The sequence below is a fragment of the Mytilus californianus genome, unplaced genomic scaffold, assembly GCF_021869535.1.
Source record: "Mytilus californianus isolate M0D057914Y unplaced genomic scaffold, xbMytCali1.0.p SCAF_4, whole genome shotgun sequence".
NCBI lineage: Eukaryota > Metazoa > Mollusca > Bivalvia > Mytilida > Mytilidae > Mytilus > Mytilus californianus.
The window spans coordinates 83,656,482-83,800,660 of NW_026262690.1; the positions used below are offsets into that span (position 1 = coordinate 83,656,482).

Consider the following 144,179-nt stretch of genomic DNA (forward strand, 5'->3'; position numbering starts at 1 on the left):
ACGAGATTTCAAAATATCGAAGTCACGCATATTTAAGATCAATAGCTAAAACAGACATAAAATGAACAAAACAAGTCAATTAAACCCTCTCCAAAACAAAACAAAAACACAATACCAAAGACAGAATGATAAAAACACAAATACAAACAAAATGTCCCTCAAATATAACCAAAACAAACAAAACAATACAAAAAGCAACAAGCACAAAGCACAAAGCACCAACAAATATAATCAAAAGAAAATGAACAAATTTTAGTATCTAGTAATTTGCTTTTAAGAGTTTATAATTATCCCAATGTAAATGATATAAGTGTGTAAGACCAAGTGTCAAATTTTCATGACAACCTTTCCCAAAACCACTATTATAAATCTGTTCAATATACACGGCTGTCATTCGGTATATCGAGAAAAATGATCGTGAAAGAATACCTAACGGTGGTCAAGTATTGCGATTGGATCGTGAAAGCTCTGGCTTTCGTGAAGGAAATCTTATCGAAAATATGCAAGGTCAATTACCTATCTGATTTGATTAATTATTCGGAAAAATTTACCAAAAAATAAAACTGTCTGTCAAAAAGACTTCAACATTATGATCAGTATCTGAGAAAATTCAAAGTTTAAAAGTACAGCGTTTTTACAAATCTACAAAAGGCAGATTGCTCCTCAACATTTCAATGACATTAAATATGTAAACAAACAAGATGTTTTTCATAATTCGAATGACTAAAAACCTTTTCTATGTAAAATGTCATTCAATTTTAATGATTCTAATGGTTCTTTAAGTTACTTTGTGTTAGCATAATCAGAAATTTTGCAAAAAAAATGAAATATTTACAAAACAAAGATTTTTCGGATCATAAAAGATCGCGTACCGCTTTTTGGAGATCGTGAAAGATCTGATGCTACGAAAACGTTCAAATCATTATTTAATTACAGTTTGATTTATATTTTTAATTTGTGTAGGAAATACTGGGTTTGCATGACTCATTCCGGTTCTCTTTTGTTGGTGAATAGTTCTATAATTGTTCAATGCCATTGGATCTGTTTATCTTATAATACCACACCGACTAGGTGCCTTATAGCAATATCAGTCTATATATCCGTTCTTCATAAGTTTTGATTTCTTATACAAATTTAAGATTGAGAATAGAACTTAATCGACTAAATTACAGTTCAAGCTGGGCATCATGCACAATCGAGGTACGTTGATTGGTAATTTCCAAACTAAGTTGGGTACAATGATGTATAGCTATTGTGAACAGACTGATCAAACAATCAAGTAAAAATAATGTTATCTTGGTACCTTTTCAGTTTATGTCAGCGCAGCCACGAAATAAACAATAAATTAGCCAATATTGTCATACAATGTACGCACGAACGACATACATACATACAACTGAAAGTAACAACCCTTACAAAAAAAAAATATAAAAAAATGGGTATACAAGAAATATATTTCCAGGGCGGATGCATTAAACATTATAGAAACATATATTATACTTTTACTTTTCGACAATTTACGCTCCTGAAGGTCCTTTTATTTTGTTATTATACGTATCTATAGGCACGTTATTAATTATTTTGATAACTTTTAAGGAAAAGTGTTGAAATAAAAAAAAAGTAAAAAAAAAATGAAAGCATTAATGTTCGTTCTTATTAAAATAATTACACGCTTCAACTAGTTGCAAGTATATCTTTTGGTAAACAAATATTGTTTATCTGATTATTAAGTCCGGTCCGGCGCCAGACGTTTGCGCTTTTTGGAAGGACAATTGCGTTTTTAAAATGGACATTTGCACATTAACTTTTTAATACAGCTAAAAGCATCAACCTTTCCCATCATGCTTGTGTCAGATGAAAACGACAACCCCCATAGAGGATGAGAGTAAATTCCTTAAAGAGGGCGGATTGGAGTAAATTCCTTATAACAACCATGACTCTTTCTAAAAGTCAACAGGTACAGCAGGTGGTTTAAAAATAAAATTCAGTTCGCTCTTCACAAATTGAAACAAGCTTAGCTACCTCTTTACACGCAGAACCAAATACAATGAAAGTTCCAACTATGTACTAGCTTCCGAAGCTGCACAAAACACCTTACAAATATAGATTTATTTCGTCTTCAAGCCATTGTTCCAATACTAAACTGTCTATTCTACTTATTAGTACACTTGGTACAATCAAAAACCTAATAATAAATTGTTCAAATAAGGCCTTTGAAAATAGTGTAATACATGTAGTTACTTTTGGAGTTTCAAAAATTCGTTGGGAGTACTTGATAAATTGCATGCTTATATTGGCGATTTCGAATCTGTTCAAAGTTTTGATTTTTCTACCCTATATACCACTTTGCCTCATAATCTTATTAAGAAAAAATTCACACACATAATTTAAGTGGCATTTAAAAAGTTAGAATGCGAATATATATGTTTAAACTCTTTTAGGTCATTCTTTAGTAACAACAAACAAATTTAGAACTATGTCAATTGGACCTGCTTTGATACTATAACTGCCCTTGAATTTTTACTAGATAACATTTTTGTTTGCTGTGGAAATTCCGTTTATCGTCAAGTTATCGGAATTCCAATGGGGATTAACTGTGCACCTGTATGGACCTGTTTCTGTATTGTTATGAGTTACAATTTATGACTAAAATTAGCAAAGACCCACCGAAACAACATCTGATACAAAAATTTAATAACACTTTTAGATATTTGGATGATATATTGGCTCTGAATAATGACGACTTCAGTATGTACACTAAAGAGATTTATTCTGCTGAACTGACTTTAAATAAAGATAATACTAACAGTGAACACTGCCCTTTCCTGGGTCTTGATGTCTATATCTTTAACGGGAAGCTTAATACCAAAATTTATGATAAAAGAGATGATTTTTCATTTCCTATTGTTAATAATCCATTTTTAGATGGTGACGTTCCCTTGTCACCATCTTATGGTGTTTATATATCTGAGCTTGTTCTATTCGCTCGTGTATGTAACAACGTATTTGATTTTAACGAAAGATAGATATCTCTGTATTACTGAAAAATTATTACACCAGGGTTTTCGATATCACAAACTAGTCAAAACATTTACTAAATTTTATCATCGGTATAAGGACATCATTCGTAAATATAAATCAATTCGCAGACATCTTATACGTTCAGGTATTTCACATTCAATCTTTTATGGTAATATTCTATACAAAGCACAAAAATGTCGTTATTCACCTCAATAGCTAACCAAACCTTTAAACAGACTTATTCAGAAGGGGTATAGTTACGATACTCATATCAGGTCATTAAAGATGTAATATTTTGGTTTTAATACTGATTCACTCATAGGGTCTTTGCATCCGATCGGAAATAAACACATTTATTCTAAAATCAGTTGTTGGCATGATAAGGGTTATGTTCTTCTCACATATTTAATGATGGTATGATACTAAACCCCTAACGGGAGGGGATTGTGCTTGATTTTCATATGATGAAGACATAATCTTTCAATCAGTTTAATTGAGGTCTGGAGTTGGCATGTCAGTAACTGCTAGTAGCCCTTTGTTAATTTATATATCATTGTCATTTTGCTTAGTTTCTTTTGTTACCTATTCTGACATCAGACTCTGACTTCTTTTATACTGAGTTTTACCGTGCGTATTGCCGCCTCCGGGTGCGGGATTTGCTAGCTGTATAGAAGACCCATTGGTGGCCTTGGGTTGTTTTCTGCTCTTTTGTCGGGTTGTTGTCTCTTTGACACATTCCCCATTTCCATTCTCAATTTTATTAGGTAAACTATGATGGTATAGTTTCTCGGACTATTCATACAACAGAATGGACACAAGAGGAATATAATTTCCAATTTTGAATCCAGTAATTAGAAAGCTTATTGAAGAATTTCGGTCAAAATTTAAATGTTTTATCCATAAAAGTTTCTTTTTCTCTATCGTTTACCCAGAAACGTATACTATATTTTTTATAATATGTCTGGTTTACCCCCAAAAAAAATTTCAAGAACTTTCAAAGAAAATGTGAACATCTTTCCATGACTTTGAAAATTTTCTAAAGATTACAGGTAAACTAGTATAGGTAAAAAGCGCAAATGTCTTGTCAATTTTGTACAGGTGTATCAAAGTTTAACGCGCAAATGTCCATAGTGTTTGAAACGCAAATATCCTTTAGCGAAACAGGCGAAAAGGCGCAAACGTCCTTCGTCCGTCTGGTCACGCCTTGTCTTTCACGATCAAGATAATGCGTTGCCCGATCTTTCACGATAAATTTTGATGAAAAATCAACAAAATTCAATGATTCCAAAACAAAATGAACGGTTTCAAGGAAAAAAACTCTTTTATTTTACTGTACTATCTAAAACACCAAAGATTCAGTTTCAAATATATCATTAAATATTGGAATGTGGCCATTATAGGTACAAATCTTGTTTTTTTTTAATGAATCCCATAGACTTGTGTTGCGCCTTTTGTGTTTTCTCATAAAGTACTGAATATTTTCTTTATCTTTTTGCCCAGTATTTTTGAGAAAGTTGAATCACTTTGACAGACACAATATTTTTTCGGATTTGTTCCGCGTTTTGAAAATATAGCAGATTTTTCACAGATTTTGAAGTAGAATTACAATTAATTACAATCACGATCCGATACCAGATCTTTATTCACGATCCGATCGCAATATTTCACCACCGTTAGGTATTCTTTCACGATATTTTTTCTCGATATACCGAATGACACCCGTGATGTAGGCCCCAGTGAGTCATACACATATCGTTATGGTGTGAAAGGTGTTATACGTTTGCGCCAATATATCGTTTATTTGCGCCAATGTTATGTTTGCGCAAATTACTTTTCTATATTGAATATATTTTAAAGGTGCTAATAAATATCTCATTTGCGCAAATAGAGAATATATAGTTAATGATATATTCTAGTAAAAATGAGCAACCATAATCATTCTGGGCGATAGTAAACTACTTTACTCTTGCTTTATATGTGCTTGTGACCAGTAGGGAATACTTGTGGCGTAGTTAAATTAGTTTTCGTTGTTATCTTAAACATGTTTTAAATGTATAACAGATAAAGCTATATACACTAGCTAAGTTTGTTACCAGTGTTTGACATTTTTTAGCTGCCGGTGAACACGATTTTGTTGTTTCCCTCTTTTCCACCTTCTACCCACAGCTTCGGAGTTGGTGCTTCTATTAGTTTGAAAGATGAATTTGCCGATTCGGTTAAGGTCCCTTTTGGTCATATAGCCCCTGTACGTTGTTTCTACGCATTTATACATCCTGGCTTTCAAATTATTGTGTTTGAGCATTCCTGGGGAAAGTAAACCCAGCCAGAAATAACGCTTCGGACGCACGAAATTTATGAAGAGATGTTTTCATTTACTATAGCACTTGGTCGATACGCTACTGGTATATAAAAAAGAAGATGTGGTATGATTGCCAATGAGACAACTCTCCACAAGAGACCAAATGACACAGAAATTAACAACTATAGGTCACCGTACGGCCTTCAACAATGAGCAAAGCCCATACCGCACAGTCGGCTATAAAAGGCTCCGAAATGACAATGTAAAACAATTCAAACGAGAAAACTAACGGCTTAATTTATGTACAACAAATGAACGAAAAACAAATATGTAACACATAAACAAACGACTGTTAGTTCCCGAGCGCATCGTTAGCTCAGTAGCCAGGGCTTTGGTACTGACATGATTCATAATATATTTCATTCTAAAATTCTCCGTTGATAAATGAAGAGATTACTAAGAAACTAAGGTTCCAACTCCCTCAGGTAAGTTGACCTTAGAAGAATTTTGCTATTCTGTTTAGGCCCCTTTTAGTCATATAGTAACCGCTTAACATTATTTCTACATAGGTATGCATAATTGGTTATCAAGTTGTTGGCTTTGAGCGTTCCTGATGAAGGTCATTCCAGAAAAGCGCTTCGTACGCGGATTCTATGAAATGTTGTTTTCATCAAAATATAAGTCCCCTCGCTATCATCTTTCCTTTTTTCAGTGCTTGTAATTTTGTTTAAATGTTCATGAAAATGAACAATGACTGCTTTCGATTTTGAATTGTGCACTAATGTGGAATGAAAAACTTCGCCCTTTAAGCCCGATGGTATATAATTAACCGTATAAAGAAATTATTCTTCCGTATACTGATTTAAGATGTTGCAATTTGCGCATTATATAAAAATTATCTTCGAAGGCCTTTCTGAAATTCGATCTGTCGCTTTCCATTCGGAAGAATTCCTTTGTCGATCAAGTTTTCAGGTGTCAACTTCATCAATGTGGCCAACGTTCAAGTCGGTTTCGAACACATGTATACAGCATCTGTTGTAAATTTTCTTATCATCTTTGTTGTATTCATTTTATTAATCTGAACGCCCATCTTGACCACTGAAATGCTTCGTATCTAACAATTTACTCTTTTTACTAAATTTATTTCATGCAAGTACCATTTTCAAAAAGTGTTTTTTTAATTCTTCTTCAATTCATAGTATCACAGCCCCATGTGTGTAATTTGAGATTCTAACAATATCATTGCTTATTAGGTCTTTCCACCTTTCTGTGGAAAGACCTATTGGTTTTCTTCTGATTATTTTTTTTTTCTTCCGCCTAATTTTTTTCTTGCAGTGTATTTTTGTTTCAAAAGATGTCGCTTAGTTTTTTGGTATATGATATCATACAGTCTATACGCTTTTGAAACTGACCCTGTTTAACCGAACACTTTTCTTTGTAAGAGTTATCTCCCCAAACACTGTTTTTCTTGTTATGAGATCTCCTCCGCAACCGTAAAAGAAAGCGACAAATTTATTTTTCCAAATTGCTCGTTATATCCTCAGAATGTTAGGTTTTATTTAGACCGAAGCTTTACGAAGACTCCATATGAGAGTTATTTCCCCTTTTGTATTTGATATATGTGAAATGTATTTGTAACTGGAAAACCATAAGTGATAGAGGCCTAGGGTCTTTTGATTTGAGGTCCTTGGTCCATAAAAATGAAAATGAGGTCAAGGTCAAAGGTCAAGGTCATGTTAAAAATTTTGATTTTGGCTTGTTATCACTAATTTTCAGAAATCTTATAAGATATCGACAACATATTTTTATAGAATTGTTAGTTGCGACATGTCGTAACACTTAAATTTTAGTTGAAAGGGTACATAGACATTTAATGGGAGTTTTCGCCCCTTTTATATCTAATATTAGCTGTATGGTAATATAACTCATTAACAATATATAGTAGAGACCTAGAGTGTTTTGATTTGAGGCCCTTGTTTCATGACCTTGAAATTGGGGTCAAGGTCAAAGTCATGTACAAAGAGGCAAATTATGTGTTTTTGGCACTATTTAAAGAGTTTGATTGTGTTTTAATGCTTTTGTAGGTTGACATTGACCTTTAACCTTACTACTTTGTTAAGTGATCTCTCAAAAGATAAATCCCATGTGTTTAGATATATAGTATCTAGGCTTTCAATTCCGTTTTTGCAGGATCCAAGTGGATCCGTTCTCTGTGTTAATCAACTAACCAACCAACCAACCAACCAACCAACCAATCAATCATTGCATGCCTGCATGTTTCCGTCTCATGTGTTTAATATGGGGTCCAAGATCTTTTCGCTTGTTTCAAGAGACCATATCCCACATGTTAAATGAATCAATCAATCAACCAACCAACCAATCAATCCATAAACCAACCAACCAAGCAATCATTCATTGTATGCATGTTTCCGTCTCAAGTTTCTTCCTAGAAGAAACTTTACTGCTGGTGAATTATACCCGAGGGATCATTAACTTGGTAGCTTAATGCATGAAGAATACAAAGAACAAACCGACAAGGACGTCGCCCGGGTTACCAAGGTCCTCTTCTTTTCCTTGGAGTTCGGTATTTTTGTAATTTTTTGTTGTTGTTTATTCTGTAAACCCCATCCAAACCCTCATATATCAGTTAAAGCTCTTCTATAAAAGCATACAAAGCAAACCTTTGATCAACTTGCTTGCTATGTTTGTTTGGATGTTTATAAACAAAAGGTAGGTAGTCTGTTTCAGTCTGTTTACTATATAATGGAATTTGATTGGACAATAAACATTAACTTCATTGTATGTCAATTTTTATTGTCCAATTAAATCCCAGTATATATAAAATAGACTGAAATTTCGCCTACCTATTGTTTGCAAACATCCAAGCAAACATAGCAAGCAAGTTCATCAAAGGTTTGCTTTGCATGCTTTTATAGAAGAGCTGTAAAAATAAAGTTGTCATTACCGGTCTTCACTCTGTGGTCATTGAAGTGACACTGTAGGCGTTTCTCGCACTTTTGAAAGTATGTTGAAGAATACTGTACTCTGTAGTCATTTTTCCGTCGGGTGGTTTGGTTGTATGTCAGTCTGTCAAGTGGTCTATCAATCGTTCTGTCGTAAGTATTAACGGAGTAATAAATAAAAAGAGTATAGAAAAATTTAGCAAAAATAAATAGTTAAAATATAGAAAATGGTCTAAACAATAAAGAATAAAAAAATGGAGACCCTGTCAATTCTCTCATATATTGGTAAAAAGTGACATTTACAAAACGCTCAAGACTTTTAATGTTTTCTCTATGCCCCATTCCAGGGTCCAGCCCCTTTATGACCGAAAATATATGTACATTTTTTCCTGTGTTTTTTACTACCCCCTTCCATTTAAGTTTTTTTTTGTGGATCACTGAGCTCCGATCCTCTTTTCAAAAAACCTGGATCCGACATTACATTTATATTTCAACGGACCAGAATCTCGATAACCCGCAAAATCACGAATGCTGAACCACAGTTTGGGATTTAACGATTAGGACGCATTTGATTATCAGGGAGTTTTATGGACCCCGGTCCCACTCGTATGTCGTGCTGTCATATTAGACAAAATCATTGTTACAAAATGTACATGCAATTGAATTCCAATATACACCGTGCAAATGCCATTGTTGATCATCACAAATAAAATACAAACAATCGAAATCGAAATCGAAAGGGTAGTCTAGGATCTAAAATAAAGTTTTTATTCAGACAACGCGGAATGGCTATTTTATTATTGTGTATAGTTTTCTTTTTAATTTTGAAAAATAGCGTCGAAAGTGATTTATCCCTATTTCAAAATTGAGTGTGTACTTAAATATATTATAATTTAAACCCCACTCCTCTCACCGTAAGGCCAGTTATTCATTAAAGTATTATTTAAGAGAAATATTAAAAGTGCATTACTAACAACAAAGACACTTAGTATTAATCAATCATAAAGAATTTATCTGTCACAAATTATGATATCGCTGCTAGTAGAAGCACGCCGTCCTCAGTAAAACTTGACGATATTGTACTAGTGTCACGTTTAACTTGGCGACATACTATCGGATATGATCCAGAGTTGTGTCTCCTTTATTTCAGATTAAAACTCTAAAATATTGAACCATGGAGCCAATTACGATAGTTAAAGTAAACATAATAGTATTATGTAGCTATTAAACCTACTCTTAGTATATCTGTATTGGACCTACGCCACGTGGGTGATGGGTACACTACCATACATTGGCGCCATCAGAAAACCTAAATTTGTTTATGTAAATATCATAATTATTAATTTCTACAAAGTCTCATTAAATACGCACAAAAACAACAAATCATTTCAGTATTTGCTTTATTCTATGTACATATTGTCGCCAGATTTTAGTCGAGATGGATGTAAATTTCGGAATACATTCATTGTAAGCCACATAAAGGTAGGTATATTTTAATGCATTTTACGTTTTCTGTGCTTAAGTAAATTCCAAGTTGTATATACTCACTTTATGTACGAACAAAATTAAGATAAGAACCAGTCTATGTATAGTGTGTTTAAAACATAATATATAGATAATGCATTTTGAATAAGAATATTCAGTTTATGAACTGTATACCTTGACTGTAGTTTATAGATGGTTTCTTGTATTCTATGAAGTCCTGGTAGAGTTTACAGAATAAAGAGTAATTGGGGGCGGGGTGGAAATAGAAAATAAAGGGCAAAATAAAAAAAATATATGAAAAATAGGCAACAATAAATAAATAAATAATAGAGATATGGGTTGCTAAAATATAAAGAACAGAGAAAAAAACCTAAAATGAAAAAAAAATATAGAAATGAAGGAATCCTATACAAGACCCTCTTCTGAAATTTGTCTGAAATTTTCATTTATCTATCGCACATTAAGAATCTCAAGAACTCTTTGTGGTCCGTAAGTGGCCTGTTGCAAGACTAAATTTCTGCTATCCAATCTACCCTCGTTTTCCAGTGGCATTTCATATTTCACGCCCTTCATCCCGGTCAACGTTCTATTGCAGGACCTACATCTTGTATTAGTTGTTAATGTTGTTTTCTCGTCCTAAACATGCATAACATACTTGCCATAAGACATTAAGCAAACATTAATCAACAATACTAACCAAGTTTTAACTGTCACCTGGACCTCCCCAGACGTCAGCAAAACCCATATGCTAAAATGGGTACTTTAAAGCAGATACTTTAAGGGTATTACAAAGCTCTCTGCATATTCAACTGTGACCCTTGCACAAATTATTTGAGGAGTCCGTATGTAACCTGTTGAAAGGCAAACTTTTTGTCCCAAAACTATTTTTCAGTATCAGTCTAAATCTCCGGTATTTCATCCCATGCATTTGCTTCAAATATTGCATCTCCATCAAATAAATCGGAATTAAACTGTTTTGGCTGCTTCAGGCGCTTTGTTTTGTCAAGAAAAATAACATTAAGGAAGAAACTTAATTCCACAAGTAGGAATAGCTTACTTTTGATGTATTGTTTTTACTATTCTGTTTGTGTTCTGGAGCGCCAAAACGTATTATGTATTGTACTTCCCAAACTGTGTATCCCTATTAAAGTCTTTAAGATTAATTTATGAATTCTTAACCGTTACTGCATATATATCTTGGCATGGATAAACAAATCTTTTTTATATCCTATCTAATTTCCACTACTGGGTCGATCAGGCAGCCAGTTCCCGATAGGACCATTAGTCCAGCAGTTAGTGATGCGGATGCATATCTACTTGCATTCATGAATATATAAATTATTTTGTATTTCAGAAATGAAGATCTCTATTAGTGTATATTTTCTGATGACCGTGACAGTGTGGACGATAAGCAGTAAAACAATTTTTGAGAAGATCAAGCGAAGACATCAGTTTTCTAAGAATATGGGATTTTTAAAATCTAATTCTCCTAAGAACAATTTATTAAAAAGTGGACCCGGTTCTGTAATTTTATCGAAGTCGTTAGCTCTAAAGAAAGAAGTTTGCAAGACTAAGACATTCAAACAAGTTATACGCTACCCGGGATGTTTTAACATCGAATTGACAAATAGACTATGTTATGGTCGATGCTACTCATTTTACATTCCAGGTGGAACTGGATTTAGTACATGTGGACAATGTCGTCCAGATAAATTCCGCTTTGTTCGAGTTAAATTATTTTGTCCAGGAAAGTCATATAAAATAATTAGGAAAAAGGTACTGATAGTCAAATCATGTCATTGTGCATCTCACTCCATTTAAAACCGACAAAGCAAGTTCCGAAAGGTTTCCGGTATCTTGAAGTATCTGTGATAGAATATTCAAAAAGAAGTCTTTCGATTTCATAAAAACATAGGAATAACGAAGGACATATAGACAGTTGTTACCAGTGTTCTATTCAATTCAAGTGCTGCTAATCGTTTTTTATTCATTATATCAATTGACGAGGGTAACAATTAGAAATATAAATACTAGCAAATAGTTTAAACTAACTAACGCTAACGCTCGTACTTAATCATGAAGAAAGGGATTATCAATCTCTTACATATACATAGAAACATTATTGACTTGTGTTCAGGTGTTATAAGATTAAGCAGAAAATGCAAAGTAAAATACATATATGCCAAATCATGAGTAATGCGGCAAAACTGTATAAACGATACCGCCCTAGTTGTCACAGTTTTTCACTCTCTGTACGGAATATTTTCTGATTATAATTCATATCTGTAATTTTTTTCTCTATTGAGAAGAAGTCTGAACAACCCGGATAAGTAGCAGTAAAAAGAAGTTCCCGCTTTTTTTCATAAACGACAACTAGTCTAAATGACATAAATTTAAGCAACTTAAAATGTCACCGTACGACCGTCAACAATGAGCATAACTAATGTGTATACTAGTAGTCGGCTTTGAAAGGCCCCGACTTGACAAAATGTGAAAAATTAAATTAAAAAAACATGGGACTATTATACTAAGTATACTAGTATAAAAGTCCCAGACAAAACGGCCTGATTTATCACAAAACATTAAATGAAAAACACATATGACAGATAGCAACAAAAGATAACCACTGAATTAGAACTCCTGACTTTGGACAGGCACTTATAGAATAGGACGGGGTTAAACATGTTTGTGAGCGCTCAATCCTCCCCAATCTAATTAAAATTCAGATCAATCGTTACTCGCTTACTCTCTTGTGAGGATAACGAAATCAGCGGTCAACATTTTACCGAGATTGACTCTCCCCTATCTTGTGACAGTGGTGGAACAGCACAAACTGCAGATTCAGCGGGCTCGAAGAACAAAACAAAAAACTAGCTTATAGACAAAAGACACAAAACAAAACTATTAAACTTATTACCGAATACGAACCAATGCTCTCCCAAACTAAAGGGACGATTTAGATCGATTGATTGTTGTTGCTAGCTTAATGTTCAGTGGCAAATATTTTATGCATAACAAATTAACAATGCAACAGGCCACCTATATACGGACTCACAAGATAGTTGTTGCAAGGATTCTTTAACGAGAAGAGAGCTGGACACTCACCTAGCAAGAGGCAAAGGATTTACACCCACCTTTCCGACCGGACTGACTGTGTATTGATACACCCGAACAGTTCCATTTAAGCAAGGGATGGTCGGACGGGAGAAGTCTTGGAATGTCCATGTTTTATACCCAAGTCAAACTCTTGGGATGGAACATTTTGTATAGACATACATCTTTTGTTGATAACTTTATCTTTCCTTCTAGAAGATTACTGATTACTTTTTGTAGGTGGGTTGCTGTCTCATTGACGCAAACACCACATCTCCTTTTATTCATATATATGATAACTTGATAACTTGATTTCTTTTTTTATATTTTAACCGAATCTGAATATTTTAAGTCATTAATTTAATCAATGTGTCGCTCATATAAGGATACATCAGCTAAATGGACAAAATGTCTCCGACTTAAATTTAAGGATACACCAGTTACATGGAGAAAACAAAAACAAAAATCTTCGATGAACGTATGAAAAGACCGAAAAATTTAGCAAGCAAATATTTTTTTGGCATGCATCTTGGTTTGCGGATTTCCAATACAGGCGATATGTATGAGTAAACACAGATTAAAACATGGTTCCTGTTTAAAACACTTAGAATGTTGTTGCTCCTGCAATTTACTTTTTCTTTGATGGACTTTGATTTGAACAATAATCTGATATTGTTACTTTAAATGCAAGGTTAAACCTAATACTTAACTTTGATTATCCATGAAATATCCACTGATCGGATTAATACTATTTTGGCGTTTAAATAATACGAAGAGAAGTTACTCATATCATGAAGTACTATATTGTCAATATACTAGTAGTACTTCCATGTTCATATGTAAACAATTAAAACTGATAAAAAAAAAAAACCGACTAAAATGTTTACTTACGAAAAACAATAATGTGATTAAATAGAGAAAAATATCAGGTCAACTGTACATGAAGAAAAACGAAGACTTCGAAATCCATAGAACACAACAACACAGAGAAAAGCTGCTACTTTTTTAAACTCGTCAAATCAAGTTTGAGATTAGGACACTTAAAGGAGCATTTTGGATCAATGTGATTCATTCCATAGAAATCTCTCATTAGTAATTTTGTTCCTGTATTATTTATTGTTTTGATGACACTTTACACTATTTGGGAGCCAAAAAAACATCAAAAAAAATAAGTGAGGAAGGGAGAAAAATGTGTAACGTGTAAAGGAAACGGCATCATAACTAGATATAAGGGCCAATAGTATTATCAATTATGAAGATTACAATTTACCAGTTATGATATCCTAGACTAAGGAATCACCGAAAAGAAGTCATCCAGAAAACAAAAGTCATAATTTACAGATTCTTACACATGAGCCTCGAACATTCAGTAATCTTTGCAACACGGGTTTACAGTAGAACAGAATACTTAGGTTTGACATCTCGTTAACTTGAAATAACCGAGCATAATTTTGGTCCAAAAAAACAAAACAAATATACATACATATATATAATGCTATCGTAATGCAGTTAAGTGTCACCTTCGAAAAACGAGTTTTCCTTTGCGTTTTTAGTATTTTCTTTACCAAGCTAAAGTTTTTATTTATATGCATACATGATCGTGTGTAGAATTGTGTGTTAGTCTTGGTCTTTATTGAATTATCTTGAGTAAATGAGTGTTCAAAATATTTTTGTTAGTTTAAGTTTTCTTCAACATAGTTGCTCGTCCAATACTCTATAAGTGTGGTGGTTTTTATTTCACTTGGTTGCCATGGTTGTACTGTTCACGAGATTTTTAATAGGTATATTTTGCTTTTAAATTAGATTCTCTTCCTGTTTAATGTTTTTTTTTGTTGTTGCCTTGGTTGAGCTGGCTGATAAATTTTTACTGAGTTTATTATTTTGTTTTGTATTCTAGTTGCTTCAGTTCTCGTCAAATCATCTGTATCTGTATCTGTATGGGTACGTTGTAGTTACCAATACTGGCTTTTATATAACGGGGGTGAAGGCGCCGTCGATTTATTGACGTTTTGCGAGAGCAAATTTAAAGCTCTCCACACATGTTGCGCGCACAATTGTGTCTTCTAGGTGGTTCAAGTTAATTATTGTGGGGACACAAAGAATGAGTTTGTCTGTATGGGTACGTTGTAGTTACCAATACTGGCTTTTATATAACGGGGGTGAAGGCGCCGTCGATTTATTGACGTTTTGCGAGAGCAAATTTAAAGCTCTCCACACATGTTGCGCGCACAATTGTGTCTTCTAGGTGGTTCAAGTTAATTATTGTGGGGACACAAAGAATGAGTTTGTCTGTATGGGTACGTTGTAGTTACCAATACTGGCTTTTATATAACGGGGGTGAAGGCGCCGTCGATTTATTGACGTTTTGCGAGAGCAAATTTAAAGCTCTCCACACATGTTGCGCGCACAATTGTGTCTTCTAGGTGGTTCAAGTTAATTATTGTGGGGACACAAAGAATGAGTTTGAATGTTGCGGTGTTTTACTGGTGGGAATGTCAAAACACCTAGTATTGTCTCTCACTTGTTTTTCAATTATGTTTGTTGCTTGATAATGGCTGTGTAGAATCTCTGGCTTTTGTTTTTGATGCTTAGGATGTAGCTGTTTTTTGCGTTAAATCGCATACCCCATTTGTTTGCCCATTCTTCTAGGTTTGCTAGGTCTTCTTGCAGTAGTTTGTGGTCTTTCTCTGTTTTGATGGTTCTGTACACTGTACAGTAAGCAGTCATCGGCGAACAGCCGTACTGATGATTTGACAGAGTCCGGGAGGTCATTTATGTGACATAAGAAGAGTAATGGCCCAAGTACTGTTCCCTTTGGAACTCCTGAGTCCACTTTTACTTCTTCAGACTGTTCTCCCTCTACTACTACTGTCATCTTCCTCTGTGTTAGAAACATATTTAGCCAGTTGTTTAGTTGTCCTTGAATTCCGTATTCTCCCATTTTTGATAGTAATTTGTTATGCGGTACAGTGTCAAAAGCTTGGGAAAAATCCAGGATTGCAATGTCAGTTTGTAGCCCGGCATCGAATGCGTTCATGGAGTCGTGTAAGGTGACTAGCAGTTGTGTTTCACATGAATAGCCAGATCTAAATCCATGGTTTGGGCCCTTTATAGCTTGCTGTTCGGTGTGAGCCAATGCTCCGTGTTGAAGGCCGTACCTTGACCTATAATGGTTTACTTTTATATATTGTAACTTGGATGGAGAGTTGTCTCATTGGCACTCATACCACATCTTCCTATATCTATTGAGTGATGTTAAGACTCTGTGCTTTTCAAGATTTTTAAGGATGTGCTTGCATATAATGTTTTCTAGAAGTTTGCAAGGTACCGATGTTAATGAGACTGGTCTGTAGTTTTTTGCAGCGTCTTTTTGAAAACACACGAAATGTTTGCGTTGAGCCAGTCTTCGGGTAGTATTCCAGTGTCTATTGATGTTTGGAAGATGGCGGTTAGTCCTGGTGCTATTTCTGTTGCACATTCTTTTAGTATTCTGTTTGGGATACCATCTGGTCCAGATGCTTTCGATGGATTTACATCTTTGAGAAGTTTTTCGAGACCTTTAGTAGTTATAAGTAGTTCTGGTATTGTTTCTTTGATGTAATTTGTTGTTTCAGGCATTTATGTTGATTTGTCAATTGTGAATACGGATCTAAATTGTTGAATTAAAATTTCAGCCTTCCCTTTGCTGTCACTGACCATCTTCCCTTTGTTTTTTAAATGTGATCCTCCAATGTTATCTGTTTTCCTGGATTTGATGTACTTTCAGAATGGCTTTGTATTGTTTGTGTCTAGGCCTTTGATGATAGTATCATTGATGTAAGAGTATTCTGCTTTCCTGACTTGCCGTTTTACTTCTTTTTGGAACTGTATGTAGTTAGTCCATTTTTTTGTTCGTTTGGCTTGTTGGTATAGCCTTCGTTTCTTTTTTAACAGTTTCCTTATTTTGTGGTTTATCCAGGGTAAGTTGTTCTTAGAGCAGATTTCTTTTTGAAAACACATCTTTTTGAAAACACATCTTTTTGAAAACACGGGTTTACAGTAGAACAGAATACTTAGGTTTGTCATCTCGTTAACTTGAAATAACAGTTTCCTTATTTTAACAATATAATAACAGTTTATTTACTCAAGATAATTCAATAAAGACCAAGACTAACACACAATTCTACACACGATCATGTATGCATATAAATAAAAACTTTAGCTTGGTAAAGAAAATACTAAAAACGCAAAGGAAAACTCGTTTTTCGAAGGTGACACTTAACTGCATTACGATAGCATTATATATATGTATGTATAGTGTCTTCTAAAATTTATTGTAATCTTCATATTTGATAAAACTATCCGTGTTTTCAAAAAGATGTGTTTGTCCATACTTTGAAAGAGTTCTTTCTTGAAGGTGTCACTCATTTCTTGTGCGTTTATTCCACGATCCTGCATCTGTCGGATTTTTGTTGATATTAATGAAATCTCGCTCTTTTATGTTGTTCCAGTTTGCCTTAGAGTATTAATAGCATTTCCTGGGTTTGCTACGCTGATAGTTAGGTTTGGTGTCACAGTCTGTAACTATCATTTCATGGTCTGATATGCCAGGTGATATAAAGGAGATGTGTGATAGAGCAACCTAAAGACAAATAAAACGAAAAGACCTCCCAGTTCAAAGAGCATAAGTATAGATATAAAATAAATGGGGAATGTGTCCATGGGACACAGATGATGCCCCTGCTTGCATATAATGTTATAAAGGGGCATAACTCAATAACAGTAAAAGTGACGCTACCCAAATTTGTATTTGATCTGAGTTTTGTGGTAATAAGCATTGTGTATAAGTTTCATAAAATTTGGTTGATGCAAACTTATGTTAGAGAACGGAAACTAAAAATTCAGCAATTTTTCCATTTGTAAAGGGGCATAACTCTAGATCGGTAAGAGTGATGACACCAAAATTCAATCTTGATCTGTGTTATGTGGTAATAAGCATTGTGTATAAGTTTCATAACATTTGAAAGTAAGAGAACGGAAACGAAAAATTCAGAAATTTTTCCATTTGTAAAAGGGCATAACTCTAGAACGGTAAAAGTGACACGACCAAAATTCAAACTTGATCTGAGTTTTGTGGTAATAAGCATTGTATATAAGTTTCATAACATTTGGTAGAAACAAACTAAAGTAAGAGAAAAGAAACTAAAAATTCAGCAATTTTTCCATTTGTAAAGGGGCATAACTCTAGAACAGTATAATTGCCACCACCAAAATTCATACTTAATCTGTGTTATGTGGTAATAAGCATTGTGTATAAGTTTCATAACATTTGGTTGAGGCAAACTAAAGTTAGAGAACAGAAACGAAAAATTCAGCAATTTTTCCATTTGTAAAGGGGCATAATTCTAGAACTGTAAAAGTAATGCCACCGAAATTCAAAATTTGATCTGTGTTTTGTGGTAATAAGCATTGTGTAAAAGATTCATAACATTTGGTTGAGGCAAACTAAAGTTAGAGAAGGGAAACCAATTTTGGTGGGACGTACGGACGGACATACAGACGGACAAGGGTAAAACTTAATGCCCACTCTGCTACAGCAGGGGCATGAAAAAATCATAGAACTGAATCACATGAAGCCAGGGGCAGATTCAGGAGTCAGGATTTGAGGTTAGCAGAGGCCCAGCTCTTGGGAGTGTTGCTGCGCAGATAGAGTTAAAATTTTCAAATATAATGGGGTCTCACATTCACCGTGTTCCCCCTTGAATCTGCCCATGGAAACTCAAATCAGAGTGAAACCAGGTTCCTATATATAGTAAGAAATGACTTAAGATGTTCTTGGTAAAGAATTTAACTGAGCAGTTGTTAAGTTATTACATCTCTGTTAAATCCCCATAAGAGGAACATGTTCTGGCTATATGGAATCAAATGAGATAGGAAAATCCTAGAATGAGGCTGTTGAACAATGGGTCTAAGCATGTAAGGAAAAGATGTCACAGTATTGATAATCAAAGGTAAATAATATACCACATCATATGATCAGATTAAGCAGACAGTTTGGAGCCATAATACTTTGTTAGAAAGCTCTATACCAACTAGCAATATAATTGCTTTTTGATGGTATGTTGATATAATGTTTTTTGAAGTTACATAGGATTGATGTTTGTTTAATAACCAGTGGCCAATATTACATGCATATACAGGAAAAAGGGCATGTTGGGAGAAACCCAGTAAATTTAACTGAAACAGGTGACCTATGTATTGTCAGGGAGACATCCTCATTCCCTGCACTCTTCTTGATGGATTTAATGTCCCATTCCAACCCTTTTTAAATTACCTTGAAGTATAGTACATTTGTAATTTTCCTTTCTTCACAATTTTAGACGATATATGTGTACTAAATACACAATAAAAAAGAAGAAAACACAAATATAGTGAAATGCTTTATTGCCTTTAGTAAAATGTATCAATGCTTACTCTATAAAAATATTTAAAAAAAATAACAAATCTCATAGAGAAACTGGCATATGGAATGACAGTGTAAGTTCATATAACTTTCTGTATTGACGGTTCTTGCAATCTAAACCAAAGTTATCAAATTCTGCAGTGAAATCTTTTGAGAAGAGACTGCAGGCTATTGTTTCACAAACATTCCTGTCATAAGTTCTTCAAACTTTGAAAATTTATAAAGTCAGATCAATCTTAAACTAGATCTCTTGAGAAATGAGGTCCTGTACTGATATAATGTGTTTAAAATACCATCAAAAATTCATTATACACATTACAGATCATGACTTGAGGCTGTACTTTTTGCTATGCAGATCAACAATAAGATCAACCATGTTTCTTTGTAAATAATTGGCTGACAGACATATCAACCAGCTGATTTCTTAGGACAAGATACTTATTCAATCTTACTATGTTAAAAGACTGAAAATTCAATCTATGTGACCTGAACCCAATCGTTTCAAAGGTATTTGTACAATGTAGTTGCTGTTTAGCAGGGCACACCTAACTAAACAATTAATCAATAAATAAAAGATATAAATGCAATATATGTGTGTTCATTAACAAGGTGTAACGTATTTATCTGCTAACAAATAATAACTCTACAAACTCAGTAACTTATATGACTAAGTCTAGAAGTACTGATTTTTCAATTGAATGTTATAAAATCAATTTTTTACTTGTGCCATTTTCACAATATATACAACTATTAAATCATCTTAATAACCAGCTTAAATTCATTGAAAAATAAACCCTGAATGTATTAAACAATTACATTATCTTTGATATTGATCAAAATTCATTGAGGAAAAAAAATCCTCTTTAAATTTTTATTTAAAAGATAATAGTTTTATTATGTTCTACTAAAAACAGTAGTATTGCATAACTCCCACCAAAAACTTTATATATCCCTTCATAATGATTGATTGGTGTTTAAGGCCACTTTCAGCACTATATGTTTTTTCATGGCAGCCTTTTTTCATTGGCGAAGAAAGCCAGAGTGTCCCGAAAAATCAACAGACCATCTGCAGAATAACTGAGTGACAATCCTAGTAATAAATATTTGAGTCAAACGCACCTGCCACATGGGGGTTTGAACTCACAACCTCAGTGTTGACAGGCTATTGATACAGTAGATGAACCACTTAGACCACTCAGCCACCAAGGCCTCTCCTTCTTAATGATGATGATACATACATAATATAATATCAAAATGTTAATCAGTTGTCTACATAAAAATTGTTGGGCTATTTGACCCTGTCTGTTTAAATGAACCCATAGCCTGTAAGTTTTATGAAAAGCAAGAAATGATAAAATATCAATCAGTTGTCACTAAAATGAAAATCTGAGATGAAGATTAATTATTATTCCATCTCAAGGATCAGAAACTACAAACATTTCTATCTAACATATCCTCTGTTAATTAATAATGTGAAAAATATTATCAAAAAGTTTGTACCGGTATTCTAAACGAAATGTAAAATGAATGACTTGTCCACAGTTTTTACCATGTTCCAACTACCTTATTCTTACTGGTAGTAAAACATGGACAAATTAAAATTCTTACTTTTCAGCTTTATATGAGTTTTTTTATGCTGAACATCATCAATTCTAAGTTATAGAAAGAAAGGATATAATTCGTTTTGTCCGAACAGCAAAACATTATTTTTTATCTACATCTTTTTTTCTCACTGTAATCATAAACTCATCATAGATCAATGTCACTGTTGCCTAAAAAATAGGAACACATAAAATTTATGCATACTGTGAATAGCTGAATAGTGAAAATGGAATGCATGAAAGCTGGATGAAAACAATGGAAGTTGATAGTTTTATCAAATGATTTCTTTGAAACCATGAAACCAAAAAATCCATCCATAAAATAACAGTGATATATATTAGTCAACAAGGCACCTAATTTGTTATGACTAGAACTAAACAATTCATATTTACACATCTGGATTTCAAAAAACACATATCACAATATATGCACCCAACTTGTAAACAATCCTAAAGAAAATGTGGAATGCAATGATTTAGTATTATAACACACCAAAATGGCAACTGCTGGAATCTTTCCTAAAGAAAATATGGAATGCAATGAGAAAATGTAGCAACACACCAAAACAGTGACTAATGGAATGTAATGAACTGCTCAAAAATGATTCATAAATGGAAATGCTTAACTTCTGTTTATTTAAGAATGAGTGATTTGATGTTTTTATTGGTGCAAAAAATTGACTGGATATAAATTGTATTACCATATTCAATTTTCAATTTTTATTTTGAGATAAATGATTTTTTTAAGTAGCATTTATAAATTGATTTAGATTGTGATGGTTTTGTTGTTACATGTACTATGTAAAAAAATTCTAAAAATATCTTCATGATTGTAAAATAAACTTGACAGTTTAAATGATTTTTAGTGAAGAGTGTTGTGGGGATAAATTATGAACAGAGAACATTGCTCTTTTTTACAGTGAAAATCTACATAAAATTACTGCATGTACATACTTATTAAAGTAAACTAATGAAATGAGAAAAAAGGATTGCAATATTCTATAAAGGTAAAGATATCAAAATTGAGATTGCAAATAACTAGTGAGGAACACATATATCTAAAAGAAATTATAATTCACAAAAAAAAAACAGAGATTCAAATGATGGCAAGGTTTTGAATGATAAAAGTGGTGAACTTTAAGATTGTGTTATCTTAGGTTGATGTCAATATGAGGAAAACAAAAATTAGTTTATAAAGGGAGATAAAACCAAGTTAAGGGACATAACTCGTAAAAATCAGTGGTACGTTTGTGTCAATAATTTGCATAAATATAAAGTAAGCTTGTAAGTAACACAGATTCTTTCAATTCTCTTTTACATGAATGCTTAAAAAGCATTGATGAAACTTTCTATCACAAACAATTTATTGACGAAAAAAGTGATCTCTTTTTACCCAGGTTAACCTCCCCCTTTTCCCTATATATATATTAGGAGTAAATTCAGTGTACTGATGATAGTGCAAGTAAAATACAAATTGGTGTAAAATTAATATATTGCAAAGATTGCCATTATTGTCATTTAAACATGACTGCAAATCATCATTAGTAGACATAGTTGATTGCTCTTCTGATTGTAATATTGAAAGTAGCTTATTACAGAAGAATGAACAAGGAAGCATTATCCTGCTTTCCACTGCCTATCCAGAAATTAAACATGTAAAACTGTACCAGAGTTCTGTGGATTCATTTCTTTTGGATTCAGGAAAAACAGTTTTTTCTTGGATACTTGATTTCATGTTCAATCCACCAAAAATAAATATCCAAAGAATAATAATGAATCCACAGTATATTGTACAAAATAATTCTAACATTGACCAACAAAAACTTTAGTCACAACCTCAACACAAAAATCATGGACTATGCAGGTCATTAAATGATTAAACAAAAGTTGACTGACCAAGGTTTCCAATGAGGTTTATCTGAGAAATTTTAGAAATCAATGACCTCCCTTTAATAGTTCTCTTGACATGAATTTAAATTGATAGCTAATTGAAATTTCACTGTTAAGTTAATCTTAATTCACATCTTCATGTAATAAATGAAACAGGTATTATACAAGACTATACAAACTACTGCAAAGAAGAATTCAATAAAAAATATTAAAAAACATTCCTACCAAAAATAAATGTGATTTTCGTTTAGTATTAAGAAAATTATTATCTAACAGTATGCACAAAAAATTGCATTCACACATATTCCTCTATTTCAAGAAATAAGTGATTCAGAAATGTCAGTATCACTAACTAACAGTATATATATTGTGTCTAATAATCATATCATTTACAGACTACAAGTTTTGTAAGTTAAATATATTTGCAATCATCATTGTACTAAAAGGAATTACAGTTAATATAAGTCAAAGGCTAAAAAATTAAGATGTTGTTTTTAATTTATAAAAAGAATTATAATAATGCTCTAATTTATCCAACTTTAAAAAAAAAGTTGCTCATTTTCTCATTTACTTTGAAATTTTGATAGCTAGAAGGAACCAAAAAAATCAAATATGTTGTTTCCTCACCATATTTTAAGCTGCTCATCAGTAAAAAAAAACTCAACTTTATTTAGAAATAAAAAAAATGTTCACTTAGCAATATTTTCAGCATAATAAATAAAAAAAACCACAGCAATTATATAATTTGTTTATGGCCTTAACATATAAATACTTCAGTACCTTTCAAACCTGATCTTCCTGAAAATTTATTCATAAATAGACAAATCACTAACCCTTAGAGTCTGATACAAAGAAGAAAAACTTACTTTGGAATAAAAATGTCATGACAGTCAACAATAAGAAAGTAACAAGAGAGAAACAAAACTTCAATAAATATCACAAATATCATACATCACAAAAACACTTAAAAAAATAACAGCAAAAAAATGCTATAAAAATAAATGCATAAAGTCACAACTATTTTAACAACCTTCTGTATATATTTCAATAGATGATTTATCATTTATAAACTTTAAAAATGTACACAACCTAATTAAAATTAGTATTTAGATTTGTCTACAAACTAAATTTATCTTTGAATTATATTTAAGAAAGACCTTTAGATTGATCCTGCAGAGCTCTAAATGAATAATATGAACCTCTTTATTTCTTTATTATGTTGAAAGGTTCCTCTGAGAAAGGTTAGTCGTCTTGGAAAAGTAGTTCCAGCAATTTCCCAATTTTTCTTATGGTGAGAGAGCAGAAAAATCGATTCAATCATTGATAAAAATCAACTATTATTAGAATAGGAAACCACCTATTTTTAAATTTGCATATTTGGCAAGTGTGCCACTGTAGTTTTTAAAGTTTAGACTGTACCATAACTATAAAACAGTTCTTTGACTACAACCTGTTATGGTGGTATAAAGTCTGGCAAGTAAGCTGCAGCAAAATATCATATGTACCCTCCATAGTACAATAAGTATGATGCATAAGGAATATGAGACAGAGTTGTGTCCCTTTCTGCGTTCTATCATCACAGCATGTTTTTTCTGGCCAATTTGTCTTTCTGCAAAATCGAAAATTTCTTAGTCAGAAAACAAGTCTTTAAATCATATTATCTCAAACAAACATTTTTCTATTGCTGCATGTTTTTATTTTAAATATATTGATAATCCAGATTATCGCTTGCTTACTTGACAATCCTTAATTTTTTGTCTCTTTGTTAAAAAATGTTGCATTCCTCTTCTATCTTTTATGGTCAAAAATAAAATGAGATGTGGGAGGTATACTCCAATGAGACAGCAACCAAACAACACAAATAACCAAAAGACATCTAGAAGGCAACATACAGTGTTCATAGGCAGGTGTCAATACAATATGTCAAACTCTAGGTCATTTCAAGTCTTGAAAAAGATGTGAATAAATTGAACAGAAATTATCTAAGATCTGCCATCAACACCAAATTCTCCAATTAGCAAAAAACCCTTGAGAAATGATACAAGACAAACAGATATTTTCTTGTTCTTGTATTTAACAGCTGCTCTCTTACTAACTTCTCTCAGATTTTCTCTTCTCCTATTTTATATAGAACAGCTCTCTTTTTAACCAGGATTTTTGCTTAATGTTAAAAACTTAAATTATTCATTATATTTCTAACTCACCAAACTCCCAGCTTTTCTTGTTCTTGTATTCAATAAGGCAGCCTTCTTACCATCCTGTAATTGCTTAAATCTTTTCTCTGCTTCTTGTATTCTGGTGAAATAAAAGTCAATATACACAAAGTTTTTTCATAAAATTGGGAGATTATTCAATTCATTTCAATAATATATATAGAGATTCTGTCAGGGCTACATGAATTCTGCAGGAAAAGGCTACACAATTTCTTAGTGTAAAAGGTCAAACAAATATAGAGTCTTTAAAACAAATATATTAAAGTCATATGAAACGAGTGACTGGTGAAAAAATGTTAATCCAATTCTTGAACCAATGCATGCATATATCATAAACTTAGTCTTCTGTGCACGATTTTTTCATTTTTTACGTATCCATATCGTATTATCGTCAAAAAAATATTTCACTTGGTCAGTGTTGTGAAAATATGGCAGCTAATTAATGGTCGTGTTTTTAAACCGAAGTTTACCCATTGTTACCTTTGTAAACAATCAACAAAGAAGCATGAATATTCAGGTAAACACGTGTATAACATGTACAATAAGATATACAGTTTATTTTGATGACGGAGCCATGTTTACATTTGTTGACTCTCTTTACCAATTTGGGTTTCCCCTTCACATGCATATTGCGATCTCCAGATTTTTACAAGAAAGGTCATGCTGAGATAACTGCATACGGAAAACATGTCGTGACGAATTGTTGGCTGGAAGCAAACAAATAAAAAAAAGTAAATTTCTTCTGAATTTGGACAAATTAAAGAATTTTCTTCAGAAAAGATTTTATGTATATAAGTTTTGTAATAAAAAATAGCCATTTAGTAATAAAAATCATATGCATCATTTTTTTTAATTTGAAGTTTCATATGACTTTAAGTTCCAATCCAATTCCCAAGGTAATTCTACATTCAAAGTTATTGTGATTAGGACAAAAGGAAGCAAAATAAGAGATAAAAATTTCCTAGCATCTTTAATTGGTATATCATCTGAAACCTGGCCTATTGTATATGATTGAAATTACACAGATTATTTTCAGCATTTACAGTAATGATCTCATGTAAGAATTGATATCAAACTTCGATAACTTTTCTACAAACCGATCAATCATCAAGAAAGCATATTATATATTGTATGTGACTGACAGACAAGCTTACTTTATTTTAAGGACTTTTTGTTGTTCTTTCTTCCACATTTGTTTAAAATCCCCACAGAATGATGACCATGATGAAAAGAAATACTCTGGAGTGACAAACTTATCTCCTGACTTTGGTTTTACACAAAAGTAAATTACAATTTCATCAAACCTGTAAATTAAAACATTGAAATGGATAACTTTTTCATTAAACACATAAAACGACTAGATGTGTTTATATAAGGCATGGATACACAACCTAAAAAATAATCACATGGATGTTTAAAAGCTTATAGTTATGCCTCAAATGTAGATCAAGACGATCACAAGGGTCAGCAAAAACTATTAAGTTACAGCATGCTTAGGGTAATGTGAAAAATACTGTTATACAACTATTGATATCTCATTTGCAATCATACCACATTTTATTTTATATTGTGTATCCTTCTTTCTTGTATGCGTTTAAATATCAACATAGTATCAAAGATGAAAAATTGAGTTAAAGTTTCTTATTACCATCCTTAGTACTCAAGTTTACTATGTTGACTATTCTTTCAATCCTTTTTTTTTCGGATGTTTTTAAATTCTTATTTTGTCTTCTTTCCTGCTTGTTATGTTCTTATTTCTCTTTATCAGAATAAATTTACTCCAGAAGTAATATAAAGGGTATTCAAAATAATTTTCAATTAAGGATGTTCGCTCCTCTTGTTTTTGAATTTTTGCAAGATTTTTTTGAAATCCTCTAGTTTTATCCATGTATTGCCATTAAAAAATTTTGCCCGCTAACCCCTACTTTTCTTTTCATAATTTTATTACATATAGTTTTAAAAGCCATATTTGAAAATCTTATAAAATCCTTGTTATTTTTTCATAGTTTTTAAAAGAAAAAAGCGGCCAATGTTAAAAGTATGAAAAATCTAGAGAGTATCATTTCCCGCCAAATTTTCAATGGTTTATATCTCGAAAACAAGCACAAGGACCCTTCATTTTCTTCTGCTTTTTTAGTACCTTTGTTTATAAACTATCATTTTATAACGGTCTTTTAAAAAACTTGATATTTTGAAACATAGTAGCAAACAACCTTAAAACAACAATTTACAATTCATCCTTTATGTTCTATACTGATTTCATGTGGTATAAGAAAGAAACCAAAATAACTACATAATCTCATATTGCTTATCACTTCATGTATAGATATATTCTATATTTTATGGAAAACAATCCAAAGACATTTTACTTACATCATTTTAGCCTCTTTGATAGAATCATCTTGTTCTTGTAAGTCATTTTTACCTGAAAAGAAAGTAAAACATCTCATCATTGTGCATGCTTACAAAAATATATTGGATATCAATTTATATTTTAAATGTATACTTAAATGTTTCATCATTTATACTGATGACCGATTCGGCATAATTATATGTGTATAATTAGACGTGTAGAAAAGACATTATGTATCAGATCAGTGTCAGTAAATAATCCTACAGACTGGATACTTGTCAGCCATGTCATTACAGAAATATCTATATTAGATATCTTTCACGTTCTGTTTTGTATGAAAATGTGATTTTTTTTATAAATATATATGCAGATACCACACTACTTGTAGCTATTTTAAGAGATACAAAAAAGTTGGATACCAAATTTGGCATCACTTTAATATGAAAAGTACTTATTAGTAAATTATATATAATAAAATGTTCACTTAAAGGTAATCATGAATAAGTAATTAGGGAAAATAATGGTTACATACCCTTTTCAAAGAAATCTTCCATGACAGCTTTAAACGGTTGAAGATCATCTTCATGAGCATGTTTAATTACTTTATTCGATCTTTTAAAAGCAGCTGAAAGATAAGTAAATACAAACTATTTAATACAGTGAAACCAGATCTAACCAAATCATGAGTGAGCATCTTTATTTCTGTATTCGTCAATTTTAAGGCCATTTTCCTAAATTTTTGTTTTGCTCTCTATGCTTCTATTATTCTCTCTTTGTTATATTTTAGCACCCATTCATAATTCTACTTTTCTATAAACCCCATCCAGACCTTCTTGAGATTACTCAATTCTTTGTTACTGTATGTATCAGCTTGTACAATGAATATCATATTGAGATTTAACATAACACTAATCTTTCAGTATTGATGGGTAAGGTTTAACCAAATAATCAAACAATTCATTCTCAATCATTAGCTCAAAGATTAGACTATAGTTTTGTAAACTTTTATTTCAAAAGTATTGCTCAATAAACCTGATAAAAATAATGCTATATTAAAACTTCCAAATTACCTTCAAACTCTTTCTTTATTCTCTTTAATTCTTTGTCTATTTCATCAAAATTAACCTGCATTCCTTGTGAGATGTCACTAGAATCAGGAAGTGGTAAAATGGCCTTCTCTGTTCCAGCACTGTCATAATCAAACTTCTTTATATAAGTCGATACAACAAACTGCAGCAAACTTGATCTGTTATCCTGGAAATAACAAGTTATCTCTCATAGAATATTGTTATGAAGTATATATGTATATAGATTCTTCTTCTGTTGCCATAAGGTAATGATTTTTCTCCATTTGAAAGCTAAATTATCTCACAGAATATTGTAAGGAAGTATACATGTATATATATTTTCCTTCTGTTGCCAATGGGTATAAACAATATTTCTTCACTTAACTTAAATTTTATATTTACAGCATGTGACCTGCAGGAAGCATGTTATAATCTAAAATTCAAACACTAGTATTGAGAGTGATAGAAATTTTGTATTTCATTAGCAATCAGAGAAATTGTTTCTCTAATATGTTGTCAGTCTTTCAAGTGAAACAATCTGTTTATGTTTTGCTATTGTGAACACCTTCAAATCATTCTGAGCAGCAAAGCAGCAGAGAGTGAAATGCAATAAGGTATTGAAGGTTCTTTTGAATGATTTGTTCAAATCCATTTACTAGTTTAAATGTGAATATAAGAGATACGGAAGGAAAGACATATGGCTACAGTGAAACAACCTTGACCTACCTTTGTTTTTACATCTTTTAATCTAGGCAGTATACTTATATCAAAACCATCAGCTTGACCTCTACTTCTATTTCCTAAAATTCAATTAACATATTTTAAATTCAGAAAATTTGGCTTGCATTTATTACTGCCACTGTTGAACATTGCACCAAATGAGAGATTAATTACAACAATTTCAAGTAATGCTGCATACAAGTAATACTTTCAAAATTTTAAGGGTATATCATGGAAATTTCAACATTGGGTATGGTTGCTGTTGGGTCATGTCAAAACCCTTTCAAATAAAAACAATATTTGTTATAAAATGAAAAGAAAAAAAAAATCAAAGCTCACTTTACAATGAAGCTGAATAAATTAAAAAGTGTGCAATATAAAAAAATGATCAAGAAAAATTCCCAAAGAGTACATTTCAGAGCAAAACAAAGAAACATGTGATTAAATTTTCTCAAGGAATGTCTTAATAAGACCAGACAGATGAAATATAGGAATGGGTGAAGCAATAATATAATTAAACACATATAAGTTAGCGTATTATACAATCTTTGTAAAATTGTTTAATAATAACTTACCCCCATTCATATAATTTCCTACAGCTAACACTAATCCTAACACATCTTTCACTCCCTTCCCATTCATCAATGTCTACAATAACAAATACACATGGTTAAAAAAAAAACAAGATGATATGATTTCCCTTTGCAAAAAAATGCTTCTGTAACAAACTTCATCAGATACCCTAAAGATTAAAAGTTTGTTTGAGTAAGGAAAAAACTCATATGGCAGATACAATGAAAAAGTATATGGTACATAATTCATATCACCAATGGTAAAGGAATCTTTCTTGCCAAGAATAAATTCTTGTCATTACAGGATATATACCTGAACTGATTTGAATAGGTAGCTCCTAACTAGCCTGTATTTCTAACCTAATACTATATGTTAACTTACAAAATAGGGCATACTAGACGCAATGGCAATTATTCCTATTTTCTAAGCCATAAAATTGAGAATGGAAAATGGGAATGTGTCAAAGAGACAACAACCTGACCAAAGAGCAGAAAACAGCCCAAAGCCACCAATGGGTCTTCAACACAGAGAGAAAAACATATACCCGGAGATGGGCTTCAGCTTGCCCCTAAACAAAAATGTGTCTAAACATTTTTTGAGTCATCTAATTAATATACATAACCATATTACTTAATAAAATTTAAAACATAGCTGATTACATTCATACTATATATGTACATTTATTTCTCTCTAAGTATGACCAAACATATTAATATCTTACATCAGAAGTCATTTTTAAGTTGTTGAGTTTATTCTCTATCACAGAAATGCTTTCTTGGAAATTTTCTTGAAACAAAAAACAAAACATTCTCTCTGCAAAATCTGGTATCACAGTTAAATCATACAGAAACCTGAAAAAAAAACACATTGTTATATGTTCTCTAGTCTAAACATGTATCAGTTACAAATTCTTTTTTTAAATGCAGTATCAGCAAGCTGTTACACATCTAAAACGTATACAACAACAATTACACCAAGAATGATATAAAATAAGAACATTAAAATGAACATAAACATCAATATATATTAAATATTTTGGATAAAAATATTCTCCATCAGTATGATTTTACCTCTGGCAACTAATGCAAATAATTAATAAAGGATATTTGTTATCTGAAAAATATTCATGGATTTTTAAAAAATTATTTTAATTATCAATTAAAAAAATTTACACATATATTCTATTCATTTTGTGTGCACTGTAACTTTCTAAAAACCATCTGGTGCCTTCAAAAGAAAGTTATTTGACTATCATCAAGATTTTCTAGTATACACACATATCATTTTAGTAAGCTGATATCTTTGTTAAATGTTACAGCTGTTATCCTAATTCTAGCAAGTTAAAGGTTTGGTTTGCTTGCTTGCTTTGTTTGTATTGAAGTTTGCTCAAGCATTGTAATTAAGATTGACATCGGCAAACAATATAAGTCGGCATTATTTATGGGTACACCAATTTCATGTATTTAGTAGTTTAATAAAACAATTAAATCTACTATCAAATTGGAAAATCTAAAAGTTTACTGTGGATTTGTTTATTTTTGTGTATACCAATATTCATATATTGAAGAAAAATTGTATTTTCCTGGAGATTGCATTTTGGGGATTCGTTAAAAATAAAATCTGCCTATGAAAAATGTCTACTTTGTTGAACATAACAAATTGTGATTTACCTACATGTATAACCATGAAAATTGGTTTCTGACAAATAATGAATCCACAGTACTCTATATCCAAAGTGTCATTTTAGAGATAACTGTATTGTATTTGAAGCTTTTCGGACGTCCATGGGTAGTTTTACTGTCCCAAATTTAGTTTACGCTTATTGTCATCCAATCAGAACCATTGATACAAAATAATTGCATTAGAATTACTTTCATATACAGTTAATCATACTTACTGATCAGGTTTATCAAGAGGTACATTAGGGTTTTGATCTAAATGTTTCTTTATTTTTTTAATTTCTTCATCATCCGCCCTCTGAAATGATAAAATTGTATGGAAAAATAAAGAAATATGACAGGTTTCATGAAATCAAATTTTTTTAATGCGGGCAGACTTAATATTTAATAACATATAAAGCAATTGAATTAAATTTCAAACTAGAAAGAGGATAAGTCTCACCCTACTATGAACCAAACATCAACAAAACTGTTTTTTTGCATACAATTATATTCAAATTTTATCAGAAGTGGCTGTTTCTGTAAGAATCATCCACAATATAGGTTTAAACAAGAATGTGTCCATAGTACACAGATGCCCCACTCGCACTATCATTTTCTATGTTCAGTGGACCTTGAAATTGGGGTCAAAACTCTAATTTGGCATTAAAATTAGAAAGATCATATCATAGGGAACATGTGTACTAAGTTTCAAGTTGATTGGACTTCAACTTCATCAAAAACTACCTTGACCAAAAACTTTAACCTGAAGCGGGACAGACGGATGAATGGACGCACAGACCGAAAAAACATAATGCCCCAAGGTGGGGCATAAAAAAAAAATAAGAGAGCTTTTAGTTAGAAAATTGTTGGTCAGGAAAAACATACAAGAAAAAGAAGTATATATTTTAAAACAAGAGTGCACACGCTGAAATGTCTCGCCTTCTTTACTAACCATTGATTTTATGTTGATAGTCCTAAATATAAAGCTTTACTACAAGTAACACATAAACTTAACATGATCCAAGAAAATGAGGTCAGGGTCAGATAAACCAAATGAGAAATACATGTACACCTTACAATCATTCAATAAACCAGACATAGTTGACCTATTGCTTATAGTTTCTAAGAAACAAACTTAACCATGAAAACTTAACATTGACCAATGAACCATGAAAATGAGGTCAAGGTCAGATGATACCTACCAGACAGACATATACACCTTACAATCCTTCCGTACAACAAATATAGTTGATCTATTGTTTATAGTTGAAGAAAAACAGACCAAAACACAACAAGAGTGCACACGCTGAAATGTCTCACCTTCTTTACTAATCATTGATATGATTATGTTGATAGTCCTAAATATAAGCTTTATTACAACTGTCACATAAACTTAACATTAACCAAGTAAACTAAACATTGACCAATGAACCATGAAAATGAGGTCAAGGTCAGATGAACCATGCTAGGCAGGCATGTACAGCTAACAATTCTTCCATACAACAAATATAGTTGACCTATTGTTTATAGTTTAAGAAAAACAGACCAAAACACAAAAACTTAACACTGAGCAATGAACCTTGAAAATGAGGTCAAGGTCAAATAAAACCTACGTGACTGACATATAGATCATAAAATATTTCCATACACCAAATATAGTTGAAATATTGCATATGGTATTAGAAAAAAAGACCAAAACTCAAAAACTTAACTTTGACCACTGAACCATGAAAATGAGGTCGAGGTCAGATGACATCTGCTGGCTAGACATGTACACCTTACAATCATTCCATACACCAAATATAGTAAACCTATTGCATATAGCATAAGAAAAACAGACCAAAACACAACAAGAGTGCACACGCTGAAATGTCTCGCCTTCTTTACTAATCATTGATATTATGTTGATAGTCCTAAATATAAAGCTTTATTACAACTGTCACATAAACTTAACATTAACCAAGTAAACTAAACATTGACCAATGAACCATGAAAATGAGGTCAAGGTCAGATGAACCATGCTAGGCAGGCATGTACAGCTAACAATTCTTCCATACAACAAATATAGTTGACCTATTGCTTATAGTTTAAGAATAAAATGCTCCGCAGGGCGCAGCTTGATACGACCGCAGAGGTCGAACCCTGAACAGTTGGGGGAAGTATGGACACAACATTCAAGCTTGATACAGCTTTGGATTTGGATTGTGATTAAATATTTGACACAGCATAGGTTTCTAACACAGATTGAATGTGGTCTAAGAACTTAAAAATTTTAAATTGGACATTCATCTATTATGGTCCAATATCCAAAATCTAAATACATGGTTAGATTAAGCATATCAAAGAACCCCAAGAATTCAATTTTTGATGAAATCAAACAAAGTTTAATTTTGGACCCTTTTGACCTCAATGTGGACAAAGTTGATAACGGGGCCCAAAAATCAAAAATCTAAATACATGGTTAGATTCAGCATATCAAAGAACCCCATATATTTAATTTTTGTTGAAATCAAACAAAGTTTAATTTTGGACCCCGATTTGGACCAACTTGAAAACTGGGCCCATAATCAAAAATCTAAATACATGTTTAGATTCAGCATATCAAAGAACCCTAAGAATTCAATTTTTGTTAAAATCAAACTAAGTTTAATTTTGGACCCTTTGGACCTTAATGTAGACCAATTTGAAAACGGAACCAAAAATTAAGAATCTAAATACACGGTTAGATTCGGCATATCAAAGAACCCCAATAATTCAATTTTTGATGAAATCAAACAAAGTTTAATTTTGGACCCTTTTGACCTCAATGTGGACAAAGTTGATAACGGGGCCCAAAAATCAAAAATCTAAATACATGGTTAGATTCAGCATATCAAAAAACCCCATATATTCAATTTTTGATGAAATCAAACAAAGTTTAATTTTGGACCCTTTGGACCTCAATGTGGACCAATTTAAAAAACGGGGCCCAAAATCCAAAAACTAAATACATGGTTAGATTCAGCATATTAAAGAACCCCATGAAATCAAGAATAAAACCCCATTGAAATTGGTCAACAAATAAGCAATTTATAGGAAGTATCTTCATTTGCACAATCCTGTGCTATTAAATATTTCTTGCTATTGCGCAATACTGTACAATTGACAATTTCTTGCTATTGCGCAATATTGTGCTATTGGATATTTCTTGCTATTGCGCAATACTGTGCAATTGAAAATTTCTTGCTATTGCGCAATACTGTGCAATTGAAGATTTCTTGCTATTGTGCAATACTGTGCAATTGAAAATTTCTTGCTATTGCACAATACTTATTATATAATAATTTACACATCCTGTTTGGTGTGTATCTCCTACCATATCATTATTATTTGATTTTAAATATAAATCAGAAATAACCAACTTAAAATGGAAAATTTTAAAAGAAACAAAAAAGGAAAAAAAGAAAAAAAAGGAAAAAAAAATAAATCCCCCCCCAAAATTTTTTGAACCCCCATTATGATTCAACACCCCCAAACTCAATCCCAGCCTTCCCTTTGTGGTATGGTACCTTGCAATACAATTTCAGAGAGATCCATACACTTGAACACAAGTTATTGTCTGGAAACTAGAAAAAAATGTGTTTTTTGGCCCCTTTTAGGCCCCAAATTCCTAAACGTTTGGGGCAATTACCCCCAAACTCAAACCCAGCTTTCCCTTTGTGATATGGAACCTTGTAGTACAATTTCAGAAAGATCCATACACTTACACACAAGTTATTGTCATGAAACTAGAAAAATGCTTGTTTTTTCCCCTTTTTTGGCCCCTAATTCCTAAAATTTGGAGGCAATTACCCCCAAAATCAATCCCAGCATTCCTTTAGTGATATGGAACCTTGTGGTACAATGTCAGAGAGATCCATACACTAACACACAAGTTATGTCTGGAAGTTACAAAAATGCTTATTTTTGGCCCCTTTTTGGCCCCTTATTCCTTTACTGTTATTACCATAACCCCCAAAATCAATCCCAACCTTCCTTTTGTGGTATTGAACCTTGTGGTAAAATTTCATAAAGATCCATTCACTTAAACTAAAGTTAGAGTGCGAAAACCAATGTGTCTTCGGACGACGACGACGACGACGACGCCAATGTCATACCAATATACGACCACAAAAATTTTTTTGCGGTCGTATAAAAACAGACCAAAACACAAAAACTTAACACTGAGCAATGAACCTTGAAAATGAGGTCAAGGTCAAATAAAACCTGCGTGACTGACAAATAGATCATAAAATATTTCTATACACCAAATATAGTTGAACTATTGCATATAGTATTAGAAAAAAAGACCAAAACTCAAAAACTTCACTTTGACCACTGAACCATGAAAATGAGGTGAAGGTTAGATGACACCTGCCCGCTAGACATGTACACCTTACAATCATTCCATACACCAAATCTAGTAGACCTATTGCATACAGTATAAGAAAAACAGACCAAAACACAAAAACTTAACTATAACCACTGAACCATGAAAATGAGGTCAAGGTCAGATGACACCTGCCAGTTGGACATGTACATCTTACAGTCCTTCTATACACAGAATATACTAGACCTATTGCTTATAGTATCTGAGATATGGACTTGACCACCAAAACTTAACCTTATTCACTGATCCATGAAATGAGGTCGAGGTCAAGTGAAAACTGTCTGACAGGCATGAGGACCTTGCAAGGTACGCACATACCAAATATAGTTATCCTATTACTTATAATAAGAGAGAATTTAACATTACAAAAAATCTTAACTTTTTTTTCAAGTAGTCACTGAACCATGAAAATGAGGTCAAGGACATTGGACATGTGACTGACGGAAACTTCGTAACATGAAGCATCCATATACAAAGTATGAAGCATCCAGACCTTCCACCTTCTAAAATATAAAGCTTTTAAGAAGTTAGCTAACGCCGCCGCCACCTTAGCCGCCGGATCACTATCCCTGTCGAGCTTTCTGCGACAAAAGTCGCAGGCTTGACAACAACTCAACTGTAACCACTGAACCATGAAAATGAGGTCAAGGTCAGATGACACCTGCCAGTTGGACATGTACACCTTACAGTCCTTCCATACACCGAATATACAAGACCTATTGCTTATAGTATCTGAGATATGGACTTGACCACCAAAACTTAACCTTGTTCACTGATCCATGAAATGAGGTCAAGTGAAAACTGTCTGACAGGCATGAGGACCTTGCAAGGTACGCACATACCAAATATAGTTATCCTATTGCTTATAATAAGAGAGAATTTAACAAAAAATCTTAACTTTTTTTTCAAGTAGTCACTGAACCATGAAAATGAGGTCAAGGACATTGGACATGTGACTGACGGAAACTTTGTAACATGAGGCATCCATATACAAAGTATGAAGCATCCAGATCTTCCACCTTCAAAAATATAAAGCTTTTAAGAAGTTAGCTAACGCTGCCGCCACCGCCAGATCACTATCCCTATGTCGAGCTTTCTGCAACAAAAGTCGCAGGCTCGACAAAAACTTAACACTGAGAAATGAACCGTAAAAATGAGGTCAAGGTCAAATAAAACCTGCGAGACTGACATGTACATCATGAAATATTTCCATACACCAAATATAGTTGACCTATTGCATATAGTATTAGAAAAAAAGACCAAGACTTTAAAACCTAGCTTTGACCACTGAACCATGAAATTGAGGTCAAGGTCAGATGACACCTACCAGTTGGACATGTACACCTTACAATCATCCATATACCTAGTATAGTAGACCTACTGCTTATAGTATCTGATATATGGACTTGACCACGAAAACTTAACCTTGTTCACTGATCCATGAAATGAGGTTGAGGTCAAATGAAAATTGTCTGACGGGCATGAGGACCTTGCAACGTACGCACATACTACATATATCCTATTACTCATAATAAGAAAGAAATTAACATTACAAAAAATGTTGACTTTTTTCAAGTAGTCACTGAACCATGAAAATGAGATCAAGGACAATGGACATATGAGAGACGGAAATTTCGTAACATAAGGCATCTATATACAAAGTATGAAGCATCCAGGTCTTCTAGCTTCTAAAATATAAAGCTTTTAAGAAATTAGCTAACGCCGCCGCCGTAGCCACTGCCGCCGGATCACTTTCCCTATGTCGAGCTTTCTGCGACAAAATAGTTCCTGTGCATAGCTGTAACTTTTAAACTTTGTAAAGTATTTGGATATCAAATGAAGGCTTCAGGAATAGGGATCACTGTAGAAACCATTGTTGAATGTTCAATTTGAACGAAAAAAAACATTCATTGTATGAAATTGAAATAGGAAGGCATATTTTGTTTTTGCATATAAAGTTAAGACAAAAAAGCTATTAATACTTGAAATTACAGAATTTAACATAGAAAGAATTGTGTCATCAATTGGTGGTTTTATTCTTTGATATCCCTAACAATTTATACTGCTTAATCAAAACTGAGATGACTGAGTTCAACAACCAGTAATTTTGTGAGAGAAAAAAATGTTTAAAAATCTTAATCCTTAAAATATGTACATCTCAGATGTGTGCAATCACCTGCAAAATAAAAGGTTTCTAGCTTTAAAGGCTGCAAAACAAGCAAAATGCGGTAAAATCAGTATGCTAATTTTCACAAAAATTTACCATGTTCAGTATTAATATACTTTTAATTTATTTTCAAATTCATTAGAATCAAAATTTTAATAATATGCATACCTTTGGTATATGTACAATTCACCAAAATAAAAAAGTATTTAGCTTAAAAACTGTCAGAAACATTAGGTGGACAAAGCAGGTGCCAAACATGCAAAAATTTCAAAAAAGTTCAAGAACCAGTCATTTTGTGAATTTGACTAGAATCAAAATCCTTAAAAAATGCATACCTTTGGTATATGAACAAATATTCTGTAAAACAAAAAAGTTCAGCTTGAAAACTGTAGATAGTTAAGCAGACAAACATTGTACATACATATGGACAGATTAGACAGACAGGCAGATGGACAGGGGTGAAACAATATGCACACACTTTTTGTCATTAGGCATAAAAATTACATTAAAAGCATTTCTCTACTTTTTGATTATCGTGATATCTTATTATACTCTGTATAATTTACCGTTAATTTTATTTCAGATAGTTTAAGTTAAATTTCAGAATTTTTTTTTCCAAATTTTATGACTTCAGGTATTACCAGTATTTAAAATTACATCTGGTTAAAAGTTTCATGTTTAGATGTCTGAGGTCTGTCACCAATAAGGTAAATTAAAACTAGAGGCTCTCAAGAGCCTGTGTCGCTCACCTGTATTTACTGATGCTTTGGAAATCATGTAAAATAAGGTTAAAATCATAATTAATAGTATTAGATATTAGATATTATAATGATATCTAAGATAATAACAAAAAACTGCAAAATTTTTGTAAAATTACTAACTCAGGGGCAGTAACCCAACAACGGGTTGTCGGATTCGTCTGAAAATTTCAGGGCAGATAAATCTAAATCTAATGAACATTATTGCCACCTGTCAGATTTGCTCTAAATGCTTTAGTTTCAGAGATATAAACCAAAAACTGCATTTTACCCCTATGTTCTATTTTTAACCAAGTCGGCCATGATGGTTGGAAGGAGGGGTCATCGGATGAATTTTTTAAACTAAATACCCTAATAATGATTATGGCTAAGTATGGTTAAATTTGTCTCAGTAGTTTCAGAGAAGAAGATTTTTGTAAAAGATTACAAAAATTTACGAAAAATTGTTAAAAATTGACTATTCAGGGCAATAACTCCTAAAGGGGTCGACTGACATTTTTGGTCATGACAACTTATTTGTAGATCTTACTTTGCTGAACATTATTGCTGTTTACAGTTTATCTCTATCTATAATAATATTCAAGATAATAACCAAAAACTGCAAAATTTCCTTAAAATTACCAATTCAGGGGCAGCAACCCACATCAGGTTGTCAGATTTGTCTGAAAATTTCAGGGCAGATAGATCTTGACCTAATAATCAGTTTTACCCTATGTCAGATTTACTCTATATGCTTTGGTTTCAGAGATATAAGCCAAAATCTACATTTTACCCCTATGTTCTATTTTTAGCCATGGCAGCCATCTTGGTTGGTTGGCCGGGTCATCGGACACATTTTTTAAACTAGATACCCTAATGATGATTGTGGCCAAGTTTGGGTAAATTTGGCCCAGTGGTTTCAGAGGAGAAGATTTTTGTAAAAAGCTAACGACGACGGACGCCAAGTGATGAGAAAAGCTCACTTGGCCCTTCGGGCCAGGTGAGCTAAAAAAATATATGGAATTCCATATAAATGATCATTCATATTCCAAGATGAGGGCAAAAATCAGTTTCACTAAGTTCCTGGAATACAAATAGCGATCTTTGTCAATGAAACAATTTTGTGAAAGGTTTAAAACAGTAATAAATAGATGTCAAATGTGTTTATACAGGTAACAGAAAAGTATGACCTCAAGATGGCTTCTTTATTGTAGTCATGTAAGGTAGTTTCTGGTGCAATAGTTCAAAAAAAAGAAGAAAAAAAGCCACTGCCTCATGCTTTTTTTTTACATTGGACAGAGAATCTTACAATTGTTTTGTATGGCCCATGTGAACATATGTTTTATATTATGCCTTGTATGACTAATTAGCAGTGTAGATATAATTCAATATACATTTTTTCACAATTTCATAATTGAAAAATGTTCTTACATTGTCATAAATAGCTTTCAACTTCTCCATTTCTAGTTGTGAGGTATCTAAATGCATTATTGCTGAAAAAAATAAATTTCAAATATTATTCAAATACTATGTAAAGTTTTTCTAAAACATTGTAATCAATAAAAAGACAAACTGACTGTAATAAAATTGAGAAAGTAAGTAATACTTCTTTAAAGGAACTTAAACCATTTCTATTTTTAATATCTTTTGTGAAAAAAAACCCAGTTTCAATATGTAACTGCATCAATCTCTATGTAAAAAATAGTACAGCATAAGCCCTATATCTGTTAACCTATTTTCTTGCCAGTAATTAATTTTGATTAAAACTGTACCAGCAAATTTTTACAGAATTTTTTGCTTAAAATCATTCTGATGAAATGGTTGGATTTATAAATCGGAGTTTTGCCATAATAATTTAAAATTCTTTTTTTAGTGGCTTCTGAAATTGACACATTGCAAGAATCTAGCTTCAACAACTCAGATATAATTTGGTTTTATCAGGATTTTGCGCTGGTCAATTTTCATCTTTTCCCATTGATTGTCTGTGTTTTAGAACATTTTTTACCCTCTACTTGTTTTGAAATTATTCATGTTTCTTTGGGTCAATCTAAGTGAAAACTCATACATACCATTTTCAATAACAAAAAACTCAAGTCGCAAACTTGATAACAAAATTCCAATAGCTTGGGAGCGTTTTGGTTCTATCACTTTAGCAAACTGAAAAAAATAATTTGGAACATGTAAATATTTTACAGCCACTCATTCATAAAAGAGGTTATTTCTATTTAAAAGAATAAAATCTATTTATACGTTTGATATCTGTTAAAATCAAATGAGTTAATACGGCAAACCTTAATAGCATATTTTATTTTAGGTTTACAGGAGTTCTGTCAATGCAAAACATTTTGAATATTGGCAAACATCAGTAATTTTTTAGCATGAGTGAGAAACTATCATTAAGAACCTTTATATAAAGCAATACCTATTCAATATTTTGTTCTCTGGCCTATTAGAGACACAAAAGCGCAGCTAGTCAGCAAGTTATATTTTCTTTAAATAACAATTTTAATAAATCAAAATAAAATAAAAAAAAAAAAAACATGGCGAGCTTACATTCTAAAGTGATGTATGGAATGAAGGATACAGACACCCTGCATTCTAAATTTCAAGTTAGTTTTTGAAGAAAGAATAATAATGAGATGTTCTATTCTTATAAGTCTTCTTAGGTGTAAAACAAACCTGTTTTGGTGGTGATTTACTTTTGGTGAGTCTAGACTTTCTGGTATTATCTATTGGCACTTTAGAGAACAGTTCATCCACTTCATCAAAATTAATTCTAGCTTCATCAATTTCCTCCCAGACTAGTCTGGCATTGGCATACCTGTAACATAGTTGATATTTCATTAATTTACATTCCAACACAAGAGAAACACAAAGAAAAACTCAAAGAATAGGATTTTCTCAGGCATCAATCTCAGTCTTGGCGAAGGAGAACATAAGATTTGTGGCCAAGGAAACTATTTTTAAAAATTTCTCAATTTTGCAGACAAAACCGCTGAATCTGTGTACATCAATAAATGAGGCTATTTTTGTTTAAAACAATTCTGTTTAACAGGAAATAAGTAAAATGGCAAAATTACACAAAATATTGCCTGTTTGACTTAATACTATTTTTACCAGCTGGGAAAAATAATTTTTAGCAGCACTTATGATTTAGTTTAATTATGCCAAAAAGCTCATGAACTTAGCCTCATTTATTTTGCTGAAGTCATGCAAATCTTCTAAATGACATCACTTTAATAACCACATTATATAGTTGTGTATGAACCTAAGCTAACATTTACATTATTTAAACAACTTATTGAATTGTTTTCAATGATGGTACCATGCAATTCATTTTTACTTTATTTAAATTAACAGCATCAGAAAAGCTTGATTATGCACCAAAGATAAGGTACCATATAATTTGCTTTAATCAAGATGACACATAAATCCTGTTGCCCACACATCAGACCAATGAGAGTATAAACATTTCAAATTTTAAGATGACTTAAAACATTATAAAGGGTTGATACTGTGCTGACATCTTTGATTTTGTGTTGACAGTTAGTTTTTATATTTATGCATACAATATAAGTTTTACTTACTCTTTATGTTTGGGTGACTTTATTTCATTAACAACAATTCTGTTCCAGAACAGCGGTTTCATGGGAGACTTGGTACTAATCAATGGCTTCAAAGAACCTGCAAAACATTGTTATATTTATCAAAATGAAAATTAATTTTTTGTGAAGAGTCACAGAATTTTTGAAAGGAGAATGATTTCACACTTTAGGAAAAATAGCTGTTCAATTTTCTTAGTCTTTAGATAACCATATAATGAAAATAGATAACTTACAACAAGAATGTTTGTAAACGAATAAACATATAAACAATAACAATATTGCAGAATAAAAATACTTTATAACTATAAGTTCTTTAATAAACTTTAACACATATATCACTACAGATATATAATGTTCATTAAACCTATTCAACTGGATATGCTTTTTGTTGAACAAAAATTTTTGGGAACTTTTGCTTTTAGATTGAATGAAATATTAACACTTGCAATTTTTTAAGTACTTCAACCGGGTGTCTATAGAAAGTTATAATTTAACCTAATGTTTTTTCCCCAAAACTACATCATTTAATGTGGAAAATTCATGTTTGTAATAAAATAATACTGTTTTCAAACTTATAGGTTTACTTTCGAAACTAGTAAAACATTCATATTTGTTATATTTCAAAGTGTTAGCTTTCACAATAAAATGTTAATGTACACTTCTAAAAATATTCCCTTGATAGGGAAGTGAGTTAAATGTGTGAAATTCAGTGACATACATTTTATATACAAGTAAAATTTTCCATTGTAGAAGATACATATCTCTGAAAACTTTGTAATACAAATGTACTGAGATATGTAAATAACTTATTGACATGAATAAACATTAAAAAACATTTTTTTCTGTAAAACTAGCAACTGAGAAAAAGTGCACAAGTGACTACATTCTATTAACATATAGTGTAGCAAATTCATTTACTACAAGCAGTTGGAAATATCCATTTGCAGTTGGCAACTGTAGGGAGTAATAAGGGTTTCCTTAAGATGCCAATTATTCCTTCTTCCATCTCTCTATCTGTTACTGGGTTACATACTAGAAACATCAAACATAAATGTCCTGTATATTAAGATATCCTTACAATAATTAAAAGTAGGGTACTCTTTAACTAATATATTGATTTTTATATCTTTAAGCCAACAAAAACAGAGGCAAATACACAAAATTTGTAAGGGTTCCGTGCAACCCAGTGTCTTGCCTACTTTTGCTGTTGTCTATGTTTTCAGTGTGATAGAAATTTTGGAAGAAATCCAGGATAGTTTAAGAAAGTTATTAAAATTTAAAAAACTTTAACCACAGATGAATATTTGTGGACGCCGACGACGACAGAATGTAGGATCGCTATGTCTCGCAGGCTCAACAAATATGGGGAAAAAATTTAAAAAAATGTTCTTCTAGACACTATCTTTTGATTGTAAGAAGCTTCTGTCCAAGTTTGGTAAAAATCCAGGATGGTTTATTAATCTAATAAATGTTTTAAAAACTTTAACTGCAGACTGTATGTAATGTTAACTGGAAGAAAAACTAAGTCCATTTATAAGTAATATACGGAAAAACAGGAAATAAATTTTTACAAAATTTCCTTCTAGATACTAGCTTTTGATCATAAACAAGCTTCTGTCCAAGTTTAGTACAAATCCAGGATAGTTTAAGAAATTTTTAAAACTTTAACCACAGAGTGAATGTAATGTTAACTGGCAGAAAAACTAAATCCATTTATAAGTAAAATACGGATAAACAGAATTTTTTTTTTACAAAATTTACTTCTGGATACTATCTTATGATCATAAACAAGCTTCTGTCCAAGTTTGGTAGAACCCATAGTTTAAGAAAGTTATTAAAATTTCAAAAACTTTAACTACAGAGTGAATATTTGTGGACACAGCCACCGACGGAATGTAGGATCGCTATGTCTCACTTTTGCGACAAAAGTCGCAGGCTCGACAATAAATTGAAAAGGGGTAAGATGGAACTCAAAACAATGGGAATACAAGGAGTTATGAATAGGGTGGAAACATATGGCCTCAGCACTGGGCTCCAATCCAATAAACCTAGTCTTAACTGATTATGCTGGAGAGGTCTTTTTCATGGCATACTCCCGACATACATAATGTCTGGAAATGCTGCACTAGAAAACATGTCAATCAAAAACAATCAAAATTTTTCTCTGGCATATATGAGCTGCGTCGGATAGAAATCAACCTTATGCAAGTGTACGTATACATGTACATGTATAAGACTTTGATTGATTTTTGGAACATTCAAATACAAAATAAAAGATGAATTTTGGTCTGTTTCGTAGATTTTCTTATAACAGCTCAATTTCATAACAGTTACAGACTTTCCAAAGAGATTTTTTCAACCCTAAATAGGTTAACAGATAAATTGATATTCATTTGCATAAGGTCGATTTCTATCCTACGCAGCTGACATAATAACCCATTTTTTTTAACTTACAATTTCCACAAAAGAAGGTCTTGGGACTGCTTGATATTCTTTCATGACATTTAAATTGGTAAAAACTATTGCCCCCAGTTCAATCATGAAAATTTTTTAAACACCTCTTCATAAATATACAAAATATTTTTAGGTAAATCAATAACCTTTGAGTATAACTAAAGATGTGTATAAAATACACATAATTTACATCAATTACAAGAGTACTAAAATGATCTCATTTACCTCTTCTCTGAAGCATTCCCGGTGCTGGCGGAGCTCCAGGGGGTCCAGGTGGTGGTGGAGGTGCTCCTGGTATTGGTGGAGGCGGAGGAGGAGGTATATCTGGTGGCGGAGGTGGTGGTGGCACTGGTATCGTTGGTACTCCTATATGTTCAGGAGAAAATTTTAATTTCTCAACAGGCATGTCCCCCTCCTCGCCATTTTCTTCAGGTATTGAAGGCACTAATCCATGAATACATTCTGGTGTAACAGCAGCCAAAGTGTGCTGCAAATGTGGTGTTCCTGTCACTGCTACACATAACTGTCCTTGGCTGTTATAGTAACCATTGGTCACATGACTAGCCTCTTTTTCAGCAGCATTTGCTTCAGATAAAGCAGTTTGTGAATGTTCCTCTATGCCAGCTAGTTTTTTATACCTTGCTACTTCCTGTTCAAGAAGGGCTATTTTCTCTACACAGTTTTGTAGTCTATTTTGATACTCCTCCCTACAGTGGTCTAATACGACTTGGTGACCTACCTGTAAAGTTTACAAAATATAATTTATCAGCAATATAAAATCATCAAGTAAATAGTCCATGTTAACTAATTGGTCCTTTGAATAAAGTTATTCTTAAAGGTTATCAATTTAGCACAGTAGTAAAATATCTAAACATTGTTTTTGTCAGTACTAACATTGATTTTGTTTTTGAAAAATTAATATGTAACTAAATATACAAACATGTATTGCTATATATGTACAGATTGTCTATCCTACATCCTGTCGATACTGTTTACATATATTTTGGCATTGCACAAGGTCATATGTTTCTCAGACTGTTTATGACGTCTTTACACTAAATCCCTTGGGTGTGTACAGATTGATACTTTAATCTTGGAGAACATGATTTATGAACATGAGTAATTGGCTTTGAAGTAGCTTTCAGTTACTGCCAGCTCGTATTTTGGTGCTTTGTGTCTATTGTTTTTGTGTCTCATACTGATCTTTTGAGTTAAGCCAATTTCAACTGATTTTTACAGTTTGTTCTTATGTTGTGCTGTTACACCACTGTTCCATTTTTATGTGCCTGTCCCAATACAGGAGCCTAGAGTCTGTCATATTTGTTTTTCTTAAACATTTTTTTTTAAATAAGGCTGTTAGTTTTCTCCTTTAAATTGTTTCACAATTTTCATCTCAGGCCTTTTATAGCCAATTATATGGTATGGGTTTTCTTACTGTTGAAGGTCATACATTGGTCTATAATTATTTATATCCACTTGATATGAACTCTGGTGGATAGTAGTCTTATTAGCAATCATATCACATCTTCTTATTCTTATTATAAAATTGTGAAAAATAATCAAAAACTAGGCATTTTTTTCATGCAGGGGCCATAATATTATGGCCTCTATCCCTAGTCTTGGCTCTCCATACTTCTTGGTGGCTAGCTGTATAATATAGACTTTGAAATTCATGCATGTCCCTTTCAAATTAAGGCTATCTATTGTTATGATCATCAGGCTGAAGGTTTAGTTTGGGCAAAAGTTTGAACTTTGAAATGGAAGAAAATGACAATTCTAGAGGGATAAGCTTTATTTCTTTGTCTGGCCTACAGAGTGTAGAGGTCTTCCACAACAGTGTTAACTTGCAGGAATATTACTACTTTCTGTGTTTATTACTCAAATAAGCTTCTGGTTACAGGTTCAAATGAAGCCAAAAATTAGAAAAGATAAGGAAAATCAGGATTTTCGGTTGAAATAGCCTTCATTACACTTGCCAAAACCAGATTTCTCAAATCAAAGCACTTTTGCAGTTTATGTTTTCGATGGAGTCTTTTCACTATGCAACCTACAGAAAGTTGCACCTATAAGTATCACTCGGCCATATAGGTCAAGAAAAAGACACAAAAAATCATACCTCACTGGAAGTTCAAGTAACTGTTTTAACTAATCTTTGATTCATGTCATACATTTGTAGTTTATTTTGGTGTTTAATAAAAATCTGTTTTATCTAAAATTTTATTTTCAAGAACAGTTTATTCTATGTTTATTGCTACCTTTTTGAATGTGACAAATTTTTCTGATAAGGTTTACAATACATTGAGGGGTAAAAATTTATCAAAAACATGTATATGACATTAGGGAGTTTGTTTCTATGTATGTTGCATTGGCGTTTGGTTTTTTCTGCACTTCAGTGTTTCAGTTGTTCTTATAGTTGATGTGTTTCCCTGGGTTTTAGTTTGTAACCTGGATTTGTTTTCTCTCAATAGATTTATGACTTTTGAACAGCGGTATACTACTGTTGCCTTTATTCATACAGTTTTGAAAACCAAACAAATTAGCATGATATAGAAGAAAAAAAATATAACAAAGGAACATCACGAGTAAATACTAACCTCAACTTTATCCAGCTCTGTCTTATATTCATTTCTCACATGTACCAACATGGCTTGCTGGTCTATAAAATAAAAAACAAAACAAGGTAATGAGCTATTACTCGTTGACATCCCTAGTTATTTGACAAAATTTATAAGTAGTTTTAGTGACTGAAACGAATATAAAATAAATGTTTGAACAAAAATATAAAATTAAATGTGTATGTACAAAGTTGTTAATGGAAACAAAACTGTAACACGATTGCGCAATCATATATATTTTTGCAGTTATAAGGCTTTGCATTAATAAATGCATAATTGTCATACTTTGCTTTCATTACGATTAGTTCGATAAGTATTTTCGTGGATTTCATGGGTAGAGGTTAACCACAAATTTAAATGTTCAATAAATGGGAAATATGTCCATGGGACACATATGCCCCTGCTTGCATATAATGTTATAAAGGGACATAACTTAAGAACAGTAAAAGTGACGCAACCAAAATTTGAACTTGATCTGTGTTTTGTGGTTATAAGGATTGTGTATAAGTTTCATAACATTTGGTTGAGGCAAACTAAAGTTAGAGAACGGAAACCAATTTTGGGATGTATGGACAGACTATGACCAAACTACGAAATCTAGTAACCAATAAAAATGGTACCCACGAATATACAAATTTGATTTTTGTATGCACCATTAAAACAAATATTGACATAAACAGTTTTTTGCCACTTTTAAGCCAAAGGAGCTTTTTAATTAAGGAACCAATCTCTGGACATTTCATTCATCTGAAATCCTATACAAGTTCACAAAAAATAAAATGCTTTGCTGAGCACAGCCTGATACGACCGCAGAGGTCAAACCCTGAACAGTTGGGGCAAGTTTGGACACAATATTCAAGCTTGATACTGTCTGAAATTGGATTGTGATCAAATTTTTGACATAATATAGGTTTCTGACACAAAATAAAGATGGTCAAAGATCTTAAAAATTTGAAATGGGACATTTAATTTACCTAGAATGGTCTGATATCCAAAATCTAACAACATGGTTAGATTCAGCATATAAAAAAACACCAAAAATTTAATTTTAATTGAAATCAAACAAAGTTTAATTTTGGAACCTTCAAACCTTAATATGGACTAATTTGAAAACAGGGCCCAAAATAAAAAATCTGATAAGATTCAGCATATCATACAGCCGCAATAATTCAGTTTTTGATGAAATCAAACAAAGTTTAATTTTGGACCCTTTTGACCTCAATGTAGACCAATATAAAAATGAGGCCCAATATCCAAAATAAAATGCTTCGCTGGGGCGCAGCTTGATACGACCGCAGAGGTCGAACCCTGAACAGTTGGGGCAAGTATGGACACAACATTCAAGCTTGATACAGCTCTGAATTTGGATTGTTATTAAATATTTGACACAGCATAGGTTTCTGACACAGAAAGAATGTGGTCTAAGAACTTGAATTTTTTTAATTTACCTATTATGGTCCAATGTCCAAAATCAAAATACATGGTTAGATTCAGCATATCAAAGAACCCCATATATTCAATTTTTGTTAAAATCAAACAAAGTTTAATTTTGGACCCCAACTTGGACAAACTTGAAAACTGGGCCCATAATCAAAAATCTAAACACATGTTTAGATTCAGCATATCAAAGAACCCCAAGAATTCAATTTTTGCTAAAATCAAACTAAGTTTAATTTTGGACCCTTTGGACCTTAATGTAGACCAATTTAAAAAACGGGACTTAAAATTAAAAATCTAAATACACGGTTAGATTTGGAATATCAAAGAACCCCAATAATTCAATTTTTGATGAAATCAAACAAAGTTTAATTTTGGACACTTTTGACCTCAATATGAACCAATTTGATAGCAGGGCCCACAAATAAAAAATCTAAATTCATGGTTAGATTCAGCATATCAAAGAACCCCATATATTCAATTTTTGTTGAAATCAAAAAAAGTTTAATTTTGGACCCCAACTTAGACCAACTTGAAAACTGGGCCCATAATCAAAAATCTAAACACATGTTTAGATTCAGCATATCAAAGAACCCCAAGAATTCAATTTTTGTTAAAATCAAACTAAGTTTAATTTTGGACCCTTTGGACCTCAATGAAGACCAATTTAAAAAACGGGACCCAAATTAAAAATCTAAAAACACGGTTAGATTTGGCATATCAAAGAACTCCAATAATTCAATTTTCGATGAAATCAAACAAAGTTTAATTTTGGACCCTTTTGACCTCAATATGAACCAATTTGATAGCGGGGCCTACAAATAAAAAATCTAAATACATGGTTAGATTCAGCATATCAAAGAACCTCATATATTCAATTTTTGTTGAAATCAAACAAAGTTTAATTTTGGACCCCAATTTGGACCAACTTGAAAACTGGGCCCATAATCAAAAATCTAAATACATGTTTAGATTCAGCATATCAAAGAACCCCATATATTCAATTTTTGTTGAAATCAAACAAAGTTTAAATACTGGACCCTATCTTGGACCAACTTGAAAACTGGGCCCATAATCAAAAATCTAAACACATGTTTAGATTCAGCAAATCAAAGAACCCCAAGAATTCAATTTTTGTCAAAATCAAACTTAGTTTAATTTTGGACCCTTTGGACCTCAATGTAGACCAATTTAAAAAACAGGACCCAAAATTAAAAACCTAAATACACGGTTAGATTTGGAATATCAAAGAACCCCAATAATTCAATTTTAGATGAAATCAAACAAAGTTTAATTTTGGACCCTTTTGACCTCAATATGAACCAATTAGATAACGGGGTCCACAAATAAAAAATCTAAATACATGGTTAGATTCAGCATATCAAAGAACCCCATATATTCAATTTTTGTTGAAATCAAACAAAGTTTAATTTTGGACCCCAATTTGGACCAACTTGAAAACTGGGCCAAAAATCAAAAATCTAAATACATGTTTAGATTCAGCATATCAAAGAACCTCATATATTCAATTTTTGCTAAAATCAAAAAAAGTTTAATTTTGGACCCTTTGGACATTAATGTAGACCAATTTGAAAACTGGACCCAAAATTAAAAATCTAAATACACTGTTAGATTCGGCATAACAAATAAATAAATGTGATCAAAGATTTTACAAATCTAATGCGCCATACTGTGCAATTAAAGATTACTTCTTGAAATTTTTCAATATTTGAAATTTGAAAAAAAAATAATATTTGAAGAATAATTCTTTTTAATTTCTGAAATCTGAAATGAGAAAAAATTGGCCCCCCACAATTTCTTTTTATCCCCCCCCCCCCCTTTTTCCCCCCAAAAAATTCTTTCCCTCAAGATATGGTCATAATCTCAATTCAAATTTCCAATGGAGTTGGCAACCATAATTACCCATTTAAATTTACCATAGTGCTAACTTAATCTATTTTATAATAGAATTAATAAAAATATAGTGTCAAATCTTTCATATGGATTTTTTTGTAAAAAAAAAAGATGAAAACATTTGCAGATATTTTTACTGGTCTTCCTTTATAAATATGCATTTCTTTAAACATAATTTAAAAGCAGTGTAAGGGAAGTAACCAAAACATTGTATTTGGATTACCTCCCTTACACTGTTTTAGATTATCTTTATTGTTCATTAACCATTACTTTATACATAATTTAAAAGCAGTGTAAGGGAGATAATTTCAATGATGTATTTGATTTATCTCCCTTACACTGCTTTAAATTATGTTTTGTACTAAAGTATTTGTCCATTAACCAGGACAACCTTGTTTTCCCCCTTTTTTGCCCCTAATTCCTAAACGGTTTGAGCCATAACCCCCCAAAGCAAATCCTAACCATCCCTTTGTGGTATGGAAACTTGTAGTATAATTTCAGAGAGATCCATACACCGTTCCACAGTTATTGTCTGGAAACTAGAAAATGCTCATTTTTGGCCCCTTTTTGGCCCCTAATTCCTTAACTGTTGGTACCAAAACCCCCAAAATCAATCCCAACCTTCCTTTTGTGGTATTTAACCTTATGGTCAAATTTCAAAAAGATCCATTCACTTAAACTAAAGTTAGAGTGCGAAAACCAATATGTATTCGGACGACGACGACGCCGGACGACGACGACGTCATACCAATATACGACCACAAAAATTTTTGGCGGCCGTATAAAAATTATTCAAGGTTAAAACCCCCAAAAATTAAAGACTTTAAATTAATCCCATCGAAATTGGTTAAAAGATTTGCATTTATTTTCAATTGAAGATTTCTTGCTATTGCGCAATACTGTGTATTTGAAGATTTCTTGTTATTTTGCAATACTGTGCTATTGCGCAATACTTTGCAATTGAAGATTTCTTGCTATTGCGCAATACTGTGCTATTGCGTAATACTGTGCTATTGCGCAATACTGTGCAATTGAAGATTTTTTGCTATTGTGCAATACTGTGCAATTGAAGATTTCTTGCTATTGCGCAATATTATGCTATTGCTCAATACTGTGCAATTGAAGACTTCTTGCTATTGCGCAATACTGTGCTATTGTGCAATACTGTGCAATTGAAGATTTCTTGCTATTGCGCAATACCGTGTTGTTGCGTAATACTGTGGTATTGCGCAATACTGTGCAATTAAAGATTTCTTGCTATTGCGCAATACTGTGCAATTGAAGATTTCTTGCTATTGCGCATTACTGTGCAATTATTTGAAATTTCAAAAATTTTGTTGAAAAAAAATATGAACCCCCCAAAAAAATAGGAAAAAAAAATATCCCCCAAACTTTTTGAACCCCCCCTTGGAGTAATTACCCCCAAACTCAATCCCAGCCTTCCCTTTGTGGTATGGAACCTTGTAGAACAATTTTAGAGAGATCCATACACTTAAACACAAGTTATTGTCTGGAAACTAGAAAAATGCTTGTTTTTTGCCCCAAATTCCTGAACGTTAGGGGCAATTACCCCCAAACTCAATCCCAGCCTTCCCTTTGTGATATGGAACCTAGTGGTACAATTTCAGAGAGATCCATAAACTTACACACAAATAATTGTCTGGAAACTAGAAAAATGCTTGTTTTTTGCCCCTTTTTTGCCCCAAATTCCTGAACGTTAGGGGCAATTACCCCCAAACTCATTCCCAGCCTTCCCTTTGTGATATGGAACCTTGTGGTACAATTTCAGAGAGATCCATACACTTACACACAAGTAATTGTCCGGAAACTACAAAAATGCTTGTTTTTGGCCCCTAATTCCTATTCTGTTGGTACCATAACCCCCAAAATCAATCCCAACCTTCCTTTTGTGGTATTGAACCTTCTGGTAAAATTTCTTAGAGATCCATTCACTTAAACTAAAGTTATTGTCCGGAAACCAAATATGCTTCTGACGACACCGACGACATCAGAGCATTATACGACGCAAACAATTTTTTGCGTTCCTATAAAAAACCAACACACCAAGTTATGACTAACAAGTGATTTTTTTAAAAGAATGATCAATTGATTGACGTTTGCTTTAATTCACATCAGAGCAAAAGGCTATATCACTGAGATTTTTATTAAGAGGATTAAAAAAGGGTTACTGAAGTTAAGTTACTTACCTGCCTCTGTAAATTTACGTCCTGCTTTTAGTTCTTCTTCACTCAGATATTGTGGTGGGGGCCACGAGGGTGTAAGTTTACAGATCTCATTTTGTTGTTTTGTTACAGGTACTTCTGTATGGGTCCAGTAGTACATACAATCACCCTGGAGTAAAAAATATTTATAACATAAATAAACTTTTGATTCTACGTAAAAGAGCAAAATTCATAGAAACACCATGGAATAATAAGCATCTATATGACTCAAACATATTTTATTCTGAACTAATACAGCAAACAATACTGTATAACATGTCAATAATGAAACAGCTGACAAAATTGTATAACATAACAATAATGAAAGAACTGACAAAATTGTATGACATATCAATAACGAAACAACTGACAAAATTGTATGACATATATCGGTAATGAAACAGCTGACAAAATTGTATGACATATCAATAATGAAACAGCTGACAAAATTGTATGACATATCAATAATGAAACAGCTGACAAAATTGTACGACATATCAATAACGAAACAACTGACAAAATTGTATGACATATATCGGTAATGAAACAGCTGATAAAATTGTATGACATATATCGGTAATGAAACAGCTGACAAAATTGTATAACATATCATTAATGAAACAGCTGACAAGACTGTATGACATATCAATAACAATGAAATAGCTGACATTATTGTATGACATATCAATAATGAAACAGCTGACAAAATTGTATGACATATCGGTAATGAAACAGCTGAAAAAATTGTATGACATATATCGGTAATGAAACAGCAGACAAAATTGTATAACCTATCATTAATGAAACAGCTGAAAGACTGTATGACATATCAATAATAATGAAACAGCTGATAAAATTGTATGACATATCGGTAATGAAATAGTTGACAAAAATGTATAACATATCAGTAAGGAAACAGCTACATGTGTATGACATAATCAAATCATAATGGCAGATGAAACTAAAAGTACAAATTTATCAACATTCCCCAAAATTAACTCTATCAATATAGCTCTAAGACTCAATAAAACTGAAATCATAAATATTAAATGAAAGGAATATTGTTTCCACTGGAAGAAATATTACAGTATTTGTTCCTGACAGAATAAAGGGTATAGAATATTTGTTCCAACAGGAACAGATATTACACTATTGTTTATAGCAAAGTTTGCAGAGGAACTTCTGTTAGGAGGAACAGATATATGATGACAGGTAGACTGTGTAGACAACAAAGTGAAAATAAAGATCAGTGACATGGATCTTAGAGAGAGAGAAAAAGCTTAGGTTGAGGATGGTTGTCAGTTCTGTTTTGGGAGAATCTATAGTCAACTGGTAATCCTATATCATTAGTATCAATATATTTACAAGTATGTTTGACCAACCTTAGTTTTTCTTTATCGTTTGTTACACTCCTTGAGATGCATTCCTATCAAAAATTTTACATAAAAGTAGGCCACTTATTGTATCACAAAGATAAATTTTGACATGAATTTTGTCTGCTACAATCAAGTCACTGTTTACTATCACCAAAATCCATATTTTTATCAGAATCTGCAGGTACCTCATTTCTTAAACAAAGGCCCCTTGAGGTCATAATAGTTACATTCCGATAAATGATATATAAAATTCTTGTAAAGTAAACAAATTACATAAATAATTTAGGTTATAGCATACGTTTCACTAGTTTTAAGTAAAACACACTTAAGTTAAGATCATGTTTACAAATTTGATCTTAGGTTCTACAAAATAAAGAAGTGCTTAATAAAGAATGTCATGAATTAATTAATTATTATGTAAGGTACTTCCGTATATGCTAACAGGAGCTATTGTTCATGTAAAAGCTGTCAATCAAATATCAAATAACCTACTTCTATGTAACCCTTTTCATGAAAGTTTTATGGCTATAATTTCCGGATCTGGTTTAACAAGCAAGATAAAACAATTCCATGAGACAAAAACTTCATCAAAATTCAATAACATTCAGCAGAGAATATGATACAAATCAGATGGAGTTCCTACTTGGATGTTGTTTTCACTTCCCCTCCCCAAACCGCAAAAAAAAAAATAATCATAAAGAGTCTCTAAAAATTGACCAAACACAAACTTAACCAAGATCAATAAAGCATGAAATATAGATCACAGATTACTTTCACCTTGAAGCTGTTTTACTTAGAGTACATCTATATTTGACACTGGTGGTCTTTAGTCATATCTTAATACTTTTTGTTATTTTGAGAATTTGGTATTGATGGTAGATCTTAGTCAGTCTCTGTTAATTCTTTTTATTTATTTATAACTTTTAAAACTCAGAGCAAATGATAACTTGATGTCTGGTACTCAGACACCTGTCTATTGTTTTAAGACTGTACCTTAACCTCTAAATGTGATCTGTTTATCTAGGTTGCCATCTCATTACAATTAATATGGATAATTGCCTCACTTAAAATGGTACTTAGAAATAAACTTTTTCTAATAAATTTTTGATTACATTACATTTTTTCAAAGTACCAAAGAAATTTTCATGTAAAAAAAGCATGAAAAGTAAGTTCTTGTGTCACTTATTGGAGACAAATGAAAAAAAGTTTTGGCTCCTATGTAAATGGGTTTTCTCTTCATTTTTATATTTAGTGACCATCTCTAAATTCTTCACTGATTAACAGTTTTTCAAGGTATTACAAGGTGTATTATATCAATAGTGTTATTTACATCTTATGAGGTCAAAATGACTAAGTATACATCCCTTATCTTAATAATATGGATTCTAATCTAATTTCCTCTTTTAAGTCAATTTACATACTTCATTTACATAATATATTCGGTAAATTAAAGCAACAGGGTCTATTAATCAAATGAACAACAACAAAGTGTGAAAAATAATACCTTATTAGTCAAATACTACTGATTTAACTAGGAAAGGAATTTGACATTCTCATGAATGAAAGTCCTTAAAGAATATGAAACCTCTTCGTCAATGTTAACATAGTTTGAATATTGTTTATATTTTCCTTGGAGATAAATGATATCTCCTTTCATCAACTCCAAACTAAACACGGCATGACAGGTCATATTAAAACTCAGTCAAGCTTGATAATTTTGTAATAGTTTAATATCTGTATCATTTCATCTCAATATGCATCTGTCAGATAACAATACATTAAGATGAATTTGTTTAACCAGGCCATATTGTGTCCGAAGTCAGGAGCTTGTAATTCAGTTGTCATTTGTTGCTATAAATAATATTTGTTTTTTGTCTGTTGTTTTGTTCATAAATCAGGCTGTTAGTTTTCTCATTTGAATAGTTTTACATTTGTTATTTCGGGGTCTTTTATAGCTTACTATGTGATATGGGTTTTGCTCATTATTGAAGGCATTAAATGACCTATAGTTGTTAACTTCTACATCATTTGGTCTCTGGAGGAGAGTTTTCTCATTGGCAATCATTCCACATCTTCTTATTTTTATATTGATTTCTAAATTACTTCATTAAAACATGCATCAGAAGCTTAAGGCTAACCTTTCCCTTTTTAAAGATTGTCATTTTTTCTAAATTTCATTTTTTGTAAAGAAAAACCAACAAGCACCAAAGCCATGAATCTGGTGGTCACCACAGTCAGAATATACAAAATGTACAATGTCTTTTGTCTGATTTAGTTCATGACCTCATAATGTCAATTTCTATCATATAAATCTTGGCCTTTATAAATAATCATCAAGTGAATTATGGGATAGAATATTTTAAGATGAAAAAACAGGAACAATGAGTGTTGTTAGTTCTTTGATTGTGGGCATTCAGGTTATTAGGGAATAGCTTTCTGACTTCCAGTCAATTATAGAGAAAAGGATGAAAACAATTCTGTCTAAATTAAGCAACAGACAACAAAATTTGTTCTAATTATTAGCAACAGACAACAAAATTTGTTCTAATTATTAGCAACAGACAACAAAATTTGTTCTAATTATTATATAAGTCTTTGCCACAGATCGTTTGTGAGGACCAATTTGTTAGTGATTTGATTTACTACCAGGTCTCTCCCATAGGAATAAATACTTGAACTGGCTTTTTTTTACTTTCATAATATGCAGGGATACAGTGAAAAAAAAAGTAAATGGTACTATTTTCCTCATTGTTGAAGGCTGTATGGTGACCTATTGTTGACATTTTCTTGTCCTAATGGATATTTGTCTCATTGGCTATCATTGATTGTGTACATTCAGGTCAGTTGGGAAGAGCTTTCACACCTCTGATCCATTATAGATCAAAGGGTGAAAGGAATGTTGTCAAAATTTAGAAATAGACAACAAAATTTCTTCTTATAGTTAAGTCTGTGACACAGGTCTTTATAAGGACCAATTTGTTACTGAATTGGTTTTGTGCCAGGTCTCTCTCATAGGAATAAATCCTTGATGTATCATTTATGACTTTCATTATTTGGATGGGATATAGTAAAGACAAAATATGGTACGATTTTCCTCATTGTTGAAGGCTATATGGTTACACATCCTTATCCTTTGGTGAATATTTGTCTCATTGGCAATCATACCACATCTCCTTACTTTTGGTATATTGACTAATGAATGATATCAGAATGGTGTATATAGTGGCCGAGCTTTCAGAGTGGTAGTCATAAGCTGAAAGGTTCTATATGTGATGACCTCCTTAAGAATGAGAAATAAATCTACAAGCTTAAGGACCTGTAAATCTTAAATAATTTGAATTCTGAACAAATTTGCTTAACAATGTATGCAATTTGAATTTCTTGTGTAAGAATTGTATTTATGGTTATGATAATGTCATTCATAAAACAAAAGCTGCTACATGTACATACATATTTTTATGCCCACTCAAAAAATATTGGAAAAACAATTGTCTTACTAAAACATTTACCAATTATTTGTAGATGATTCATGTAACAATCGATACCCATCCTAATAAGTTACATTAAATATAATTGATTGATTAAATCATTTGAAATTTTAAAAATAACTTTAAAATTCAATCATCTATCTTCATAATCGCATATTTAAAATGACATTAACTTTGAATGATCATATGTAAAAAATCTTAGGTATGTTGAAAGAAAACCTTGGTTTTTCCAGATCACCGACTTGATCTTTATCCTTAAAAAAATATTTTCATATCTTTATTATCAGTATTTAAACAATTAAAGCATTGCCATCTTCCTGTGTATTGTGTCTTATTCAAAATATTAAATTTAATAAAGAAACATACCTTTTAACTTTAAATCTTTAGTATGATTTTCATGATAAGAATAACAGTTTTCTTAATGAAAAAAGAGGTACAAAATCTGAATTGTTGCAATTTAGCTTTACCCTTCTTTTGCTGTTATAACTATATACTGCTTTTTAAAATCTTTTAAGATCAAAAGCAAATTAAGATTTGTATCATAACATTTCCATCCTTTGCAAATTTCAAAATTGTTTTGAAAATTCTGAAATTTAACATAGATTATAACTTTATTTTATTATTGTTTTCAAACACCTGAACCCCCTTCTTTAACAAAAAGCAAAAGTCTTTGACTTCAGATTTTACTCTCAATCCCTAGAGATCTTGTTCATATGTCAACCAACTTTAAATAAAAAAATCTAAGATACAGTTATTGACTGAAATTCAACAAAATATATATTAACATCATAAATACAAACTGTACAAATGTCCCAATAGTACAGAAATACGAAATGACTACAGTATGAATGAAAAAAAATATAACTTCAGATTGAAAAACAGCAACAAATTATGAAACACATAAGACATAATAACAAAATTGCCTTACTATAAAAATGTAGAATATCTATACCTTTTCTCTGATAGTATCCTTCATTAGAATATCATTCCAATAAGAAATCAGGTTTATGAGAATACACTGTCTGTTTTATTTCTCTCCATAAAATTATTTCCATTTACATAAATCTCTGTCCACTTTATATATATTTTATTAATAATTATTCCTGATTTTTTTCATGAGTAATATTTGAGGTTATATATCCAGCATCACACCTAATAGGAGAAAACCATGATGACACACATAGCTCACATCATCATCAATGGATGACAAAGGGATTACCTCCCCTTTAATGAACATTTAGTTAAATGTCAATATACATCCTCAATAGTCAGATAATAACATTTAATTTGATACCATAATAAAGTTAATACACAAAGTGTATTGTGGTCAACCTAACGGAACAGATTTTTATTGGTGACAATTTATCAATAGCCACAGGTGATGTGATGGTGGTCATTATCCACGACTAAAAGTCAAATTAAGAGGTACTAAAAGGTTCTTTGGGTAATGATTTACTAGACTTTGTCAAATTATGTTATTTTGATTGAGGTAAATTAGGGACCAAAAATTGCAAGAAATGTCACTTCACAGAATTCTACCTTTTTAATATCATAAAGGCGTTAAACAGAGATGGACGAATATTATATATCATGTTTAATAAGGTGGGTCTAATTATCTATTTTTTCAAACAAAATATCCATGTTTTTTAAATATTGAATGCACTATTTTTACATCATAATTAATTTTCAGTTATTTATTTTAAAACTGCAGAATTAGGATAATAAAAAAAGAATTTGTTTTACAATATGACTTTATAATATAAAATACTGAAAAAAAAACCTTATAATTTTTTGATTACATATAGAAAAATAGGTAAAATTTATGAATGGGAACTTTATCTAAATTCAAGCATGCCAATATAATTGATCAATTAATTTTTGTAATTCAACACCACTTTTTGCACTTTTGGCTATATATCATGGCAGGCACCAGTTTTTATTGGTGGATGAAGCAAGAGTAACTGGAGAGAAAACATTGGTAGGGGAAAACTGCTAATCTTAGTCATATGAGATCAAATTCAAGGGCACTGTGCCATGATTGGGTTTGAACTCTCAACCTCAGTATCGACAGGCAAGTGGTCATTGTAGATGAACTCTTTAGACCACTCTTTTAAAGAGGCCTCCATGATACTATGTGAAGTATGTTTGTAAGTCTTGGAGAACATAGCTTCCACCACATTCTTTATGTGCCTGTCCCAAGTCAGGAGCCTGTTGTTCAGTGGTTGTTATTGGTTCATGTCTGTCAAATTTGTTTCTCATAAATTGTTTTGTTATAAATTAGGCCATTTGTTGTCTCGTTTGAATTGTTTCACATTTTTTATGTCAGGGCCTTTTAAAGCGGACTATACGGTCTGGGTTTTTCTCATTGTTGAAGGCCATATAGTTGCCTATAATTGATTATATCCACTTCATTTAAACTCTTGTTGATAGTTGTCTCATTCGCAATCATACTACATCTCCTTATTTTTATATTTTTTTTTTTATATCTAGCATCTGAATATTAAACTAGAGGCTCTAAAGACCCTGTGTCGCTCACCTAGGTCTATGTGCATATTGAACAAAGGACACTCTCCCCCATTGTAGACGAGAATAGAATTCATGACAAAAATCTCTTTTTTGTTGATCTTGTATTGCTGATTGTTTTGTCTGTTTACTTTCTTTCTATCTTCTTTGGTTTTTGCTCAAAACACAAAAGAGGTTAAAAAAAAATCCTCATTTAAGGGTAATCACTCCTACAAAGAGTGACAGTCTACTAACTATATCAGCAAAATTTGACTTGTTTGTAGATCTTGCCTTGCTGATAATTTTTGCTATTTAAAGTTTCTATTTATCTATTTTAATTTTTATCATATAATGCCAAACGCAAAAAAAAAATGGTAAAAATAGTCATTAAAGGACAGTAACTCCAATAAGGAGTCGTCGGACGATTTCCTCTATATTGTCTTAATTGTAGATCTTGTCTTGCTGATTATTTTTGCTTATTTAAGTTTCTACTGACTACTGACGATTTCGACAATGCAGACTTATTTGAAGATCTTGTCTTTCTGATCATTTTTGCATTTAAAGTTTCTCTGTATCTATTTTAGTTTTCCAGATAATAGGCAAAAATTAAAAAAACAAGAGGCTGAATCGCTCACCTTTAATTTTTTGCTTAAATCTTTCATCAATGATTATTTTTGCTTTTCAATATATATTAATGAGTGGCTTAAAAATGCCATTTAAATGTTCTTTGCATCTGTCATATTTTCTTCAAAAGCAAAAGAATGCATTTTACCACTATGTTCCATTTTAGCCATAGTGGCTATTTTTCTTGACGTACAAGGAAATAAAATATAAAATTGATACTAGATACTCTGAAACTCATTCAGCCCAAGTTTGGCTGAAATTGATTCAGCAGTTTCAAAGAAGAAGATTTTTTAAAGTAAGCAAACTAGATGAACAAATTGTGAAAAATTGTCTTTAAAGAGCAATAACTCCTTAAGGGGTCAATTGACAATTTTGGTCATACGAAACTTATTTGTAAATCTTACTTTGCTGAACATTTTTGCTGTTTACAGTTTATCTTTATCTATAATAATATTCAAGATAATAACCGAAAACTGCAAAATTTCCTTAAAATCATCAATTCAGTGGCAGTAACTTAAAATCAGATACCCAATTTGGCTGATAATTTCAGAGTAGGTAGACCTTGACCTAATGAATACTTTAACTTCTTGTGTCTGATATCCTCTAAATGCTGTAGTTTTTGAGAAATAAGTCAAAAACTGCATTTTACCCTATGTTCTATTTTTAGCCATGGCAACCATGTTTTCTGAGGAAACAGAACATAAAACACAAACTTTATTCTAGATAACCTAAGAATCATTCAGCTTAAGTTTGGTTTAATTTGGTTCAGTAGTTTCAGAGGAGGAGATTTTTTAAAGTTAGAAAACATGATAAACAAATTGTGTAAAATTGTCCTTAAAGAACAATAACTCCTTAAGGGGTCAATTGACAATTTTGGTCATATTAACTTATTTGTAGATCTTATTTGCTGAACATTTTTGCTGTTTACAGTTTATCTTTATCTATATTAATATTCAAGATAATAACCAAAAACTGCAAAATTTCCTTAAAATTACCGATTTAGTGGCAGCAACCCAACAATGGGTTGTTAGATTCATCTGAAAATTTCAGGGCTGATAGAACTTTACCTAATGAACAATTTTACCCCGTCAGATTTGCTCTAAATGCTTTAGTTTTTGAGATATAAGCCAAAAACTGCATTTTACCCCTATGTTCTATTTTTAGCCATGGCGGCCATGTTTTTAGACGAATCACAAAATAAAACACAAACTTTATTCTAGATACTCTAAGGATGGTTCAGCTTAAGTTTGGTTGGAATTGGTTCAGTAGTTTCAGAGGAGAAGATGTTTGAAATAGTTAACACCGGATGGACGACGACGGACGCCAAGTGATGGCAAAAGCTCACCTTTCCGAATCTAAAAATGGTAAAATTTTTCATTTAAGGGCAATAACTCCTATAAGAAGTCCCCTGACAGTTTTGACTTAAATGGACAATTGGTAGAGCTCAACATTCTTAACATTTCTGCCCCTGTCAGATTTTCTCTATTTATAATGGTTTTCAAAATAATAGACAAAACTTGCATTTTACTCCTATGTTCTATTTATAGCTATGTAGGACATCTTGGTTGACAGGCGGGGTCATAAGACACATTTTTTAAACAAGATACCCCAATGATGATTGTGGCAAAGTTTGGTTAAATTTGGTCCAGTAGTTTCAGGGGAGAAGATTTTGTAAAAGTTAATGGACGAGGACGACAAGAAGACAAGTGATGAGAAAAGCTCACTTGGCCCTTTGGGCCAGGTGAGCTATAAAAACTAGATTACTGACATGTCAACAAGGGCCAAGTTTGCACATTTTTATGTGAGGCATAGAGACTGATGCATACAAAGCAAATCTTCATAAATTTCGACACCAGCAATTAAATCAGGATATGTTCTCAATTAATATATGTTTTGTTAAAATCCAAGCACTATTCATTTTGGTGGGCATTTTCGTAAATGGTGGGCAACCAATTATTTTGACACAGAAAATCATTTCTTATAGCAAATGATACCTTTTTCATTTAAATCCTAGCAATATATTTTGTTAAAATCCAAACACTATGTATTTTGGTGGGCATTTTCCTAAATGGTGGGAATCCAATTATTTTGACACAGAGAATCATTTCCTAAAAGCAAATGATACCTTTTTCATTTTATACCTAGAAAAAAATAGATTCTCAGAATTTATAATTTTTTAACGAAAATTAAGTTTTTAACACAATTTTGACTTGAGGAAACAATTTGGAATGCATATCATGTCTACACAATATATATCAGTTTTTGATGACATCCTAGCACAAGAAGATGCTTCTCAAAATTTGTGATTTTTTAGCAAAAGTTTTTTTTCCAATAATTAATGAGGTCAATTTCACCAAAATATAATATGCAAATCTACATATTATGCACAACAACTGTGCAAAATTCCCTTTGCTACTACGGTACTACCTATATTTTTGGAGTCTTTGTGTTTTTGTTTTATCTTGTATTTGTTTCCTCAAAATTTGTGATTTACTTTCGTTTCTTTTAATATTTACGAGCTAAATTTCACCAAAATATAATATGCACATCTGCATATAATGCACAACAACTGTGCAAACTTTCATTGGCCTCCTACCTATACTTTTGGAGTTTTTGTGTTTAAAAATAATTGTGAATGGACAGACAAAGTGAAAACGCTCTTGCATCCTTGATGGGGGGCCCTACTAGACATTTATACTTCCAAAGAACAGGGAAATAAATTACACAAAAATGTAGTTACACTTAACTACAAGTACAAGAAGTTAATCATTTACCCATAATTGTGAAATTATCAATTAGAATGCCTAATATGTTTGCTTCTCATCAAAAGGTATACTGCAGTTTAATAATATTTTCTTAAATAATATTGTTTTTACCTAAACCCAACCCTTTCTTTTGTTTCAACTTCATATTATTAAAATTTAAAGAAAGCTGAACTTTTTGTTGTTGTAATTTTTAAACATTATTTCAGCAAATCTGCACAGTTGATTTTGATAACAATGTTTTGGTAGTTACCAATCTTAGCAAACCATGTTTATATCACAATAATACTGTTGTGCATAAGTACTTTAATATTCAAAATTAAAGAAAAAAGGTAAATTTCATTTCATTTCTCACCTTAAACAGCCATTGTGAGTCCTTCCTGTTGACCTCTTTAATAACTCCAGCAGCAATCAGACAGGTACAATACTGTGAGCCTATAACCTGCAGGTCATGTCGGGTCAACATTAATCTGAGGTAATGGTTATCATCAATAGATGAAGACAGCCACTGCAGTAACATCTTCCCTAAAAAACATATACCAAAATTACCTACATGTATCTGTTATAAGTTGGATACCAGAATGGGGTTTATTCAAAATCTCTTATTATTACTTTTCATATATACATTTTCATTTTACATGCACTTTACTTCAATTAACGTTCAAATTGCGAAAAAAAATTACCCATATATTCAGTAAAACGGTCAAATTTTGTTTTATGCTAAAAATGTGCTTTTTTGAACAATCTTAAAGATGTTCGTACTTTCCTTTAAAATGAAATAGACAAAAATGTTTGAAACAAACTTATTCAAACAATTTAATAGCCCAATTACCTTCAAACACTTCCATGCGACTGAAATCAAGGGTTCCAGGAACTGAAGCTGGCCATTTTACAGCATCATCTAAGTTTTGATATGGACTATATTCTTTAACAGATGGATCATTGGGTTTTACTTCCTCATCCTCCTTGTTGATACTTTCAGTTATTAACTGTGCCACAGCACTTGTCACAGGTTTATATTCTGCCATAGGTAAGAATGGTTTAGGACTATTTAAAGCTTTCATTTGATCTGCAAGTGGTTTCGAACTATTAAAAGTCTTTGCCTGCTCACCAAATGGTTTTGGACTACTTGGTGCTTTCATTTGATTTGTAAATGCCTTAGGACTGTCTATTGACTTTATTTGTTCAGAAAACACTTTTGGACTTGACGGTGAGGATGAACTCTTATTTTGTAAACCTCCGTCAACTGTTCTATTGAATCGACTATTTTGAATAGGAACATGATCTAAATCGGTTTCCATTACAGCTTCACTTTGGCATACAACTTTTGATGAATTATCGTCCTGTTTTTGTACACCGTTTATTCCTGCTTCAGTATTTTTAAACAATTTTCGTAACTTTTCTTCATCTCTTTGTTTCATTGCTTGATCTAAATCAGTGACTGGCGTTCGTCTTAATGATGAGTTATTGAGAGCTAAGTCAGGAATGTCTAATGATTTACTTCCCTTTGGAGTCATTACTTGCTTGATTTCGGTCGATTCACTTAACGACCTGCTTCCAGATGAATGTCTACTTCTCTGAGGAGATTTGTCAGTGTTTGATATGTTTTGATCAGTTCTTGTTCCAGATGAATGCCTACTTCTCTGAGGAGATTCATCAGATAAGCCTGGTTCCGTTTTTGACCCAGATATAAGTTTTTGTGGAGATTTGTCAGATATGTTTTGATCGGATAAAGTTTGTGATATGTCATGTTGTGGATAAATGGAGGGATCCAGTTTGGATGATTTGTTCTCTGGCTGATGTATATCTGGATTTGTGGGTTTGTCCATAGTTTCATTAGATTTAAATATTAGAGTCGGATCTTTAGTCTCTATGTCATGTATTGATGTTGTTCCATCTTGATTTACTGATTTACTATCAACATCATGAGATTCCATCTCATTGGTGCTCTGACTATTTGTAGGAACTCTATCAGGGACAGGTTTGGAGGAAGACATTACATTTGGCACTGACTCTGTTTGCTGGGTATTTGTAATTCCATTTTTTGGTGAGGATTGAATTTCAGGACTATTTTGCACAGAATTACTTGATTCTTCACTCCTCGAAGGAGTATCTGATGACATTCTTGTTCTCCGTGTCCTTAAAAGTTTATAGGTCGATTCAAGTTTGGCAATTAATGGATTACCAATAACTGGTGTTTGTGTGACTTGAGTTGTCGGTAGACTTAATTGTTTATCATCACAACTTTTATTAACATTTGACATGAAAGATAGATTTGGCCTTTTCCCCCTTTCTAAACTCTGCACTCGTCTTAAACGTATACATTCAGCGGCACTTTTCCTAGAAGTTGATGGTTTTTCTGTGCTTTCAGTGTTTTCACCTGAAGCTTGGTTGTCAACAGAATTACTTGTTTGAGATGTCAAGTTTAGTGATTTGGAAACATCCTGATTTGAATTTAATAGTCCAGATGATCTTACTCTAACAGTACGTTCAACAGACTTTGCTCGGATACCAGAATAGGCACTTTCATTTAGTACACTCCTTCTCTGTCGAGTTCTTGTTCCTGGTTCTGCTGAATCAGAGGTCTGACTTGATTCAGGAGAACCTTTCCAGTCCTCATTTTGATTCAGTAAGCTTCTCCTACTCCTTGTTCTTACACTTGTAGTACTGGTTTCAGGAGACTCTGATCCTGTTTTCTGAGTAAGGTCAGGGGTCAAAGGTGTGTTGGTTTCTTCTGGATCCTTCTCTCTGGTGATAAACCTCCTCCTTCTTCTTTCTGGTGGTTTATCTGGAGATGTGTTTGGTTGAGAAGCAGTGGATACTGGAGGTTGCGTTTCTGCTATAACCGATGACTGAACATTAGGATTAACTTCTGCACTAGGTAATGTTTCCTTACTTGTTTCTGAAATAGGTTGTGAAGTGGATTCTGTCAAAAAATTTGCTTCATTTTGTGAATCTTGAGTCGTTGACCTGGCAGCGTTTGATGGATCACTTTTAGGAACAACGTCAGGGACGTGAGAATTTTGATTTCCACCAATATTTGAATTTTCAGATTTCTGATTTAATTTCCTTTGAATCCTTTGCTTTAGACTTCTTGATTTCCTTTCATTAGATGACTGACTGTCGTCTGAGGAATATTCTGATGATATGATACCAGCTGAGGCAGATGGTTCCGATGACTGAAATCGGTGTTGTGTTCTCTGGAATACATTTTGTCGGTTAGAATTATTTCTGTTAGTGTCAGTGGGACTGTCACCAATATGAAATGACTGTAGGGTAGACACAACATCATCAACAAGATTTTCCTTATCTGCCTCTTCAGCCATTTTTGTGTTTATCTATCAGTGCACCAAATCTGCCATTCTCTCAATTCAAAGATCAATTGCAGCATCTAAAATTATAATGGAGACAAATCTATGAATAAGCATGATAAGAGTCTGAATAAATTTAATGCTCTAATTTTCAATAAATAAACTAGGGGGTTCTTAACGACCTTGACTACCCACGAGGGTTTTGCATGGTAGGCTGAATAAAGGAAGAGAAATGCCCATATTTATTATATGCTGAATAATCATTTTTCTACCTTTATGACAGATACATTGTACATAGCTATAAAAGCCTAAACTAGAGGCTCTAAGGAGCCTGTGTCGCTCACCTGCATTTTCAACAATGGCCGCTTTTGGATAAAAATCATCATTGAAGGACCATAACTTCCTAAAGAGAATATTTACAATTTCAGTCATGTTGACATATTTGAAGATCTTGTCCTGTGGACCATTTTTGCTTTTTTTAGTTTCTACCTATAATAGTTTTGAAGATAATAGGCAAAAACATGGTAACAAATCATCATTTAAAGGGCAATAACTCTTGTAAGGAGTTGACTGACCATATGTGTAGATCCTGTCTTGCTGATCATTTTTGCTTTTTAGATTTCTATTAATCTATTACAGTTTTCAAGATAAAAGGCAAAAATGAATTATTGTGGAGTAATCAGATGTAATCTTAAACATCCCAATTATTAGTGATTCCCTTGAGACAATAAGTAAAATTGTACAACATTAATTTGTTAATTATCTGGTCATGTATTAATCCCAAATGGCAGCAATACAACTTTTTTTTATTTTCTTTTTTGGAATTTATTTAGTTAACATACTATATTTCGCAAACTTGTTTAAATCATACATAATAAAATGCTTCGCTGGGGCGCAGCGTTATACAACCACAGAGGTCGAACCCTGAACAGTTGGGGCAAGTATGGACACAACATTCAAGCTTGATACAGCTCTGAATTTGGATTGTTATTAAATATTTGACACAGCATAGGTTTCTGACACAGAAAGAATGTGGTCTAAGAACTTGAATTTTTTTAATTTACCTATTATGGTCCAATGTCCAAAATCAAAATACATGGTTAGATTCAGCATATCAAAGAACCCCATATATTCAATTTTTGTTAAAATCAAACAAAGTTTAATTTTGGACCCCAACTTGGACAAACTTGAAAACTGGGCCCATAATCAAAAATTTAAACACATGTTTAGATTCAGCATATCAAAGAACCCCAAGAATTCAATTTTTGCTAAAATCAAACTAAGTTTAATTTTGGACCCTTTGGACCTTAATGTAGACCAATTTAAAAAACGGGACTTGAAATTAAAAATCTAAATACACGGTTAGATTTGGAATATCAAAGAACCCCAATAATTCAATTTTTGATGAAATCAAACAAAGTTTAATTTTGGACCCTTTTGACCTCAATATGAACCAATTTGATAGCAGGGCCCACAAATAAAAAATCTAAATTCATGGTTATATTCAGCATATCAAAGAACCCCATATATTCAATTTTTGTTGAAATCAAAACAAAGTTTAATTTTGGACCCCAACTTGGACCAACTTGAAAACTGGGCCCATAATCAAAAATCTAAACACATGTTTAGATTAAGCATATCAAAGAATCCCAAGAATTCAATTTTTGTTAAAATCAAACTAAGTTTAATTTTGGACCCTTTGGACCTCAATGAAGACCAATTTAAAAAACGGGACCCAAATTAAAAATCTAAAAACACAGTTAGATTTGGCATATCAAAGAACCCCAATAATTCAATTTTTGATGAAATCAAACAAAGTTTAATTTTGGACCCTTTTGACCTCAATATGAACTAATTTGATAGCGGGGCCCACAAATAAAAAATCTAAATACATGGTTAGATTCAGCATATCAAAGAACCTCATATATTCAATTTTTGTTGAAATCAAACAAAGTTTAATTTTGGACCCCAATTTGGACCAACTTGAAAACTAGGCCCATAATCAAAAATCTAAATACATGGTTAGATTCAGCATATCAAAGAACCTCATATATTCAATTTTTGTTGAAATCTAACAAAGTTTAATTTTGGACCCCAATTTGGACCAACTTGAAAACTGGGCCCATAATCAAAAATCTAAACACATGTTTAGATTCAGCATATCAAAGAACCCCAAGAATTCAATTCTTGTTAAAATCAAACTAAGTTTAATTTTGGACCCTTTGGACCTTAATGTAGACAAATTTAAAAAAACAGGACCAAAAATTAAAAATCTAAATACACGGTTAGATTTGGAATATCAAAGAACCCCAATACTTCAATTTTAGATGAAATCAAACAAAGTTTAATTTTGGACCCTTTTGACCTCAATATGAACCAATTTGATAACGGGGTCCACAAATAAAAAATCCAAATACATGGTTAGATTCAGCATATCAAAGAACCCCACATATTCAATTTTTGTTGAAATCAAACAAAGTTTAATTTTGGACCCCAATTTGGACCAACTTGAAAACTGGGCCAAAAAATCAAAAATCTAAATACATGTTTAGATTCATCATATCAAAGAACCTCATATATTCAATTTTTGCTAAAATCAAACAAAGTTTAATTTTGGACCCTTTGGACCTTAATGTAGACCAATTTGAAAACTGGACCCAAAATTAAAAATTTAAATGCACTGTTAGATTCGGCATAACAAATAAATAAATGTGATCAAAGATTTTACAAATCTAATGCGCCATACTGTGCAATTAAAGATTACTTCTTGAAATTTTTCAATATTTGAAATTTGAAAAAAAAATAATATTTGAAGAATAATTCTTTTTAATTTCTGAAATCTGAAATGAGAAAAAATTGACCCCCCACAATTTCTTTTTATCCCCCCCCCCTTTTTTCCCCCAAAAAATTCTTTCCCTCAAGATATTGTCATAATCTCAATTCAAATTTCCAATGGAGTTGGCAACCATAATTACCCATTTAAATTTACCATAGTGCTAACTTAATCTATTTTATAATAGAATTAAAAATATACTGTCAAATCTTTCATATGGATTTTTTTGTAAAAAAAAAAGATGCAACATTTGCAGATATTTTTACTGGTCTTCCTTTATAGATATGCATTTCTTTAAACATAATTTAAAAGCAGTGTAAGGGAAGTAACCAAAACGTTGTATATTGATTACCTCCCTTACACTGTTTTAAATTATCTTTATTGTTCATTAACCATTACTTTATACATAATTTAAAAGCAGTGTTAGGGAGATAATCTCAATGATGTATTTGATTTATCTCCCTTACACTGCTTTAAATTATGTTTTGTACAAAAGTATTTGTCCATTAACCAGGACAACCTTGTTTTTCCCCCTTTTTGCCCCTAATTCCTAAACGGTTTGAGCCATAACCCCCAAAGCAAATCCTAACCATCCCTTTGTGGTATGGAAACTTGTAGTATAATTTCAGAGAGATCCATACACCGTTCCACAGTTATTGTCTGGAAACTAGAAAATGCTTATTTTTGGCCCCTTTTTCCTTAACTGTTGGTACCATAACCCCCAAAATCAATCCCAACCTTCCTTTTGTGGTATTTAACCTTATGGTCAAATTTCAAAAAGATCCATTCACTTAAACTAAAGTTAGAGTGCGAAAACCAGTATGTCTTCGGACGACGACGCCGGACGACGACGCCAACGTCATACCAATATACGACCACAAAATTTTTTTGCGGTCGTATAAAAAGGGAGCATACAGTTGTATATCTGATAGCCAAAAAGTTGGATGACCAGTAAAACGAGAATCGATAAATGTTACCCACAAACATTATTTTATATGGTTTTATACTAAATTTATAGATACTAAAGTATATAATTTTGAGATATAGGTAATTTTTACTCAAAAAAACTACATTTCACTTGATTTGTGTGTCTTGTATACAAGTTCCTTGCACAACAATATGGTGGATGTAATTATTCAAAAGGTACATGTGTAGATAACTGTCCCTAAATAAAAAATGAAAAAATTCTGAATCAGTCCTCTACAATAACTTTTTTTTTCAACTTGCCCAATAGGATAAGTACACATTGAAACTTACTTGTCCGAATGGAATTGTAACTTGTCCAAAAAAAATCTTAATATTAACCTTTTTTGCATTTTAAGTTAATTCAATGAACATAAGATCAGAATTTGATTTATATCTCTTGATATCCTTTTCAAAAATATGAGTCGAGAACAACTGAATCAAGTCATGTCACAGGACTTAGGTTCTAGTTTTCATCAATGCCAAAGTCTCATCAGACTCTGCACATGAGGCACAGTCTGGTAGGCTTGTCAGTCTACACTCATTTGGTTTGTATCCTGGTCTTTCATGTTGGTAAAATATTGATTATTATGATTAATGCCTTACTACAAACAGCTTTGTTTTTAATATATTAAAATGTTTATTCAAAGCAATCAAGTATTGTTTTGTCTACATATGATCAAATATGATTCTGTGAATTTTATGGTCAATATTTTCTTCATTTTTTATTTTAAAAAATATTTTTGTTAAATAAAATTTATCATATTTATAATAGGCAACAGAATAAGGTAGGGAAATGAGGTACTGGTTGGCTTGGTCCCGAAATGTCTCCTACGGTGCCATACTGTCTATTAAACATGGAAGGATTGGTTTCCGTGCTGGTGCCGAACTGTCTTGTTACCTTAACTACAAAGGGCATTCTTGATTTCATCTAAGACTGGTTTCCGAGAATATTACGAGTTTTATCTGTTATAAAGTATCTGTCAAAAAACCAGTTTTAAATTATGGATTGCATATAAACATGTCAAATTAATATTTGTTTTTATCTTTTCTTGTTTTTTGTTTATTACTTTGTTCATCAAAGTTGGATTTAATTTATTTTCTACAAAATGATTTTACTTGTCCCGTCGGACAACCTTGATCTAGCTTTTACTTGTCCGACCTTTTTTTCCTCTGGTACCGGACAATCGGTATTGTCGAGCCCTGCGAATGATTAGTTTCTTTAATAATCAGGTTTTCCCCTGGGTCAATTTCTTTTTTCGTCTACTCTACATGACATAAACATGTTTACATTCTTGCAAACAAAAAAATCAATTTGCAGCATTGTTGTCTCATTCATTATAATTTTATATATCTATTTCATATCCTACATTGTAATAAATGAACACTCAATTAGAAAAACGAATTTGGAACTCAGAAATAAGTTCAAGGTGAAATCCGAGTATTGTCTGATCAGGGAAAAAGTCAGAGAAACCCGAAACAAACTTTACAAGCTGGACGAAGTCGAACCGTTATGATGATTTTTAATCGCCACAATTATATTTTTTTTGGAAATGCGAAAATGGCGACTGCCAGTTGAAATCCTGAATAATGGGCATTTGAAAAGTAAATAGATCATTTGGAAAATAAAAAAAGAATGATGAATAATTTTTATACTTTTATTTAAATATAGTTATCAACACGGAACTTGCATACAAGACACACAAATCGAATTCATGAAGTGAAATTGTACTTTTATTGAGTAAAAACGACTTGTATCCTGAAGTTAGATACTTTTGATATCTATTAAAACAATATAACACCATATAAAAAGTAAAGTTTTCGAGTAACATTTATCTGTTCTCAGGTCAATATTCAGTTCTTGGGAGTTCTCGGGAAATCATGGTACCGCAGTAAAACGGACATGCAAAATTCCAATACATGTAAATAAAAACGAATATCATTCAGAAGCTCATCAGATAGCACTTGCCTCATATTTATTTTTGATTGACACACAAAATATTTTCAAAGTTAAACTAACTGTCATTGTTGTACAGGTGTAAAAATATTAAACCTGCTCATGCAAAATAATCAAAACTGCTCTCAGAATAAATGCATTCGCATTAACGTAAACACCGGTTTTTAATCAATTTGATTAAAGTGCGCCTTAAAATACAATTGATATAAATGCTTTCAACCAGGGGACATACAATTTGTGTTTGTTACTCTAAAATATAACCTTTGTTTGTTTCACATTTTTCCCAAACTGTCACCGGAAGAAAATATTTTCTGGGTTACACTAATGTCCCGACCATTGTCCTGACCAATAGAAAAATGCTAAATACTTTTGTATCTTTTGATGGATTGATTTTAAATTTTAAACATAATAAGATATCAATATTCATTAAATAATTATAGGAACAGAAATCGAAAAATTCATTTTCGAGGGTTAGAAAACTTGGCCTGACAAATGTAGAGCTCTCTAATGGGGAGGTGTAATTGCTTAGTAAGCAGAATACCCTTACAGACAAGTTAGTCCTTACGTTACAAAATATCATTGGTATGTTTTTGAAAGTTTCCATTTTATTATTCAAAGTGGTGACATAAATCATTCATAAATGAAAACAAAAATTTTCCTTTAATATTTCATAATAAAATTTGAGATGCATCATAGAACAGGAAAAGCATAATTGGGACCACTTGATTTTTTAGTCCCACATAACAGTAAACAATGATTTCCCTTTTTAAATTTCCTCCTCAAAAAATGAGACTCTCCGCCGTAAGCCACCATTCTAATATAAGACAGGCAGATGCTACCTGATGAACTCCTGTTATATCGGTTACAAATTTTATTTTTATTTTCTCAAAAAACATATGAAATCATACTTTTCTTAATATTTCAGCAGAGACATATTTGTATTATACGTCTCTGTTTTCAGCAAGGCACAGGCTACGTTTACCTACAAAAAGTAACGATAAGAAATAATTATTGTTACTTCCAAGACTAATTGCCGAATACACCTAATCGCTATTTATTCCATTCTGGATAAGTTCTAAAATTACACAACTTTTTCATCCAGTTGAAGCTATCTGGGGCCCTGTTTAAACAATGCACCTTGCATGATACTTTTTAATGAGACCTGTAAAAAACATCGTAAATACTTCAAACAAAATATTTTTTTGACTATAATTTGAGATTCGAAAAAGTGGATCATAATCATGATAATCTATCAAAGTTTCCTATTGGTCGCTTTCTAAATTTTTACCTCCCTCAGCTCGTTACTGATGACCTTTGTTGATCGGACTGTTGACCCAAACAGGAAGTTGTCTAAATGACTGTTTTTTCCGGATTGGACTAAATAGCGATAAGGTGTATTGTATTTGTGGTCAAGGACCCAATTTTATACGGAAATTGCAGGTAACAATAATATATTTTATTGTTGCCTGAATTTTTTGTTACCTGCAAAATTTTACATTTGAAAATTATGTCTTTTTTGGTGTGTAGCATATATAAACTTTACACCGACCACACATTGGACATCTTGCTCATTTGAATCCATGTAACCTAAGAATATTGAGCTGCTATAATCAAACCCAACCTTTATGGCAAAAGTGAACGACATATTGGTAAATATATCTGGAAGATTAATCATGTTAAATTTTTTTACATCATAATTTAATTGTTTAGAACTGTTTTATTTCACGGATTGCTTGCAAATCAAACATTTTTTTATTTCAGTGTTATTATTTTGTTGGTAACTATAACTGCGGGTAACAATAACAAATGATATTATTGTTACATGCAATATCTGCATGAAATCGGGTCCCTGTCCGAAAATAAAGTTTAGTATTAGTCTTGGAAGTAACAATAATTATTTCTTATTCGTTACTTTTGCAGGTAATTGTAGCCAGTGCTTTTCAGCAATCATATATATATATATATATATATATATATATATATATATGTGAAATTTGTGTTTTTTTTAAGAAAAAAAAAACAAGAGTGAACTTGGTGAAGTTTTATTGCTGCCATGTTGTTGAAGGTTTTTCAGGGCCATAGGACATGTTGTATATATAGACCCATTTACTATTTCTTGGAGCATATTAATTAAGATAAGGAGTGCTGCTAATGAATGATTGTTTAAAATTTGTTCTGTTTAAAGCTTATATTTATTCTGGTATATGTGCTGGTGTATAAAATGTCCTAGTGCATATCTTTAACTGTTTATTCTGTCTGAAAAAAATCCATAGCCTGCATAGGGAAAAGTTGTCTTGCAATATTTACACTTGTGAATTAACTCTAAAAGGACAGAGTACACTACTCAGATAGAATCACTATATATAGCGCTATTACAATATCTCTGACGTTGAAACTTGCTAGTACAATACTTATCTGTGACATTTTTTCTTATTTGTATTCCATAATTGTAGAAGAAGATGTTCATTTTAGATGGAATGGACCTATAAACATGATAAACATAATAAAAAAACAATATGTACCGTTATACCACATTATAATAGACAAAATAAATGTATAACACATATGATATTCATTATCAATCTACAAATTCAGAAGAAAGTTTAATTTAATGTGCTTATGCAAGAGGTATGAAAATATGGAGATCTTATATGATTGCCAATGAGACAACAGTTTTATACTACTATTGTATAATAACAATAAGTGGAAGTTCAAGTCACAGTATTTTAAAAAAAGCTTCATTAATTCATACTGAGCAACAGCTGCAACAACTTCAGCCCATTAGCTATAGTGTAAAAGAAAGGTTGTTAAATGAAGTGAATTTAACACAAAGGCAGTGTAATAAATATATTCTTGCAATGCAATTTCTTGATTTACTTTTGGTGTCTTAAAGAAAAATAGGGAAAAGCGAATACTTTTAATTATCAGGTTTACAAAATAATAAAAGTTTGACTTTGATATGAATTCTTCATATTAGATTATATTTTCTTTTTCTTTTGGGGTCTTAGTGGCCAAGTGGTCTAAGTAATTTATCAAAATGATCGCTAGCTTGTCAACACTGAGTTTGTGAATTCAAACCAGATGTGTTTGATCATGATCTTTATTGGTTATCATTGCCAGTTTTACTGTCGAATTTCCATGAGTACCTCCCAGTTCCAAGACATCCACCAATAAAACTGGCTGCTATGATATAGTAGACTTGTGCCGAAAGTGGTGTTAAATATCTTAAAAAGGAAAGTTGGAAATGTAAATATTAAAGTATAAATTCTGTTATGTTTTACATGAAAATTAGATATTGGTGATAACTGCCAAAAAAAAAATTTGAATATTAAATAAATACACAATTAAGTTTTTGTTTATATGAACAATTCAAACATAACAAAGCAAAAATTTTTACAATACTTATTTAAACAATGTTTAGAACTAATCAATTTCAAAATGTCATAACGATATTAATTTCATATTAAATTCAATTTTTTTTTTCATACTTGAGGGCCTGAAATTCAAACATGAATATTTGTATTTAACTGCTATTTAGTGCTCAATCATAATAATACTGAGTACAACCTTTCTTTTGCATTTTTAAGGACAGGATTTTTTCAACAGTTGTTCAATTTGAATGAATAAATTCGTACTATCTGATTGAAAAGGAGATGTGGGGAATATATCAATGAGATCCATAATTATTTGAAACTCAATTAAGGCATCTACAAGGCAAGAAAGACCTTTTGCCTTAGAATATTAATAGTGCTATTGGAATCAGTACACATTTAAATTCATGTACCATATCAATATAATTGTATCTCAGATGCATATATTTAATTTGATACTTGGGATAAACTTCTGTACTCATACATCATATGTATACCCCACATCTTTTATTCATATTTCAATTTTAGATACAGATTTGAGATTTTTAGCTGGAGGACTGCTTCAAATCTAGAAGCATCTACTTCAGAATTGAGTTGCACATGCTTTTCTTTTATATTTCCCAATGTTACATCGTATGTTCCCTTAATTTGATATATTGAAAGTGTTGTTTTTAACAATTTAAACAAGGAACTTCCAAATTCAATATTTAGTTGCATTGTGTTTTGCTCTGAATTTTAGAGTCTTTGGAAATGGAGAGAACAGAGGACGGAGTATCAAAATGCAAGCAGGGAAGATTATCCGAAAATGGTTTTACAAGTAGTCATGAAATGATAGAGGAAGAAGAATCATTAGAGGGTACTGAAGAGTACAATGCAGACAGTCTTTTCAGTCAGGAAACTCTGGCATACTCACAAGATGTTGGAGGTTTGGATGAAGTCCAAGCATACAATGGAACTGGTAGAGATGAAAATGTACCAAAAATGACTAAATTAAAATCTGTAATGGAAGATGCCAACTTTATTGCTGACATTTTGAGTGATGTAGATGTATCTGAAATTTATGATAAATTAAAAGAAATTAGATCAAACAAAAATAGAATTGAAGTTGTGACTAATCAACTTCTAGAAAGACAATCAAAAATAAAAGCTCCAGCTAAACCATCAACGACTGGAGCAAACCTCATGAAGGATTTTGTGAAAATAATTGATTTAACAACAACTAATATGCCTGCTTTACCTGTGTCAGCAGAGGATATTCAGGAACTGTTAGATGCATCTCAGAACAGAAAAGATCGTGTGGATCATGTATTCTCGCAGATTCTCAGTTTATATTGTCTGAAACGTCAAGGTCACGGTGATGTTATTAAAGATATGAAAACAGTTATTGTCCAGTATCCAGGTATCCCTTTTGATGAAATTTCACAAATGATGCTAAAAAAGAAAACACAGACAGACAGAACACAGCAAATTTTAGACTATTTTGTACCAAAGAGAACTGATTTACAGAAGTCGGATTCAGTTATTAGTGTTTCTGCATTGGCCAATGACTTGTTATACAAAGATACACGTATCATTGCTAAAGTAATGCCAGACATTGATAGAAATGAAATATATGCTTATTTAGAAGCACATCACCATGAAAAGAACCGAATTCAAGTAGTCATAGAGGAATTGATGAAAATGAAACCAGGTGGAGAAAGTCTAGGGTCTTTAGATGTATCAACTGATGGGCCAATGACTTCTCCTAAACCAAGTAAAGGAATATTTAATATCCAAGATGAAGTAGATGAACTCAGACAAATATTCCCTGACTGCGATCCTAATTATTTGTATGATGAGTTAGAAAAAAAAGCTGATGACAAAGAAAGAATGAAAACTGTTGCCATGGCAATGTTTGAAGATAAAAAGTATCCAAAACTAAAGGAAAGAGAAGAACAGGAAAATAAAATATCAACTCGTAACAGAATTAAAAATTTGAAATTTGACATGGAGGAATTTATGCAGAAGTTTCCAGAGCCTGTTAAATTCTTTGAAGATTATAATAGGAAGATGAATGAGAATTATTCAAAACATGTAGATATTCAAATAAGAAATGACTTTCCTCAGCTGAAAGGGAAATATATAAAGAAAATACTAGATAAACATAATCATCATTACACAACAACAAGGAAAGAAATACAAGCAGATGTAGCAGATGCTCAGTGTATGTATTAATAAAATGGAAAAGAAGGTATATTGTATTAATTCATGACACATAATCTTTTTACACTTTTGACAACACCCAAAGTAATAATTGCTGTTCTTCATCTGGAAGTTGCAGTAAGGTCTTGAACACAGAGCAATTTTAAACAGTTTTTCCATTCACCATGTTCACCTGAACTTGCACAGTAGGAACTGTTGAAATAATTCCTGAGAATTTTGATGACAATTTCTCTCTTCTACTGTTAAATTTTCAAAAACGATAACACTCCATCTTGAGATTTATCTACAAAATACCTAGTGAAGTCAATAGATTTGTTATCATGGTTATGGGTACTGTACATTTTTTTTTGCATTTGACAGACAGAAAAGTCAATGCAACTGGTCATTATTGTAATGCCTAAATTTTAACATAAACAGTGATAAACAAATATAAACAAATTTAAAAAATTATGTATCCTGATATTGTAGACATAAAAAAGGAAACTAGTTACAAATCAAAGTTTGTTGTGTAATTTTATGATACATATTTTTTTTGCATCATCATTTAAGTGTATGCGTGTCTATATTTAGTGAGAAACCAAAGAAAGAAAATGAAATCCAAACCTAGAACCAAGACCGTTAATCTTCCAGAAGACCCAGATGAGTTCTTTTATTATGAAATTTTGTATTGTGAACATGAACCTCTTATCAAAGGTAAGATAAACGAATAAAATTGTCATGAACTGTTTTAAATCAAAGATTGAATATTACCATACCCAATGATAATTATTTAATTAAAATGCTCACTACCCATGCAGCAAGACTAGGCCATGTACAATAAATTGATTAATTCAGACATAATAAGTTATGTTCATATTGATGGTTAGTGTTAACAGACAATGTTAAAAAAGATGCAATTGTTTTGGAATTTATCATCAGTTTCCAATTAAATATGATACATGTTACCTGCTAGTAACCTTGTCATTTTGTATACCTGACTTATGCTGATGTACACTACACCATGTACACCTGAGGTGATGCTGATGTACACTTCACCATGTACACCTAAGGTGATGAACACTACACCATGTACACCTGAGGTGATACTGATGTACACCAGCATGGACACCTAAGGTGATGCTGATGTACACTACATCATGTACACCTGTCAGAGGTGATGCTGATGTACACTACACCATGTACAACTGAGGTGATGCTGATGTACACCACCATGTACACCTGAGGTGATGCTGATGTACACCACCATGGACACCTAAGGTGATGCTGATGTACACTACATCATGTACACCTGTCAGAGGTGATGCTGATGTAAACTACATCATGTACACCTGAGATGATACTGATGTACAAGTCACCATATACACCTGTGGTGATGCTGATGTACACTACACCATGTACAACTGAGGTGATGCTGATGTACACTTCACCATGTACACCTGAGGTGATGCTGCTGTACACTACATCATGTACACCTGTCAGAGGTGATGCTGATGTAAACTACACCATGTACCCCTGAGATGATGCTGATGTACACGTCACCATGTACACCTGAGGTGATGCTGATGTACACTTCACCATGTACACCTGAGGTGATGCTGCTGTACACTACATCATGTACACCTGTCAGAGGTGATGCTGATGTAAACTACACCATGTACACCTGAGGTGATGCTGATGTACACTACACCATGTACACATGAGATGGGTTTTTTCATATGCACTAATCCATTGCGGGAGAGGGCACAGGATATTGAAAACTTCTGGAGCATCTTCGAAGCACATCCTTTTTGACTAATTTTTTTTTATCATAAGACTGGCTAGAAACTATCTAAAAAAAATTAGCAAAATGCAATATAAAATATTTAAATTAAAATTTGTACTTAAATACACGTATTGAGCACGTTACGACAAAAAAAAACAAAAAAACTACTGGTATGAAATATTCTTGTTTTTTTATATGTTATTGCGAACCAAATGAAACTTTTCCACAGAGTCATCTCCTATTGGTCAATCTATTTAAACTTTAGGCAGTTCTATTGTCCCATTGAATAAATACAATGGCTATTGTTCTCTGTGTAGTTTATTCACTGGGACCTTTAAATTTCTTCTAAGAGAAATCTATAACTCTTTGATTAATTTACCTTATTATTTGATTGATTTAAGTTTCATTTGGTTTGCAATAACATGTATATGAGACATATCTATAAACAGTACACTTATTCAAATTCCATTATTATTGATATTAGATATATATATGCCTGTTATATTGTCTCCTGCTCAATGTATTAATCAATCATGAAAAAGACATTTTAGCTAATAAATAAGTTGTATTAAAAATTGCAGAAAATACATATTTAAACCTTGATATTATAGATCATTTGGAAGAAAAGGAAAGATTTCTACAGTTGCAGAGAAAACAAGCCAAAGAAAATGGAGAATTATTTGAATGTGGATGTTGTTTTGATGATGAATGTATGTTCGAAGAAATGTCAGTCTGTGCTGAAGGTCATTTATTCTGTAAAGAATGCATTAGAAGGTCATCAGAAGTGATCATAGGAGATGGTAAAACAAAATTTCCATGTCTCCTGGACTCTTGTAAGGAGGAATTCCCTGTATCCATCCTGCAGCAAATATTACCTACGAATATGTTTTCTATATTATTACGGCGACTACAAGAGGAGGAGATAAAACAAGCTGGCATTCCTGACCTTGTTAGTTGTCCATTTTGTAGTTTTGCTACCATTATGTCCGATGAAGATAAGGTTTTCAAGTGTTTGAATCCAGAATGTTTAAAAGAATCCTGCAGGTAAGACTTTGATGAGATGAACACACTTAAGTTTGTGTGTATGTATGTATATAGGAGTTCTTTCTTTTCACTAAATGTTGGATTTTAGAGAAATGAACTTTGTTGATTTTATGATTGATAGAAAGAATGTTGGGTTGTATATCATATTATATTATCTATTATAAAGTGAACTACTCTTTTATTAAGCTGTTTTTCTGGCAACTGGTCAATTCAAATATTTTGGTATTGAAATGAATATTGATTCAGTGAAGCAGCTTGCATGAGATTACTTTACCTCAGATCATCCTTATTTTAAATAGCTTTCATCAAATTGAATTAGAATTAACACATCTGTTGCACCTGATTTCACCTTTATTTGTATAATTAAAGTTTGTATGCCGGTTGCTTTTGCTTTAGTTTTTTTTTTCGTTCTTTTTGCTTTACTTTATTTCAATTTTTGTGTTGCGTCTGTCAATAATGCTCTGGTTTATCCTTTGTCCAATGTACAGTACTTATGTATGTATTTAAATATGTACATGTTTAGGGATAAGACAAGAAACATTGACCAGTCTGTAATCATATAATGTTCTTCTATTACACCAATTTTGAGTTCTAAGATTTATCCCTAACTGACCTAATTTTTGTGTAGATTGACCTATTGGCATTTGAGAAAACGCTTATGGTCTATGAAGTTGATGATTTTCTCTGATGTTGCCAAAAATACAAGGAAAAACATTTTATTTCCTTCTATGGCAAACAACTTGTGATTTATGTATAGTAATATAAGGAAGCTTAATTATTTAAAAATCATTCTATTTTTAGATTATGTAAGGAACCCGATCATGTTCCCTACCGTTGTGATGAAGTTGAGAAGCAGGGTGAAACAAATATGAGGACCTTTATCGAGAACAAGCTCTCAGAAGCCATGTTACGAACCTGTCATCAATGTGGCAAAAGATTTATGAAAGAGGTGGGATGCAACATGATGACATGTGTATGTGGTGCACATATGTGTTATGTTTGTAGGGAACCAGATATTCAATATGATCACTTTAGTGGTAATGAGTAAGTAAATTTCTACGTTTTAATCTCACTGCAATGAATGCCACAGAATGCCTCGATTAGGGGTGCTAATCCAGGAACAATGTAAACTTTTTGTATACTGTGGATTCATTATTATTCATTGAAAACCAATTTCAGTGCTTTTTGTGGGTACAGGTGAACCAGGAATTTAGAGTAACACTAAAGTATAAATTTTATATAGGCTTGTATGTAGACTTTTGTAAAACCATGAAATCAAATATCCATGAAATTACAAATTTTCCTTAACCCTCGAAAATTGGTACCCACGAAAATAAATGAATCCACAGTCATGCTATATATTTCAAAAGGTAGAAGAGCTTGATAATTGATATCTTGTTTTCATATGCTTCAAGTTTCCATTGGGCATATTTTTATTTCCTAAACCTCATTTTCATTGTTCAGTGACTACTTCTATTTTTTATGCTGCCTGAAATTTTCTTTTTTGGAGCATATAGCCTTTTCAAGAAACTCATTTCAGGAATCAGACATTTTACTTAATATAATTTGAAGCAGGTTATTTCCCTTATTGGGCAGACAAACTGCTTCATGTTAATGAAGCTCAATTTAGGGTAGACAACTAGAAGTTTTTAATCCCTTTCTATTTGAATATAATACTGTAAGTTCAGAAATTATTGCAATGTTTTTATAACTTGAAAAATGTGAGAATATTGAGTTTGCAATAATAAAAACTGTCATTTATAATTTCTGTAGCGATTACCTTCTGATTACCTTCGTAAAATATTTACATTTCTTAGGATCTTTCAGGATTGTCAATGATAAATACACGCAATAATTGATGAATTCCCCGTATTTGGTGTTTAAAGATATGGAAATAATTAATGATATTGTCGTTTCTAACAAACTTGTAATCAAACTTGATTTTACAGCTGGAAATTTTTGTAAATTAGAGTAACACATTGTTTTTTATTTTTTCTCACCAATGCTCTGCACTGCACTCAACCAGTATTTATACCAGTATACTTCCATAATAGTGGAATATTCATACTCAATTGTAAATTTAATATCAGATTCAGGCTTTTGGAAGTGTATTCAAGAAAGTCCTATAGTCATAACTTCACTCATTCCTCAGCCTGTGTCCAAACAAATGAATTCCTGATGTTAACTTGAGTTTTACTTGCTTTATTGGAATGAAACTTAAACACTTTGAAAATAGAAGATAGATGCAGGATTTTTTTGATTTTGGAGTCAATTGGTCAAAGTTAAAGGTCACTGTTACTAAGAAAATTGAAATGTTTGGAAAAAATGGATTCTGAATGGTTCCTTTGGTTTCCTTTGTTGGTTTAAAAGGAAATATAGATGAACAATTTAGAGAAGGGAAGAAATCTATCAATTTACAAATCAAAAGGCCAAAGGTCAAGGTCATAGCTGCTAAAAAAAATCCATGTTAAATGCGTGTTTCTTTTTTAGTTGTAATGAAGACAGTATGAAAAAATTACATTTAAAGGAAATGAAAGAGGCAGCCATAGCAGCTAAAGAAAAATATCTAGAAGATCATCCAGAATGTGCTGAAATTGACCTAAAGTTCGATCCTATTAAACTTGTGGAAAACTGTAAGTATGAAATTGATTTATGAATCTTACAGTATGAACTCATGTCAATGCCCTGTAAAGCTTACAAAGTTCTATGCAAAGAAATATTTTCAAGGGGAAAAGGAGTGTCTGAAATCTGCCTGTCTTTCTTTTCTAAAGTCTGCATATCATATTGTATTTTAAATATGTATTGATAAGCAACATACCGTAAAGATTAGGTATGATAAAAATATGTTGAAATTTAATAATTTATCATTGTCCAGATTTAACCTGTGAAAACTTTGGAAATTTTAGCCCACTATACTATGTTCTACAAAGTTTGTTTGATGAAAACATTGTCTTTTTTCTTTTAACTTTAAAATTTTCTACATAAATACCAATATATACCATCTGCAAATCTGTATAAACACTTCTATCAAATTGTGGGTAAATTTGTCCTGCCAGATAATGTTCTGTGCTGGTGATTTGGTCCTGACCAGAGCTGGTGGGTCCTGATTCTGTGCTAGTTTGGTTTGTTTACATTGTATAAGAATGGCAATATAACAACCATTCTATTGATTACTTTTTCACCAATACCTTTTTACATACTTTTACCATGTTTATATTGGAAACGTTGCAATGTTCTGATACAGTCCTGTTTATAAGTGTGAAAAAAAGTCCTGGTACTGTGCAGCTATGTCCTGCAACTGTGGTATTTTTTATTTGAGGATAAAATGGCAAGATTATTCATCCAGAAATTTGTATAACTGAGCGTAAAGACACTGTGCATTTTTAGAAATTTAATTCATTAGACAATTTTTATCTAAAATGTTAGAAGATCTTATATATGGCCTGAAGTTCAAGATGTGAAAGGTTATTAATTTATTTGAATGGTACACTTAATAAGGAAAGCAAAGAATATACATTGGAATGTGAGGTCATCTTCTAGGGGGAATGGAAGGGTTCAGTAAAAAAAAATATGATAAATAAATTAGATGCATCTTTGGTATCCTAGATTTCATGTCTCTTGAAAAAAAAACTTATTTTGTGTTGTACTCTAAAACTTCTCATTCAAGAATATGAGTTTTGATCCCGCATGTAAGCAATATGTGTCTTCCACAACTACAATAGGAATACATAGTAACAATTTTTTGATAGTAAAGGAATCACCATAAGATTGATTGAGGTAAAATATGAACAGATGTTGTTTTTAGCTCATGATCAAATTCATCTATTATTCACAAAAAAAATCATAATTTTTGTCTTTGTTAACATATTCTTAATGATCACAAGCACCAATTAGGATCAAATCACCAGCTTTGAATATTTTTCACAGGACAAAGTTACCCACCACGTGTATCTTCTGACCTGTAAAAACAAATGAATTGATTTTTTTGGGGTTTTTCTAGAGAGTATTGTCAAGATATTTTTGATTTGTGGTAATCTGAAAAGTTAAATTTTTTTTAATAAATCTAATTGTTTGTTAATACTTGAGGGTCTGGATGGGTCTTTATTGTCCCCCGCGTGTGGCGTTGCGGGGGACATGGAAATACCGGGCGTCCGTCTGTACGTCTGTCCATCCGGTCTTGTTAGCGCTCTCACGTGTACAATTCTTGCCAGATTTTTATGAAACTTATATAATAGGTTTATATCAGCAATGTCTTGGACAAGTTGGAAAATCAGTGCCAATCAATTATTTTTAAAAGAGTTATGTCCCTTGGACACATTAATTTTATGGAAAATTGCATCTTAGCGCTCTTATGTGTACAATTCTTCCCAGAATTTTATGAAACTTGTATCATAGGTTTATATTAGTGATGTCTTGGAAGAGTTCAAAAATTAGTGCCAATCAACAATTATTTTTAAAAGAGTTATGTCCCTTGGAAACATTAATTATATTGAATATTGCATCGTTAGCGCTCTCATTTGTACAATTCTTGCCAGATTTTTATGACACTTAAATCATAAGTTTATATTAGCAAGGTCTAGGGCGATTTTGAAAGTCAGTGCTGATCAATTATTTTTGAAAGAGTTATGCCCTTGGAAATATTAATTATATGGAAAATTGCCTTATGAGTGCTCTAATGTATACAATTCTTGCTAGATTTTTATGAAATTTATATTATAGGTTTATATCATCAATGTACTTGAAGAGTTCAAAAATCAATGTCAATAACTTTTTTTTAAATGAGTTATGACCCTTGAAAATATTGATTATATAGAAAATTGCAATGTTATCGCTCTCATGTGTTCAATTCTTGCCAGAATTTTATGAAACTTAAATCATAGGTTTATATCAGCAATGGCTTTGACACTTTTCGAAAATAAGTTCTGATAAAATATTTTTAACTAATTATGCCCCTTGGAAATATAAATTATAATGGAAATCACATTCCATTTCCTCTGAAGCCTTCATTTCCCTTAAGATATTAATAAAAAGTTTTAAAGAAAAAAAAGTGCTTTTTCTAGTTATTGCCCTTGTTCCTTGGATAGATAAAATGTGTGCAAGGCGGGGGACATTTGAACTCTGTTCTTTTATTTCTGTATTTTTAGGCCATTTTTCTCTATTCCTTTTTTTGCAGATTATTCTCTATATTTCAGCACCTCATTAAACTCTATTTTTAGAATTTATTCGACCTATTTTCTCCTTTCTTTATTTTTTTTTGCCAATTATTCCCTTTTCTGTAAACTAGACCTGCATATATATACGTAATAAAGACTGCAATTAATTGATATTGTAGTTGCTGCTGCCCAAGAGGAGGATGAGGATGAAGAATACAATGAAGATGAAGATGATGATGATAATTATGATGATTGATTAACATGTCAATTGGGTGTAGGTTGTTCTGGTAAGGAAAATGAATACTAAGGCATTTTGTCCAACCTCTGAAATAAAAATTAAATACTTATTTGTTATGAATTTATCAAACAACTCCCTTCAGATGTTGACAAGATGTAGTTTGATAGAGATCAGAAATGATGTAATTGAGTTTTATTTTAATCTTTGATTTAGACTTTGAGACCTCTTAGGTTTTTAGAAAATCTGCCAAAACTACCAAAATTGCCACGATTTATAATTTTGCCATTAATTATTTTTCCAATGAGCAACATCTCAACTAAAAAAGGCTGTTTTCAACACAATCTCATAGAAATACAGATCCTCTGTCAACGCTTTGCTAACAAGGATCTGACAAAGCTCCTTTCTACTTTCGGTTTTAAAGACCTTTCAGGATCCTCTGGTTATGTCCTTCATAATACTCACCTTTAAAAATTAGACGATAGAAATTTCATTGGCTGATGTAATTATTACCAGAACAGAAAGTAGAATGTAATGTTGTCAGAAACTTGTCAGCAAAATGTGGACACATGGTCTGTAATTTAATCAAACTTGTTTGCAACAAGATGTCTTGTACATAGATATTGTGAGTTAAATATCCTTCAGGAAAACAAGCAAAGTTTCAAAGCTTGTTTGGAAAATTTGAGTTGTATTCTTTTGCCTGAATGTCAGGGTTATTAACATTTTGATCATGGTGGCCGATTATCACTTGCAAGAAGATTCTTGCTTCCATATAGAAGTTAAGTTGTTTTCAAGCAGTCTTGGCAGTTCTGATTTTTCAGAATTTTTTTTATCTCAAAACTTTGATGTTGTTTCATTTGATTGAAAAACAAAACAATAGCAATTCTTGTTTCTGATTGGTTATAACTTTTTGAAATGTCTTCCTACTTTAAAAATACCAGGCAGTATTATAGGAATAATAATTTGAAGAACCTTTACAAAGATTTTTCATTTTCTTCTGAATTTTCAAACATGGGACATTATTGTCACATTGATCTCTATGGGAAATCACAATTCATCCTTTTCTATGAGTGATCTAAACTAAACAGTTCCTGAAATATGGTATGGGAATTTAGTGATAAAAGTTATATATTTTGTCCTAATCCAATGAAAAAAAAGGAATTTTTGTTACCTTTTTTCTCAGAAACTACAAACAAAGCTTCTTGAAATTCATGAAGACATGCTATATTGTATGATGTATTTTTTCGTCACTTTCATCATACATTTATCTTTTTTGCTATTTTCTAGATAATGGAGAAGTATATTGTCATTGCTTGGTTGATCAATGGCTAGAGAATAATTGCCATGACAGTGGAGATAAACTAGGAAACATCAACTTCTTGGGAGCAATAGATTGCTGTTTAATATTAAGAATTGGACCATCATCCAAACATCTGTGATGTGATGGATGAAGGTCATTATATGAGGAAGCCAAGGGCTTCCGAGGGTTAATAGTGAACCTTTTATTATGTGCCAGCCACACGCCTATTTTACAGTTGAGTGATTTTTTGTATGTCCAGGTAGTATATAAGGCCAGTTGACCTGAGTAGTATCCTCTTTTATTTTGAGGCAAACAGTAAAATCTCCAGTGTATATAGGTAGTAACACGACCAGTATTTGCATTTATATCAAACCTTATCGGGAATGGGTATTCACTAGGGAGGGTACTATTAACCCTCGCAAGCCCTTGGCTTCCTCATATAATGACCTTCATCCATCACATCACAGATGTTTGGATGATGGTCCATTATGTATCATAACCCGGGCTTGTCTCGGGTTAATAGTGAACTCTTTACAGCCAAGAATGCAAATACCAACAAAAACATCAACTCCATAACCAAAAAACTGGTCTCTCATACTTTAACAAATATTTATGTATGAGCCTAAATCATATCAAAGTATCTAAATGCAGATAAAAAGAAAACTTATCTGTCTCCATACATGTATATCACTTGTTTGAAAGAGAATACACAATCACCAATATGTCTATCTACTATCCTTTTATTCCCTGTGTTAGATGTTATAAACAGTCTCTGTTTTCATACCAACTATTATAAACAGTCTCTTTTACTACCAAATATAAAACACCCTGTAGTAGTAGAAAACCTAATTACCACTCTACATAATATGTACATGTAGCGGGTCATTAACTTATCACATTTTGTCTCAATAACATTACTCCAAAACTACCCAGAATTGCAATGACTACCATGAAATAATAGATTATTTCTTTGTTTTGTGGAATAAAGACATAAGCTTCATAATAACTTTTTATAATCTTCAAAAAACAAAAATTTGTTACAATCTTCAGAAAACAATTAATACTTTAAAGTCCACTTTTAAATGTCTCTCACATGTAACAAGTATAACAAAATAACACTGTTGTTTTCTCATTGTTCTTAAAGTATCACATTTTCTCTATACTTCTTCTCAAAAGTTCTCTAAAATTAATGTTATTGACTAAAACTGTTCGATTCAACTCCAAATGTCAGCAAACTCCTGTTGGAAAAAATAAATTGAATGTCCAAAAACCATTCATCACGCAGAAATGCTAGATACATAGAAAAACCATAGCTGATCCTCCTGGTCCACCATACAGTTCCTGTAAACCACTACCTATAAATAAGAATTAAATACTGTTTCAGTATATGATGGCAATGGAGTTTCAATATCTTTGAAATAAAACTTTTGGAAAGTGTAAGCTGACCTCCAGTTGGCAGTTTTTAATATATCATTCAGTGAAATTCCAGCTTGTTTAGCAGCTGAAGTTGAAGCACTACGATATGAGTGTGCTTTAAATTTGTTTATATCAATTCCTGCATTACCTAACACTATTTTCAACCAACGAGCAATAGTTGAAGTTGTAACATGTTTGAATGTTTTAAAAGAAATGAATAAATTTTTACTTTTTCGAACATCCTTTCTCCGTAAAATATAATGTTTAATACATCTAACAGGACAAATCTCCTGTTTTTGATATTTATGTATGATAACATCTAAATTAGATTTGTTTGGTTTAGTTGTTTTTAGTAAAACTGGTATCTTAAAAATCAAAGAATTGTCTGTTACAGATACAAATCTCAGATCTAAATTAACAAGTGTTTGTGATCTTTGAGCTGATGACAATGCAAATAAAGCAATGCATTTCAGAGTTAACATTTTTAGAGATAAATTCTCATTTGGATATAATTGTGATAAGTACTTCAAAACTGTACCAACATTCCATGTAAATGTATATCTAGGTAATGAAGGCCTTAAATTAAATATGCCTTTCATAAATCTAGTTATGTGTTTATCTTTTGCCAATTCAGCCATACCCATTAATGTCAGAGTCTGACAAATCGCTGATTTATGAGAATTGATACAGCTGTAAGATTTTTTGTTTTCATACAAAAAAGATAGATAATTCAAAATTTGTATCACAGATGGAGAAGTGGAATTAATTTGTTCTTTACTACACCACAAAAGCCACTTCCTCCAAGCATATTCATACTGTTTATTGGATGAATCTCTCCATGATTTGGAGAGAATTCTGACAGCTCTTTTTGAAAAGCCTTTATCAATGAGATATCGCCGGATACAATACAAGCGATAAGGAATAATCTTCGCTTGTTCATTGAATGTCTTTGACCATTGTGAGCCAATAATAGATCTGACCAATTTGGTAATTTTAGAGGAGTAGAAATTAATAATTCTAATAATTTTGGAAACCATGTTTGTGTGGTCCAAACAGGAGCTAAAATTAATGCCTTCCTTACCTTGTCCTCTTCCATTTTCTGTAGTACTCTTGGCAACTGACTTAAAGGAGCAAAAATATATGGTAATAAATTACTCCAAGAGAGAGAAAATGCATCTGAAGAATAAGCTTCTGGATCAGGAAACCAACTAACATACTTTGGCAGTTGTTTGTTTAAACAAGACGCAAACAAATCAATTTCTGGGTTAAATAAACTTAAAGTCACTTTTTCAAAAACTGAACTGTTTAGTTTCCACTCTGAAGAATCATTAAATTGTCTAGATAAATTATCTGGTTGTATATTTTGTTTTCCTGGGATATGTACTGCAGATATAAATACTTTTCTTTCAGTACTCCAAAACCAAATTTCTTTTGCAAGTTTTAATAGCGATAAGACTGATCCCCCTTGATTATTAATGTATGCAACCGCTACTGCGCTGTCTGTTCTAACACAAATATGACAATCTTTAACAGATCTACAAAGAGCCTGCAATGCCAAAATTACTGCTTTTAACAGTGGCGGATCCAGAACTTTTTATAAGGGGGGGGCCCTCTGACTGACCTAAGATGGGGCCCGCTCCAGTCATGCTTCAGTGATTCCCTATATAATCAACAAAATTTTTCCCACAAAATGGGGGGCCCAGGCCCCCCCCTCCTGGATCCGCCTATGTTTAATTCTAACACATTGATATGATTCTGACATTCATCTATATTCCATCTACCTTGGGTACAATCTTTCTCAAATACTGCACCTCAACCTATCAAAGACGCATCAGTTTGTAAATAAACTTTTGGAGGCTCTTGTCGAATTGGACAACCATTTTCTTTTTTAATATTTTGAATCCACCATAAAATCTCATTTTTACTCTCAACAGACAAAGACATATGAGCATTAACATTTTTAAAAGATTTTTGTAAAGCTTTTGTTTTGTCAATGTCCAGATATCTATGCTGTAAATGTGCAAGTGTAATTGCATGATAAGATGAAGAATATAACCCGTTCAAACACTTTGTATGAAATTTCTATAATTTTTTGTATTTTATCTTCTGGTAAAAATACCTTGAACAAAACTGAATCAATAATGAATCCCAGAAACATTGTTCTTTGTGAAGGTATAAAATTTGATTTCTCTATATTTATTGAAAAGCCAAGTGATTCTATTAAATCATTTACAAAATGTGTGTTTCATTTTGCTTGTTGGAAACAATGTGCTTGTAATAGGGAATCATCAATATAAAAGAAAGAACTAATTCCTAACTGTCTCACATGTGAAAATACCACCTTCATGATTTTTGTAAATATTCTTGGAGCTGAAGCTATTCCGAATGGGAGACATTCATAATTATATAATTTGTTATTCCACATAGATTTCAAATAATTTTTACTGTCTTCTTTTATCGCTACAGACCAATATGCCTCAGACAAATCCAGGCTTGTATAAAATGCATTTTGAGAGATGCTTTTCAAAATAACTTCAGAGTTTCTTGTTTAAAATGATAATACTGAATATAACTGTTTAATTTTTTCAGGTTAATAACTGGTCTAAATGTTCCATTTTTCTTTTTCACAAGAAAGAGATTTGAAAGAAATTCATCTTTCTCATGGTGTGAAATTTTAATTGCTCCCTTTTTTAACATATCAGATACCTCTGCATCAACTAATCTTTCCTTTGTTGAATTAAATTTTATAGGTCTTGGAATTATTTTCTGAACTGGTATCTCATCAAATTCTATTTTGTAACCATTAATTGTTTCTAATGCCAAACTATCTGATGTTAATTTTTTCCAATTTCTAATATGATATTTTAACTTACCAATGTTTAACCTAACTTTTTCAACATGTTTACATGTATTACCAACCTTCAATTTTTCTTCTGTATTGAGAATTCATGTTCATCATGGGTTGTCTGAATGACCCTCTTGAGTACCGGCTTTTCCCGCTGAAATTGCCTCTTGGGTTTGACGTTCCAAACTGGTACCTTCTCCGATAAAATCAGCCTCTGTAGTTTTTTGAGCTGAAAGTTTTGTTTATCTTTTGGGCATCATTTATCTCCCTCAGTCTTTTACTGATGTCATCTCCAAATAATTTCATTTCTGTTACATAGTTGATGGAATTTACGTTCAATATGTGGCTTCAAATTCATTCTTCTTTTAATACATGGGTGTAGATAACTCAAAATGCAAATTGCACTGTATTGAAATAGCTTTTGAAATCAACTCTCTCATTGTCTTAATACATGGATTTTCCCCTTGAAATAATTCTGCCGCCTTAATCAAAGGGACCATTCCTGTCCCTGTTAGCTTTAGAATATTCTGAGAAGAGGGGCGTAAAGGGGGGTATCTGCACGGAAGAACGCAAATTAAAATTGCCATTTCACGATGAACGAACAATTAAACTTTGCACGTTGATCTTTTTACTGATTTCACGAAACAAGGTGAATAACGAACCTTTTTTACGGCTGCACGTGAAATAAAAATGGCAAAACACGTTGCACGAAAATAACCCTTTACCACCCTCTGAGAAATTAAATCCTCTGTCTTGGCTCTACGAGCTAAAAATTGCCAAATTTCTGGGTTAACAGGTGGTGGTACTAAGGCTTTACAATTGCTTGGTATCTTACTATCTTTAGTCAAAGATGTAACATCAGACTTTTCTTACAATTTTTTTCAATGACTGATGCTATTGAAGGGCTGACCTCAGAATCAAACCGTTCATCGTCCATAAAAATTTTTGGCATTTCATACTCAAACTCCTCGTCCCCACTATCCACGACAAGTTGTGTGGGATCAACATTACTCTCATTTTCAGACAAATCATCAGTTTCAAACAAATTGAAAACATTTTGGTCATTTTCAACCCCATTAATGTCATTCTCTTCAAGTTCCTGTATAAAACTATGGGGGTCACCACTTGGACCTGAAGTACCACTACTATTGACATTTATTGCAGACACAATATTACTAGATAAGTCAGCAAATAATTTTTTCAGTAACTCATTCTGCTCGGCTTGAGCTTGTTTACTTTTCAAAGTTTTTCTCGTAGCCTTTGGCTTACTACAACTAGCGGACGGTTCGTCCCCTTGCGTAATTTGAATACTTCGTTTCAAAGGTGCTTTGCCTTTCTTATTTTTGCTTGGACCTTTTCCAGGTCCTTTTTCTGTAGGCACAACCACTGTTTTCTTATTAGTTTTTACGTTTGTACTCACAGTTTGTGAAATAGAATCTATATTCAGTTTATCTAAAACCTGAATGCACTCTTGTGTATTTGAAGCGTGATTCACACTTATATTTTCTGAAAACCCGGAGAAACTTGCGTCAAACTCATCCTCGGAAGCAAAAAGCTTCATAATCTCCTCATAGTTTCTTTCATCTTCAGATTCTGAAGAAGATGGTTTACGAGCCATTTGAAAATCTGTAGTATAGACACGTGTATAGATCAAACAGGGTCTGCTTGATACGTACTTAAAAGCGTGCGGCCTTGAAATAAAAGAGGATACTACTCAGGTCAACTGGCCTTATATACTACCTGGACATACAAAAAAAATCACTCAACTGTAAAATAGGCGTGTGGCTGGCACATAATAAAAGGTTCACTATTAACCCGAGTCAAGCCGGGGTTATGATATATAATGATAGTTTTGTTATAGAAAATGTTGACTTTGAATGACATTCAAGTCCACTTTTATGGAGAAATTATATTTCAGAGATAGAGGAAACACACTAAATAGGCTTGAAATTGAACTTTGCAATTTACTTGTATGTTGGATGTATATGATGACCTAGATAACGTTTAATCCATAAACTTCTGTTCATGGAAGAAATTGTTCACTTTATGTTTTACTTTTTATACGACCGCAAAAAAAAATAAATTTTGCGGTCGTATATTGGTATGACGTTGGCGTCGTCGTCGTCGTCCAAAGACACATTGGTTTTCGCACTCTAACTTTAGTTTAAGTGAATGGATCTCTATGAAATTTTACCATAAGGTTTAATACCACAAAAAGAAGGTTGGGATTGATTTTGGGGGTTGTGGTACCAACAGTTAAGGAATTAGGGGCCAAAAATAAGCATTTTTGTAACTTCCAGACATAACTTGTGTGTTAGTGTATGGATCTTTCTGAAATTGTACTACAAGGTTCCATATCACAAAGGGAAAGCTGGAATTGAGTTTGGGGGTAATTGTTCAAAACGTTTAGGAAAAAGGGGCTAAAAAGGGGCCAAAAGTAAGCATTTTTCTAGTTTCTAGACAATAACTTGTGTTCAAGTGTATGGATCTCTCTGAAATTGTACTGCAAGGTACCATACCACAAAGGGAAGGCTGTGATTGATTTTGGGGGTAATTGCCTCAAAATTTTAGGAATTGGGGGCCAAAAAGGGGAAAAAAACAAGCATTTTTCTAGTTTCATGACTATAACTTGTGTGTAAGTGTATGGATCTTTATGAAATTGTACTACAAGGTTCCATATCACAAAGGGAAAGCTGGGTTTGAGTTTGGGGGTAATTGCCCTAAACGTTTTGGAATTTGGGGCCAAAAAGGGCCTAAAAACAAGCATTTTTCTAGTTTCCAGACAATAACTTGTGTTCAAGTGTATGCATCTCTCTGAAATTGTACTGCAAGGTACCATACCACAAAGGGAAGGCTGGGATTGATTTTGGGGGTAATTGCCTCAAAATTTTAGGAATTAGGGGCCAAAGAGGGAAAAAAAACAAGAATTTTTCTAGTTTCATGACAATAACTTGTGTGTAAGTGTATGGATCTTTATACAATTGTACTACAAGGTTCCATATCACAAAGGGAAAGCTGGGTTTGAGTTTTGGGGTAATTGCCCTTGACGTTTAGGAATTTGGGGCCAAAAAGGGGCCTAAAAACAAGCATTTTTGTCGAGCCTTCGACTTTTGTTGAAAAAGCGAGACATAGCGATCCTACATTCTGTCCGCGTCCGTGTCTGCGGCGGCGGCGGGGTCCACAAATATTCACTCTGTGGTTAAAGTTTTTGAAATTTTTAATAACTTTCTTAAACTATCCTGGATTTCTACCAAAGTTGGACAGAAGCTTGTTTATGATCATAAGATTATATTCAAAAGCAAATTTTGTAAAAAAAAATTCCATTTTTTCAGTATTTTACTTATAAATGGGCTTAGTTTTTCTGCCAGGAAACATTACATTCACTCTGTGATTAAAGTTTTTGAAATTTTAATAACTTTCTTAAACTATCCTGGATTTCTACCAAACTTGGAAAGAAGCTTGTTTATGATCATAAGATAGTATCCAGAAGAAAATTTTGTAAAAAAAAATTCCATTTTTTCCTTATTATACTTATAAATGGACTTAGTTTTTCTGCCAGTTAACATTACATTCACTCTGTGGTTAAAGTTTTTAAAATTTTAACAACTTTCTTAAACTATCCTGGATTTGTACCACACTTGGACAGAAGCTTGTTTATGATCAAAAGCTAGTATCTAGAAGGAAATTTTGATAAAATTTTGTTCCATTTTTTCCGTATTTTACTTATAAATGGACTTAGTTTTTCTTCCAGTCAACATTACATACAGTCTGCAGTTTAAGTTTTAAAACATTTATTAGATTCATAAATTATCCTGGATTTTTACCAAACTTGCACAGAAGCTACTTACAATCAAAAGATAGTATAGAGAGGAATATTTTTATTTATTTTTTCCTCATTTTTGTTGAGCCTGCGATTAACAGCAAAAGTAGGCAAGACACTGGGTTCCGCGGAACCCTTACGAATTTTTCTAGTTTCCAGACAATAACTTGTGTTCCAGTGTATGGATCTCTCTGAAATTGTACTGCAAGGTACCATACCACAAAAGGAAGGCTGGGATTGAGTTTGGGGGTGATGAATCATAAGGGGGTTCAAAAAATTTGGGGGAGGGATTTTTTTTCCCTTTTTTCCTTTTTTTTTTCTTTATAATTTTCCATTTTAAATTGGTTATTTCTGATTTATATATAAAAGCAAATAATAATGATGTGGTTTGAATAGGTAAATTAAAAATTTTTAAGTTCTTAAACGACATTCATTCTGTGTCAGAAACCTATGCTGAGTCAAATATTTAATCACAATCCAAATTCAGAGCTGTATCAAGCTTGAATGTTGTGTCCATACTTGCCTCAACTGTTCAAGGTTCCACCTCTGCGGATGTATCAAGCTGCGCCCAGCAGAGCATTTTATTACATTATGTAATGAACAACAGTCTCTCCCATTCTTCTGTTATTGATGTGCATTCTATTGAAATCAATTACGGAGTCACCTCCATTTATACGTTATTGATGTGCATTCTATAGAAATCAATGACCGAGACATCTCCCTTTGTACTGTTATCAATGTTCATTCTTATAGATTTGATTTTAAATTTCTGTTGCCATTTGTGTTGTAAACAAAGTAGCAAAAACATTTTTGTAGGCTTGATAGCCAATTTTGTTACCACCAACAAAGTGCAGGCATTTACCTCTGGACAAAATCATTTTCTTATTTGCTTTGAAATCATAGTTAATTTTTTATAAGAGTTAATTGTATATTTATTGTTAGATAATTACACTTTAGATAGTAGTGACAGACATTTGAGTTCAATACAAAACAAAGGAATGACACAATATTGTTTTAAAAATAATATTCTTGTGAAAACACTTTGACATGTTCTGGGTTTTTAAGGACTAATTGGTAAAAAAAATGATTTTTTTTTGCAGAAAAGATGGCTTTTGTTATTATTTTTTTTATATATTTTTATGCAGTTAACACAAATAGCTATTTAAACATTTACTGTATTTCTTTAAATGCATGGTTTTCTATAACACTTGACCAAGTGCACACAGACATGTATCTTGGTTAACACACATAAGTCCAAGTAGGTAGTTGCAGTTAATACACTACCATATATTATTAATAGTTGAGATATACATATGATATATGATAATACTTTGTTGCCCATCACAATTACTTCATCCTCTTCCAATAATCTGTCTTTCAGCACTCACAGGGCTCTGATTTTACATAGGAGAGAAATGGTTTTGTGTTTTAAAATCTTATGGCAATAACAAGATTTCACAACACTAAGTGGTGTCAATCTGTAGTAGAACAAATGTACCTAGCAGAAGATTGATGATCTTTATTGTTTGTGTCTCCTTAAATAGTTAAGTTATCCCTCTGAATCACTACATGTGTAGTAGTAAACACTAATAGGAAAGTTACAGATTTGACCTATTTTGATTTGCATTTTCTGCACATTACAATTATTTAGAATCAAATAAAAACTTAACTGATTTGATTTTTACAGTTTAATCTTATATAATGATATTCAATCAAGAAAAGCTTTCAACATGACTCTCTGACTAGGATGTAGAATCTGAAAACATTACAATGTTTTCTGTGGCAGTCATCCTCTTGGTTTACATGTTTTTTCATGTAACTGTCCCTTAAGCTGCCATCAAATCCAAATCTTCTTTTATTGTTTTTGAATATTCTTTTAGCTCTCCCGAAGTCCTTTCCTAAACATAAGTCATTTTTTTTTTTTAACAAAACAAGCATTTTGTATTTAATACTCAAATTTATAATTCATCTGTTGTTGAATGTGTGCCATGAGGTTTACCAGAAAGAAGATTTAATAATATTCATGATGTGATCGGAATCAATATTAAAAAAAAAAATTCTTTGTAATAAACCTTTATATAGTTTTTTGATGATATTGTTTGACAGAATGACTTTTTAATACAACTTATGATTTTCATATGGCAGCTTTTTATCATATTTTGTTTTTAATGATATTTAATCCATATATAAGAATATTGATATGTTTTTTTCTTAACATAGAAGTGTCAAAACACCTGATATGTGTATCTCCATCTTTTGACTCCAAGTTAAAGTAGCCTTTTTTTTTTATTAAATATTTGCAGATTATTATTAAACATTGTTTGTTTACTCATCAATAAAGGATGTCCACACTCACTATTATGTTCTGTTAACGTTTTTTAATGTTAATGGTCTTATAAGTTTTATGCTTATAACAAGACTCTTTCAAGATGGATAAGTATAATTGCAAAATGTGAGATAATACATTTTAAAATCAGAAACTACTTTATGAAAAAAGGGAGATACAAGGAAACACCAGTGAGTCAGCAACCCAATACACAAATTAAGCAAAAAAAGATGACTTTGAATCAAATATATTTCTTTATTACCATCTTGATTGTAGCATTGATGTTAACATAGTATTTTTTAAACTGAATTTCATTTAAATTATGCTACAATGAAAATAATAAAACTCTTTGATTATTTTAAACAGTTGCACATCAAAAGTAACTTCATTCCTGATAAGTACTGAAAAACCTAAAAATTGGAAGCCAGGCTGGATTAAGATTATTTTGTCAATGAAAGTAAACAAAAATATCAAAAACTACTTCTTAAAGCTGATGTTAGAAAAAATAGAGACTACTAAATTAATAAATAAATGCATATCCAATCTTAGTGTAAGTGTAATTATGATGATATAACTAAAGAATTAAAGTTAAGTATGAGGTTATATTTGTGTAATTAAATCTAATTATGAGGCTATGTTCATAGAATTAAATTAATTATGAGGTTATATTCATAAAATTAAAGCTAAATATGAGGTTATGTTCATAGAATCAAAGCTTTATTATGAGGTTACATGTATAGAATTAAAGCCAATTATGAGGTTATACTCATAGTAATAAAGCTAATTATGGGGTTACATATATAGAATTAAAGCTGATAATGAGGTTATATTTATGAATTAACAGCTAATTATGAGGCTATATTTATTGAATAAAGGATATTATGTTTTTTAATTTGTTTAGTGACTCACTGACTGTGATATTGTAACGAGTAAAGTAAAAACATGTATGTATTTTGAAAGTCTTGACAATTTCTGTTATAGAAAGTATAGTAATAGTTTAATTTATTTTTTAAATGTTTTTTGATGTATTTTTAAGACTAGGAAATGTCTGTTATAGAAGGTGCAGTATTTAATAAATAAATTTACTTGATGCATTTGTAAGGCTTGGCAATTTATGTTATAGAAAGTTTAGTAAACAGTTTGTTTTTATGTTGTACTGTTACACCACTGTTCCAGGTTAGAGGTTGTTTTGGCGAATTCAAATATGTTGAATCTATCCACATTCTTTTTGTGCCTGTCCCAAGTTAGGAGCCTGTAGTTCAGTGGTTGTCGTTGGTTCATGGCTGTCATATTTGTTTTTTCGTAATTTGTTTTGTTATAAATTAAGCTGATAGTTTTCTCAATTGAATTGTTTCATATTTTCATGTTGAATCCTTTTATAGCCGACTATATGGTATGGGTTTTTCTCATTGTTGAAGGCATTACAGTTGTTAACATATATTTGTTCCCCCTAACAGAAGTTCTCCTGGAAACTTTGTTATAAAAATTGCTATGATATTTATTGCTCTTGGAATAAATATTCTACACTCATTGCTCTGTTAGGAAGAAATACTGTTATATTTGTTCCAGTTAAAAATTATATTACATAATATTTCGTCCATTTGGAACTTCTAGTATGAAGGAACTAATATTTCATGACAAGTTGCCTATAATTGCTTACATCCATTTCTTTTGAACTTTGCTGGAGAGTTGTCTCAATGGCAATCATACCACATCTCCTTATCTTTATATTACTGACTTACGGTACTTTACTGCCCTTGGCGCCATTAACGTGTAGGGCAGTAATGAAGATGTACCACTTTTGTTGGTCATTAGTAGTTTTCTGTCGAGTGCCCCATGACAGTTGGTGTTGACGTAGTCTAACCTCTGCCTCTATAGTTTGCTTCCATGTCATTCTAGGTCGTCTCCGTTTTTTACCTTCTGGGCTCCAGTGTATTGCCGTCTTAGTGATATCCTCTTTCTGTAGGACATGACCAATCCACATTCAGCGTCTTCTCATAAAAGATGAGACTACATTTTCTTGCTGGCTTCTGGTGAGAAGGTTTCGGTTTGATATTTTTTTTGTGGTAAAAGATTTGCAGAACCCATCTGAAGGCTTTTTGTATGGAATACAGACAGTTTGTTTTGGTCGTGATCTGTCATCCTTCAAAATTCTGATCCATACAAAAAAACAGACAAGACACAGCCTGCAGTTTGTTATGAGCTGACTTTTTCTTAGATAGTCGTCTTTTGATATCAGATTCTGCTAAACCATTGGTAGTAGAAGTGCTGCCATTGTATGTGAAGGTGTCGACAGTTGTTAATCTTTTTCCGTTCAATAAAACTGACCCTTGGTTGTGTACATTTAGCATCATGCTTTCAGTTTTCTTGGTGTTGATTTATAGCCCCATTTGTCCTGAATATGTTTGTAGTTCTGTGGTCTTATTTGGAAAAGGTTGATGTGTATGAGACATACATGCTATTTCATCAGCAAAATCTAGATCTTCCAAAGTGATGAAGAGGCCCCATCTAATGTCTCTTGGGGTTTGTCTCATTATCTAGCATATTACTATGATGAAAAGACTTAGTGTCGATTACATGTCGCTGTACCAAAACTTGCAACTGAAGCTGTTGAAGAATGCTTTTATGAGTTTTATAAGATGTTGTGGAATGCATATCTCCCAAAGACTATCTCCGTGGAAACTGTCAAACGCTTTTTCAAAGTCGACAAATTTTAAATGCAGTTGACGTTGCCATTCTAAGCATTGTTCTAATATTTTTCTTAATGTAAAGATTTTGTTAATGAAACGTATCCACGAGGGAAAACCTACTTGTTCTTTACGCAGGAGGCATCAATTGAGTCTGCAATTCGTCTGATAATAACTTTTGCCATGATTTCTCTTGGGATGGAAAGCAGTGTAATGCCGCGCCAGATGTAACAATAATTTAGTGTTCCCTTTTTGGTAATTTTTATTATAGTGTCATTATTCCAGCCATAAGGTATCTGAGTTTTCTTCCAGATGTCTTTTAAGATGTTATAGAGCAGGGTGACGGATAAGTCCGTGTCTATTTTAAAGAGTTCGGCATTCAGCTTGTCATTTCCTGGAGATTTTCCATTTTTTAAACTTTCAATTGCAGATATTATTTCATGCTTTTCAACTGGTTGTATTTTGATTTCTAGTTCATTGTGATTCTCTGCTGTTATAGGGAGTTATGCAGGAGTTAGTCTATTTAGTAGCTCACTGTAATATTATGTTCTTCTTTTCTCTTGTTCACTTTCCGATGTTAACAAATTTCCTAGCTTGTCTTTTATAGGAACATTAGATGGTGCTGTGTTTTTGCCACAAATAATTTTGGTGATTTTATTGAGATTGCCTTGCTCACCTTTACTTAGTCGTATCTCCAGACTTTTCTTTTTTTTCTTTTTAAAATTTCTTTGTTTCCATCAGTTGCTTGTTACATTGTCTTCAACAAGTCCAAGCTTCTTGTGAAGAATAAATATGATTTTCAATTCTATTATATTAATAAATAAAACATCAATCTAATAAATGTTTCTTAACATTAACTAAAAATTTAACTTCTTCTAACTTCTTTGAATAATACATTCGTTTTGTAGATTCTCAAATGAATAGACAAAAAACATCAAGTCTTTTCATTTTCTGATCAGATACATAGTAGGATTTATAAATTGAAAACCCAATAATAGTAATAAGATAGTTAAAGCCAAAATAATATTTATCAGATATTTTATAGCCAAAAACAATATCTTTCAATGTGATAGCTTTTTCTATATTTACATTTTGCAATAAATTATGAAATTTTCTCCAAAAATTGTTTAAAAAAGAACATGACATAAAATAATGTTGATAATCTTCTTCAGTAAAGCATTTGTTACATAAATCATTGTCTGTTACCTTCCATCTAAACAATAACTTTTTAGTAGATAATATACTTTGTAAAAGTTTCCATCGATACATCTTCAATTTATTTTCTTCTAAATAGTAAAATATAAAGTTGTACAATGGGTTTCAAATGAAATTCTGTCTGTAATGGTAGTACATTTAACCATACATTTATACCAATCGGTTTCACAACTTTTTTCTTTACTTATCTGTTATATAATAACTTATTTGTCAAAAAAGAAATGTCAATATAATTACCACTTATTGACAAACATTGTCTTTTTACATTGACTATACTTCTGGTGGAATTCTCTGATCTAAGACATTGTAACCAATCTTTTGGAATTGCTTTTTTTGTGGATATCTACTCAGCTATCCAGTTGGATTTATTTTCAATTTTTTTGCAAAATTACATCTTGTGAAATTTCCCCATTTTCAACTAAAATATCATTTATATAAATCAAATTACCTTTTATCCAATTTTTGAAAAAAAGACTTTTGTTATTAAATTTAATGTATTTATTCCCCCAAATAATTTGTTTTCTAATTTCGTAAAAGGTTTTTGGTATATCTGTCTGCCCTCCTCCTACTTTCATCCAGCTTTTTAATACATTTTTATAAAATTTTGGAATATTAGGTAGGTATTGATCAACTTTATTATAATCCATATTCATATAAACTGCTAGGCCTTTTTTTTCCTGAGCCTTGTAAATATTTTAAAGGTATAAGTTGCCATCTGGCAATATCTTTATTTAAGATTCTACCTATCCATGATGCTTTTAGTGATTCAAAGTGACTTTCAATGTCAATCATATTCAAACCCCCGTTTTCATAACTACCAATCATCGTATTTCTTTTAACTTTATCTGGTTTGTCATTCCAGATAAATTTAAAACATTTTCTTTCTATTTCTTTTTTATATTTTTCTGGAAATACAAATGAGCTAGCTAAAAAGGTAAAGAGGGGTATAATCAAAGATTTGATGATCAAAATTTTCCCTAAGATAGTGAGATTTCGCTTTTTCCAAAGAGTAAGTAATTTATCCATTTTATCTATTTTATTTTCAAAATTTAATTTCTCACATTCTTCATTATCATGTCCAAAATAAATCCCTAAAGCTTTTACAGGTTTATATGTCCAGCTAATATTTGCAATTTTGTCTTTACTATTTTTGAGTTTTCCTATCCATATCCCTTCTGTTTTATTTTTATTTATAATTAATCCCGAATAAGATCCAAAGATTTCAATTTCATTCAATGCTAGTTCGATGTCATTTTTATCATTAAAAATAAAGTTGTGTCATCAGCTAATTGGCTTATTTTAATACAATGTGTTTTTCTATCAAATTTTATCTGAAATCCTTTTATATCTTCGTTATTTCGAAGTCTCAGTGCCAATATTTCAACGGATATTACAAAAAGTGGAGCAGATAAAGGACACCCTTGTCTAATCCCTCTTGAATTCTTAAACATTTCTGAAATCCACCCATTATTAATAATACATGTTTGAATATCAGTATACAAAGTTTTAACCCAATTTATGAATGATTCATTGAATCCAAAGTGATATAAAGTATCTGACATAAATTTCCATTCAAGAGTGTCAAAAGCTTTTTTAAAATCGACAAAAACAATAGCCCTTCTATATTATATATATCTGCATAATCTATAATATATTGTATTTGCCTTAAATTAAATCCATTGAATCTATTTTTTATGTATCCAGACTGATCTGTGTTTATGAGTTTTGGTAAAACTTTTTTCAGTCGTTGAGCTAGTACATGGGACAATATTTTAAGATCGACATTTAATAATGAAATTGGTCTATAATTTTCTAATTTTAATGGGTCCCCCTTTTTAAATATTAACGACAAAACACTAGACCGCTGCGTGAAGGTCAATAAATTATCTTCATGACCCTTATTATATACTTTAACAAGTAAATATTTAAGCTTCTCCAGACTTTTCAGGTAGACTATCCATGAATGTTCTTTTGTCGTAACGTACCATTTTATTGACATATCTGTGTATTTGGTTATATTCATATTGGTATTTTTTCCTTCAGATGTACCCATATCCTCAGTGATTGATATCATCTTGCATCCAGTTCATGTTAAGTTATGGGCATAGAAAACTCTTTAGGAGAGAACCGAATATAAGATAATATCTATACATCTCAGAAACCAAAATATGGACTACTTTGCACAAGTTAATGCATAAGAGCACACTGGATATATCGCTGAGTTGTTTACAACAAAACTACTCTGGAGATCGAAAATGAATCATACTAATCAACAATATTGTCATCTGAGATCTATAATCATATTTACCATTCGAATGAAATAACGAACACAAATATACGAATCCACTTGCCCTCATTAAACTTTCCCGTGAAAAATCGCCTCCTCAGACGTTAAAGTAAAGGTGTGTTCCTTCAAACATTTGATCAAATTGTAATTCTTGTGTTTTTCTAATCTTGTCTCATGCTCATCAACCCAAAATGCATACATGTAATACCAATAACAAAATCTATATATAAAAACCTATCCATATTTTCGTACTAATGGGTGGGAGAGAGGGGAAACATCAACCAAACAGTCAATATGTATTGCCTGACCAAATATAGCCCTTAAACCAACCACTTGAATGTTGAAAGAATGAGGATGTATCACATGTACTTCCGCCAAAGATATCAACCAATGAGACTATACCCATATCCTCAGTGATTGATATCATTTTGCATCCAGTTCATGTTAAGTTATGGACATAGAAAACTCCGTTGTCCATACAGCATATTTTCAGGCCAAACTCAAATTACACCCCTTGCAAGGCTTTCCCTTAAGGAGTAGTATTCCCAAGACTTAAATCAAAAATATCTTTTATTAAATACATTTATAAAATATTATTCCTTTACTTTTTACAATGCTACTATGCTAGCATTAAATAACAACATCATATACGTAACACAAGATAATATTTAAATATACAATGTACACATATAACTTTAAATATTCTCAACAAAAGCCTTTCACATAACTCGTTTGAAATAAAATTAACGAACTGTTTACAGAAACTAGGATTTTGATAATTTGCTTTGGTGGCACCTCAGAACCAAATGCTCTCCTTTTGAAACGATGGAAGAAATCATGTATGTCTACATCATTCTCTTAACCATTTCAAGATACGAGTACACAATAATTTATCAATAATTTCCTAATTCAAAATAATCTTCCAATTCAAGACTCTCTCATCTTGCAATAGTATTAAAACATTTGACTTTTCTACACTTTACACAAGTATTCCCCATTCCAAACTAAAAGACAAATTGAAAGAGTTGGTGTTACTTTGTTTCATTAAAAAGAATGGCGAACGTAGATACAAGTATCTTGTCTTGGGGAGGGATAAATCCTACTTTGTAAAGAATCACTCTGATTCAAACAAAAAATTCTCTGAAACTGACATTATCAATATGCTTGATTTCTTGATTGACAACATATTTTTTACGTTTGGAGGACGTGTTTTTCAACAGACTGTCGGAATTCCAATGGGAACCAATTGTGCCCTCTTCTTGCCGACTTGTTTCTTTATTATTATGAGGCTGACTTCATACAGGAACGTCTTAAGAAGAAAGATAAGAAGTTAGCAATATCCTTTAACTTTACGTTCCGCTATATAGATGATGTTCTCTCACTAAATAATACAAAATTTGGTGACTATGTTGAACGAATCTATCCCATCGAACTAGAGATAAAGGATACTACAGATACAGTTAAGTCTGCCTCATATCTTGACTTACATCTAGAAATTGACAATGAGGGTCGGTTGAAAACAAAACTTTACGACAAAAGAGATGATTTCAGCTTCCCAATTGTGAACTTTCCATTTCTATGTAGCAACATTCCAGCAGCGCCTTCATACAGAGTATATATCTCCAAATTGATACGATATTCCCGGACTTGTATTACCTATCATGATTTCCTTGATAGAGGATTACTGCTCACAAGGAAGCTATTAAACCAAGAGTTCCAAATGGTGAAGTTGAAGTCATCCCTTCGTAAATTTTACGGACGCCATCACGAGTTGGTTGACCGTTAAGGAATAACCGTTTCACAGATGATATCGGATATGTTCCTTATGTCGTAACTACAATACCCTTCCCTTTTCACGAATGTGACCTACCGAATTAGACTATTTACCGGATTTGTAATAACATAAGCAACACGACGGGTGCCACATGTGGAGCAGGATCTGCTTATCCTTCCGGAGCACCTTAGATCACCCCCAGTTTTTGATGGGGTTTGTGTTGCTTAGTCTTTAGTTTTCTATGTTGTGTCATCTGTACTATTATTTGTCTGTTAGCTCTTTTATTTTTGGCCAATGCGTTGTCAGTTTGTTTTCGATCTATGAGTTTGACTGTCCCTCTGGTATCTTTCGTCCCTCTTCAGCACGTCGAAAGGTTGTAATAAGCAAAGGGACCTCCAAGTGTCAACCATGCTGGCTTGTCTCTTACTTTTACTGTTGTTGGATTAAACCAACTCTTTACTTCCCAATTAGGAACAATGACAAATGTATTTCCACTTGATTCTTTACAACTCTAGAAAACATATTAACCAATAACAACTTGTTTATTTGTACTTAGCCGGCAGTAATCACACTTTGAAAAGGAAAAATACCTTCGCCTACAATCCACGTGGAAAACCTCTTGGGAATCAGTGTCCCTCGAACTGTAGACAAAGAAATTTAAATTAAAAAATTCAATCATACATAACATTTTAGTATTCATTGGTATAAACTATCATTCAGCATTATATTTCTTAAATAAAACACAAAAAAAAAATGTAGCAACAATTAGTCTTCCAAGTTAAACAGAATTTTGTGACATCTTTAAACACATTGATGAAATTATATACACATCCATTAGTAAACATCTCAAAATTTAGGACAGATTTCCAGAATTACTTTTAAATAGGTTCATTTAAACAAGGCTGTTTCCATCATAACTTTATCTATATATTCCAGTTAAATAAAATATCAACTCAATATTACTGCAATTTTTTTTTGTTTTAATTCAAGTACCCATATTGGCATCTTCTGCCTTTCCTCTAAATACAGACAAACATAGATAATGTACATCCAACTTCAACTGATGTCTATTAACATGTCTTGCTAACTCCTGAAAAAACATCTGCTTCCTCATGGTTCACTCTTCTGGAACACTTTAATAGCAAGTAAGTAATATCACAGATTCACTTGGGTCCTGTTGCATGCATAGCGTTTTCACCTTTTCTTTCAATTCTTTCACGTTCTCAATCTTAGTAGTCTTTTCTAACAAAGTTATTCGATCTTCAAGGCTGACCTTTCCCTTTTGGTATTATTATTATTATTATCAGCTGACCTTTCCCTTTTGTTATTATTATTATCAGTTGTACTAAAGGCGGTGGAACACGTACTAGGAAGCTACAAAATAATCATATAAATATCAATGCATATACATGCATGTATAAACCATGTTACATACATCATATGCAATCATAGTAAAATATACAATCAACCATTAACAACTAGACTGTTCACTTTATCAATAAAATTTTTATTGAATCACATGTTTACATTGTATAAAGTATTCAATTATTTGATTAATGTTTCCATTGGACACATTGTTCCCTAAATACATGTACAGAAGGAAGCTTCGGCTGAATCAACCTCGATCCAATCTGACTAGTTTGTGCATAATCAACTCCTAAATGGCAATGTCACATAAATGAAAGAGAGCCTCATATTTTTAAATTTCATTTTTTGACCTTGACATCAATCATGAAATTTATAGGCTTAAATACTATTAGAATTCAAAATACAATTAAGACCTATCATACCTATAAAACGTCTATATTGAACTGACACACAGACAGACAACGTCTACATTAAACTGACAAACAGACAAACAATATATATTCATTGAAATCAGAAAAATTTCAAACTATACACCATGCATGTTAGCATATGATCTTGATTTATGAACGTGTAGGTTTATACCCATATTTACTCCAAATCTGGTTTTATTTATATTTTATGAAATCAAATCATTACTTAAACTTGTACTCACCAGATTCTGATCAGAAAGATCCTGTCCTTTAGGTTATTTGGACTCATTGGCATGAAGTATCATACAATGTAAAGCCCATCTTGTTTCTCCTTCATGCATCTGCTTGTCAGCTAATTCCAAAATCTCGGCTCGATTCTCCTCTGTCAATTCCCTTACATTCTTCACAAAATCCTCAAGTCTTTTTGTACCCACGCATATTCTTTGAGCGATTTTGATTGCCCGGTTTTATTCTTTTAATCACTTGTATCAGCTTTATGTCATTTAGTGAATGTCGTTTCTTGGAAACTGTAGGTAACAGCATCTGGAAACAAAAACATTCAATTTAAAGATGTACTAAGGTGAAATTAAAAAAATCTAGAATTTAAAATTAATACTTCAAGTCAGAAGAGCATTAGCAAAATAAGCTAAAAATATTGATAGGTTATGGAGCTCCTTTTCGAGATATTCAATTTCTAAAAAAAAATGGCGGGAAAAGGCTGACTCGGACTTTTACCTAATATTTGCATTGGTATTACTTGGGTCTAAAATCGAAAGAAAAAACATCTAGAATCTGCTTAAAATTTGGTAAATGACCTTTTATGAGCTATTGAAATCTTATATGAAAAGGAAAATGGGCGTTATGGGGCAAAATATTTTACCCTGTGTCGTACGAAAAAAAACCAAGGAGTCCGAACATCTGACAAAAAATCCTAAACCTGACCTAAGTACATCCTTAATTCTATAATCAATCAAACAGACCACTGAACAAAGACCTCGACGAAGATACCTTATAATTCAATACACATCACTACTCCGGTCGACAAAATCAGTTTTAATGATATAAAATTTAACATCAGATAATCTTAATATTTTTGTACGCTTCAAAATGTAATAAAATATGATAAAAAGAGGTTTTCCAGGTGAAAAGTGTGAATGTCATTGAAGAAATCACATATGTCCGTTGCCATGGACGAAATGTACATCGCCTTAATCTTGAAAGTTAACAATGACCTAACGAATAGCCAATGGTAATGTCGTAATATCGTCTGCTGATGCTAGATACGTTTATAAAAATTAATGCAGTTTTCGTATCACTTTCTCGTATCACACTCCGTGCAGTGTGAAACGAGAAATATCTCTTCATACAAGAAATGAATAACAAGCCACAATCATAACAGAATGGTGTTTAACATCCAGTGGCAAATATTACATGCATATCCGGATGAGAACATGCTATATTGATATGAATGTGAACCCTCCTTTGTACTAGACTGACATGCTGACCCAAATTTTTAATATGCTAGTTCACAGAGTCTTCCAGAAGACGTGTCAACCTACCCAGACACATTTTTCTGACTCTGTGCTGACTTGTCCTTACTTTTACTCCTAAATGCTGCATGCTTAGAAGTAGCAAATACCATTTTTTAAAGTCTTTGTTTTGACCTCACAACCTCCCCTACTAGAGGCATGCATGCTACCATGAGACCACTAAGGCAGTGAAATAAAAATCATATTCTTTCTAATATATTACATCAATTTTACATTTGATTTTATCTGCCATACATGTTATTATGAGTATCAGTCTTTTAAAATAATTGGTAACTATATACTATCAATCATCCATTTGTGTTTAACTGTTTTTAAAGTTTAAATTTGTAGTTTTTCATAAAACAAAGTTCACTATATATTTATATAGAATTGTATTTGCTTCATCTTCATCAAAAAAGTGAATTCCATGAAAGTTCCAGATAAGAATAATATTGATACCCTTGATACACCATGAATAGCAAAGCCTGACTTTTCTGTTAGAATCCAGAGATTTCAAAGAACATAGCTCATTTCTACCGGTCCATAAAGTCCCATAACAATCAATAGTCATAACCCCTGTGTCTCTTAATCCTATTAATGTTAAATCTAAGATAGTCAGTAATTCACCTTGTGCTGTTGGATATGGATAGCATCTTGGTACATATCTGAAACTATAAAATTTTCAGATTTTGTACTTAGCACTTCAACTGGAGTAAAAGGATGTTTATTAGAATTAATATGGGAGTCTCCACTGTATTTCAATTGAATAGTTCCATCTCTACTGATGAGTACTGCATCTTATTTATAGCCTCCTAAAATAGTATTATTAATGTAGCAGATAGCACCATCATTGGTTGTTGTACAGCATCGTACAAGATCTATTGTCAGTAATAATTGTCTTTCATGTTATTTGTATATCTGTGTGATTTTCCCATCAAATATCAATCTCAAGATGCTGGGTATGTCAGTGTCTTTCATAAACTCACAATTCATTCCCACAATGATTTCATTGTCTGAAACATGAAGAGTACAAGGCAAACTAAAGAGAAAGATCTTTAAAAACTTTTATTTCATTATCAGAGGCTAAAAGACGTATTTTGGAGAACCTTTAGTTGTAAAAAGAATGCTTTTTTCATACATCTAATTTCAGTGAAGTCAGCTGAGCTAGTTTCTCGTGCTTTCATGGTTTTGTATCCTTTAACCTGTAGTTGTCGTATTATTATCCTTCCGTCATTGAACCAGATGTTGCCCACTTGTCACTTGTTATACTGCCTATAGTTGACAAGTCTAGCATTTCTGTATTATATTGTGCTTTTATTTCAAATTGAATTTCCATTTCAATTGTTTTAGAATTTGTTTGAATTTTATAATTAGGAACATACTGTTGTATTTTCAAATTAAATGCTTTTGAAATTGTTAAGTGCTGTGAATTGACTTTTGTATATAGATTACTTACAGCCTCAATACAGTTTTCTGTATTTTGTGATATTTGTATATTTTCCACTTGTTGTATGTTTGTTCTGATATTCTTTTCAATTTCTGATTTTCTGTTTGACATGAGTTCAGCATGTCTTTTAGCCTTTTCTTTGTGTTCTTTTAGGAGACTCAAGCATTCTACTGAACTTCCTTTGCTTGTTTTTCCTCTTTTAATATCTTTAGTTCTATCTCATATGACCTTGATTTTTTTATTTCTCCCATAAGATTTACATTTTCTATTAACTTTTCTATCTTAGTATGAGCTTGATCTTGAAGGATTTTCATTTTTCAACTTTCTTTTGACAAATAGTTTGTATTTCTTCCATTAAATGAAGATGATGAGTTTTTGCTATGCACATTGGACATACTAATAGTTCACATGTTAAGCAGTACATGCAGCACAGTTGTTTTCTATGGTCTTTACATTTAACTAGTTTAAGGTTCATGTGGACCCTTTGGCTAAAATGGCTGCATTTTCACCTCAAAATTTACTCTGAGTACAGACAAACCTGCGCATCTGAAAAAGTTTTAAGGCATAGCATGCCCTAGATAAATAAACTTATAATGCATTGTATGTTTTAGAAAATTTAAAACTTAACTGGATTTAGCAGTGCACTTTTTTTCGTCCCTGCAGAAGATGATAAAATTAACAAACAGTTGAGTTTCACTTGATGTGGTCCACTCAGGTACACAGTTTAAATCACCAATTATTGTCAGGTATCTATTGTCCATCTATTGTCCATGTCAATCAAAACAGTTCACTTCAATTATTACCTGTGGGGAAGTTCTCAAACCTCTTTCCCAACTTACTTTATTTTGGCACCTACTGGAGGAATGAAAAAAAGTGCACTGCAAAATCCGGTTAAGTTTTTAATTTTCTAAAACATAAAATATATTTGAATTTTATTTATCTAGGGCATGCTATGCCTTAAAACTTTTCCAGATGCACAGGTTTGTCTGTACTCAGAGTAAATTTTGAGGTGAAAATGCAGCCATTTTAGACGAAGGGTTCACATGAACCTTAAACTCAGACTTTGCACCAGTCTCATCAAGATTGGAATGAATATCCATCAAAGCTACAATGTCATGGAGATCAGCATTCTTAAGTTTTGTATGTACTTTATCAGTACATTTTTGGCACATATAGAGATCACAGTCCATACATTTCACTTTTATTTTGGATCAAAAACATAGTTTTTAAAGAAATATCTATGTATAAGATATTGGAGATTTTATGATTTTAAGACAAATTTAAGAATTTTTTTCGCAGATGTTATCTGCTTTCTATACAAATATTCACCTATTTTGAAGAAATTCAATCAGTAATATCTCAGATAATAAAAGAGATAAATGCATTATTTATTCGATTTTCAGTTATAGTTTAACGAGCCAAAGATGTATGCAATTTTTTAGAAAAATCTGTGACATAGCCAATTTACTGTAACTTGACCTTAATTCAATGTTATCCGAATTTGGAGGGTTCACGAAACAGAAAAACCTTCAGCTTTAGCGTTTTCATTCGTATGACGTCATGGTTTGAAATGACTTTAATGCACCAAAAGCATTAATGGAATTTCGCGGAAATTAATTTATTTTGATTTTGTACATTTTTCCGAGCTCTAATGCATCAATTCTTTTCGTTATGCATCAGAATAAGAATAAAGGTTTTGTAGCTTTTTTTCAATTGCAATTTAAAACACATCGAAATCGGCATAGCGTTTGTACATAGGTTACGATACATGAGGATTTACGTTGGAGGTAAATTGTAACAGCCATTATTATGTACATCTCTGAGTCTGCGCCATGTATAGAGATATCGATAATTTAATCACAGCGTTCTTTACAAAGCGAAAGAAGCACGTCGTATTAGAATATGTAATAAACCAACGGATATCTTCTTTATGTAGATCTCGACACAAATGACTGCTTTCGAATTATATAAATGATACTAATTTATTAATGAAACAATGTTAACGGTAAACTCTATTTGAAATAAAATATTTCGGAAAGGCTTTCCTTTGTTGACGGAATAATCATATACATGAAGGAATGTTTAAAAGAAAATCTTTTGAAATATAACAGTAACCGACCGTGCGAGACTCTCATAAGAAGTCAAGGTCATATATCACCATAATAGTAAAACACAGGCACTTAGTCTCTGAAATATATTTTTACCTAGTGTATATCTTAATATTATATTTTCAGAGACAAGTGCCCGTGTGTAGTGAAACAGTAAAATCAAATATGTTTATAAAACTACTTTAAAGTTAATGAATTAAAACCATTCGTTCGTTTTATTGGACACAAACTCATCACGGGGTACTAAAAAGTCGTAAATAAAGACAACAGTAGTATACCGCTGTTCGAAAACTCATAAATCGATAGAGGTAAAAGCAAATCCGGGTTACAAACTAAAACTGAGGGAAACGCATCAAATATAAGAGGAGAACAACGACACAACAAAAACACAACATTAAATTCACAATCTTTATGTTAAATGTCTTTAAAAAATCACACAATCACACCAAGGTGAGAAAAACCATTTGGATGAACCTGCGTTTAAGGCTGTCAAGACAACGCTTCCAAATAATAATGACCACTTAATTCTTTTGTATACTTCAGGTATTAAATAAACAGGAACTAATTTGTATGCTTGTATTGAAAAACGAATGTATATTAAAACACAGCCTAAGGATTTGAATTGGTATATTTACATAATAAGCTATGGTCACTTGTGAAGCAGATAATATATTTTTTGATCATATCTATACAATGTACAGAAATATACCAACAACAACATTTGTTGTCATATTTGCTACTGTTTATTCAAAGCCATTAAGAAAAAAATGGACTAAAATACTAGTACATTTTTGTCAGCTAAATTTTTCTTCTTGACCAAAAAAAAAGACATGGAAAATGTACCAAGGATTCGAGTTCATTCAACTCAAGATTTGTGATAAAGGTCATTTATTCAGAATATCATAAAAGAATTATATAACTGAAAGTTATGGACAATCATGTAATAAAACAAAACTGAATAAAATCACAACAATTGCAAAGATCGGAATAAATACGCCACAATCCCCAAGTCACTGAGTTGGGGAGACCGCCACCCGAGACATCCTTGGAGACTACTTTTATAATAAAACAAAATTCAGTAAAGTTACATAGTATTCAATGTAAAAAAAATAATAAAAAAAAAAACCAAACTATTTAATCAAAGACAAAATACATATTTATAGATAGAAGATGAGCAAAAACATATAAAATACATAACAACAGTTTGTACATGTAATTTTCCAAACAATGTTAAAAAAATTGACGGAGCAAACCCGGTTGACCTTTATCCATATGGACATCAACGTCTACTCAAAATAAATTCAATGATGCAATTAAAAGAAAAGACTGAAAAGTAGAGCAAGCCCTGTTGACCCCTACCAGATTAATACAAAAAAAAAACCAAGTGAAGCAGCCAAAAGCACATCTTTATCAGTTATACAACAAATGGGCAGATGAAATCAAATGCATTGCAAAATTACATTAGAATGAATAATTTTTAATTATGATTTGGCAGAGGTCAACAATTTTGTCTATTTTATCCTTTGGTAATCGAGCTACCATAGCCCTTTAATCAATCTCAATGCCATTAATTGTTATGCATGTGGTAGGTAATTGAGTTTTCTCATCTTTTATATGAACACCCAAAGTTTTTGATAAAGCTAAAAATGTGTTAAGTGCTACAGAACACTTGTTTGTATGTGCTTCCCCTACAAAAAAGAAATCATTTAGTAAATGTGAAACACCTCTAATTTGAAATTTGATATTCAAGATCCATTGAAGAGCAGAGGAAAAATTTTCAAACAGTTGGCACGAAAATGATTCCCCCATGGGGAGGGCTGCATCATGATAAAATTTACCCTCCCATTTAAAGCCTAATAAATGGTATTCTGAAAAATGCACAGGGATTAAACGGAACGCATCCTCAATATCGGCCTTACCCATTTCACAGTTGCAACCATTATTCTTGGACCAGTTCTATGACAGTTTCAATATTTTGATATGAGACTGAAGTGTATTCATTTGAAAAAGATAAGTCATGAATAAAGTGGAAAGACCCACTGTCTTTTTTAGGAACCAGAACAAAAGTAGAGCAAATAAATTTTTCAAAGGGTGGTTTATTTAAAGGTCCTCTTATTCTGCCTTTCATAATTTCCTTATCTTACTTGAGAGTGACCACCTCAGAATTTTCCCTTGCGCTTTTATGGTTGGAAGGAAATTTGTCATCTTGTTTTTTCAAGCAATGAATTTATTGTAAAGCAAAATGTAAAACCCGGAATGAATTTGAATTTCATTTCTCTGTCACTGTTTGTGATGTCCTGTGCTGTCGTTAATGGAACATGTTCGTTGTTATTCTGCGGTTTATATGTTGTAACGACTATTATATTATTTATTTGTGCGTTTCTCTGTGCTGAGTGTTCTTGCGTTTGTTTGTGCTGTATTTCTGTCACGTAGTGTTGTCATTTTCGCGATATTTTTTTAACATTGCCATATAAGCGGGTGGTAAGGCTAGCCATAAAACCAGGCTCAACCCACCTTTTCTTTTAAAATGTCCTGTACCAAGTCAGGAATATGGCAGTTGTTATCAAATAGGTCGTTTCTATGTATGTTGGCGTTTGTTTTTGTTGCACTTCAGTGTTTCTGTTGTTCCGTTGTTTTCCTCTTATAGTTGATGTGTTTCCCTCGGTTTTAGTTTGTAACCCGCATTTGTTTTCGCTCAATCGATTTATGACTTTTTTGAACAGCGGTATACTACTTTTGCCTTTATTCATAACCCTTGCGGAAATTGTCCAATTTATTTACCTTTATTGGTGTTGGTAGACTTGTGAGTTGTAAGCCCCTCTTTACATGAGACTGTGGCATGTTTTTGTCAAATTGCACGAATTGGTGCTTATGTTTGCAGTTGTCGCTGGAACAGCCACCTGTTCTACAGTAGTTCCAGCAGTAACCAGGTGGGAATTGATTGCTTTGTTGTTGAATCCGTCGTTGAAAGGGAGGATTTCCACTTTGTTTATTAGATTTATAATTTAATGTATAATTGGTATTTGCATGATTGAAATTATCTTATAAGGCAGTCCGCCAAAGATCAACATTTACAACTGCCAAATCAAATTTCATCACTCTGCGTACCTTTCGAAAGGTTTCATCATATGATTTTGCCATGTCAAAACCAAATTGTTTTGACATTGCCCTAACATTATACGCATATTTAATTAAGCTTAAAATATGTTCTGGATGGTTTACATAATATATAGACAAATAAATATCAAAGGCTGCATTCCACAGATTGATTGTCATTAACTGCTTTGGTTTTGCGTAAGTTGAAATTTTAACCGCTTTCGATCTAAAAAGAACATCATCGTCTTCATCTTCATTAAAATTTGGAGAAAGGGTGACAAAATCTACATAACTATCAGCCCAAATGTCTTTTCTGATTTTTTCGCTGACATTAAAGCCCAAGGGCAAAGTATTTCTTAATAAGTAAATAGCTGTCTGCCCTATAACAGAATTGTCAATACCTAATGATTGGTCTTCTTGTGTTGTTGGACTATTGGCTGTGAAGTCTCCTGCAACTGATTGGTCTGAAGTCACAGGTGGTACTATTGAGCAGTGGACAGCGTTTGTGGATGAAGATGGTAATGTATCCGTTCTCTCTGTTTGATAATCAGTGCTATAGGCCGCTTCCTGTGTTGCATTAATTTTGGTTCATTTATATGTTTCGGAGTTTAGAATGACGTCTATTTTCACTGAACCAGTACACATTATTGTTTAAGGGCCAGCCGAAGCCCGCCTCCAGGTGCAGGATTTTCACGCTGTGTTGAAGACCAATTGGTGGCCTTGGGCTGTTTCTGTTCTTTTGTCGTGTTGCTGTCTCTTTGACACATTCTCCGTTTCCATTCTGAATTTTATTCAGAATATGCAAATTTGGAGAATTAAAATCAGCTGCTAAACATACCTTAATTGGCCTTGTTAACTTTTTTGTATCGAGCGTCACTGATGAGTCTTTTGTAGACGAAACGCGCGTCTGGCATACACAATTCTAATCCTATTATATATGATGAATTTATTTAGCGGGAACTTGGAGACTTGTATAGTGTCGGAACGTGTATTAGTGTCTTAACGAAATTCAGTCAGCTATACTTTAACGCTTCAGCTAATCTTGGGTTAAATTTGCTTCTCTCATTATATTAGATACCACTTTTTGATTTTAGTTCTTTTTTTCTACCTCATTTTAGGCTTGACTTATGCACTGACAGCTATCGGTGTTGCTGCAAGATTTGTCGTCGCTGGGGAATTGGATCAGAACTTTTTTGTGGATTTTGATAGGGTAGATCAAGACAGGTAATGTAATATATCATCCCACCTCAATCAAAGGAATATTTAACGTTAAGCAAACAACAAGCAAATAACCTTATTTGGCATAGTAGTTTTCGCGGAGATAATGAAATTGTAGAAAAGAAAACGAATGACTGGCACAAGGTCTACTTAGGACATACGAGATCATACATTACAGTTACAGAGGAAACGTAAAATGTTTGTATCTTGCGACGTGAAATTGTGCCATGATAGGGAAGATGCATTTTGAAAAAAAAAATTTGTATGCAAATTGTTGTAGCAAATAACCGTGTGATTAAAACTATATGCCCTTAATGTCCCCAGACAATCCCGGAAAATCACACGAAGCTATTCAACTGCGTGTGTTGGAAATGTGTTTTAGAAAAAAATCCAAAAGCCGCATTCACTCATCCTGAAACAAACACGAAGGACACTCCCAGTTTTGAAGAGAAACACCAATCTGCTGCAGTTACATTTTACGGACGCCATCACGAGTTGGTTGACCGTTATGGAATAACTGTTTCACAGATGATATCGGATATTTTCCTTATGTCGTAACTACAATACCCTCCTCTTTTCACGAATGTGACCTACCGAATACGACTATTTACCGGATTTGTAATAACATAAGGACACGACGGGTGCCACATGTGGAGCAGGATCTGCTTACCCTTCCGGAGCACCTGAGATCACCCCCAGTTTTTGGTGGGGTTCGTGTTGCTTAGTCTTTAGTTTTCTATGTTGTGTCATCTGTACTATTATTTGTCTGTTTGTCTTTTTATTTTTGACCATGGCGTTGCCAGTTTGTTTTCGATCTATGAGTTTGACTGTTCCTCTGGTATCTTTCGTCCCTCTTTTACATCAATCTATTGTGGTTAATCCATGCTACAGAGAGATTTCCGTTTTGCAGTGCGGGATGTATGAAAACGCAGACACGTTCGATCAGAATGGGGACATTAATAAAATCCGATATCTCGCGAAGGGAGTAAGTCACGCTCTTTAAAAAAGATAAAAGATGCCGAATTTCCAATTTCCTACTGTTTTACTCGTAAAAATAAACCATTACCTCTTCGACATTCAACAATTAGTATAATCTTAGTTACGGACATGCCTTTTTATAGTTTCGGACATCATCACAATTTGATTCAGTAAATGAGTATTAAGAATTCTGAATTGGTGTCAGCCATTTGGTCGCATCTGTTAAATTTGTTCACTACTTATTTGGGCGATTACCATACGATATACATTTTCACTGGTCAATTGTTGAAGACTGCATGGTGTCGTTTTGATGTCTTTTTTATTAACTTCTGTTACTGTCGCATTTACCTTTACAATTCCTGCTTTTTTATATATAATTCGTCCTGAATAATCATGAAATATTTGAAGCTGGACGTCAACCAAACAACAATAAATTAATCACAAAGAAATATTTTTTTTAGTTTAGTATTTGATGCTACAGATAGCAGATTGATGGGAGCATGGTGGCTTGGCATTATTATAGCCGTAGTTGGATTCATTGTTGTAGCCATTCCCATTTATGGATATCCAAAATTTCTGCCAGGTAAATGACACAATCAGTGTATAAATAGTATGCGTCCGAATCGCTTTTCTGGATTTACCCTAATCAGAAACTACCAAAGCTAAACATTTGAAAGCCAAGGATGCGCAAATGGGCTGCAACGTTAGGGTCGATATGACCAAAAAGAACATAAACTGGACAGACAAATTGTATAGGCTTAACTTCGCCTTAGAGAGTTAAAACCTTAGCTTCTTAATAATTTCTAAATTTAGAGGCGATGCATTTTGGATAAGTGTAATGTTTTAAATTATGTCAGTACCGAATCACGGACTACAGAGCTAATGGTACCATCGAGGAATAACAGTCCACCAGCAGTGGTATCGACTCAGTGATTGTAAATGAAATAAATATTTTATAAATTTCGTGCATTTGAAACGCTTTTCTGGATTGACTTTTAATACTGAAAGAAAAAAATACATTTAAAAGATAGGGATGACTTAATACGCTGCAACGTAAAATAGTTGATTACATTAGTCAGTAAGATTTTCATTGTGATATACCACTTCAAAAATTTCCACTTACTGTTAAAGCTGATATTAACACGGTATTTAAGATGAGCACAAAAAAGAGTATACATATAAGTGAATTGCATGAAACAAATTTGTTTTATAAAAAAAAATAGTGCAATGAAAACTGCACTTTCAAGAAGAACTAGTACATATGAAGCAACACTTGATAACAATAATTGTAACAATGAAGCTATACGATAATAAATGAAACTGAATTTGACACCAGTATGGTTGTAATAAATATATTGATTGGTAACATAGTTCTTTTACCTTGTGCGCAGAACATAATATAAAAAAGTTTATATTAGATTGACTGTTTTTCCCCGTAAAGTCCAGTTGAAAATAGTTCATGCATTTTCAGTACGAGAACAGATTACAAACACATTTAATAGTTGAGGGTTGGGTTCAAATTCCGACCAGACGTAGCTGCGTATTTAAACATCCCGTAGTGCTAAGCGTACTCCTTAAGAGAGATAGAAGTATAAGTAACCCATAATATTATAGATCGACCCTTAGATTCGAAATAAGTAGAATAAGTATAAAATTTTCTAAGATTCATACAAGACCACATGATCAATATTTTGTTCTGAATTCTTTTCTTTTTTTTGCTATTGATAATGATAAGATTTTTCAGCAACTATTTAAGTGTCAAAAAAAATTAAGAGAGTTGTTTGTATAATGAACTCGAATAATATGTCTAAATCGTATTTCTTTAAATCAATGTTATAGTAGTATTTATGACGCCCAGTGGCGGATCCAGAGGGGGGCGTAGAGGGCGTACGCCCCCCTTTGCTTGAACTTTTTTTTTTTTTTTTTTGTAAAATGATGAATCAGACTAGACTTCGTGAACTTTGCCATTTCCCGGGCGTGTATTTAATTTTTATGCGACAATTCTTTACTTATAAAGATATTTTTCGCTCGTATTTACTGTAATATATTATTGATTATGTCAGTCATATGTTTCGCTACGGTGGAGTTGATCTGTACTTTTGAAACGTCACTCAGTCATTTTGAAATTCAAATTACAGTAACACATTGCTTAGGCGGAGGATGACAAGCATGACGCCTTCAAAGCGACAAAGGATTGAGCAAGAACGTATTGATTTCTTTTTCATATTTCCACTCAACAGAAAGTAATACTCTATTACACTCTCATGAAAAAAAAAGTTCCACGGCAATATTATCTACCTACGAAAATATGTTTAACCCCACACGCCCCAGCCAATTAATAACATTGCTGAATAAAGGTACGGACCATTTGATTTGATAGGGCAGTCTGAGATATTTTAGAGAAAAAATTCTTACCCTGATTTTTGCCTTAAACAAAAATTCTATCCGTATCTGTAATGAAAACAATTATCGTGTCCCCTTTTTTGCTATAAGAAAAAATATCCAACAGAATTATTCAGCATTAAATGAACATGGTGAATAAAAACGGGCGTAATTTTTTTTTTTGGAGGGAGGGGGGGGTTGCATGTAAATCCCATATCTGACCGGAATGTCTGTTTCGCCGAACTGATATACTGAATACTTTTTTCAAGGCCCAACTGCAACCTGCCTGCTGGGTGTGGCCTTTATGTCTCCATTTGTCGACCGTCATTCACAACTTCGTTGTCATTTGATTTTCAGACTCATTCGTAGCCGTTGGTTGATTTGGAAACCCTCACTTCCCTTGTTGAGTGAAACATTTCAACCAAACATTTGGATAAAAATAATAAAAGAAGCGGAATCAAAACGGGAGAAACCATCAACCGAAAACATTTTAAACAGTTCTTTGTTTCATTCATAGATCTGGTACGTAACTGCATTTTGTGCAATATAATTCATAGATCGTATCGCTATTTTTAATTCTATAACACAAGATCTCCAATGATGCGATATATGCTTTTGCATTTTATGATTTATCATGTGTTGATTGCCAATATTTTCTTGTGCAGTGTCGAAGTTTTTCGGGGGTAATTTTTCCCCTGTAATAGCAATCAGTTTAAATCGAATTGATAAAGTGAAAAATAGACTTACACAGTTGTAAACTCAAATGCTACTACCTTTTTCTCTCGATTTGAGTGTGAACGACTACCTTGTTTCTAATTATTCAATCGTAGACACATTATTTCTCACTTATCAAATCAATATAGTTGTTAAATGGCCAGTTTATGACCATGACATGTTATTGTCTTGTGAATATGTCCAGCTATGTATCATACAGATGATAATATGTCCAGCTATGTACCATACAGATGATACGGGTTTTCAAAGACCACAGTAAGACAGTAAAAACCTGGACACGTACGTTATTCTGACTCCTAGCGAACATTCTGCTTTAAATTTTAAATTATGCGTACTTTGTAGAGAAATACTAATTTTAAAGTCTTTGGTTTTCACTGGCTCTTATTGTAGATTTGTTAATAAAACGGAACTATAAACAACTGTCATACAAGTGGGAGTTTTTAGCTAGCTATAAAATCAGGTTCAACTCAACGCTTTCTTCGGGAAATGCCTGTACCAAGTCAGGAATAGAACAGTGTTTTTTTTCTTTCGTCCCGTTGGTTGATAAAGTTTTAATGTTTGATTTTGTCAGTTTTTATGGACTTCCTCCTTTTTTGAATTTGCCTTGGAGTTCGGTATTTTATATACATTTTTTATAGTTATTGTTTTAGTATTAAAATGATCTTTTATTCTATAAATTATATATTTGTTTTGGTCCTTGAATATATAATAGGTTCTCGTTGCGATATATAGTCTTTTGCACTTAAGAGTTGTTAAAAAAGCATCAATCAATATCAGATAATTAATTAGTTTCTAAAATGTCGATTGGTAGTATCTGAAAAGTGGCTGGATCGTCTACACAACAGGAGGAGAAAACAAATATGACTACCAATGGAGTTGTCCTAAGAAAATATTGAATGCATTTAAGTGGATCATCTACATTACAGAAGGAGAAAGCAAATATAACTACCAATGGAGTTATCCTCAGAAAATATTGGATGCATTTAAATGGATCATCTGCACTACAGTAGGAGAAAGCAAATATGACTGCCAATGGAATTATCCTCAAGAAATAGTGAATGCATTAAAGTGGATCATCTACACTACAGTAGGAGAAAGCAAATATGACTGGCAATGGAATTATCCTCAGAAAATAATGAATATATTTAAGTGGACCGTCTACACTACAGGCGAAGAAAGCAAATATGACTGGCAATGGAATTATCCTAAGAAAATATTGAATATATTTAAGTGGACCGTCTACACTACAGGAGGAAAAAGCAAATATGACCACAAATTAAGTTATCCTCAGAAAATATTGAATATATTTAAGTTATTCAATCAATTATTTAAAATTTCCATATATGGTGGAAACCTTTTTATTATTATTATATTCGTACATGCGTTTTTTTCATACATAAAGCGCTTTTTACAAGTGACGATAATCAATTTTACAGAGAAGAACAATTTTTGAAACTCATTTTAAAATGAGATTACTACATGCATATGTCATCCATGGGAACTCCGAAGAGTTGTTTCTTGGATGATGAATTACAGAAAGCGTAGCATCCTTATGGCACCTATCTCGAATTAACGTCCACAATTGAACCAAATACGACTGCAAAACTGGCACCCTTCCTAGGACGGGTCTTTATTCTTTATGAAAAAGCACAAACACTAAAACTGTTCACTGTGAAGCAGAAATAATTGTCACCTGTACTATTCTCTTCTGGTAGTAAATACATGCCTAAACGCATGATGAATAGATACGCAGCCACGTCCGATCGAAATGGGGACATTGAAATCGATCGATAGTGTCCTTCTCTCTGCACGGAACAGAATCATTGAAACAAATCCTTATTGGGTCTATTTATTGCACCCTACGTTTCCAGTGGAGGTAAAAAAATAATCACCTTCCGTACCGGTCGAACCACCTATAACATTTAATTGTTAATTTTTTCCCATCTGATTAACTGATCTGTATATGACGTTACGCACGGAACTGGTCACACTCAAGAAAAAATACCGTGTCATAAGCAACAATTGGTCACTATATTGTCGTTGCTACTGGAAAACATATAAATTTTACATCAAAATAAAGCTGAATGTCTTGGGAATTCATTTTAAGTCTTGAATGACATTTTAATACAAGTGTATGTGAATAAACCGAACACGATTTTAAAAAATAACGTAATTTTTCTCCTGTCCCGCGTTACAAATAGATGCCGATATTTGGGCAAAATGTGCTGAAGATTGGTGATTTTTTCACCAAAAGTCACCATTTTCGGGCAGCGCAACGTTCAAGGTCATAGCATTGTGACGTCAAAAAATTTGAACACAACCAGTACTAGAAGCGAAGCAATGGGCCCCTGAATGAGATATTAAAAAGTGTCCCACAAGCAGGGAAATATTTTAGCCGAACTTACGGACTTGATTTTTATGAACAGAATACTGGTAAGTTAATCAATATTGGTATCATTATTTTGTACAAAGACTCGCCTTTTAAATCATTTATTTTTTTTCTTTGTTGTTACGTCGGTTTACACAGGTCGGAATTTTTCTCATGTCCAAGAATTTGTCACAAGTACAGTTTTCACACATTTTCCGGCACTAATCCGTCGAATGAGATTAAATTAATTTGTTTTATAGAATATTTCCTTAATTCTATTTACCGCTTTAAAAGTACAAACCTTTCTTCGCATTTTGAGCCTTGAAACACGACAATGCGCCCAGGTTTGCACAAATTACACACAAAACCGCATGTCCAATAAAATGTCACATACATGGAACTCCGTTTTTGAAAGTTACACGTAACGTTACAGACGTTTTTTGTTGTTGATAATTGTCAAAATGATTAATGTATGCATTGTATGGCCTTTCGAGGGCCCCTGATTTGAATAAATAAATTAGTCTATTCAGAAGCGAGAAACAAATTCGCTCCTAATAATTTGAAGATTACATTATCTGTGAAAATCAATCGGATATTATTAAACTATTCAAGATTATCTGCAACTGTTTGTATTTGTATTTTTTTTGTTGTCATCGTAAATCTGTCCTAATCGTATCTAAAATAAATTATATAATAAAACTTTCATAATTATTTCAGTGAAAAAAAAAGGATGTCATCTAAGGAAGGACTTGAACGGTACAAACAAGAAAAGCTTCAAAAGCGACGAGAACAAAGGCTTGAATCTTATTACAGAAATAGAAATCTAAAGGAAAACGAGTATGCTTTATCAGATGAGGCAGTACGCCAAAGACAACATAGAGAGAAACAAGAGAAAGAACAAATGAGACGGGTCAAAGAAACGGAGAGAAAACGGAAATATAGAAAGAGAAAACATGAAGAAAATATCAATGATCAAAGGCAAAACGAGGATTTAAATATGCGAAATACTTTCGAGAATAGAACAGAAAAACATCGGGCATTGAAGAAACTGAAACTGGCCCTACCAAAGAGCCCAGACAGGCGGGTGACAACCATGGTCGCATACTTGCAAAATTCGAACTCGCCGACTGTGAGAAAACTGCAATCTTCTGAAGTGATTTCTTCGCCAGAGGAAATAGAAGAACACAAAACATCAAAAGCCTTGACGGAAGATTTAAAAACAGTTATTGACAACTGTAAGAGGAAAAGATCGGATGACTCTTTGAAAACGATGAATGTTATTATTTCATCAGTAAATGGTGAAAAAAATCAGTGACAATAAATGCAGAAAGAAACTGGCTAGGAAATTGGGATTACCGGTAAGAAGAGTTAGCCGTGGTCATGCAATTAGAACAAGAATACTTAAATCTGAAAAATCAAGCTGGACTTACACAAATAGAAAAACTAGATCAGATGCAATAACACCTGACACGAAGAAACGTATTTATGAGTTCTGGTGTAAGCCTGGTATTTCTCGTCCGACTGGTAACAAGGCAGATATCAAAAGGGTCCGCATTGGTCCGAAAACTTATTCAAGCCACATGACACACATACTAGAAAAAACACAGACCGATGTGTATTTGGACTTTATCGGAGAAAACCCCTCTATTAAAATAGCTCAAAGAATGTTCGAAAGGTGCAAACCCTACTTTGTGCGACCCGTCCGACCTAAGGATAGACAAACATGTTGCTGCAAGTACCATGTAGAATTTAAAACTGTCTTTAAATCGTGTATGGAATTCCCACAGAAACTTTTGATAGAAAATGAACCGAATGAATGCTATTCTACTCCTGTGTACGATTCAATATCTGATGTCGTTAATGCAACATTATGCGAAAAAGTTAATGGTTCACACAATTTACAGTGCCAGAAACTGTTCCGATTGTGGAGTTAAAATCTTGAATTTTCTGCCTTGTGAACTTGATGTATCTGACACTGCGGAATTTGTAAAGTGGGAAAAGTTTGAAAATGTAAGCGTTAATGTTAAAGGGAACAAAACCATAAAGAAACTAATGCTCGTGAAAAAAGAAAGTCAAGTTGGTGAATTGTTTTCATATTTCAGAAAACTAATTGAAACTTTTCCAGTGCATCAGCACAGAGCTACATGGCAAAATGAATAATTTCAAAATCTTGTTAGAAATCTCCCAGAAAAGCAATGTGTTTGTGTGCATGACTTTAGTGAAAATTACAGGTGTTCCGAGCTTACTGAGATTCAAAGTGCTTACTTTCAAAAAACCGAAGTGTCGGTCCATGTTACTATTCTACATAGACATGCATTGCTAGAATACGATGGTGTTGATAGTTCAGAAGACTTTCCTGAAATTATCACGGAACAATTTACCGTTATAAGGCCAGACTTAGTTCATGATCAATACTTTTTTTCACCAAGTCCGAAATTATATAGCGGAATATTTACAGTCGATTTCATATTCAGCAGAAACAATGCACGAGTTTACTGACGGGTGTGCAGCCCAGTATAAGAGCAGACACTGTTTCGGAGATATTAGTCAAACAAGCGACGACTTTGGATATCAACATTTCACAAGAAATTTCTTCGAAACTTCCCATGCAAAAGGTATTTATAATAATTTAGTTTATTATCCTCGAACTTACTACTATGATTGCCTTTAAATACAGTTGAATGTCAGTCCGTCTGTCAGTCTCTACGCTAGATATCTTGGACACAGATTTAATGATGTTTCTCACATTTTCGAGTACAATGGAATACATATTATTTAGCTTTTGATTGAATATTTATGAGTTATTTGTGTAAAATGTAAATATTTTAAAAGCGGTCGGGTATTCACATTATCGGTAAACTGTTTTCTTTCAATCCGTCACATTATGGGTTAATGTTTGAAAACATTATTCTAGAAAGTTTTTTTTTTTACATGTTTTTTTTATTATATCGAATTTGAAATAAATGTATTTTGATAAAACATGTGCGTCGGACTAAATTACACCTGACACAAAAATAAATACGTTGTATCAAGGAACAGGGCTTTTATTTCTGTTCTTCATCTTGGCAGTCGCTGTAGGGTATTGAATGTATCTCTTATATTTCTCGTGACTTTCGGTATTGTTACTATTATAAAAATCATAAACCTTGAACGCGGTAAAATGGTAAGGTCAAATGTCATGCAGTTGACATAAAAAACTTATCTGTGCATTTCAGGACCACAAGACGCTGCTGGAGGGATTATTAAGAGACAAGCCGACTGTGCCATTTTACGCGGACAGACTCAGATAAGGACAGCAAAAGATCTCTATGAATACGCGAATTCATTTCTAACACAACCGAGGTCACATTGTAAGAGAAGAATATTCCGATATGCGGAAACGATTCACCGTGACAACAGACTGTCTTTTAAGCCGGTGCCTAGCATTCGATCTATTCACCAAGTAAGAGCTAGTCGTGATTCTGCTAAAGGATTGATAAATATCAGTGAATTGTCTTGTTTCTGTGTAAACTGTTGTCATCACATGTATGACCAGTGTTCTAATTCGATAAAAACTGGTGGTTATACTGAATGGGAAATGATGCGAGAATACAGAGCGGATGCACAAGAAAATGAAGAAAATGAACAAGTGTCTTTGCAAGAATTAGTTTCGGTTGGTCAATTAGTTGCGTTATATACTGACGACGATGAGGAGGAGTACTACATGCTGAAAGTAGAGAAAAGCATGGAAACGTTACGCATTGACACAACGGATTCTTGGGGATCTTTACTCCCTGCGGGAACACCTGTGTTTCGTGGTCTATATTACAACAAAACGAACTCGCCTTTTCAATATCGTCTTGTGAACAGGAAAGCGGTTGTATCTGCTGCGTCAGTGGTCTATATTTGTTCGGAAGTAACCGCAAACAATGTCATTCGAATCACAGAAGAAACACATTTAAATGTTTTAGAATGTACTAATGAAATAAAATGCTAGAAATTTATTAATCAGTATTTATCCCTATAAAGAAACAGTAGTTATAGAAACCAATAATATATGAAAATATATACATGTACATGTAGGGAATGCTTTAAAGAGGTAAAAACGAATGGGGGGACAATCGTGACAAACATAAATTCATACGTTCGTTTAACAACAAGCGACTTGGATAAAACGTCAGTCAAAAAGTGTATTTCGACGTTATTTTAATGTAACGTCAGGTATCACCAGTATCGTGCGTAACGTCATATGCATTTTTATATTTTTGTCGAGCTTGCCAAATTTATTTCGTGAAAGCGAGACAAACCATCCTAGATTCCGGTGTAGGCAGCGTCAACATTTAGGTTAAGTCTGTGAGTTTTTTTTAAACATCAATAACTTTGTCAAACCTACATCGAATTCTATGATGTTTGAACAGAAGCTTGTTTATGATCAAAATACAGTATCCAGAGCAAAATTTTGAAATATTTATTTTTCTTTTTTTTTCTGTATTTTACTGACAAATGGCCCCCTTTTTTTTACTCCGGCTCAGTCTGAGGTTAAATATTTTCATTCATCTGTAACTTTGTCAAACCTTCATGTAAATTTATGAAATTTTGACAGAAGCATGTTTATGACATAAAGACAATACAGAGAGCAAAATTTTGAAAATACTTATTTCTATTTTCCGTAATTTACCGATATATGTCCCCTTTTTTAAAGTTAACACTCAGGCTCAGTTTGAGGTTAAAGTTTTTCAGTCACCAATTACTTTGTCAAACCTTCATGTAAATTTATGAAATTTTGACAGAAGCTTGTTTATGATCAAAATACAGTATCCAGAGCAATTATTTTCATTTTCCGTATTTTACTGATAAATGGACTGAATTTTTTACAGTTAACAAGTAGATCCATAAGTAAGAGATAAAAACTGAAGCAAACGTTTGAAAATATATTCTTTTTCAATTTTTGTATTTTTTTGATAGATGGTCTTCGTTTTTTTCAGTTAATATTTACAGAAAGTCTGGGATAAATTTTTTTTGACATGATGAATTTGTAAACCTTAACCGCAGAAACCCTTACGAATTTTTGGTTGGTTCGTGTTGCCAAGTCTTCAGGTTTTCATATTGAATTTTGATTGTTTTCCGTATCTTGTCATGTCATTGTCAGTTTGTTTTCGACTTATATCAACTTTTGCTGTTTGGGTCCGTTTGATTGTGGGGATGTATAATTAGTCAACTACACAGTCACGACCTGTTTGATAAGAAGAGTTAAACTGAATTTGAAAATGCCTATACCATGTCTTGACACCAATTGTAACAATGATACCCGTTTGAATGTACCCCAGGAAAACCAGAAACAGCGGCAATAATATGAACCTATTGTTATTTCTTATAGTAAAGTACTTTTCTAACTTCCCAAAAAGGTCTTTTGCAAATATTTTTAGTTAAATATTAAAGCTTTTAATTTCTTTTTAATACCATTTATACTAATGAAAATACAACGTTTGAATCACAAAATAAACGTACACCCTTAATGCACTTTCCCGAAAAAAACCCGACATAATGTCAAAGAAAAACCCCTCAATATTATCTGCTTCTCCTGCAAAGACAATCACACGGTAAGTGAAAAAAACTGACAAACTGAATGAGATACATGCCAGTATATGATTGTTACCTTGTGAGCTTATACAGGGTACCTAGTACAAAGCAAGGCTCATACATTGTATGAATATCAAGTGAACACAGCATTTAGATATAAGAAGATGTGGTATGAGTGCCAATGAGACAACTCTCCATCCAAGTCAAAATTTATAAAAGTAAACCATTATTGCCTTTTTTATAGTTAAAAGATGTCTACTGGACGTTTAATATCTATTAAATAATTAATAATTATTTTCTGTAACCTTTTTTTTACAGGGGGATTAATATTAGTCGGATCTTTTGGAATGTTTGGTGTTGGTTTATTAATCGAGATGTTTGGACTTGGTATTAAGGGAATGCTGAACATGTGTTTTATATCGTCTTTTTTGTCTTGGGTTCTTGGAATAGCTTTTATGGCAGGATGTCCCGAAGTAAAACTTGCTGGTTTAGAGGTTCCATATCCGAATAAAATAGAGTAAGTATCCAAATCAAAATCAAGGAATACATAACATTGGAACTGTTTTAAGGTACAACTCAAATAATGTATAATGCATGCTAAAAAAACGTAAAGAGAGCGATAGATCATATTGTGACTCCGAGAAAAAGTTTGCCTGCTTTCATAGTGTTATTTTTCAGTGGTAACATTCTGCTCCTCTATTACCTTCTGAGTTTTGCGCTCTTTAATCTATCATGCTATGCTAAATGTTCTGTTATTATTTTGCTATATGTTTGAGTTTATATTTATTAATACGAGAGGGTATCATTTAAACAAAAAAATCAACCGCTGAGCAATGTTTTGGAGTATGATGCTATCGTCGTATTTTAAAACTAATAAACAGTGGCATTTGAACATAATGATTATAATTATAGTGTGCACGATTGATTGATTGTTGGTTCCTTAACGTCCAGAACAAGTACAAGTTAACAATTATTACAAAAGGTAGATTCTGCAAGGCAGGTCGATTGCGATGAAGGGAGGGAAATATGTACTGCCTCCGGAAAATGATGGTTTGTTGGATAGTTGTCAAACATTTTGCCTTGCAACAAATAATCTATATAGCTACCGACCCCTCAGAAAGTACATGCAATTGCAATGGTCCTTTAATGTGAAGAGAGCGTGGCAATCATCCTAAACGATTAAATGATTGATTCAGACCGGACTTAGCTACGTATTTATACATTATGCACGGCCGAACGGACGCCACACCAGAAAATACGATTTATTAATTGCCGGATGACCGGAGCAGTACAGGGAAACCCATATTTCTATACCCAAGTCAACATTAGGGTTGAGCAGTGTGCACGAATTATGACTTTAAAAAATCAATGGAAATATTGTTTTTATTTTAGTACATTAGCTGGTTTTTCTGACGTTTGTCAAGTCAGACGTCAACACTTATGCATATACATGTCTCGTTATAAAAATTCTTTAGATACACATTTCTGTTAAATTAGCATGAAAAATACATGAGGGCTTGGATGGTATAACATCACAGTTCCCAAAAATGCATAGAGTACCCAATTAAAAAAAAAACAAAACAGATATCTTGAGGTTTTCTTTGGAGACTTAACCATTCGTATTTGTATAACAGACGTGACTGCGTATTTATACATCCCGCAAAACCAAAAGTAACCATATTTCTATACTCCGTCACCGTTGGGGTAAATTGTCTAAAGATATCAGCAGTATGTTGCTTCTATTTTTGAATAAAATGGCAGCTTCCCAAATGTGAATTTTCCATTTCCATGTAGCAGACGTTACGCACAATATTGCGTCTCGATAAATAAGGTCAAAATTTGACATTTTACGCAGATAATCGAGGAGAACAACACGATATATGTATTTGAGTAAAATAATAGAGTCTATATAAAAATAAGATGTGGTATGATTGCCAATGAGACTTACCTCTACCAGAGACCAAATGACATAGAGCGTTATAACATACAATATTTCCTCATTTAAACACAAGAAGAAGGAGGAAGATATCCATTTTGATTTAATAAAAAAATAAGTGTGTAAGGGATTACAAGTTAATATAAGGTCTTACTTAAAAAGTACACTTTACTTTTTTTTATAATGGAACAATTAACTTAAGAAATGAAACGATTGTCAGAAAAAAAAATTATATTCATCCCATACGCTTGGAATGTCGTGGCCTTGTATGATATCGAGGTGTAATTCATCAGGCACATCAATTTTATTTTTACTCGTATGAATCGTATTGCAGAGAAATAACAAATCGCAGTTTTACGCCTCACAAATTTGAAAATAAATGGCTGATTTGTTATCCTCTCGTAATACAGCCTTTTCAAAACTTTAGAACCTCGCCTAAATGGACAACCCCAGTCATCGGAAATATTACGCGAGGATAACAAATTAGCCATGACGGGGTGCACAAAGTTGACGGCAACTGTAAAATGCGCTTTTAAAAGTAGTTTTATACAACCGTGTTTAAAATATCTTTTATATAGGAAGTTTTTTTATGATAAAATCATGAATGCTAACCATTAAAATCCACCGTACTAGTAAGGTTATCAAAATTAAATCTATAAAGTATGAAACGAACATAGAGAAAACGGCAAAAATATGTGAAACTTGTAACATTACATAAGCATAAAATAGAGTTTTTGACCTAAAATTTATACAAATTCAACATATTTTCCTGCATTTTTGTATAATAGAATTTCCCGGATTCGGACTATGACGTCATACGAAATTCACCGCAAAAAAATTCAAAAACGGCCATGGTGGATGAGTTTGGAATGTAGTTCGGAATGTGTAAGAAGTAGTAATTTGGACGGATTAATATTCGAAAATGGAAGAATCGGTAAGAAAAAATTTGTAATTGCTATTTTTTTTATTTCAAAATTACTTGATATTCCAAATGTGCATAACAAGAGGTTTAAAAATATCTAATTTTAACAGAAAAAGCCGAAGTTGTCGTCAAAGAATTCGACCGAACAAAGAATCAAATTTGCAGAAAAGAAGAGAGCAAAGAAGAAAATCATACCATAAAAATAAACCAATTGCAAAAGAGACATCAACAACAAACAAAGACAACGCAGGGGCAAGTAGACATAGAGAATATAACGAAAGAAAGAGACAAAAGGAAAACAAAAGACGCAACAGAAATGAATATATGACAGTTTAGAGGAGACGTTCTAGTACATTAAAATCCTCAGATAATGGTAAAAACGATTGAGTATTTTCAAACAGAATGGTCAAAGCCAGTAGGTCTAGTTGATACAAACTAAAATTTATGCGATCATACAAAAATTGTAGATAACAAATTGAAAAACAATTAACCTTTTTGGTGTTATGCCTTTTTTTTTCGGAGCTATGCTTTTTTTTAAAGAGCTATGCCTTTTTTAGTGCTATGCCATTTCTATATTGTAAAACTAATTTATATTTTTGTGTATGGATATTTGTTCTTTCAATCTTTTGATCTCAAGCACTTATGGCGAGATTTTAGAATTAAAAATGTATGCATATCTAAGTTATCAAAATGGACTATGTTCATGTATATCGTAATATAGTTATGCATATGGAGTACAATAGAACAAAAGGGGCCTTAACAAAAGATACAGGGACATGATAAAAAATCGAGATATACACATGCAGCAGTTCGTAAGATTTTTTTATATAAAATATTGCATGGAGAAAAAGGGGGTAATTGATCTTAGAAAAATTGCCCTGCAAGTATATCTATTTCACGGCATCTTTTTTCTTTTTACAGGTCAATAAAGAAACCCAAACTTACAAGTTAATTCATTCAAAAGAGCCGCTGTTCTTTCGGCATACGTCGACGATAAGAGGACAATGAAATCTCCTACTGTTGAAAAATTCCATTCATTGATTGAAAAAGAAAAGGTAGAGACATCGGCCATTTAAAGCATCAAAGAAATTGTCACGTCTGTTTAACACTAAAGAAATAAAGATGCAATAGCAAGCTTAAAATTAGTTGCATCTGCTGTCAGTGGTCCTAAAATAACTAATAAAAAAGGGGCAGTTAAAAGTTTAGCAAATAAGTTAGACGTTAATCGGAGAACAATCCAAAAAGGCAAATCCTTCAGAGCTAAAGTGCTTCATTCTGGAAAATCCTCTTTTTTATATACATCAATAAAGACTAGGTGTGATACGTTAGACAATACAACAAAAAAACTGGTACACGATTTTTGGTTGAAAAAAAGCAGCAGTAGACCTACGAACAATTAGAATGATATTAAACGTGTCCGTCTAGGTCCAAAACTTTATTCATCCCACCAGTGCTATATACTAGAAAAAACCCAAACGGAAATATATCTAGATTTTATGAGAGAACATCCTGAAATAAAGATAGGGCAGCGTGCTTTTGAAAAATGTGAGCCTTATTTAGTTCGTCCGGCTACTCACAAAGATAAACTTACATGTTGTTGTCGGCATCATGTTGAGATGAAAAGTCTTTTAAAGTCATGCTTGCAATTTCGAAAGAAAACCCTTATTGTTTATGGCTCCTTACATGAACTTGTTGATGCAACATTATGTCCTCAATCTGCCAATACGCACCAAAATAAAATGTCTTGTTTAAATCGGGAATGTACGGAGTGTGGTGTTGACACACTTGACTTTATACCAGAGGAATTGGACAAAAAGGAACGGTCGAGGTCTCATGGGAACGACATGAATATCAAAATGTAAAAATAAAAGGAGACAAAGTAGTTAGAAAGCTTGTTCTTGTAACTAGTCACGCATTGTGTTGCAATCCATGATTTCTCTGAAAACTATAAATGCACAGAACAGTGTGAAATCCAGTCTTCTTTTTTTCAAAAACAAGAAGTTTCTATTCATGTGAAAATTTTACATAGACACGCGATTTTGGAGTATGACGGAAAAGATAGTAATAAAAATGACCCAAACATTATTACAGAACATTTTCTTGTAATCAGTCCGGACCAGAAGCATGATCACCTTTTTACACATGAAGGTCAGAAGTTAATTCGTGATTACTTAATATCGATATCATGCGATGTGTCTGTCATGCACGAGTTTACCGACGGGTGTAGTGCCCAGTACAAAAGTCGTCACTGCATAGGAGATATCAGTTATGGATGTTCCGATTTAGGATATGACAAAATTGTTAAGAATTTTTTTGAAGCTTCACATGCTCGTGGACCTCAAGATGAAGCCGGTGGTTTTATCAAAAAGCAAGCCGACTTATCTATCATCCATAAAGTGCACGAGTTTGACTTTGCATCAGAAAATCTTTGCAAAACTGCTGAGGATTCGAAATGTTCACGTAGGATTTTTCGATATATAGATACGATTAAATTAGAAAGCTGTCCTGCTACACGTGTGAAAATTGTTTAAACACAGATTACAATGATTGCTTGAATGTTGATCAAATTGTTAACTTCTCAATTTAAAAATGATTAAAGAAAACGCTGATCAGGAATCAGAAGATGAAGAAATCGCCGATGAAATTGAACAACTCTACGACCTTGTTTCGACCGGCACAAGTTTTGCCGTTAAAGCAGACGATGTTAATCAGCCTTATTATTTAGTAAAAGCCAACAGACAGACGACTGTTCTACGCAATGAGTCGACGGACAAATGGCGGATTACCAATCTACCCGGAACAAAAGTAACACATGGATATTATTTTGGCATGGTAAACGTCCATTTAAACAAAAACTCATAAAACGTATTCCTGCTATAGTTCCTGCGCTTTCTGTAATGTATATATGTTCGGAACTTGAACTTAGCGACGATGGAACAGTTCATATTGACAATTCCCTCCACAGAAGTATACTGCGCTGCCTTGATGAGTGAACAGTCAAATAAAAGTTTAAAATATGAGTCAATAACGTTTGAAATACTTTAAATATATCTGTATTTATTTAAAACGGGGAGTTAAGGTTCAATTTGACTTCTTTGTGACTATGATTAATTTGATGTATTCATGCTCCGAATTAAGCCGTGTATTAAGCATTTTTAAGCATTTTCATCTGTACTATTATTTGTCTGTTTTTTTATTTTTGGCCATGGCGTTGTCAGTTTGTTTTCGATCTATGAGGTTGACTGTCCCTCTGGTATCTTTCGTCCCTCTTTTAAAACATGAAATGTTAATTAATCACTCCCAAAGTCGATGTGCAATAAGTTCAATAGGTCATATAACGAAACTTATGGTATACAAAAAAAAAAAAATAAGACAATTAACAATAAGCCGCCTCGTCAATTAGAAATACACGTATTCTCAAAATATAATAATTCAAGTAGTGAAAAAGAAGAAAAAAAACAAAACAATTTGCTTGCAGACGAACACCGTGTGAACGTCAATTTTGATTATTAGAAAATATCTTCGTTTAAGTAATTTGTATATAGGTCACAAAAAGGTCTATATAAATACGGTAACTTACTCGGATAAATCTGCTAATGATAATGCTCCATATATTTTAAAGGGTGAAAATGCTACGGTTCCTGGTATCGGGCCGCAACCTTAGAACCAGAGCAGACGTAAAATGCTATTTTCATCCTCGATGCCCATAGCCCTTACCATTATAGTAACAGTTGGGAATTCTAAGGTACTTGATTGGTTGGCGGCTAACAGGACCATAGGTAGTATTTATTCTTTCTTTCCCACAGCTAGCACATACACAGTTATGGCACCCTTCTCACGAATACAGAATCAATGTATCTGAAGTGTTTATAACATTTTCCAAGAGCTATAGTGAGTTGATATTTTTATAAATACATATCAAGAAATACGTATTATGTCGATGCACCTGGTCCCACTCTGTTAGGAGCTCCTTTGATGTTTTGTTTGTTGGTTTTCCTCCTGGATTCGAGTCATTCTAATTTCAATGTTCTTCTTCTGTATATTTAAAAAGGGGGAGGCCCTAGATAAACAAAATATGATATATTCATCAAAAACGCTGTTGAATCGTTTTACTGCATACCTTTACTTATATGAAAACAAAACGAGACTAAATAACAAAATCATTGCTGTTTCCGTCATTTAAATCGAAGTATTGCAATATTTGTGCATGTTACAGTTTTAAGTTTTTATGTTTAGAGTTGTCAAAGATGAACAACGACCATTTGTTTTGGGAGTAGAGCGGGTTTTTATTCGTCTTTTAGGTAAGACATGTAAAGGTTTTATTGTATAACAAATGCTTTACTTTCGTTTTATTAGGATATTATTATTTCATATCCATCAAAAAGAGGAAAAAACAATGTTGATAAAATGAACGCGTGTGAATGGATGTCAATGTATGCATTTTGAGGACGACAATATAGTATACATTAAATAGTTTCCTCAAAGTCGGATTACTGCGATGGAGGGCAAGAAATGTAAAACTGCCACTTTAATTAAAGAGAATTTTGGAAAGTTGAGGAAATTTTGTCTCAATTAAAAGCCCCCTTCGGACCTCTAATATAGTCGTTGGATTCGATACATTGTTATTAGATACATATTTAATCTTCTATAGAAGCAGTCATATTCATTAACAAAAGAATAACAAAAATGATCAGAATTCATCAATTGATTTTTTTTAGTATTCTTAAGCTGTTGCAGCCTTTGTTACAACCATGCTCATGCATATATTCAACAACCTATATTTCATACCAACCTTGGTTTAAGACCATTTAAAATTCTCGGTGGTCATACTTTAACTAATAATGTATTTGATTGTGTAAATATTAACTATTCTAATTAACATCCATATATCATTTCAGGGACAATACCTGGGCCTTTTCTAGTAGGTTGGGCTATTGACAACGCATGCTTAATATTTCTAGAAGGATCATGCGATAATCAAGGAATTTGTTTATTGTACAGTCACGATTCAATGGTGTTAGGTGTTATGGTGTGGTGGCTAGTTGTTTCTCTAGTGTCAGCAATGTTTTACTTGCTAGCCATATTCTTCCAGTGTTATAGAGGAGAAAAAGTTTTTTTGATGTGACTAAAAAATGAACATCTGATTAACAGTATTTTAGTGATAATATTTTTTATTCGGATATTTACACAATCATTTAATAACATTAAATAGTCCAGTGTCCCGTGTCCTCAGTTCTAATGACTTTTTGATGTAGGACCCCAACTTATTTACTTGTGATAGTTTTGTATATAGATTATAAAAATTATCTTTTCTTCATCAGACAAATCTTTAACAGAAAATTATCAAAATAGTTGTTTCTCAGCCTATTCTATTCACAATGTTTTTCATCTTCTAATATGTTACATTTAATGCATAATATCTGCTCTCTATGGATATAAGAATGTATTCCTTTTTCTATATTTAAATTATTGTCAATAATTCTTAGTTTTGTTATTAATTTTCTATATGTAAAGTTTGGTGATCTTTAAAAAATAGTCTTCAAAAAATAAATTTGGTTTAAGGTTCTTATATAAATACGTTTTACTTTTTTCATCAATTTTTTGCATCTTATGAATTTATTATAATTTTCGAAGTAGTTTTTAGAGCTTGTTTTTATATTACCTTTAAATGAATTGTTTATTTTTAGTTCTGAATTAGTATCTTGTTGTAATTGTGGTATATCTAAATCAAGTTCACATAAAATATTTTTACATAGGTAAACCAGGAGTATACCCTTCTGTGTCAGCATGTAAGCTTCTTTCAAAAGAGGATTTAACTTACAACATTCAAATCTCTTTAAATATAATGAAGTTTGTGTTTTGAATATTAAATTATATAGGACGTCTCCCAAATTTAGCCCTAGTTGAAGATTAAATGCATTCTTTCTACTTTCCAGTAAAAATTTACAAAATTCCGAATGTAAAACTTAAAATATCTACTTCTTTTTCTTCAGAGTTGTATATCACAATTAGTTTTATGAGGGAATCAAAGAGGTGGCATGCCACTTTGACTGGTAAATTATTCAAACCAAATAAAGCTTTTTAGGTTTTTTTTGCTGTTTCTTTAGTGCAAAAGTACACGAATTCGTGTAGAGTAAATTTTGTTATATTTTTATTGTTATATAATTGAACTTTTAAATGTTTCATCTTTTTTATAGAGATCTGCGTATGTTTTTTTATTATTTTTTATGCATTGTTTTAAAAATACCTTTGTTTAAATCAAATAATGTTTTTATTTTATTTTTTATATGAAAAAAAAAGAATCCAATAAAATTGTGTTCTATTATGAGAGATACTGAAGAATATAAAAACGAAAAGATGCAGGATACACTACCAAGAATTTAGTCACACTTACGTTGTACTTTTCTAACCTCTAGTATATTAGTACAGAACGCATAAATAATAAAATTGTAATGTCATACCTACTGTCAATTCAGTACAGCTGGGTTTTAAAGTTACTTATTTTATGGTTTCAGTAAAGATTTTCCAGTACTTAACAGTAATGATTGTTATCAGTTGTGTTTTAGTATTGATTTTTTCAGGTTTGTAACCACAGTGTAGATACTATTCTGTACGCTATCTGGAAGTCGCGATTTTCGAAGCGATGATTTCCAACTGGCTAACAAAACGGTTTTGCCTACGGTGACTTTTCTCATCATTTGTTTACTCCTATATCTATAAAGTGCTTTGAACATCTTCAAGGTATGATTAGCATCATAAATATGAGTAACTGTAACAAAAACATGCATAAGAATATAAAATATACGTGTGCATCACACCAACTTGATAGAAAAAAGTGAAATCGATGGACAATTTTGCTCTCGTAGTACAAAGCAAATAATCTTTTAATGCAAATATTTGCATCAGTTTACAGTTAAATATATACTGTTTCAATATTCTTTTCGTATTTAAGTAGAATATTCGTATTTCCCATAAAAAAATATGTTTTCCTTGAGGATCCCAAAATAAATTACTGTACGATCAGTCTAGAACTGACTGTATTCTAGAAGCGATTTCAGATTTTTTGACTGTATGACCAGTTGTGATTTTGAAAAAAAACAACGGCAATTTGAAGGTATATACGTGTCTATGTGATATTATGAACTGTCCAGGGAACTATAACGTGTTTTTCTTTCATCAGACAATACAAATATATTTCTGATGATTTTTGTAGACGGCATTTGTATGGAAACATATATTTGGAATCCCTTTTCTCCTACAGTACGGCCTCGAATGTGTGTAAATACATGCATTTTTATATAACAATTAAATCTGTGTGTTTGTACAATTTTAAGTATAACGGAGGACATTTCTGAAACATATCTATACAACAAACCTTCCTCTTATTTTAGCAACATTTAAACATCCTTATACTTAATGTAGTAAGTCGAGTACACCCCATCAAGCTAAAACATGTTTCATAAGTTTTCAGGATGTGAATTTATTGAAATATATTTGTGTTATTTAGAAAAATGCCACCTTCTATTGTATCGTAAATAACTTTGAAATCACCACTAGAATACAGTGAAATAAAGACTGATCATACAGTTTCAAAATATACAAGCGAGACTGATCGTACAGTGAGAAATTCAAACACGTATAATTTTCTTATTTCTGGCTTCAAAGATCTGGTTGAAACTTTTACCACCACTTGAAATATACTTCATTTAGTTAATTACGTCTGGTTTTTACGTTAATTTGTACACTAAGAGGGTAAAAAGATTGTTTTTAGGTTCACCGACTGATTTTCCTTAGTGATGCACTTGAAAATCTCTTGATTAAGGCAAAGATACGAATAATGAATGTGCTGAATTTAATTCTAAACCATTTGAGAATATCGATGTCAGCTGAATTAATCATTAAGCAATGTACAGATGATCAACTTACCGTTTAATTCAGTATATCCATCAAATTTAAAATGTGATCCAAAAAGTTCTCGCTTCGAAAATCGCGACTTCCGGATAGCGTACAGAATAGTATCTACACTGTGGTAACAGTATTGTTTATTCAGTGTTTTTCCAGGACTTATTTATTGCGGTACCGATGCAGTACTTTCTTTTAAGTGCTCACTTTGTCTTGATCGATATTTCACTTCTGTTCCAGTATAAAATTGAGAATGGTTGTTGTAAATCTTTTCCAGTGTCTTTTATAAGGATGTTAATTCAAATTTCTGTTCGATCATACTGAACAGTACCATGCAAATACTAATAATAATATTTTATTCAATAAAATATCAGGCATATAAGTTTTACAATATACAATACATAAAGACATATACTAACACATACTTGATAAAAAAGAGCATTTGTTGAGTATAGTACCTTTTGTATACGGACAAAATTGTCTGACATTTTATCAGGGATAACCCATAAAGCTCTGAAGTTTGTTTCCAATGGGATCCCTTCATGTAAACCGCTTATAGTTTCAACATACAAAAATGATAATACACAAATTAGTCTGACATAAAACTTTATATAACACTAATTTAAATAAAAATACAAATTTAATAATATAAAAAGCAGTCAGATGAAGCCGCACTATAACTTTTGGTCAAGTACTCTTTAACGCTAATTTTGAATTCATTTATTTTTTTTATTTTTTTAACATTATTTGGTAACATATTTCAATCTTGTATACCATTATAATAAAAAATATCTTTTTGTTGACTCTTAACTGGTGTAACCAAGAAGTTATATTCACCATTTTTTATGAAATGATTATGACAATGCCTCACCTTTGTAAAATTTGTATACATATAACTAGGACAATGATGGTAATACATATCATGAACATGATTTAATCTCAATTGTTTAACACGATTTTCAATATTAACATGACCAATCCTAATCAATACATTATGGTCAAATTTTTATCTATATCCAGTACTTTTTATAAATCTAACACATTTTTTTTGTAATACTTGTAGCTTACCTTTATACCTTTTACTGACACCAGCATACCATGCAGAATAGGCATAGTCAAAATGACTTTAAATTAAAGCTGTAACTAAAGTATTTCTAGAATGTTCTGATAAACATTTGGCCTGTCTGTATATGAACTTCAATCTGGAGTTTTTCTTTATAATTTGTATAATATTATTTGAATGTTTTTCTCCAGAAAGAGAATTATCAATACTCAGGCCTAAATATTTCACACAATTATGTGATGAAATTGTGTGATTATTACAAGTAACTTCAAAGTTACGAATTTTAGATAATTTACGTTTAGACCCAAACAGAATAGTTTCTGTTTTCCCCAACTGAAGTGATAATTAATTATCGAACAGCCATCTACTGCAAGATTCAAGTTCTTTACCAAGTTTCTGAGATATAACTTCTGGGTCTTTACTAATGCTTATAGACATGTCATTGACATAATAGAGGAATAATAGCGGGCCTAAAACACTCCTGTGTGGTACGCCATATGTAATATAACTTAAATCAGATGCAGTTCCATTAATACTTACTTTTTGTTGTCTATTACATAAATATGATTCAAACCATTTAGTACATTTGACACCAATTATTTGTAATTTTTGAAACAAAATATAATGGTCGACCGTGTCAAATGCTTTTGCAAATCTAACATTATCATTCCAGTATAGAGTTCCTTAGCAGATTAATTTTTAATAAGATCTAACAGATGAATCAGAAATGTATCTGTGGAATAAGCAGATCTGAAACCAGATTGTAAATCATATAGTAAATTATTTTCCACCAGATATTTCTCAAATTGTGAATATACTGATATTTCTACAATTTTTGAAACTACTACTAAAATACTTACTGGTCGATAATTTCCGACATCCAACCTATTTTCTTATATATAGGACACACTCTAGCTGTTTTCATCTCATCAGGTACTATGCCTGAAGTTATCCACAAAATTAACTATATATGTAATTGGTTTTGCTAAAATACTCGAGCCATCTCTTAAAAACCGTGATGGTATTCCATCTAATCCAGTACTTTTGCTTGGATTGCGTTGTTGTAACTGTTTAAGAATATATTCTTCAGTCACAGGTTTTAATTTGAAACTCAAATCATTACATCTAACAATATTATAAAAAAAAATTAAAATGTCTGTACTGACATCAAACACTTTTGAAACTGGTGGTAATTTTGATACTAAATTGTCAGCTATAGTTGTAAAAAATATTAAAATAGTTAGCCACCGTATTGGAGTCATGACAGTTCTCATTATCTATATTAAGTACAACTTTACTTTTCTCTTTTTTGTTTAATACCGTAACCCATACTTTTAAACTGTTTCCACATATTTGTAGGATTATTTTTATTTCCTTCTATTTTATTTTCAAAATATGACGACTAAGCTTTGTTTACCTCCCGCAGGGTTTTATTTCTGCATTTACAATAATCATTATAAAAATGTTTGTTATAATTGTTAATAATAAGTAAACTTTGGTTGATACTTTGGTTACTTTTTTTATAAATTGGATGTCGTTAATGTATTACATGATTTGTAAAATAAAATAAGTACATTTAGCATTATATTGAGTATACTATGAACTGATAGACTCGTTAACGTTTTACTAGGTGAGTATGACGGTAAGACAGATTGTGTGACATGTTTAGGATTTTATTTTCTAAATTGTGTTCATTGTTATGTTTTAGTTGAATACACCTTTTTATAGGAATCTTGGCTTTGATGTTTTATCATATTCACACCATTGCTTGTCTTGCTTAGTCCAAAGCACAACACGAAACAAGAAATTAATATATATTTTTGTCATCAAAACTGTTAAATCCACTTTATTATATGTATTCTGATTAGATATCATATGTCTATAACATATGGTTTTCATGCCATATCCCTTATGACTATTTCAGACATGCCAATTGTTTGACATTGATTGGTTAAAAAAGTGTATATCTCTATCATCATCAGAAATATTACTGTGTAAATAATATTCATGCTGTACGATTTGAAACATGTAAATTCTAAAATGTATTAATGATTAATACTTCATATTTTATCATGTAGAGAAAGCATGCATTAAATATCCAAGGGTTACTTTAAAATATCTGTAATTGATAAATTTCATTTTTGATGTTGAAAAATTATTTCAGTGAATGATTATTAACGCTAATATATGCAAGCTTTATGTAAGCTTGTTGCAATTTCTAGATAATCTCCAAAATCATATAATAGTTTATTCAAATGTTTGTCTCGTTTAAATTGTTATGCAAGAAAAGATTCATGTTTATTATATGTCTCAAGAAATCTCCGTGTAACTGATAGATGAAACATTAATTGTAGCTGTTTATTCATGTATTAAATTGAATTAAAGCAAATGCATTTATAGTACATGTTTGTACGTTTATTTTCTTGAGTAAATATTTTATAATGTCTGTTTTTAATATTTGTTAGCTTTGAATTTTTTATATTTGTAAATATTGTGTTTCTGTGTATGTCATGGTAACGATCAAGTATTTGAATTGAATAAATACTTGGAAATTTTTTTTTAACTATTTTTAAACTTCAACTTTTTAACAGTAACATTCTTTACAAATGTGTACATATACTACATTTATTAAACGTGTTAATAAATGTAGTATATGTACACAATTGTAAAGAATGTTTACTGTTAAAAAGTGTTTAAACAAATCAAATGAAATTTTCTAATGGTATAAAATTCGATCGTTACCATGACATATACAGAAAAACAATATATTTTTTAGAATCTGGCATTAAAATATGAACTAGGAAATTCGAGCAGGTTTCATAAAATATGAAATTACCGTTGATATTTTTGGTTATGCAAATCACAGTCACAGTGTTCCATGGATTGCTTATTGTTGCTTTTTATCTTCCCTCCAACCCCTCCCCCCCCCCTCGCGACGCGTTGCGGGGTAAATAGAAATACCGGG

The 144,179-nt window shown here is 32.2% G+C and overlaps 2 protein-coding genes and 1 pseudogene across 2 annotated transcripts; 2 read left to right on the forward strand and 1 right to left on the reverse strand.

The window, feature by feature from the left end:
• Positions 1-19,267: 19,267 nt before the first annotated feature.
• Positions 19,268-73,080, reverse strand: LOC127738725 (uncharacterized). Its single transcript, XM_052250062.1, has 20 exons — positions 73,018-73,080; positions 64,525-67,083; positions 64,048-64,217; positions 52,926-53,070; positions 47,347-47,408; positions 44,978-45,491; positions 42,281-42,377; positions 41,373-41,514; positions 40,763-40,850; positions 40,125-40,186; positions 31,618-31,697; positions 30,442-30,571; positions 29,723-29,795; positions 29,154-29,227; positions 28,431-28,614; positions 27,893-27,985; positions 27,381-27,432; positions 26,162-26,311; positions 24,999-25,089; positions 19,268-24,403 (listed from the first exon to the last, which is right to left on the reverse strand). Exons 2-20 carry the CDS (start codon positions 67,016-67,018, stop codon positions 24,371-24,373), a joined length of 4,734 nt encoding a protein of 1,577 aa, XP_052106022.1. The 5' UTR covers positions 67,019-67,083; positions 73,018-73,080; the 3' UTR covers positions 19,268-24,370.
• Positions 73,081-73,278: 198 nt separating this feature from the next.
• On the forward strand, positions 73,279-88,256 carry LOC127738728 (E3 ubiquitin-protein ligase RNF216-like). Its single transcript, XM_052250067.1, has 8 exons — positions 73,279-73,338; positions 76,867-78,330; positions 78,900-79,022; positions 80,703-81,135; positions 81,937-82,179; positions 83,626-83,768; positions 86,468-86,575; positions 87,811-88,256. The coding sequence occupies exons 2-7, from the start codon at positions 76,878-76,880 to the stop codon at positions 86,542-86,544; spliced, it is 2,472 nt and encodes an 823-aa protein (XP_052106027.1). The 5' UTR covers positions 73,279-73,338; positions 76,867-76,877; the 3' UTR covers positions 86,545-86,575; positions 87,811-88,256.
• A 36,205-nt stretch (positions 88,257-124,461) lies between these two features.
• LOC127737114 (uncharacterized) lies at positions 124,462-127,808 on the forward strand (annotated as a pseudogene).
• The last annotated feature ends 16,371 nt before the right edge of the window (positions 127,809-144,179 follow it).

Bases quoted from the DNA above. Each gene is read 5' to 3' on its own strand.
- LOC127738725 (XM_052250062.1), bottom strand. From the start codon at position 67,018: ATGGCTGAAGAGGCAGATAAGGAAAATCTTGTTGATGATGTTGTGTCT. The intron at 64,218-64,524 runs GTAATTGGGCTA...TATGTTTTTTAG, and splicing joins TCGCATGGAAGTGTTTGAAG to GGAAGATGTTACTGCAGTGG. The intron at 45,492-47,346 runs GTTAGTATTTAC...TAAACTTTACAG, and splicing joins CAGAGCTGGATAAAGTTGAG to GTAGGTCACCAAGTCGTATT.
- LOC127738728 (XM_052250067.1), top strand. From the start codon at position 76,878: ATGGAGAGAACAGAGGACGGAGTATCAAAATGCAAGCAGGGAAGATTA. The intron at 79,023-80,702 runs GTAAGATAAACG...TTGATATTATAG, and splicing joins ACATGAACCTCTTATCAAAG to ATCATTTGGAAGAAAAGGAA. The intron at 83,769-86,467 runs GTAAGTATGAAA...TTGATATTGTAG, and splicing joins TATTAAACTTGTGGAAAACT to TTGCTGCTGCCCAAGAGGAG.